At 40.5% G+C, this 127,970-nt stretch overlaps 1 protein-coding gene across 5 annotated transcripts; it reads right to left on the reverse strand.

Annotated features, from left to right (window-relative positions):
• Positions 1-35,008: 35,008 nt before the first annotated feature.
• On the reverse strand, positions 35,009-107,044 carry ENPP2 (ectonucleotide pyrophosphatase/phosphodiesterase 2). 5 transcript variants are annotated; one of them, XM_066335277.1, is made up of 27 exons: positions 91,641-91,736; positions 91,241-91,343; positions 85,338-85,493; positions 83,206-83,331; positions 81,106-81,166; positions 79,722-79,819; positions 78,633-78,712; positions 77,273-77,392; positions 68,705-68,760; positions 66,465-66,530; positions 65,625-65,697; positions 62,517-62,526; positions 60,578-60,735; positions 57,236-57,347; positions 55,769-55,894; positions 52,227-52,258; positions 51,297-51,424; positions 49,202-49,289; positions 48,973-49,060; positions 47,871-48,043; positions 47,541-47,592; positions 44,976-45,112; positions 44,354-44,489; positions 43,516-43,593; positions 40,949-41,081; positions 40,231-40,387; positions 35,009-35,624 (listed from the first exon to the last, which is right to left on the reverse strand). In XM_066335277.1, exons 1-27 carry the CDS (start codon positions 91,671-91,673, stop codon positions 35,454-35,456), a joined length of 2,751 nt encoding a protein of 916 aa, XP_066191374.1. In that variant the 5' UTR covers positions 91,674-91,736; the 3' UTR covers positions 35,009-35,453. The 5 variants fall into 5 exon arrangements, with proteins under 5 accessions (XP_066191374.1, XP_066191365.1, XP_066191356.1 ...); XM_066335268.1 differs by lacking the exons at positions 60,578-60,735; positions 62,517-62,526; positions 91,641-91,736 and adding an exon at positions 106,957-107,044; XM_066335259.1 differs by lacking the exons at positions 60,578-60,735; positions 62,517-62,526; positions 91,641-91,736 and adding an exon at positions 91,782-91,864.
• Positions 107,045-127,970: the final 20,926 nt, after the last annotated feature.

Consider the following 127,970-nt stretch of genomic DNA (forward strand, 5'->3'; position numbering starts at 1 on the left):
TCCTTGAAATTATGAAGCCCTGGTGCTGATTCAGTTAAAGTTTTCATACGTTCAGTAAGTAAATGTCATGGGCTCTTGCATGTGTTTCTCCCCTAACTGCACAAATGATGAATTTCTCTGTAGTCATTGCTATTGTTACCAACACATTCCTGCCTGCCTTATGCTTTTCTAACAACTGGAACAAGACTGTGTTTGTACATACGTGCAACACTCCCTGCCCTTGCACAGTTTAACTCCTAATCATAGAATTATGGAATAGTTTGGGTTGGAGGGGACTTATTAAGAGTCATCTGGTCCAATCCCTCTCAAAATGAGCAGGGACATCTTCCACTGCTCCAAGTTGCTCAGAGTCCTTTAATTGAATGTTTCCAGGGGTGGGGATCTACCACCTCCCTGGGCAACCCATTCCAGTGTCTCACTATTCTCATTAAACAAAATTCCTTATTTATATCTAGTCTGAATATATATTTTTTTTTTGCTTAAAACTCTTCTCTCCCAGCCTTTCCTCGGAGGAGAAGTACTCCATCCTTCTGACCAGTTTTGTGGCTCTCTTCTGGACCTGGTCCAAAAGGTCCCTATCTTCTAATGTAACACCTTCTATGCTAGGAAATGCCAGGACCTTGACGGGAAATGCCAGGACTCCTCAAAGCAGCTGAGAAGTGATTAAGGAGTAAATCAGAATCCAGCAGAGATGGAAAAAGGGTTTCTTCAAAACCACTTTCACCCCACATTTCCTCCTGCTTCCCTCCTCCACTTAAAAATCAGTCTGGTTTGTGCAATGCTTCTCTAATATAGTACAAGCTATCAAGTATTTCTCAGGGTCATCTTGCAAATTACAGGCACCTTGGTTTGCAAGAGATGAATCAACTGCTGAACAATGCAGCAACAATGTCTGGACAAATTTAAACAGTTTTTGGATTAATAAAACCCAGCTAGTCCTGAGCCAGATGTAATTAGAGAGGAATGCAGTCAACTACTGACTTCCTATGAAGTAAAATTGTTTACTCTATTTTGACAGTTCCTCTATTCCATCCACACCCAAAGTAATTTATACTTGTGCATCAGCTTGTCATTGCTGCACTGCTTCTCCTCTATCCTTCTGTTTTCTCTTAATGTTATCCAGATTTTTATGTCATTCCTTAAGTTTTACTTCTATTGGATCATACAAACAAAGCACGGGCACCAGGGAGAAGCAGTTCAATGAGTACCTTCCGCTTTGCAGGCAAGTTAAAAAGCTCATCTGGGATATGAACCCTTTGTACATTAAGGTCATCTGCTACTCTTAAGTTTGTGGGTTTTCTCCCTCTACAAAGCCAGGAGTGTTATTTATGATATTTTTGAAGAAAAATAAATGCAGCTTCCTGCTGGAATTCTTCTTGTGGATTGCCCATCAATTCCTTTGGAAAGTGGAATATGTGCACTATGGCATATGAGTTCAAGAGTAACTTGAGTAACTCCTTTTAGCTATACTGTTTTCCCAACACTTTAAACTACAGTCTGCACTTCAGTAAACCAGTGTCAAAATGCCTGCAATAACCTTTCTTAGTGCTACTGTACCCAATTTCTGTGGTTTTGACCCATTTTGTGAAAAGAAAATTGCATTGATATGAGCATTGCAACCTCCGCAAAAGAGCAGTGCTATGGTGTTCAAATCCCTGTTAGCCATCTTTATAGAACTACAGTGGTCTCAATGTCTTCTTGTGTTGCTGTAGCAGTTCAGCAGGAAAAAAATCTTTTGGTAGGAACCAAAAATGTTTCCTTTGGACAAAAGGAGACAAAGATCTGATCCAGTTTTACTGTCTTTTAGAGTACATACAAATACCAATTCAGTGGCTATTTCTACCTCAGCTCAATTGATGCAGGTTTTCATTTGCTCTGTTTGGTTATACACATTTATATTTGTTTTACATTAATATGGACAGTCACCACCTTAATCTGTGGGCTAACTTCAGCCTGTTCCTGAAAAAATTCTTTACACTGATTTAATTAAAACACAACAGTGGTGTGTCAAACCTGTGAAATTGATATAAGGGGACTCCAAGGACAAAATCCTGAATATTTCTGGTGTAGATCTGTGATTTTCCTAAAGCAGCAAAGTTAAATTACTCAGATTGAGAAAAATTAAAGTATTCGAACATCACCAGTTCATTTTCATATCTCCAAGGATTCATATCTGAGCATTTCAGGGAATATCACTCAATGTTCTAAGGATGGGTCCATACAGCAATGTATACTGAGTATGCATTGATGAAACAAGCACAAAATATGCTGGTTGACTTGTTCATCCCATGTTCTCTGGACAAATGTACCTTTCTTTTGCTACTACCAGTGAAGGACTGCCCCAAAAATAAGTCACTTAACAGTTTTTGATGTTAACAACTGGTAGGCTAGATACACCTTCAATAACAGATATTGATGATACTCAGTGTTACACCCCACAGCACATGTAGCCTGAGATGTTTATAGCCATTTCCAGGACTTTTTAATCTTTAAGACTTCATCAAAGCAGCATACTTCTTGCATTTAATCTGCTTTGAATTTCTCTAGGGCAGTAGTCAAAGACATTGAAAATATGTCTTTGTTTTTGCCTTCACTGACTGTGTAAGGAGACCAGCTGACAGCCTGCTCACTGATGCCTGACATTGGAGTGAAAACCTTAAAACTAGTAGAATTCTACAATTGATTTCACTAAGATCGTGGCCTCATCTTTTCTGGTATAACTCCTAGGATAGGATAATGTATAATAAAATATTCAGGAAAAATAGAATATTGCTATTTTTTTCTTTCTAGTTGAAGCTATACTTTTTCTTCTCTGTTTTCAGTAATTTCTCAGTGTATAGGAAGATGGATAGAAAAATATTTATTTACTGTTTCTAGTCCTAGTATTTACATATTATGACAAATGTGAACTTCATGGAATGATATTTTATTTCTTTCCTCTGACAACTACTACACTGGAATGTATTTTCCTTTTTTTTTTTTTTAGTAATAAAACAAGTCTTTTGTAACAAAGCTTTCTGTATTGACTTTTGTTTTAAAAAAATCATTCTAATTATGTCCATGATGCTAAATTTTGTAATATGACCTGTCTACTGAGGACACGAAATTTAGTGTGTATTGAGGGAAAATTGTGCTCTGATTTTCCCTTTATCAATCCCAGTTTGTGCATTAAACCTGTTCTATGAACAGAGATACTACGCTGATATCAGTCAAGAGACTTACCAAGCAATTGCAACAGGAAGAAAATTTAGTTGCAAATATCTAGTACATATTTTTAATATTAGTTTAAATCCCTGATGTTAAATTTTTTATTTCTGTAACTGTGTAAAGTTTGAGCTAAGTCTGTTTCTTTATCATTAAACACGTGTTTAAAATCTCATATTCTCCATGCACTGTAGAGAGAGCCCAGAAGATTGCCTGCCAGCAAGATTGCTGGAGAATATGAAATTAATCTCACACTAAGCCTCTCCACTCGGAGAAACAGTGCTGAGTAGCCATTGCTGGTCAATTGACTTAATCGAATGGTTTGTAGATCAACGATCAGGCAAAAAACCCTGCTTATTTATATCCCAATATGTAGATATAGCCTGCCTTGGACATGCAAATGGTCACACTAAAATAATGAAGAAAATTACCCCACTGACCTAAAACTCCTCAATGCTCATGGAATAGTTAATTTGGATGTTAATTTGGTTGTTGTTATTCTCAATGTCAGAATAAAGTGTTTCCCCCAAAGTACATTTCAATGCAGGGCCACCTGGTTCTCTGGTCCCTTGTCTCTCCTCTTCTGTAGCCTCTCATGCTATCACTATGTGCTGAGACTGTTTTCCACCCTCTTCCTTGTTTTTTCTATGCTTTCTTTTTCCTGCTCCTTATTATTCACTTCCACTGTGCCCTCAAGTGGTAAATTAAGCATGTACATGCATATCCCATTGCCAGAGGCCTTCCCTATGCACCCCATGCACCCATGCATCCTTCCTGCTCCCTTTCTCCATGAGACTTGCAGCCTTCAGAATACATGCTGTGTCCATTGCAGTCCATTTGCTTGGAGGTAATTAGAGACTCTTTTTAAGCATGTCAATTTTTTTTCCTGCTGGTAATAGATAAAGGATATTTAGAAGGATATAATAAATTGTTTTCTAGAGAAAATAAAGTGTGTTCTGAGGGAGATTTGCTCTGCTACGCCTCTGGCTCTGGCTCAATTAAGACGCAGGGTCAGAACTTCATGTTGCTTGATTCATAGAAATTCAGGAATAATCCATCCATTCGGCCAAACAGAGGCTTGAGGCTACACATACCCAGGACTGTGCTCTGATCATCAGGACAGAAGAATGTTAGACCCTGTGGGAGGATTGCTAGTTTGGGTTGTTTTGGCATCCCTCTCTGTTTTTAATTAAAGAATTGTGTTTTAATATAAAGTTGAGGGTTTGTGCAAAGAGGCAAAACCTAGAAATCCTTACATAGACTGAGGCAGAATTAAAGTCTTTGAACTGCTTTTGCATACAAGTATGGTCATTGAAATGCTTGAAAAGCTGGACCCTCACCACTTTGCAGAAAGTGTATTTTCAGACTGTTACATGTTAGACTGCCTATCTCAGAAATAAAATGCACCTCTTTCGGGAAGAGAATCCAAATTTTAATATAATGAAAGTATTCTGCAGCTTATGTTCTCACTCTGTGGACTGTGAGTCTGCAATTGTACATGAAACCCTGTCATTCTCATAACAGGACCATGCTAAGGGCTGCCTTTGCCACGGCTGCATTGCTTAGAGGGAAGATGGAAGAGCCCATCACTTGGGGCCAGCATTAAAAAGCAGTATTTCACTCGGAATTTTCAATGAAATATGTGTTTCAGCGGCCAGGCTCCGTTCTCCTGCAGACCATGGAGAAGGGGGACACCTGGTGGCTGCGCGTCCTCGGACCCGTCCAGTTCAACCTGCGGGGATGCATCCGGACAGGATGAGGCCAGCTGATGTTGCTATTGAAAACGGCCGCTGTTCAGGGAGTCAACAACAGCGAGAGAGGCCAGAAGCTCAAATTTTAAATGTATCTCGATTTTTATTAGCATTATGGCAGGGCCCAGCCTCCTCCAGGACTTTGTTTGCTTTGTGTAGATATACGATGCAGAAGAAAGTTTCTCACCCCGGGCTTTCCAGTTAAGTGGGAAAGACACAGAGGATGGAGGGGAGGCCTTTTTCTCTAGTCAGCACACAAGGCACTAAAAGCTCAGAATATATGAGCAGCTTTCCCCCACCACCACCACCACACACAATTTGTGGTAAACCCAGGAAATGAGCCATTTCTCTTAAGTCACCATCTACAATCCTAACCACAAAGGCTCTCCTCCTGCTCCTCCTCCTGCTCCTCTTAGCTTTACCCTTTCAAGTCCACTCTGCACTTCAGAGGATGGTGTTGCAGAGGAAATAAAGCAATTTGCTTTGTTTTCAGAGAACGGGAGGGATCTCAGGCTCCACAACAGAGAGGCCTTTAGAGAACAGAAGGACAATGAACCCAGGGAAAATGATGGTTGCAGGAATGGTGATTTTTTGCTCCACAGAGAAGTTGCTCTCTGTGTATGATGTAGATGTGCTTAGGACAGTCCTGCTTCATCTAATTACAACCTGCCTTGTTTTGGATTACAAGGGAATATGGCCTGGTGGAATATGGCTTTGCATCTCTTCCCTGGGATGCTTGTGAAGGAAATAGCCATCCCTGACCTGCACTAACCATTATTCAGTATGGCTGCCAAATCTTTCCTCTTCCAAGCTGTAGTGAACATTTTAGTTTCCATATCAGAGTGAAAAAATCCAGGAAGGGATCAGTATCTGCAGCCCATTTAAAGTGACAGAATTCCGACTTCATCAAGAAACAAGAAAGACCAGGAGCCCCAGGGCTTTGCAGTGAGGCCATACCCTGCCTCCCAGGCATTTGGCACACAAAAACAAAAACTAAACCAAACCAACCAACCAACAAACAAACAAAACAAAACACAAAACAAAACCAAAACCAACCAACCAACCAAACAAAACCAAAACACCCCCAAAACAACAAACAAACAAACAAAAACCCAAAAAATCCACCCCCAAGAAAGAGAAGTTTTTGGGGCAACCTTCAGGCCTGTCAGAAGTGGGAGGGGAGAGGGAAGGGCAAAGGAATTGTTTTGAAAAATAGGAAAAGCCTCAAGGCAGCTTCAGCCGTTATTGAAAGTTCTTTGAGGTTATCTGTGTTCCTCTATTTAAGCTTATTTGGGGTTTTGGTTCCTGGAAAGAACTGGTATGTTCTTGCTTTAATTTACATTTTTTCAGTATTTTAAACCCTCTCCTCAGCTAAAAAAGAAAAAAAACCTCTTGAAATGCAAGTGCTGAACTTTACCCAGCTTTTCACCTTTTCCATGAAAAGAGGTTTTCCAGATTTACCACGAGGGGGAGGCAGCTGAAAAATTATGAGACATCAGTTCTCAGAACTCATTTTTTTATAAAGAAACACTAGGACATCCACAAAAAGAGTGCAAGCAAATCTGTCTTCAGCCTTAAGGAAAATATTAATCTTTTAATGTCTATTATCAATTCATATACTTTCAAGTAAAGTTTTGGGGTTTTTTTTTAATCTTATTAACTGCAATTAGGATAAAATTAAACATTTCCCAGAGGAAGGAAATGTGCTAATGTAAATGATGCTTTTGCTTTTATATAAAAAATTAAATAATAGAAATTGCTTATCCAGAACTTAAATGAACCCACAAACACATGCTGCATGATTCATATGAAGTAGATTAAAAATCTTTCTAAATTTCACATCTTATACTTCACAGTGAATTACACAATTCATACTTGTGCTGAAAAAGCATCTGTTTTCTTTCTCTAATAGAATATTCTACACACTCCAAATCCTTTCCTCAAACTAATTAATTTTCTTTATGTCTTCAATGGGTTTTTTAAGGACATATGTGTCAAAACCTAAGAAGATGAAAAGTCTTATAGTGATAAGTAAGTTCATCAAAAGCCTTCCACTGTCCACAGCATGACCAGACAAGGCAGAGAAGAAAGTCAGATGAGGCAGAGAAAGGTCAGGTCTCCAGCAGATCAGTGGCACATCCAAAATACAAGGGACTAGTAATGTCTCTTGGATGACTTGTTGAAGTGATGAAAATAAAAGGAGGTTTCTCTCTCAGTTTCTCTGATGACTGTACTTCAACAGTTATGAAGTATTTGAAGTCCAAGGTCAATGTGAGTAAAGAGCTATGAAAAGCAGCTGGGGAACCCTTTGGGAACCCTAATTATACACCTATGAGAAATAAGTCTTTTCCCTTGTGTGAGACATGAATCTATCAAAGATTGGTATTCAATAGCAAGCCTTCAGAATAGGCCACCTTTGAAAGCTATAATGAATAACCTCGAAAGAAGCCCTCATAAAATCTTAAACATGCACAAGATACTAGCCAAGGGCTTAATAAAATACACAAGCCCCACATGCAAAAAAATAGGCAAAACAAACAGAAAGCTATGGCAACTCCAAACATAACAAGATGGACCTCATAAGGAGGAATTAACAGCAAATCTCTCAATAACTTGCCTTTTGTGGCCAGAGGTCTGCTATCTCCCCAGGGTACAGAGCACAGAGGATCCAAATTAAACTGTGGTTATCTGATGTCTCTAGTGAGATCCACTCCGTCGCACGTCAGAGCTCAGTGGGCAGCTGAAGTCCAGGACAGGGAGTCAGAAAGTCTGTGTTTGGTTCCCAGCTCTGCCACAGGCTTGCTGTGTAGCACTGCTCTACTTACTCAGCCTTTGTTTGCCTCAGTTTCCATGGCATAAAGAGCCAGGGATTGCAACAGTGCTGCTGCACAGGGCAATGCTGCAAAGCCCAGAGCAGGGCTGCTCGCATACCACCACAGCAAGGGGGGTAACCACTGTCAAAATGCTAGTTTCTAGATGTTCAGCATCACATATTTTTGAGTTGCTAGGATTCCTGGCAAGGAAGGATGGCTTTCGGACCAGCCTCACTCTATGGACAGTGGATTAAGTGGTTGCTGGAAGATATGGCATTTCTTAGTTGCAGTAGGTCAGTGTGCCCAGATGTTGAGCAGTGTGGTGAGGGGAGACCTCACAGCAGTACCATGTCCCAGGAGCCTGAGGCCACATCGCACAGCACAGCACAAACAAGGCTGGAGAGGGGCTGTGGTCCCTCAGAGCCCTGTTGAGCTGCTGGACTCTGTTTTTCCAGATACTAATGAGCATGAGTTGCTCAAGCTGTAGCTGTAGGAGCAGTCTGCTGAGCCACAGAGAACTGGGGCCATATCATATGGCAGTGAGGACAGGGAACAACTGTGCAACCTTTTGTAAGATGTCAGCACTGAAAAGGTGTTCTCATCCTTGGGGTTACATGACATCATCTGCAGCAGAGCTGACCCAACTCAATGCATATTTTTGACCTCCTGTGATCCCTGCAGTTTACAGATGGTGTCTCATGGCCTGGGGAAAACTCGGTTTCATAGAAAAGAAACCTTGGAAGAAATTCTGAGACCCTGGTGCAGATCTATAGTGCCATTTGGCAATGTCTCCTCATCCCATCATGCACAGTCATTTTCCATATTACCGTGAAATAAGAATCCTGCATCCACCCTGGTTTCTGATGGAGGTGTACCTAACCACAGAGAGAGGAATTTGTAGAAAGCCTGTGGGAAAAGAGGGTTGCAGCCAAAGGCAATGGGAATGCACTTGGCATGTGGGAACATGGGATAAAAGTGAGCTAGATCCTGGCACAACACTGGGATTTAGCCCCATGCATATTTGCTACACATGGAAAAAAGCCAACAGAGCTTCTCCAATGCCAGGAGATCAGGCAACCAGCCTGCAAAAATGGCTGCCACAAAAGGAAATATCTGAATTAAAATCCATTTAAAAGAGAATAATTAACATTATTGCAAGCCTAGAAATGTCACTAATAAAGATGCCTGTGTGAAGTGTGATTCAAAGAGGTTCCCTTAGCAGACTCAGTCTTTATCTGCTTTAAGAGTTGAATCATTATCATCACAAAAAGGTTTCTTTTAGAAGAGGCCTTGAAGATGATCTAGTTCCAACAACCTTCCATTAGAAGGTGTCTTGATGTCATGAATAATGAATTATATTATTAACCTTATTGTTACAATCCCCACAGAAGAAAGTAACCAGGACATCAGATCTTAACTGCGATCTGTGGTCAAAACAAAAACTGTGTAACCCAAGAGCCTATCTCTGAAGAGGCTGGGTGTACTGGTTATAGCAGCTGGAGGAGGCTCCATGATGGCAAACCAAAATGACAGGGGCCAAGGCTGTAGGAGCTGATTTCCCCTTGCAGACAGACAGGAAACTGAAATGTATGAGCCAACCAATCCATGCTTACTCTGAAATAAGATTAAATCAGTCCGGAAGGAGTGGAATGGCTGTAGTGGAGACGTGCTTCTTGACTTCAGACCAAATATGGAGAGGTCAGTGGATGCTACAGCCACCATGATGCTACAGTACCATCATAGGAACACCAACCCCTAGGCATTTCTCTCTGCCAGATCCATAGTTTGTTCCTCCAAGGTCTTGGCTTCCTACTAACCTATAGAGGAAGGGTTAAAGGAAGCCAGTGAGTAACTAGCTCATTTACAAGTTCTCTTCATCATCCTTAACAGAACATCCTTGTACACAAACCTTACCTGGTTCAAAGCATTTCTACAGCTCTTGTGGGACTATAAGGCTTGAATTTGTCCCTTTGGGAAAAAAAAAAAAAAAATGAGTGAAGTAACTTCAAGCAGTTTTCTTGCATTTAAATGGCCAAAATTACTTGTGATCATTAATCATTAAAATTGGCAGTAATTACAAGGACTGTAATCCACCAGCTTTTGTCACAAGAACTGCTTTCTTTTTACTTATAACATCAGCCACATCTTAGCTTCTGTGATTCCTCCGATCCTCTTTTTACCCTCTTGAATTTTCGACATGAGTTGTCATGGAAGCTACCTGGGGCCTTTGCTTCACAAAGTCATTTTAGCTGTTTCCATATTTCAGATGAAAATGTCATTTACATTTCACTTCTAGGAACACAACGAGTATCAGAGTACAATACTGACAATACAATAAGACGATAGGAGACTATTGTCAATACAATAATACAAGATTAGGAGACTGGGAAGCCAGAAGTGACAGAAATTTATTAACAAGTTATCTGGGTCATGAGCCAGCAGAAAAGATCCCAAAGACCACAAGAATCTTCATGAATTGTTCTGTATGCATAATGGAGCTCTGCAAAAGGGACAATTCTCATAAATTACTTTGGCAGCTGAGATACAGGCAGTGAGGGCCAGTCCTCCAGCCTCCAGGGCTTTCTCTGTTATGTGCCATTTGCAGGTTTCTTTTCCACTGTTTGATGTTTTTGAAGTTGTTTGAAATTTGCATCCAAAAAATCATTACAAGAGAATTGTATCAAGATGTCTTTTAATAGACTTTTTTTTTCCAGGCAGTCCTTCTATCCACCTCCCAAGTCTCAGAATTGTACTGAATACACAAATAAGGAACAGGGTTGTGAAATCACCTCCAGTGTGATGCAGCCTAGGCCAAGGCTCAAAAGACTGTGTTGTTCAGCCTGACCTACATCAGAAGGAAATGTAAAACCTGGTTCCTGATGCCCTCACTGTACTGTGGCAGTGAGCCAGTCTAAGCATCACCCTGTCACTGCACCTTACAATCTGCAGAGTGGTACTTCTTTTGATCTGCTTCCTGTAGGTCTTGAGAGCTCTGAATAAAAGCCAATTTTACCAAAATTAATATCTTTTTCATGTAAAAAGCTCAGTATTTTAATTGTAGTAAAGATAAAGACAACAGCATGAAAAAGAAAAATCCATGTTCTCTGAAATTATACCTGTAATACACAGCCAAAAATGTTCCACAGAATCTGACAGGCTGCAATGACATTGTCACCAGAAGAAAATTGCCCCTAAAATGACCATGTTGCAGATGCTTCTGAAGTTTGAACAATTTTGGCTCTGAGTTATTCTCTTTCAGTTCTGAATTTTACTGCTTCAGATAGAGAGTCAAGAAGTATCTGATGGCACAGACAAAGCAGGTGCTTACCTAAAACAGAAACTGTAAGACTTAGAGCAAATGATTTCTGACCAAGAGAAATGTTTAAATCTCAGCATAAACTTCCTCCAGGTGTTTATAAAATACTTACATGACCACTTGGAAAGGAATCTAATTACATGTGCCTAGCATGAAGCTGCTTGTACTTTTGATTCTGGTGCAATATAGATCAGGATGAAATATAATAATAATAATAGATCCAATGTGGAATTAGCCTCCAACAAACACCTAGCCCTCTTGTAACTGGGATAGCACTTACCAACAAATGGCAGCTGAGACCGTCCAGTGTCTGGAGTCTGAAAATTGCAAAGCCATTCAGATCCTGCAAGAAAACCACTGTGTTTGGGCCAACCAAAGAGCATTCTGTTTTTGGGACAAATTAAAGCAAGATATTGGTCTACCTGGGAATCCATACAAAGTTGGTTTTCATACAGCTTGCTTTACTCTCCCTAAATGCTAGGACATGCTACTGTTTTTCTTGCAGGAAGATGCAGATTCTCAGTGAGCTTGGCCCTGGTTTACACAGCACCTGAAGAGCCTCAGACATACCAGTCCTGATCAGCCTCCAGAGAGAGCAAAGCTGTACCAAGGGAGACTTGGATTGCCTGGGGACTGGAGGAGCAGAAACAGGTTGAAACTTTATGGTATATGATGCAAAGCAATACATCTTGGGGATTAAGAATATTTGACAGAAAGATGAAATTGTGATTTGAGAACAAAAGAAAAAGAGAATGACTAACGTGTTATAGCTACTATGGTGAGCCAGCCAGGCATACTTATGGCAAACAGAAGGATAAACATTTTGTGGGTAAAAAATAAAGCTGATATTCCAGGTTTTAATCAGTACGGGTAAAGGATTTTTGTTTGGAGGAACCGGATTTTATATGCATTTTTGCTTACATATCCATTTTCATTAAGGTTGATTTTACAGCTATAGGAGCTATGAAGGAAACAGGCAACAGGAATGCCTGCCTTACAAGACAATATTAGAAGCATCTGTCTTAGCCTGGAGCATACACTGATGGAGAAAAAAAAACTATGATTACTCTCTATAAACACAAAGAAGTAGAAAATCTCATTCAAGAGCACATGGGCAAAGGCTGGCAATGAAGTTTTAGGCTGGAAGTTTACAAAAGGGTTCCTAATGGAGAAAGCAGTATATTCCAGTAGAAAAGGGAAAAGCGCCAAACCAAACTGATTTCTAGGACAGTGCTTGTTAAAGACTCTGAACCTTCTGTTTTACTGCAGTGGCAAAGGACTTGAATTTAAAGCTGGGTTCCTTTACAGACCTAGGAATTGGAGAGTGCTGGCTGTGAACAGTCTTATCAAAGGAAGCAGATGGAGACTTCACTGACACCTAAAATTAACTGGGATGCCAAAACTGAGATTTGCACCTCTTAAACAATTTCAGAGGTGCCAATTTTGGTGTGGGACCACCAGACAGCAGCTTCTGGTGCCTCTGCACACATAATAACAATTCTGCTTACCTTCAGGGGACAAGGGCAGGGGTCCTGCTTTCTCATGTGTTTATCTTAGCAATGAAAACATTTATCTGGGGAGCACAATATCAGCACCTGCTGGGAACTCATCCTGGACCATGTTCAGTGGGGAATAAGTAAAGCAAGAGGAGGTCAGAAGTCTCTGGGCAGACTGAACTGTCCCTGCCTTTCCTTCTCTGATCCCTGCTCTGTAATGTTACCAGGCATTGGATACAATATAAGGACAGCTCTGGAGGTAAAGAGAGTACAGGCCATTTCCTTCCCAGCTAGATGCCCTCTGACCTGAACTAAAAGGTCATGTTTGTGTTCTTCCTCTCCTGCAAGGTATGCTGAATTTTTTCCTGCAGTTTTCCCAAGAACAATGCAGTTTGCACAGGCCAGAATAGTCTAGAGCTGGTCCCTAAAAAGGTGCTGTTTGAGGGGAGCCATGGTTTTGAATGACACATGCTGTTGTAAGCACCAAGGTATGGCAGGAGAACCAGCACTATACCCTGCATCTGTTCAACTCCCACTTAACTGAACAAAATGTGAAAAACATCACTCTTCTTTTCATCCCAAAATACGACAGGTTTTTGGACAAATACTTCTGATATGTAAATACAATAGCACATATGAAATTATGAGCTCAATAAATCATAAACTGGGAACACAAGACCACGAAGAAACATTTGTAATACTTCATAATACTCTTATTTTTAAAACTGACAAGCAGAGCAGGCAACACAGCTCCCAACACATGAAAGGAGAAGACATGCTGTAACATTTAACTTCAAACAACATAACACAAATAGACTGTTGATCTGCATAATTGTTTAAGCCAGTGTTTTCAAACATTTAGAGTAATGGGACCACCATTAATGCTAAGACCTTCTTGTGGACCACCATGTACCCTGTTGCCGTATCATGAAACTTTTAATTGAAAACACAACTGAAAGCTGTTCAGCTTGGTTCTGCAGCCCATCTGTGGACCACTTACCAGAAGATTGTGGACCACCAATGGTCTGCAAACCACAATTTTGTAATTATCAGTCCAACTCAAGACCAGACGTGTGCCAGAAAAAGCAATGGAGGGGCACTAATGTCATTACAAAGATATTATCCATAACTAACCATATGGATACAGAGCTCTTTATACCACCCGCAGCTTTCCATATGGGAACACTATTCCAGTTCCTGATTGTCTTCTTGCTAATGTCTCCCATACAGTGTATTTTTTGCAGCATATCCTGGGACTTGTTTATACGTATGAGCTTTGTGCCACAGCCGGTAGCTACAATTAAGGCAAAATTATAAGTGGTAGGGTAGGGAGGAGAACTTGGCTACCAGTAAATTTCACAATCAATGCTTTTCCTGCTACTCATAAAAAAGTTTAATTGCTCCCCTTCTTGTTTGCTTCATTGTTTAACTAGTTGTGGACCAGACTGGTTTTTTAAAGTCTCTGAGTCTTGTGAGTCTGTATTTACAGTCCTGGTTCTCCTCCTCACTTATAGAAGGTGGAGCAGTGCTAACCAGAGATCTTTAGCCACAAATGACTACTCCGAGTCTTGCCCAAATACAGTTTTCTTACATGTTTTGGGCATCCTTGAATTCTTGGTTTATGTTTTTAGGTTCATCCAAACTCTAATTACACACTGAATAGCAGATACTTGTTTAACCTGCTGTAATACATGTACATGCACGTACTCACATACACAGAGGGTTTATCTATGGGACACAATGAGGTGCTGTGCAGAAATGCTTTAACTATCTATAGATGACCTTGCTGAGGACTACACAGCACTGCACAAAGCCATGCTCAGAAGCCCAGTGCATCTTAAAAGGCAACATTTTCATTCAGGGTGTAGGTGGATACCACAAGGTAGAGAAGCCCAAGTCATCTCTGAACAAGTTTACTCAGTACAAATAGTGTAGCCATGACCCCATGAAGCAGTGTAGGCATATTGTAAGTTACATATTCTTTAATACTAACACGCTTGAGGCTTCCATGGTGCCTTTGCAAAGGAAAACTCTCATTCTGTCCTTACTCTCTTGCAGACAGGTAAAAAAATGCCAGGGAAATCCCCAAGGCAGCAACAGGCTTAGATCATGCAAAGACCAAAGAGGGAAGAAAGCAATATTCTAGCTGCCAGAAGGATTAAGTGGGCTTCTTTTGGGCTTCTTGACTATCCCTAAGGTGAACCCTTGAAAATGAATTTAAAAGCTCAGAAAAAATTGTATGTGAAACTCATCTTTGGCACTTTGCAGTTTGGACTAGGTAAGGCTCTTTGGACTGCATTTGTAGCTGCTTGGGAAGCAAAGAGCACGTTATCCTTTGGATACAGAAAGGTTGGGTCAGTTGCTCTAAATTGCACAGAAAATCAGTGGCAGGGCCAAAAACCGAGGCAAGGAATGATGATTACATGTTCTGTTCTGTGGACCCTATGCCTTCATCCTAGTACTGCAAAAGGCAGCTCAGTTAGGCAAATGCAGAGAAGGGGGGGGGGGGGCAAGGAAGAGTAAGATTAAAAACTCTGGAAAAGAGATTGCATAGAGGAAGATGTTGCATACCACCCCTAAAAACTGACAAATGGAAACAGCAGCAGTACTCCCAGGTCAAGCCTGTGGAGACAAATTTATCTCTTGTGCAACATTAGCGAAGGAAAAAGAGTAAGTTATTTCAAGAGTGGATTCAAGCCAATAAAGCAATGCAAATTTGCTGTGTTGTAGCAGAAAATTTTCTTATTCATATTTATCTTTGACCTTTTACTGGGAAAAAATAGAGCTGAGTGAAGCTGTATTCTGGTAAGAAAAATATAACAGTAGCACATGGCTTCATGAAATAGAAGAGCCATGAATGTGTTTTATTCAAGGAAATCATGTAGATATACTTGGTTTACACAAACACTAAGATGATGCTAATGCTTGCCCATGTCACTCCACACAATGTGCTGTTCAAACACTGCTCAGTTTCTGTGTCTGAGAAATGAGTGTGACATCTAATTAAACAATCCTAAGCCCCTCCAGAGGAAAAAAAAAATTCTTTTCTTTTGCTTCCAGTGGTTCAAAGTCTGTGTGAAGCCAGTGATGCTCAGAGGCATTCACAGCCTCGGGGCCAGCCTGCAGGAAGCTGCTGGTGCAGACACTGAGCTCCATTACACATGTGGCACAGCACAGGAGTGTGTTCCTCACCACACACCAGCTCCCACAGCTGGGCTGGCACATCTCCACTGGGGTGCTGAAGGCAAGGTAGCTCAGCTTCCAAGGAGGCAATGGCTCTGTCCTTCTGCAGCCTCTCCTCTGAGAGGAGAGAGCCAGCTCTTATGTTCTTGACAGGGTTCTGTGTGTGAACAAGCATTTCTACATTTTTTAAAAATCTTTTTCACAGATTGTTTTTGGAATCTGGGAGCTTATGGGTGTGAAATAACACAAAGTCTGATTGGAGGAAGTACAGAAAGAAAACCAGACCTAATCTCATTTTATTTCATCTTGGAAGCTCCTTGAGGAATTAGGAAGGCCCATGAAAACCCAAAAACACACAGAGAAAGCAAAGAGAAAAACCTGCAAACAAAGAAATCCAGCTTTATTTGTGTTCCCCTAAACACATTTGTCAACTGCACAGCACTGTTCTCTGATGGTATTTCCACAGGTATCTTAGGACTCACTGAGCTACATAAACTGTTTGCCAGTCTCTGGGACCCTTAGTGGCTCATATTTAGTTCACTTCTATCCCCTTGCATTCTTCTCCTTCTTTACTTTTCCCAACTTCCTTTCTTCTCTCACTATGTCCATTGTGACCCCTCAGATAAGCAGACTTACAAACTAGTCCTTGTGCTGTTTCAGGGCAGGCTTGGGGTGCATATTTCTTTCTTCCAACTTGTCCCAGCCCCAGGTTTGGTGTATGGTGGGATCTCCCCCACTATCTTCTCCACAGTTCCTCTGAGGTCTGCCACAAATTTTCACAACAGAAGCAGTGGAATGGACTCCCAAGCTCCATTTAGTTTTCATTCCACCAGAGACCTTAAAAGGAACTGTTATTTTAAAGTCCCTCTGTGGACTTAGTGTCCACATCAGTGTAGTCAGGATCTTCAGATATATCTCCTGTCCCTAACACTAGGAGGTTAAAACACTTTGCTGATGTATTGCCATGCTTACATCGAGCTCCTTCTGTGTCTTAAATTGCGCAAATATCCTTGAATGCGTGTGTTGAGGACATGCTGCAGCTGAAGGACCACCTCAGGGAGCCAACATCTCTTGGACTGAGCTCACCAAACAAAGCTGTGGGCAGCAGCCCCAGGGCACAGGACCCCAGGCTGCCCCCATCCCCTCGTGCTTGTCCTCACCTTGAGTCTGTGGCAGTCCAAGGCAGCAGGGAAGACCTTAACCCAGCACTTCATGTCTTTCCCAGAAATAGCAGTGGTGGCCTGGCAGAAAAGTTCAGCAGCCCCTGATACTGCCAAGGTGCCTTGGTCAGCAGTCAGGGGCTCAAGAGCCACAATTCAACCCTTGCAGCTGCTGTGGTTAAACCATCTTCTTAATTACACAAGAAAATGTGCTTGAAATCATGACTTTTATTGGTTCAGTTCACCCTGCCTGAAACCAGAGTAAACTAGGCACAATAAAATCATAGTTCAGAGACAATTTTGCCTATCTGCACCAGCCTTATCATGATATGGGGACATTTGGAGAGTGGGAACCAAAGGTTTTTCCTGAAACAGAGAGTCATAACCAAGGCATTTCTTAAACCACACAGATTTTTTATGCAGTTTGTTGTGGTTCATATTAGTTGCTGCTTTTTTATCCCACTCTATAGGAAGCTACTGCCACTGGTACCTGTGTTTAGCAAGCATTGATGGTTTCTCTATCATATGCACCGAGGATTTTTTAAAATTTGTCATACATAGCCATATCCATAAATTTAGAACCAAGAGCAAACTCCGAGACAGATCAACTTGCAACTATAACAACTTGTCCTTGCTGTGCAATGATGTTTAAACCATACAAAATAATGTAGGATATATTACTTCAGCAGCTGTGCTTTTGAAGATATTGTAGACTTCTTACTGCAAGAAGGCTGAAAGTTGCTTTCATCATAGGTTTGGAAAAAAATAAACAAACCTCAGGGATTACAAATTACATGTAAATAAACCAAAGTGAGCATTCTGGGGAAGGAGCAAACAGCAGCACTGCTTGAGATCTGACATGGTGACCCAGGTAACAATATTGATCAACGCCTTCCCAGGGGAGGAAAAATTAGAGACTGTAGAACTAGAGACACCATACTGTTTAAAATTAATAGAGCCTTAAGCTAGACAGAAGGAAACAATCTCATAATGTTGTAAGGGGGCTTTTTGCTCACCCTGTGCCATGCCTCCTTTCATTGTGCAAGGCTGTTATCAGCTCTCGTTAGTGATGCTTTTGGCATAAAATTTTTCTCCCATGAAACATGCAGATTTATATGGACAAAATTAAGATTATTAAATTAAAATCTTGGATGCTTGGCAATTAAATAGGGCTGAGGAAACAAGTCTAAAAGCAAACAAGAAACAATCAAGTCCCTTAAGAAAAAGAATAAGCAAATAAATACTTTGTAGCTGGATAAAAGTTATGTTGTGCTAGCTTTCAGGAACACCAGGGACGCAAACTCACAACAGACACAGGAGAGCAAATTATATTCTCTTCTAACTCAGAGGCAACCACATGAAGCTCTAGATTGGGCTCTCATTTTTTTCTTTAAAAACATTTATTTTACAGAATTTATTGTAGTGAAACATTCACTACATCTGGAACCCAAGACACGTAGCCACAACTACTAAGCTGTGGAATGTTTATTGCTTCCTCTCACTGCAGGAATCCTGTGGGATTACGGTAGAGGGCACCAGCATCATCAGGAGCACAGGAGACATCGCAGACTGGTCTGCCCATACACAAGAGCTGTTGTATGTGCCTGGAGAGAGGCACAGAGACGTAAAAGGCCTCCTCAAATGGAGGAGTGAACTGAATGTGGGTCTTGACATCTACAGTTGTGTCCACCCCCAATTCACAGGGACAGGCTCCCATACTGACCCCTTCCTGCCTCCTGTTGGGTCTGTCCTTCCAGACCACCCTTTCTGTGGTTCTTCTTTGTGATAGATGGTCAAAAGTGGGTAGGAAGAAGATCAAAATCAAACCAGATTAATACATTAAAGCATAATGATAATAATCACTTTGGTGAGTCTCATGGCAGGCCCCACTCTCCTGCACCAAAGGCTGTGTAAAGCTGGAGCTCTCTTACAGAACGCAACAAGTCACAGTTCAGTTTCACAATTTTTCTTCTACTTTGTCCACAATTAGGCAAGGAGAAACACTAACTTGGATTTTAACACAGATGTTCCACTCTTCTCTCGGTACTCCTGGAAAAAAGGCAGGCCACTAGGTTATGGTGGAGAGCATCAGGAAACACCTTCAGCTTGAGAAGCAAGAAAGGGAATAACCACAGACAAGAAGGAAAATACAGCATGGAGGACGAGAGAGCACACAGTTCTTACAGGAACAGACATGTAACAACACCTGCAGGAACTCTTACATGAGAAATACAGACACAACTGGAGGCAGTACCAGCACTGGGGTTGTCTTGACAGTTATAGAGGAAGGAATTGGAGAAGCTGAATTTAATTTAATTGCATGCAGACAGACTGAAATCCACACCAGCAATTCTATGTACTTAGTGCTTTCAAGAAGTCAAATTACACAAAGCTGAAAACAATTATGAGCCAAATTATTGCAGAGAAAGAATTTAAACAGAAAAAATGTGAGTGATAATTGGGAACTATTTAAACACAATTTACTAAGTGCCCCAAAAGGCACATTCTCACATTGCACAAAAGATGTCAAGTGGAGTTAAAAACAAAAGCAAAGCAAAACAAAACAAAAGCACAAGCTGGCTGAGAGAGGAAATTAAATCAGCTTTTGCAAAAAACTCCACAAACAATCCCCCTTCACAATTCACCCAGCAACAAAATATTAAACAAACAAACCCCACATATATCATCATTAATAAGGAAGGAACTGCTGATAACAACTGTGTATCAGATACCAGTAAGGGCAGATGAAAGGAAACAATGGAATACAAAAGAGGGGGGGTTGGCCATTGAAATGATAGCAGAGAGGATCTTTTTTTTTCTAAGCATATCAGAGGAAAAAGGGCTCCTGAGAGTTGTTGTTATTCACTGTTAGATGGTAAAAGGGGAAGAATCATAGAACGATAGTTCTAGGAATTTTTGGTTTTGATAAGGTCATAATATTTTCCCTGTGTTCTTAAATCTCTGTAAGATTTTGATTTAGAACTGAAGAATAGGGAAAAAGTAATGCAACAGAAGAAATTCAATTTGTTGCATGCTTAAAAATGCTGACCCAAAGGAACACTGCAGTGCCTCTGAGGTAGGCAGCAGGGTCCAGGGGACAATGCAGGTCAGGGAAACTGGACCTTTCCTGGCTGCATGCACAGCCCTGTCCAAACCACAGACCCCAACTCTGTGCTCCCAGGGTGCTCCCAGAGCCTCAGAGGATGCATGTGAGGAGGAAAAGGCCACTTTTAAGGAAAAGGCCTTGAACTGTCAGCTGTTCAAGGTGATGGAGATGCTCTGTAGGAGAACCCTCTTCCATGTCACAGATTTGCCAATCTGCGGACCATACTTTCACTCTATGCACCATACCCACAGCAGCACAGACTTTGTTACAAAGCACCTCTGGGCACCTCAGGAGCCCAAAAATCAACACAAGTATGACCTAACCAAGGCCATATGTGTTGAACACTGAACCCAGGCCTCTGGACTGCATGCCAGTGCCTGGGTAGCAGTGGATCAGGCAGAGAAGGACAGCATACATGGGGCCAGCACAAAGTGCCTTTCACCCTCCATGTCTCCCCAGCTTGGCAGGACATGAGACCTTACACAGACATCCTTGGGTTTTGTAAGTCTTCTTCCAGTTCATTGAGCCTCTAATGCAGCCTGACACTCCACCTTTGAAAGACTATTGCCATCAGTGCTGGTCCCCCACGAGAGGCATCTTTAAAGTGACTCTGAAGTCCAGACTCCTATGGTAACTTGATCCGTGGCATTTATGATGATTTCCAAGAAGTCAGGCCATGAGAACAGTGGTTTTCAATTGCTGTGACAGATGGTATGGACTTGGCCCACAGCTGGTTGAACATTGATATGTTACATCCTTTTGAAAGGGCTTGGCTGAACAACAGGGATAAATGCTACGAGTTTGCCTCATCCTGGCAAACATCCCTGCTGTGTTGTGGGTCAAGCAGAGTCATTTGTGGGGAAGGCAGATGGCAGGTGACATTTTCTCTGAAAATTCTGGGAAGGGGAGAAAACTGTAGGCAGGAGTGAGCAAAGGGAACATCCTCCTTTGGCAAAGCAGGAGCCCTTCAACACAGCAGAAGGTGGAACATGCAGCAAGATGCTTCTCCCAGATGCCAAGAGGGGACTGGCAAGGCTGGATGCACCTGAAGAAGCTGGTACAACATGGCAGGACTACGCCTAGGCTTGAAGGAAAGGACCTATCCATAAGGACACAATGAGTGGGAGTGACATTTGTTTACAGACGTTTTAAATTTAATCCCAAATTTCCTTGAAGGTTTCTTGTCATGATTTATCTTCCAGTAAAGCCTGGCCATGCAGTTCAGAAGCTCCTCTGGCATCTGGGTGCACTCATTTTCAGAAAAAAACCACAGATCTTCCAAAAGCACTGAATATAACCCACTCTTCTGACAGCCAACATCATCTCAAGACAAGGCTCAAAACCAGACCAAGGCCTTTTCACCCATTGCTGAAATTCCACCCTCTGCAGACAAGTTTTTTGCATTGAATATCTCTCATAGATAAAGAAAAAAGAAATTCCACCTATGAGAAGCCCTAAAATAAAATTTTCATGGCACATCCTCCTCAGGGTATATATATATATATATATATATAAAATTAACAACCAAAGGATATTAACATAGTTGCTGGCTAGAAAAGGAAGAAATGCAACCATAGAAGCATTTCTGCAAAACAGCATTTTGCTGCCTGTTTCTGCCATGCTTAAAGGACAGCCCAGAGGGGTAGTAACAGGAAATTGCCATTATGTTGGACACAATGATCTTAAAGGTCTTTTCCAACCTAAATAATTCTCTGATTGTATGAATGCAAAGCTGAGGCTGTGGTTGAGGCTGTATCTGGCTGAAGCCCTCGCCCTGGTTCTTCACTGCCCTCAGTCAATAGTGGCCTGGAACTGTGGATTTTACGCAGGCTGTTTGCAAAGTCCTTCTTTCCTTTTGTGTACAAGATGAGATTTCTAAATCTTGGTAAATAAACTTGTACCCCAAGCTTGGCTTGATCCAACTGGTCCCTGCCTTACTGCCCTGGGAGCCACTCCTGCTGCTGCCACCCCAGCTCCTCGGGGCACCCTTGGAAGGCAAACTACTGCAAGCCCTGCAAACAAGAGGATCTGGGTATACAGCCCTATCTTTATAAATTTCTACACAGAAATAGAGACTGGAGAACAAGCTCACCAATCTTTTATTTGCAGCCACTGTGTTGCTCAAGGAGTGATGCTGCTGATAGGGTCCTCAGCAGGGGCTTCCATGGCCTCTTGGGATTTTCTTCCCTCCTTTTGACTGGTCTCTTCTGTGAGCTCTCTCATCTCAGCCTTCTAGTCTGCCAAGGTGGCTGCAACAACATTTCCCAGAGAAAGACAAAGATGTGTGAGAGCAAAGTAGCTGGGCATCTCTTTGGAAACTGTTCCTTAAAACTGCTTTCAGGTTTAAGTTCTATCTAGGCATGCAGTTATTTCTTGCTCTAAGAATTATTTCAAGGAACATTACTAATGAAAATTTATTATTTTAAAATATACCTTGCATTGCTTAATAAATTTTTAACTGTGAGACTTTCTCTACTAAAAAGGACTTTAATGTCTTCAATTAATCTTTCAAGGTGAGAAAAAAAGAGAACTGATTTGAGTCTCTGCATTAAGAAAAAACCCCATGAGCTGCTGCCTGATTTTTCATATTCTGAGGTCATCTTGTTTTCCCAGCACATTGTGTTTACTGGTACATTTGAACACAACAGGTCAAAAATGGACTGAGCTGTAGATGTGAAACAGATTAACAAGTATATGAACAATGTCAGCTTAATAATTATATCTTCAGCTAGATGCTACTAAACATTTTACAAGTTTAATACCTTTTACACATATATTTTTTCTTTTACCTCATTGAAAAGAGAGATTTTAATTCAACATTTAAAGATTATTTAAGAACTGTTTTAAGTGTTAAGTGCTTAAAAATCTTCCAAGGTTCAAGATGTAAAGTTTCATTTATACTAGAACTCAGCTGAGATGAAGGTACCACTTAAAACACAGGGTAAAACCGTATTTTGTAAAGCAGTTGCCAGTTAAGTGTGTGGGTTTAGAACTGATAAAGAGGTTCTTTAACAGGCTTTGTAACTTGTGAATTAAACCAGCACCAGCAAAAACACTACAGGGCAGTCAATGGCCCATAAGAAGATAGGAATTAAAATGCAAAAATCTATTTTACCATTTTCTCCCCTCCCTCCTTACTTTGCAGAAACATTTTTCTCAACCTCTCGGACCTTAGACCAAGGCAATCTAACCAAAATAAAAGTCAATTTTTATATTGTTCGATAATTTGCAATACCAAACATCCCATCAAGAGACAAAGATTGCTTCCTTTGTTTCTTTCTTACTGAAAGCTCACTATCTGGTAGATCATGAACTACTAAGCTCACTGAACATTAATCACTGCTACTTTGCAGGCACTCTTACAGATCCATCTTTGTTTTCTCATTTCCTTGTATATGCTATCTTGGATAATCAATGAATATAAGAATTTATTGCAGGTGAGCATACTTAAACAACAAAACAAATAAACAAGAAACACCCTAAACTCATGCATTTTGAAATAAACTTAAGCTAATGGAGCAAAGAATTACTATTCCAGCAAGCATAAATTATACAGAAATGCAATGAGCAAGTACCTTTATACATCTAATCCATAGAGGACAGACATAATACTTACATACAAAGATCAAGGTTGTTTTCAGCTATACATTACCATTCCTGGAAAATCAATCTACATTGTTTTTAGCACAGCTTAGGAGCTGGAGTAATGATTAAGTGATTTGCCAAGGACATGGTTAGACAGACTTGGAAAATGGGAAACAGTGATTTCTTTCCAAAGGGAACACACAGTTTATAGTCACAGCTGGTATTGCTATGTTCAGTCTTGTAATCCATGGTGGTGTAAGAGATCAAACAGATTTTAATACAAAGCCTTCTATTACCAGAGTAACAGGAATTATCTTAGACTTCAGTCAGGTCTGAAACCTACTCTGAGGCTGCAGTAGGACATGGTAGGCAACCCAAAAGATATGAAAGTATTCACAGTTTGTAAATACTTTTTTCAACACCCCAATGTACTTCTCCCCCCAAAGGAAAACCCAATGTTGAAAAATAATTTGCAGCTTTAAACACATGATCAAGTGCCCTCAAAAGTCAAAGGGATTTAAGTATAGAGATGTCAGCTAAACACATATTTAAGTATCCTGTTGGATTACACACACACAAATACAAATTTGATATGACTGATTGAACCCACATTCCAGTTACTGGAATATGTTTAAAGCCAAGGCTGTTAGTACAACATATCTATTGTACAAACCCCAATATTTTGCCCAGGAGTAGTTCTGTGAAGGGTTATGTGTCTATAAAAATGATTTAGGAAAGAGTAGAGATGATGAGAAGGGTTTTCTTCTTTTCTAGCATCCAGCTTTACTAGAAAAACCCTTTTTATTTCGTTATAATTACAGCAACTTTAGATCATGTTTCCTCCTCTATTTTCAGCTGAGAAATTTGTCCAGGCAGCTTCCATACTACAGACTTGTTCCCTGCTGCCCCTCAGTTCTGGCTTTCAGAGGCTCTGGGCAGCTCAGGTCCCAGCAGATGGTAGCTGTGACCTGGGTTGTCCTGGGGTGCTGCACTGATGGCTTTGGCATGTTCAGAGCATCCAAGAGTCACTGGATGAGCCGCAGCCAGTCTGTCTCTCGCTGCACCCATCTTCTCAAATGCCAGGCTAATTCCAGGAGATTTCCCTGGAAATAAACACCATCAGATGAATAACATCACTGGTTCTTCCTCTTGATTCAACCAGCCTTCGAGACTCCAGAGTTTTGAATAACTGCTCAGGCCAGAAAGAACAAACGAATTTAATATTATTGAATCTGTTTTGCTGCCCAAGTCAGAGATTGCCTATCCTTGCAAAAAAATGATACTGTGTGACATTAAATACTCATCTTTCCTAGAAAGGTCTGGAGCACTGAAATTCCTTTTGGTTTGAAAGGAACTTCTTGGGACTGTTTTACACTTATAAATGTACTAATTTGTACAGCTTGGGTAATCAGGACAATGCCAAGTTTAAGCCACAAGCGGACCCAGTGCAAACTAATATTTTTCCCTCAATAAATTTATTCATAAATGGGTTGACAATGTTCCAACTAGATAGGAAGAACAAAAAATAATTCACAGTGGAAAGTCATGATCTAGAGATGATTCAGCATAAGACCAGATGAAAGGCAGGAAAAGATTAAGCACCTTTCAAAGGGAAATACTGCATTTTACATTGCAAATAGAGGGCATCAAAGAAAACATAGATGAATCAGATGATAGCAGGAGCTTTTTCATTCAAATGTTAAAAATGTTTTGAAGAAGAGATCCTGCATACACTGACACTTGCAGTGAAGTGCTGCAAAAATGGCTTCTTCTGTTCTTTCAGCCTTGAAAATATACCCATTAAAAAAGAAAAAAAAAAAGAAAAAAAAAGAAAAACAACAACAACAAAACCACCAGAAAAAATGGCATTTCCTAAAATGGGGCTTGTGAGGATTCAGGTGTGAAGCAGCAATGAAAATGTTTAATAAAGCAACAAAAGTTCCAAGAAGAGACCTTTAGGAAAAGGGAAGAAACTGCCAGTGAAGTGGTTCTCAGTGCCACTGAGAACAGGGGACATTTGCAAAGGCAAGAATAAGATCATCTAACAAGGATGTTGATTAATTTTCCATTTATAGTGTCAAGTGTGATGGAAGATGCAGAAACTGCATTTCTATCAGGCCCGTATTTCCTCAAGGCTGGTTGTTTCCTTTCACAAAAGTGGCATTTGGAGGACTTACAAAAGTGTATAGATGTCAAAATATACACCCATCATTTGTATCTCCTTTCTCCTGACTAGCAGGTCTGTTGATGCATCTGTGAAGGTTCCCTTCAAAGAGAACACTGGGCAGACCATCCCTTCTATTTATTGCACCTATTGGGCCGAGATTTTTACCCAATGATTATATAAGTTGAAATAAGTCCATGGAGACAAAGGTTGTTGAAGACAGGAAATCACACAAAGGACACAATCACACCATCGGGTCAGAAGTATGTGTCACTCCTGGGAAGAGTGTGTTTTTCACACACAGAGCAGTTGCATTAAACAAATACCTGGACTTAGGGAACTGCTGAAATGCTTGGGTGAATAGGGGCTGTGCAGTGTCAGGATGTTATTTTCAGGCCTTCGAGCACGTAAGGAATCTTATTGGAGTCCAGAGAAACAGTCAGCATCATTAAAAATCAAGTCATGGCTAATTGAGCAATTAGGTATTCAGGCCACTGCCTTGAAATGATTATTTCCACACATGCAAAGTCCTCATCCATTGGACTGAAGCTCCCTTAAGCAAGAGAGAGTCAGAAACATAGAATCATAGAATGGTTTGGGTTGGAAGGGAACTTTAGAGATCATCCCCCCGTACTGAGCAGGAATAGAGCTGCAGTGGTGCTGGCCCACTGCAACAGGTAACACATATCTGTAGAGAACCCCCCTACAGACACCCTCATTTCTAGTTTTTCTGAACACCAGTAGAGGGTCATTTAGTTCACACCTGACAACCCCTCAGCTGAGCCCCCAGTCACCGCTTTTGGGAGCAGCCCTGGGATGAAGTGCCAGGGATGGGATGAGCTGAGAAGACACACGTGCCTAAGTGGTAAAAATGTATTTTTGGGTGGCAATGAATTAACAGACTCAGTTGCCTCATAGCACAACAGGACAAGCCTCCACCAATATGAGTAACCAGATTAGTTTGAAGCATTAGTAAAGCTGATCTAAAACAATCAGGTTTCTTTGTGACTTAAGCAGATAAGGGCTGTGAAGGATTGTCTCACCTAATTCAACCTGTCTCAAATGAAAATATCTTTAGTCCCCACTAGATCATCTCAGTCACTCTATTACTAATTACCTTTTTTTTTTTTTTTTTTTTTTTAACTAGGCATATTCTGAATTGCTTCCTGACCCATTTCCAAGTAAAATGAGTCACATAAGTAGAACTCTAGATTTTAAACCCTTTAATGAAATAAACTGTTCCTTCTCTTCCTGGATCAGGTTAGAGGGAAGCAGGCCCTGAGGAAACAGTAACCCTTGCCAGGAGAGGAGACAATAACTTCTTCAGCCAGCTTAGTGCAGCTGAGAATCTGTGTCCAAAACCCAGGAATATCACATGATCTGCCTCTGCCATACCAAGAAATTTAACATTTGGATGGAGGTGGTGGCTTGTTAAACCACTCTAGGAAGTCCCACAAGACTATACCTTTAGGCAAAAACTAACACTAAATTATGTGGGGATGGACTGAGTGGCTGCTGAAGATTCATTATCTTTGTGCAAGCTTTATTTGCTACTCTACATTTAATTACGAGAGTAGAAAATACAGTTCTCTCTATGGCACCCATATTATGAAACTAGAATTAAGCAAGGGTACCAGGGCATAAATGTAGACATGTGCTCACATAAATCTAAACCTGTAAGATAAATACAGATATTAAGTAAGCCTCTTTTTCAGGAATTCATTGCAACAGCTTCTTTTCTTATTCAGAAGAGATGTGCTTGCAGATTAAACTAAAAAACCAAAACAACCTCAAAATATAAAAAACCCCAACCAACTAAAAAAATATTTTGGAAAGGAGTGGGTGGATTTTTTAAATACCAGTGAGGAAGGCAAGCTTGTTAGGATAAGAATGATGTTGACACAAAAGGGATAAGAAGGATAAGAAGATATAACCTGACCATGAACTTAAGACTTACCATTTTTTATCATTACAGTTCTGGATTTAGCTTTCTACTTCGAGCAGAGAGGCCAACAGCTAAACTCCAGCCTTGTTGCAGTTCTTACTAGAGGTTTTCTAGACCAGCTGCCTTCAGCATCCAGTTGGGATGCAGTGATCTCAAGAACTCACAACTCAAAGTATTTGTACGCTCTTTTGAGGGAAATTCGGAAATGAGACCTCTAAGACTGTGAAGTTTGGGATACGTCTTTTTCTGTCAGATAATGCTTATGATAAAAACAAAGTTCAAAAAGCCGCATTCTTTCTGAGAAATACACAGTGCATACTTGATGCTGAAATTTTGGGTGGCATTTTTCATGAACTTCTGAATCTTCAAATGTTGTAAGAGTAGAGCAGCCTAGAAACTTCAAATCCTTTTCAAGCCCTTGTGGTATGTGTTGCATTATCTTACAAATGACAAGCCTTGAGGTATTTACCCTCATGAATACCCAACTGCCTTTACAAATTCCAGGGCAGAGAGGGAAAAGCTGAGGCTCTCAGACCTTCTCTGCCAGTCACTCTGTGTAGCAAATCCAGCATCTCCAATGGACCATGCTGATACCTTCGATGCAGCCCACAAGCAGCCATGTGAGATTGCACAGCTGGAGGTTGCTCTCCCCTTTAGTTATACAGCAGGAAAGAAACATTCAGTGTTAGCCCCACAACAGCCAAAAGCAAAGGGGCTATTTCTCCTCTTGCCCTTCCTCACTTTTACCTCACCCTTTCCTACTCCCTCATAAACCTGCTCAAGATTGCTGACACTTTTACTTCTCATGCACAATGAAATGCTGTTGAAAAGAAAGCAATTGCCCATGTGGAAACAGAATTTTCCTGAGGGGTTCTACAAAGGCCACAAGAAGAAGAAAATGTAAAACGTTTTCTACAACTTCAGCACAACGATAAAAATGAGCACACCAAAGCCCTCAGAATCGCATACTTCTCCAGTGAGGAAGACAGTATACTTGGAATTTGTGTTGATGACATTATTTAATGCACGGCTGGAGGGTTCTGAGACAGACTGATGATGAGAGACCCTCACTAAGAGCAGAAAGAGAGAAGCCCACAAAGGACAGCAGACAGGGAGGAGGAGTATGGAGGGAAGAAAATGAAGTAATGGACAGATTGTCAGGCCATACCCCAACCTTGGAAAAAGATGTGGACAGCATCAGATAATGGCCAAGGTGAGTGAGATGTAATGAGATTGACTCATGCAAAAGCTCAGGAAACTGTCTAAACTTTTTTCATCCTTAACTGATTGAACTTTTCTCAATGAATACTTCAAGGATAAAGTTTAAAATGGAATTGTCTAAACCGGATTTCAGGTTACAACCGGAAGAACAGCTCATGATTTTGACCACAGGAGGGCTCCAAGGTTTCATGAATGCATATGGAAACGGTTCGAGAAAGGTTAGAAATAGATGATGCGGCACAGAAGGTGAAAGCCTTTTGAGGAAACATCCCAAACGTCCCAAAGCCAACTGGAAACATCCCAAAGCCAACTGGAAACATGGAAACAACTACAAGTACAAATAACAACATGCATTCAGCAGAGAGCTGGAGGAAACTACAGCCATCATCAATGTCCCAGAGATATTGTTAGGTGAAAATGGGCCAATGAGCAGAGGTGATCTGTCACAGTCAGTGCTGAGCAAGAACCTGAACTCTGGCTCATCTGGATTGGGTTGAACTTTGTAGTCTCAGAGAAGAAAATACTGACATTATGAATAGCTAATTTTCTCTGTTGTTAGTAATGGTCTGATTGGTCATGGCCTGTATGGAGAAGTTCTGGTTGATTCATCAGAGCTTTGGCATTCTACCCTCAGTGACATTAAATGCCTCCAGACAAAGAAAGTACCTGGGTAAAGGCCACCAGATTAAATACTCTGAACAGGGTTTTTATCTGCAAAACTGGCCCTGGGTTTTAACTGCACTGGAAAAGAAAAGGGGATATGTCAGGATCTTCCACATCCTCTTTTCTTCAGAAGAAGTATGTAAGACCTGACAGAGCTAAGAGCTGGTAGGCTAACACTGAAGCTATTTGCAGATGATTAACAGATCAAAGCTGAAATTAAACAGGGAGGTCAGCAGAAAAAAAATTGCTGTGCAAGGAGATAAGAGAAGTTTCCCACTTCAGGAGACAGAAGAGCTTGAACAGGTTGAAGGTCCAGGAGATGCTGCCAGAAGAGGACTGGGGCTAAAGATTTATTTGGTGGGTATACAAATTTCCTGCTCCCTCTTCATCCAGCCTCTTCTGATACATCACTCCACCACATAGAAAAGAATAAATAATTCCCCACTTGCCGCACATAGCCAGGAAAAAGAAAACTGAGGAAAATATCCCCTGAAAAGGATTTAATCCTTTTCTGTTGGCTGTTTATGATGTCAAATAATCCCACCTCTTTTCTAGTAAATTCCAGTTTTAGGGTCAATCAGTTACAGCTGTGCTAATCCACAGTTACTAACTTCTTTGCCTGCTGATATCTCCATGGTGAAATGCGCAGATGAAACCTGGGTGACCTCCATCTGCCTTTCCCTACCGTGTTCCAAAAACAGCAGATAAGGTAATGCAGGCTCCACAACTGTGCACATACCATGGATGCTGTAAGGGCAGGGATTTTCCTTCATGAGGGCAGGTCTGAGTAAGTTACATCCCAAACTTTTGACTTGTAGTGGGAAAGAAACCTGTGGGGTTTTTACCACAGCTGACTGCAGCAATGCTGCTTTTTATGTCAACATACATTTTAGTAAATGTTAGTTTGTACTCTGCGGTGACAGGCTGTTTGCAGTAACCTTGGGAATACTGCTCTTATCTTGTATTTGCACAACAAGTGCAAAGAAACGAGATTAGATATTTTTCCACAATGTTTAAAAAACCCTTTTTTCCTCCTCTCTTGAACAAGGGCTGAACTTTAAACATTTCAAACACATCTCCCTCATTTGGAAGACGTACAGTTAACGTGGTATTAATCATTTACTGGCAGGTCTATCCTGGTCAGGTTATACTTATATTTTCATGACTATACCATGTCTCTTAGGTCAAGTGCAACAGTGGTCTGAGAATGCAGTAAGAGAAATGGAAACTAGTCAAAACCCAACCTGGACTAGGACCACAGATAGGATGGACAGACGAGTACTGTGGCAGCCCTCTGGGATACAGAAGGACTCTGGTAGGGAACCAGGGCTACCAAAAGCGTTTTGATGCATGAGATTGATAGAAAACAAATTCAGCATTGTTTATTGCCCCCAAAAGAAGGGAGTTTTGCTTCTCTTACCCTGTATTCAAATTTTATTTCAGCCATGATTCTGAAGTTTTTGCTTTACAAAACTTACCTTGTGCTCCTCCATCAGTGATAGCACTACCAGAAATTATTTCAAAATGTCACATATTAAGCCCTGCACAGGAGCACTGTGACTAGCTTTACATGCCATACTATATGCATGCCCTTAAACAGACTATTCAACCTCTCCATGCCACAGTTTCATCCATGCCTGTGGTAACAGCAGCCTCCCAGATGTGTTGTGAAATTTCATTTGTCTCTCTGTGCCAAACCAGCAGAATAACCCCAACTGCTGCAAGTGCCAAATTCACTGGAAGAGCACTATACTGGAGCAGAGAGGAAGTGGCAGATCCGCAGCACTCACACCCTCCCCTGCTCTGGGAAAGCCCAGTTGTAAGGCAGAACAAGTGGATTTGCCCCTCTGTTGGTGGGGGCTTGCAGCTTTTTTTTAAAAAAGTTATAAAAGTGGAATTTTCTCAATTGTGCTGCAAGTGGTATTGCCTCTGGCTTCTGCAGAAAGGAGCTAAGGTAATCTGCATAGAAGTGTAATACAAATGTAAAGGGAATTAAAGATGTTTGATGTAGATGTGAGACTGAAGGGAAGCATTGCTGGAACATTCATTCCTGCTGCTACAATTTTTTCTTTCAGGTCAGGTCCTGCACTCTGTCCTCACTGTCCAAGTTCCTGTTCTCTCCTGCAACTAGCAACACTTTCAGAGGGAACCTCCTTCAGCTTTCCTGAAAAGGTTTTTGCTTCCTGGCTGTGTGCAGGAATTAGAGAGCTATGTCACCTGTTGTACCTGACAGACTGATGCCTAGGATGAAATCAAATGCAAGGGAAACAGGGACTTCATAAACCTGCCATGCATGTGTATTTTCATTTGTAAAGTCTTAATACATTCACACATTCAGCTGACTAACTGCTTGCATATAAAACACTGAGAAGCAAAGGATCATGGCAGGACTGCTATACAGCAGCCTCCAGGGACACTGCAAGATTGGCCTAATTACACATGGTTATTACTCACACTAAATCCCTGTGAACTCTGGAAAAACCTTCACAAGATGGCACAGACCTGACAATTAAATATTTTCATTTTCTTGTTCATCTGGAGATGAAATTGCTTCATAACAATGCAAACTGATCTGCTGTTATCAAAACAGAACCAATGTTCAAAAAAGTGCAGAAACTGTTGAGTATTGTACCTAACTCCAAAAAGAGGCTGAAGGTTGGACATGGAGAAGAAGGAAAAAGCAAGTGGAAAGTCTCTATCTAATCAAGCAGTTAGCTGACCAGGACAGAACATAATCAAAAGTAATTAGGTACTCTGGTGCTGTCAGAACAGGATGGGGACTTTTGCTATAATTTCACCATCAGGACCATTCTGTTGGTCAGGTTACTTGACCTGCTTTCAGTGCTTATCTATTAAGGATATGTGACTGTGAAAAGGGGTTTAAAAAAATAACAATTTCCTGTAGCAGGGTTATTCTAATTGCATAACTACATCTGAAGGATTTTTCCCAGAGCAAAAGGACTTTGCTAGGTGTGCAGGACACCACGGCTTTTGTTGTTGTGGCAGTTACTCAACTGAGACTGCCTGTAACTCAATGAACATGCCTCAAAGTTTGCAAACAGTAACTACCCAAATCCTCAAAAATAGTGTTTGTTCAACAGAGAAAAAATGCAGTGCTTGTTCGCCTCAATGGACCTCTTGCTGAAGCCAGAGAAAAATCAAGAAAAGGCAACATGTAACAGAAACAAGTGGTATTTCATCTTTTCAAAATGGTCTAACAGGATTGGAAGGCAGAATGGTTCCTTCCCTCTGCCCTAAGCTAACATTCACCTTGAAGACTACTGAAGGCAAATTACAAGTTTCCTCTAAAATACCTGTTGTTCCTGCAGAGCTCATGTTGCTCAGAGGGATTTACAAGCTTTGCATTAGAGCTTTTGTGTTGATAAGGCATCTTTCAATGGGAAAAGTACCCCATGCCACGTGCAGAAGTCACCACAAATATTTCTCACCACAGTTATTTCTGCTAATGCAGTAAAATAAAACAGCAATACCATGCAAGAGCATGGAACCAAAGGCTGAAGAGAAGTAGGTAGAACAGAATTAAATTACTAGTATTTACTGTCACATTAAGAAACTCAGTAAAAAAAAAAATGTTTCCCTACACATTATTCACTACTCTTTAGTGAAACCAAGAGCTAAACAGTCTCTCTCAACTATTTGCAATGACTAATTACATTTCAGAAGCAAACTTCTCTGAACACAAGATTGTTTTTCAGAGCTTAAATGTTCCTTTGGTATAAATTTCATGTTATTTTGGGAGAAAATAAAAGAATTACATAATTTGTTCAATTTGATTAAAAACCCAAACAAACAGAGTAACAGATTAATGTCAAAGCAAAACAGCAGTGGTGGTCTTCAGTTTAGTTTATGAACCACCACATTAAATCAACACTAAAGTTCACATTGAAGGAATTAGGTCTTAAGAGAAAGCTCTTTTAAATCCAAAGGAAATACCCTTTGTAGTACATGTAAGAGAACTATAAAGTTTATCATGGCAAGAAGACCTGCTGAAACCTTACAGGAAAATATTTCTGTGCTACCAGACAACCACAAGAGACAATTTTTAAGTTGCAAGAATAGGATGTTTCCCGTAGCTTTGTGCAGTTATTAGAATTTCCATCGTAACATTTTGGATGTATTATAAAGTATTCAAGTTTTCTGCTTTTCTAAATTAAACAGGATTTGGCACCAAGAATAATAAATTTTTGTCTGGTCACAAGAACTTTATTATTGATGCTAACATGATTAATTCCAGTTTACTACTTTCTCTTAGATGGATGCTACAGGCATGCAAGCTGCTGTTGTGCTGGATTAATTTTACTTAGGAGAACCTGCCTACTCATCTGTGTACTTGGCTAAGATGCTTTCCAGCCCCTCCTTCTTCCCTTCAGCAGTTGCAATCCTCAAGGAGAAAACAGACATAAAAAAAACTTTTGTAGAGAGAGAGAAATCTGTAAGCCCAAATGAAGGCTTCACAACAGTGTCGTTAGTAGGTTCAGCCTCAAAGGCATTCTAAACAATAATTTCTCTTTTACATCATCTAGGTACACTAACAAACACTAATGCTCCATAACACATGTCTTCTATAAAAACTGTCCAAGCCAAATCAGGCCATTATCCAGATACCAGCACACAACAGTATCTATTCCACTGTCTCAGGACTCTGCCCCCAGTGACACTTGTAGGGGCTTGCCAGGATTATGAGAGTGTCACTGTGGTGAAGTAGCAGAGACTTGACTCAGTTGACCAAGTAGGTGATGGCTCTAAACCACATGCACTGCCTAGACTTCACTGCACCACAAGTCATATGTGTGCAGTCAGACCTAGGGGTTTCCTTTGAGAAAGGTAAGCCTCAGACTAGGGGAACACATCTCAGGCTCTGTACATTAGAACAAGACAATAAAAATCAGATTTTTCTCCTCCCAGCTAAAAACCCACTGCTGCATGTTTAGCAGTGTCACCTCTTTCAACATCTGTCTTATTTCAATTTTCCCCAGAGTCAAAGAAAGGTACATGGAGCGGGTATTTCCAGGAACCTGTGGAGAAGGGATGTAACTCAGCACTACCAATGCTAACAGATGTCATCACCTTGAATCCTGTCTACAGTTCTGGAGCAGGGGCAAGTGGCCTCAGGCATGGGGTACCTCTGCTAGCTCATGACAGCAAGTATCCTCCTCTCCCAGCTCTCCTCCTATAGCAAAACCTAACCAGTAATGACTGCTGTGGGTGTCTGGTTTTTGGTCTCATTGCTGAGTACCAGGGCAGGACACCTGGGCCCCTGGCAGTCCTCTTACCAGCAAACCTAAGCTCCTGAGAAGGGGTCCACCCAGTAAGAGATCTGCCAGCACTCAACTGCCTGCAAGCCCCTCTGAACATCCCTATGAAAGGAAATCACAACACATTAAAAAAACTGAATGTGTGGTTTATTATATTTAAGATGCTATTTGTCTATAGTATTTAAATATGTCTGTCACACAGTTATCAGTAAATTAGTGTAATTTTACATGGTCAGTATTTTGATACACAGTACAGGACTACAAGTGTGGTAAAGGAGCGTGAGAAATTAGTATTTCCTTGATGTATGCATCAAACCTTGCAGCACCACTTAAAAGCTGAGAGTAAGGACTCAAAAGGCAGTATTACAAGCACTACTAAATCAACCAAAAACATACCTATATTAAACATTAGAGAAACAAAACAAATGACACAAAGGTTTAATGTTTAAGATTTCATACAGGATTAAAATACTAATATTTTTAATGTCCTGGCTTCAAATTAATAAATATAAAAACAATATAAAAATATACACCAGTTGATAAAAGGATGCACTGAGTAAGGTTAGAAAGCTAAATTTCACTTTCAAACGTATGCAGGTATGTCTTTAGGGAGAGGATTTCTGTGTAGCTGCGACTGGTCTTTCGGAAGAAGTCCAAGCTAGTGAGCTGTTCAATGTCACGGACACGCGCAGTGTGCATCTTAAGAAGATCTTCAACCCACTTTGATTCATCCTCTGAGCTCTGGGGAGGAAAAAAAAGAAAAAGCTTTATAACAAGTCTTGTTAAAATCATCTCCAAAAGCAAATGCAACTTGTCTACACATTTGTTGCAGATTCTTCAAAATATTTGTGCCTTATTCAAGAAAGAATAAAGTAAATTAATTCCAAGAAAATAATTTTGATATTTAACGTGTAAGATGAGTCCTATAGTTTTATTTCAGTATCCATTTTAGGATGAAGTTAACATGAAGAACATAATCATCCAGAAAAAGCTAGCCTCAAATTGCAGGTGTTTCAGAAGAACAGCCATAGGTTTTTGGAAGATCCACTGGTCATTCCATGTTTTTTTATCTCACAGAAAGAACTCCATATTAATTACTTTTGAATTACTAAAGCCCAAACTCTGTTTGGCTTTGAATTCTATGCCTACACATTATTCTCCATTCTCACATCATCTAACACAGTAATCTTTTAATCCTTCCGTTTTACTTTTAGGGGACCTTTACAATTCATTAGACAGTTGGGACAATGGTTTCTGTAGGTACCTAAAAACTCTTGTGATTGGAACATAGATGTTATCCACTGATAGAAAAAAGACTTTCACCAAGCATTTCCTGATACAAAGAAAAAAAATAATCAGGAAGGTTATGCTGCCAGAGAGATTGGGGTCAAGTTGTATTCTCTTAGGGGACAGCTGCTGCCTCATGCCTTGTGCCAGCATCATCACATGTTGGAGTCTTCCACAAACTAAGGTAACTTGCAAACACATCAGAAAATGAGCCCTGCAAAACATGGCAGTGACTGGCTGTTTGTGTGCCTTAACCAGCACAGCAACACGTGCCACGAGCATTGCACCCAGGCCTAGGGACAGCACAGTGGGGAGCAGACGTGGGAAAAAGGACAAAGCAAACAGGACTTTTCCCCCTTTGGCCCCTCTGGGCTGGTACCTCTGCTTCTAGGGAAGAAAGGAACAGTGGATTGTATCTCGGGTATTTAGACTTCATGTCTGTGACTTGGAAATTTTGCTGATAAAAATCTATTTCTAGGCTGATTCCTGGAACTGAACACTTTCTGACAGTCTCAGCAATGTCCTCCTACCAAATGATCCTCTTATGGATCAAGACTAAACTCCAGCAATGCCAGAACCTATCCAGTGAAGTAGCTGAGCCACAGAGCAGAAAGTGGGTCACCCAACAAAAGGCAGGAGGGTGATCGTTTGCACAGAGAGGATACAAAGTCCCAGACAGGTCACAGCTGGCTGCTCTGAAGCAAATGTCCATGACCCTGTCAGCACCTGTCTGGTTCTAAGTGCTCAGCCCCCAACCAGCTTTCCTGCCCATGTCACTAACAACCTGAGGGGAAAAACCAGGTCTGGAAGAAGAAAAGAAAGATGCAAATTAAGAGGGAAGAGTGTGTCCTGCTCACTCCCCTTTGCCTGCAGTGCCATACTCCAGGGATGCCACCTGGCAGCGTGAGGCCATGGGATGCCCCTGCTCAGCCTTCAGCCTGGCAATCAGGAGTCTGCAAACAGACTGCCTGTTAGTGCAAATGCAGCCACTGTGAGATTTTTGCCCACTTCAAGCCTTTCTTCTGAGCAGGAAATTGGCAGAGCCCAAAAGGAAGTTATGAGTGAGCTACAGAGTTAATTTTTTAATACAACGAGTTTGCAAAAATCTGCAGCATGAATAAATCACAGGATGGGGAGGCTTGTTTAACCTAGTCCAGCAAGACAGCATTTGTATGACTCCAGAAAAATCAATCAACCAATCTTCGTTTCATTTTTTCCAGTCCACAACCGGCACATGAAGCCTCAGGTCCAGCAGCAAGGATTTTAAATATAGTGATTAACTAACACAGTATTATATTACTATGTAACAAATGTATGAAGTGCGTACATTTAAAATTACAGTTTTCTCCAGCTTTGGTGCTTAGTCTCACTTCAAAAATAAGGAGAGTTTTAGAAGGAAAAAGTAACAATTGAAAATATGGAGATAAATAGGAAGAGATGATCAATTAGGAGGCTAAGCCAAAATCCAGTGGAAAAAATACCAGATATTCTGCACAAGAATCTCTCGGAATATCAATTGGAAAGCTGAACATGATGCATGTGGACAGGTGGGTGAAGTCACTTACGAAAAGAAATTTAAGTGTTTTGCTGAAAGAGAAAACAGTGGCCTGGAGGGATTTTCTAGTAGTTTCTAGGGTTCCTTCAACTTTGGTCTTGAAAGGATATTTTGTAATGTTTTCACACTTGCTTCTTGTGCCAAGGTCATTAGTCGCTAGCAAAAACCCCAACAGTTGGGAACTCTTGTCAGTGCAGAGGAAGACTGGAATAGCACAGTGGAGGATGCAGGAGCTCTCAGCATAGCACGAAATTGCGTTATCCAAATTGACAGACAGAAGAGAAGAACCTGAGTGTACCAGTTGTGCATGAATGTGAGCCATCATTATAATACAGCTATGGAAAAAGCAAATTACAGGTGCTATCAGAGGAGTTGTGTCCAGTGGAAAGAAAACCATTTTCATTTTGAGATCTAAGCTGCAGTACTTAATCTCATTCATGATTCAGGAGAAAAAAAAAAAAGAATCAACTGGATGAGATGCATAGGAAGTCTACCAACAGTCTCATCCTCTTACAAGAACAAAAAAAGAGAGAAGTTATTCGCCTTGAGAATCATCATAAATCATCTCTAGGGTAAATCCCAGAGAAGTGCTATTTAAGACACAGAAAAATGTTGACACAAGAATAAATCGGCATAACCTCACCATGAATAAACACAGTTTCGAAAAGGAACAAATTCAGATGAGAAGAGTAGTGGTGTTCTTCAACGACTGTGTGAAGAGAATGTGTGTACAGCTAGAGCAGAGCAGAGGGAAAGCTAATATTTCTTCAAATCTTAAAAGAAAACTGTGGAGAGGTTAAGGTAAAATTCCTACATTATCCCACGCATTTCATCCATGAAGTATGGTGAGGTTTTACACAATCACTTCTTTCAACAGATAAGATGGAACACCATGTGCAAAAGTAAGGCTGATGATGGATTTCAATGGCAAAAATTTGCCTGACTGTATTTTCATTCAAGAGCAACATTTAAATATTTTGGAGTGGTTCCTTGCTATATAAAAGGCGTGGATCAATATCTGCTAATGACCTTGCAGAAGCACTGAAGTTTCTCCCAAACTGTAAATACATACGCTGTAGGTTTTTAAAAGTAGAATGGCCTATAGAGAAAAGAAGCCTGGTTTGAAATGTAAAGAATCAAAGACTAAAAGAGACCATTATTGTAAAGAGCTCATAAAAAAGATTTCAGAAGTTTAAGAGAACTATGACGCACAATATAAGAAGGAAAAAATAAATTACTTTGTCATAAAATTACATATGGGCAGAGTTACAAGGGCAGAGACACTAATAACTGCCAAAATAGTAATTTCCAGATCACTAACTGGATCTTGATTCAGAGAAAAGTAGTCCAGGGAAAAGCCACAATGCAATATATGTAGGACTTTCTGAGTCCTCTGATGGAAGACATCTCTGCCCAAAACAGTTGAGATCCAAACAGGGGAGAGCCAGACCTGCTCAAGAGAGAGGAATGCTGCTCCAAAAGGATAAGTTTAAAAAGTGGGCCCTGAAAGCAAGCAAGCAAGTTTGATGAATGAAAAAGAAACAGTGTTCAAGGTCAGTTGTGCTCTGAGTTGGAATGACTATTTCTGCCTGTAGCTGGAATAGGACTCTTAACTTCTTTTGCCAATACAAAATTTATAACATTAATGTGTTCATTCAGGAAACAGCCTCCTGGCAGTCTATAGTGAAGTGTCTGTGTGCAGGAATCCACACAGCTGTGTAATGGGAGAACAAGTTCAGGCGGAAGGACAAGTCTAAATACAGCTGCCTAGGAGCTCTGCTGTCCTTGTGGAGTGCCAGAGCCCACGGGGGACCCAGCTCCCTCCTGCCACACATTCAACTGCCAAGTGTGCACTTTCTGCAGTGCTGACCAGACCAAAGCCTTCATCAAGATTCTTACAGTAGAGGATCTTGCATCCTAATGGAAGATAGGAAAGAAACCAGGAAGGTGTTTGGCCATCCCTGTAATAAGACGCTGAAGTTTTCCCTTGAATCAAGGTGTTCAGGAAACCAGTAAGAATTGGCATTCTACCCTTGGCAGGTTATAGCTTTTAATACTTTTAATACTGTGTGGGTTGGATGTAATCATGCTGACGGATGCACCCAGACTGCCATAGCAGACATTGTGTTGTACCTGCAAATGGAAACTGACCGCCATAAAGATATCAGGTTGGCTGCCAGCATAGTATGTTTATACATACAGCCTCTCCCCAGTCTGCTCTAAAGGTTACACTGACAAAATGCACAATTTTACAGGTAAAATATAAAACTGCCAACCTACCATATGTCTGTTCTTACAGACAATTTTAGGTGCAGTAATACTTCCATATTTTTGCTGCTATCATGGAATAGTGCTTTGACCAATGAGCTAATGACACTTAACAGAGGCACTACCCTGTGCTTCCCATTGAAGACATTAGTGAACTCTTGGCTCTAATAGTAATGGGTTTTCACATATCCCAGGGATATGTTTACCACAGGGCTGCAGTAGTGCAACCAAACTTACATTGCAGCTCTCATCATTGTCAGGCCGGTGGGGAAGGATGTAAGAGAGAACCGAGAGTGGTCCATCACACTTGTCGGCTGGCTGAGTGAAATCTAAGCAGCTGGTTATGATGGCATAGTAATGCGTTGGAACAGGGATTGCACTGCCTTCCACAAACCTGGGGGAATAAAGCAAATATTTATCCACAAAGGATGAACTTGTTTGTAAGAAGGTTGCACAAACAACATGGTCTTTCCTCTCCTACGTGTGAGGACACACATACATTGCGAGATGTGTTTGATTCCTGAACACTGTTGAAAGTGAGCATCCAATTAGCTCATACTGTGCTACAGAAATACCTCATGCAGTGCTGAATGGCTTCTTCAGTTCAGAGATATAGAGAGAATGCATTACAGAATTAATAAAAGACTTGAGCGTGTAACTCAATAGCACAGCTCTCAAGTTCTGGAGAATTTTAGAGACAAACTATGTGGAACCAAATTCAACTTTGTCTCGAGGATGAAAACAAATTCAAGGTGAACAGTTAACTGCTGAATTGTCATTTCCTTTTTTTACCACTGTATTACCTACATGGGCATTCAGTCCCATATAATTTTAGAAAGGGCTAGAAAATTATGTCTCCTCACAAAAATTAAATAATGTGCAGGTAATTAACTGTTTAAGATAAAGTCATCATTAAGAGAAGAAACAGCAAACCAATTTAAAGACAAACTCTTACTGCTTTATTTTGTCGGGTGTGTCATGTAAACCATCATAGTCATAGTCAAAGATTGGTCCACTTATAACATTGACTCCATTTCGTTCAGTGGCATATCTCTTCACCAAAACCCTTTGGAAATAGTTCCATACCTCTGTGGAGGAAAAAAGAAACCAAACCAACCAATCAACCAAAAGCAATAAATAAACCCTGAACCCAAAAGAAACAGAAAGAACCCAACTAAACAAAAATCCCACAACACTCCAACACTTTTGTCAATAAACCCTATTCAGACTTCTTTGTTCTCTGTTGATTTTCTATCCCAATCAGTGGTAAAGGAAATACCACTTATTAATAAATAAATTATATCACTCCCAAGCTGGCATTGCCACAGGCCTTGCACAGAAATCCTGCTGTTCCTTCATCAAGCTATAGAAAGAGCTATTCACAGATTTTTGATATCTCTTTAAACACTGTCTTTGTCTTTGTTATCTGCTTAAAGGGAACTTGCTGGGGTGATGTGTTTTGGGGTTTTTTATTAATCTTATAAAGGATACAGTACTGTAATTAAAAGATAAAACCAGACATTTTAGAAGAAAGAGAAATACAAAGGTTGTATTCATTCAGTTAAATTTTCCTTTGCTACAAAATGTTTAACTTTTAAACCAGGTGTCATCAAGGATGACCAAAATCCTGTCATTACAGCAACCTTTGGGAAGAGCATGATACACTTTCTCCCACTATGTTCTCCTCAACAAGTTAAGATTCTCCCAGAGATTGGAAACACACTGGAGCCTCCTTTGAAATAATTCTTTTAGTTCTTCTTTTCCATTTTATTTTAACTAACAGAAGTGTGGGTAAACAAAACTTCTCATACTTGTAAGAGTTTAACACTTGTCTTGCCAGCTCAGACCATTAAGTCCATGGCTCACAGGAGCTGGTGGCAACTACAGCCTTAGACAGCCCCCTGGTACACCTTGTTCTAAGACCGCTCAGTGCCACATGCAGTCCCAGCTGGGGCTGATGCCCAGGGCCCCACCAGCTGTGGTCTAACAAGAACCTCAGCCTAATCGCTTGGCAATATCACTTCTCCAGCTGCTCACTCCTCCAGTGCATATGCCTGAACAACAAAAACAATACAAAGAGAAAAGATTCCCTCCTGCCCCATTGCCTCAAGTTTTGTATCTAAATCAGATCCCAGCTGCACTTCCCACTGCAACCACATACAGAACAATGCCAGGGAATGAGGGGCCAGACCAGGGGTATAATTTTTGGAGCTCCAGCAAAGCAGGAGTTGCTTCAGCCAGTCTCACTATGGAAAACATGGACACAGAATTACTGCCAGTAGGGATGGGACAGTGAACATAAAGCAGAGGAGGGGGCCTCTGCAGCCAGCACTGCGACCAAAGCCAGCGCAGCATACCACTGCCACCTCCTATTTAACCTGTTATGGAAAAAGATCCATCTAATGAGCTCTCAGCACTGCAACTTGCACACATGGAGTGGTTTGTAATTCCCCAGGAATGACATTAGTACTAGAATTTTTTTTGTAAGGAACCCTTCATCCACATGTGATGAAGAAGGCCAGCAGAAAAACGAGCTGCTAGAGGTGGGTTGTTCTGCCGTGATTAGAATTTCAGCCAAATACTTAGATTAACATTAACATTAAGAACATTTTTATGAAGTGATTCAGGAGTGGGAAATCCCCAGTAATTTTTCACTCTTTAATCAGTCATGTGCTTTTGCTCAAATTTCCAGCAAACATAACACACAGAGGTTTTTCAGTTAAAAACACTGCTTTCTGGTTAAAAAGAAAAAGGCTTCCATAGACTTTGATGTTTATCCAAACCTCTCTGGCCTAAAATCTGAATTGAAAATCTCACAACAGGCTCTTGAGATTCTTCCAAGGCTTGTCAGTCCTTGCCAAGCCAAAAATGCCACGAGAAAAGCCTGATGGTTTTCCTACCTCTTGGCAAGACTAGAGAGAAAAGGGATGTGCAGACAAAAGAAATGTTAGTAATATAACCCTGCAGCACTGAAAGCTTCAGACAGGTTTAAATCATCCCTCATTTTCCACAAATTTGTTTTCTCTTCTTTTTTTCTTTATAGATAATAAATATGTTCAGTCTCCCTCTAAGGACATGGAGAGCAAAATAAAATATAATCACTTGTCCCTGAACTACAAAATACCAAGAGCACAGTCCCAGGCTTGTGCACACTCTCAGGCTCCAGTTGTTGCCTAAGTATGTTCTGCACTAGCTTGGGCTACAGACAAGAGAATCTGAATGGTCTTACAGAAAGTGAATTACTGTAGCATAAAGCACAACTGTGGATCTACAGCATGGCTGTAGGTCATCTTAGCCTAGCACCAAAGAAAGTAAACCTTTCTTAAAACTTAAGCCTTTTTTATGGTATTTTGCCTGCCCATACCTAGCACGATATAGGCACTCATAAGTATTAGCTGCTGGCTACAGGTAACTGAATTTTACATTCCAAACTCCTCCTATCAATTCATTCTACAATCCAACACAAAGTAAAATAGAAAGCTGGCTGGTAAAGAGAAGAATAGTCATGGAAAGAGCACTTACTTTTGAAGGCAGGATACATTGGAATGATATTTGTTATTAGAAAAGCATCATATTTTGCTTCTGCAGAGGAACTTAATTCTGAAAACAGGGAAACAGAAAAATATTAATAAGATAAGAATTTCAGAGAATATAAAAATGTTTTGAAATGGCTTCAGGGATTTACCAAAGTAAATACCGTGATTTAAATAGCAAACTGAATGCTGAAACATACACAACATACACAAAGTTTGTCTTTAATGTGACAGCTGAACATGGAAGGGAAAAATTTTATCTTTGCTTCAACTGTCAATCAATTCAAAACATTTTCATATACTTTACCTATTTTTGCTGTCTTAAAAAGCAGAGGTCTGCAGGTTTTTCTAAAAGACACTTACAATTTCTTGGGAAAGGAGTGTGGGATTATCTCCTAATTCTGTGCGAGCTTCTACACCAGTAATTCCATTTCAGAAATCTACCATAAAATATTTCAGCCACTGAGTGAGGAAGGCAGAGCAATGAAGTTCACAACTGTAAGACAGTTGTGCCTCTTCAACATTTACTAATCCCAGATCATTGATCCAGTACTGAAGGAAAGCCAGAGCATCAGGAGAATCAAGGATGCTTGTTTTCACAGGTTTTCCACTATCACTGTTTCTACAGGATGGCAGAAACTTTTACAGTATGCAAGAGTCTAATTTTGATTTAGAAATTAAAAAATATGTATACCTTACTGGTATTTGGAATAAAAATTAGTCTGTTTATACCTCATGGGGTTTGATTTTGTTCACACCAAAGGTTTTCCCCAACAAAAGAAGAAAATGACAAAACCCCTAGGCACTGAGAAGCTGTCTAAACTTACGAGGAGGGAAAAGGAATCCATAGGAGAGCTGCCTGTCGCCTCTGTAGGCGGCACAGCTCTGGCTGTTTCCTGGAGAGATGCGGAGGTCAGGCCTCACACAGCTGGCCAGGTGCTCCGGGACACCTGATACCTCTGCCTGCATTGGGGAACAGAGACAACAACAACAACAACAACAAAGTCATTTCAGCTTTTACAGATAAAAAGAAACTAGGTCAGTAAGTTGACAGAATATACAGCAGGCCTTGTGTGCAGTAAAATAAACCACTTGACTGTACAAGCAAATCCTGCTCCTACATTGCTGTACAGCCCCTTCTTCAGGGAGCAGAAATCCCCATGGGAGATAATTCAAACAAAGTCACTCATAATAAAATTAATCCCACTGAAAAAAAAATTAAAAATAAAATTAAAACAGAAGAAGAAATTTACAACCCTTCTGCCTTAAATTTCTTCTCTCATGAAGGAAATAAAAGAATTTGGGCATTGTTTACAATGATACTTGACTTAATTTCTGGTGGTAAAATCTCCCTGGGGAAAGGAAATTCTAGGACTTCAAGAACACAGATACCGAAGAAATTTCCCCAAGATTTTTTAAGCACATTTCAAGAGTAGAGCGAGCACTAACCTGTTTGGAAATAGTGTAGGATGTCCAGAGAGGCATCAGGAATGTTTCACTGTAGCCACTTTCGAAGTCATGGTGATGCAAGATGTTGTATTTTGTGCGGTACAGTACTGCAGGGCGTCCATATAAAAGATGCTTCTCTAAAGATCAAAAGAAATTGCATTTACATTTATTACTGAAAATCTTAAGGATGAAAAAAAACAAAACACGGGGGGTTGGCTTTCCATCAGATGTTTATTTTTCAGTGATCATTAATGGGACACTGGCCCCGAATAAATACTAAGGAAATCTTTTGACAGAGAGAGAAAAACATCTCTTCAACTGTTCTGGCTGCAATCCCTATTCCAGGCTCACAAACACCCTTTAGGATTAAAAATCCCTTCTACACTTGAAAGTTTATTTGTGTCACAGGGTGGAGAGAGGGTGCTTCTCCACAAACTAGAGACTCTTCAACAATCTTTGTGTCCACATCTCAGTCGCACAGAAGGCGGTAAGCACTTTCTTTTCATGGCTTTAAATCAGTCCCTAATCTATTAGTCCTGCCATTCTGCAGTGGACTTTCTCTCCTTCCTATGTTTTCTGTAAAGATTGTCTCAAAAGCAAGGCAAAAGTGCTCACTCACTCAAAGAGTAGTGTTTTCCCCCTTAGCTGATACAAATTTGTTCTGAAGACTGATGTGCTATTTTTTGTCAGTAATATCAAAGAAACAAACTAAGAAAAAAACCTTTTCCTAACTTTGGCTACAAAAAGATGCCTCCAGCTCTAGAAAAATAGCCCTTCTTTTGTCTTGGTGGTACGTTATGGTTAAATGTCCTTAGATAACTCTGACAAGCTTGCTTACAAAAAGACAAAAACACTGAAAGAGATAGAAGAAAAATAAATTTTCTGGAAAATCTTCCTTTGTCCTGTACAGTCCATTGAATTTGATAACCTTTTGGAAAACACACTTGGCTTGCTTTTGGAAATTAAAACACAGAAACAAGGAAAGTAGCCTAATACAGTTACCAGATAGGCATTTAACATGAGAGAAAAGGGCACGTTTTATTAGTGCTTGAGCACAGAAGATGTTTTTATAGGGCACGACGAAGAAAGTAGGAAAGGCCTAGTCTAAGGACAAAGATGATAAACTTGCTTTATTCAAAAGAAGCTGAAGTCACTTTTTCTTCTACCTGTGAATAACAATATGGTGCACCATGTTGTAAAGAGCACCATGATATAAAACAAAACTTGCATGAAGCAGAACTGCTTGTTTAAATAAGGACACATCATGCCATTTAACAGAGTATTGACAAATGTGCAAGTGCAATTGGTTTAAATGTTGCATATTAAAACACACTAAAAATAGTAAAAATACTATTTTTATATTACAACAGTGAAGAAGAATGAAAACTAGAAACCAAAATAAAGATGTTGAAATTTGAATGACAATAATGAGGATGTTTTTGCTGATACAATAAATTGCCACAGTGAGGAGTAGATCTTCAATAATTGGGAAATTAGTTGAACAAGATGAAAGCTTGCAGAAAGGCAATCTAACTCACAAAGAAGAGGAATAAGGTCACCCTTAGAAACTAGAAACTAAAGGATAGGCTGCATTGCCTGCTCCCAACAGAGAAACTGAAAATACAAGGGAATTAAAAGAAATCTCCTTAATCATCTGAACAATGCAATTTAAGGTACCTCAAAGATCCATGTCTAAACTGAAAGCTTTGGAATTTGCTAATTTGGACAATTGTTATGGTAAGGGAAATGCTGTGAATTGTTATGCTGAACTTCATCACCACTGTGAGAAGGAAAACTCTGCTTTGGTAAGCCTTTCACTCTGTAGTGCTGCTCAAAAAAGCAATTCCCATTCCCTCTCCTCTGCTCCCATTGCTCCACTTTAACCTGAGCCAAGGCCCAGACACAGCTGAGAGTGCAGCCACACAGAAATCAGTGCTGGCACACAGCAGGAACTTGTGTCCAGGAAAGCTGGGAACACTTTCTCCTGGGATTAACATTGACTTGAACACTGATGAGGAACAGAATTGCAGAGAGCAGCCTGAACTAGCAGAGCAGTTGTTCACTGTGTAACCTGCACCCTAAGAGCCAAGCATTAAGATTAAGTCAGGGATTGTCAAAGCAGCTCTAGCATCCTTTCTAGGTGAAACCTAAGCCTGGAGAACTATGGTAAAACCCAGCACGCAAATACAGTCTGTTTTCTTCCCCATTTACAGCCTGTAGCGGAACAGAGTACTGCCTTGTGCACCCTCTCCTTTCCTCTTGTCTCTGCCTTTCACATCTGAGCTTAAAACTTCTAGAGGTGATGGGTTGGAAGAGTTAAAACTCACATCATGTTCAATAATTCTTTAGTCTTGGTTCAGCAAAAGGTAGTGCTTACTTTCTCAAGTGAGCAGCACTTCAGCTTGCCCACAAGTTTCCTGTGTGTTACTTTGACAGTTACTCAAAAAGACAGTTTACTGCATGTTAACTAAACCACACCAGGAGCTGCTCTAGTATTAATGATGCAAAGTTATTTACAAAAGAAAATTAAATCAGCTGTCATTAACTGAGGTACCAGGCTCTTACCTTCTGTTCCCTTGACATGAAAGCGCTTGTTGAGTTCATCCAACTTGTTCTTCTCAAGAACAGAAAAAAAGGAATGAGATTTTTGGGAGCACTCTGACATCTCGTTTTACTAGTATCTAACAAAACAAAACTAATGCTGTAAGACAGTGAGGATTTTCTTGTCTCCTCTTTTACAAAAAACTGATTTTTTCAAGGGGGACACAAAAACTTCACAACAGGGACCTGGGGAATTCTTACAGATCAAACCCATCCAAAACTAATAAAATGGCTACAACTTTACCAAAACTACTGCTTTAATGGTGGAGGCTTCCAAAGATCCTAAACACCTACCTTATCATCACATGTACATCCGATATCAAAATCTGATGCAGTAGGTAGAGCTACAGGATACAGTGGTTTAGCAACTTCATCTGGCACAGTTGGTTTATAAACATTGGCTCTCAGCAGATGATTTAAACTTCCGTGGGTGCCATTATTGGGAGCAGGCTTTAATCCAAGCAGATCTATGAAATCACCAAGGAAAAATGAATGGTGCTTAAACTCCAAACATGTATTGAAGTAGCAACTCTATTGAAACAACACATTTACTTGCAATACTGTTTACATCCATACCCTGTTAGCAAAAGCTTTTAATATATTGAAAACTCTGATTTTTTTTCCAAATCATAAAATTGAAAATGCTGCATGAACAGTATCTTTGCCTTTTTGACAAAATGTTAATTGTAATTAATTGTCCAAAGACACTGGAAAAGTTTCAAACTGGAAAAAGTTTTATCATAACTACTCCTTCAGCTTCCAGTGCAAACCTACAGTCAATGTGCTGACCTCACAACAAACATCTGCAATACAGTGATTTCTAAAAAAGGGCTAACTACGCCTTAGGTAGTACATGTTTGGGGAAAAAAAAGTGAATTACCTCTTTGAAGTTTTATTGTGAATTACACCTTGAAAGCTTCATTGTTCTAGAAAATCAATACTAAAGAAAAGACCCTAATGAATACCTGTACACATCATCAGATTCTTCTTCATGGCTTCAGTTCAGATTCAGGAAACATAATCATACCAGGAAACACCATAGAAAACTAAGTGATCAACCAGAACTGCTGCATGAGACATGCAGATGCTGAAGCAGTCTCTGAATAGAAATCTCCTTTCTAGACAGCTGAGATGTGGACACCACACAATGTAGAGGTGTCCATTTCATCCATCTCTGTCAAGCTGCAAATATCAAAACTCTAGTAACTCCCTTTACTGGCCAGCAACAGAGCAAACTGAGACTCCGAGAAGTGCCTTCAGCCCTCTTGGCAAGTGCTTGGGAAAGGGGGACTAGGAAAAAAACAGTGAGGAAGTCAGGGCATAAGCTCATGGTACCTAAATGAAGCCCTGTTAAAATAAGTTGCTGCTTTTGCAATTTCTCAAGCAGGCAGCTTACCACACATGACGTTGTAAAGTTCAATGTTTTCAAAAGGAGGCACTTTGGTCTTGTACTTGAAGGTAGGGCCATAACCTATAAAGACAGTCTTTAAAAAAAGAAAAAAAAAAAAAAAAAAAAAAAAAAAAAAAAAAAAAAAAAAAAAAAAGAAAGATGAGCATTTAGGGGGTTTTCTCTGAATATTTATGTTTCAGAGACCTACTATGACCTTCCCAGACATTGCTCATACCTGCATGCTGTTTATCTTGTTGTCATAGCCATGGTCTCCATGAAAGAAACATTTTCCTGTTGGTTTCTTGTAAACGTCCATGGCTTTCCTAAATTGAAAAAAGTATTAGAAATTTTCCTCAAAGGTGGCTGATCTGGAATATCCTTCTGGGCAGGAAGGATAAGGTTACAGGGCAATGCATTGTTTATCTTTCATGAATAGCAGTAGTAGGGACTTGCAGGCTTATACAGCATCCCCAGGTTTTCTCCCTCTAATCCCACTCTAAGAAATAATTCTTATTATTGATAAAAATCTTAGTATCTATTATTTTCTCAGACCTTCTCACACCACATAATCTCCCACAGACTGGAGGTGTTGGACCATACTATTCCAATCCTCAAAAGGCCAACAGAAGGTGCACAGAAAGCATTTTTGTGATGTTACAGTGCTGCAAATGCCATATAATGCTATAAAGTTCTTTCACCTGTTTGCCTTCAGCCCAATAAACAAAAACAGGTAGCAGAAAAAAAAAAGGTGAAAAAAGAAAGATTTTCATGAAGACAAATAGCTGGGATAATAAGTGCTATACCATAGGAATGCTAATTATCAGCTTTTTATTGAGATTGGTTTTTTTACAAAATAAGTGGAAAAATAAGTATTGTGTCATAGGAATTATAATCATCAGCATATTTTAGAGTACTTCTATACAGTTTGATAGAGCCATGTGCAGGGAATACATGCAGAGGACCGCATTATCCTCAATAAAATAATGCTCAGTCAAAGTTTGATTTTGGCCTTATAAATTACTAGAGTTACAGCAATTAACTATATAAATACATATATAAATACATATAAATAATAACTATTAAATACAGCTGTAGCTACAATTCTTCTGTAACTACCAATTACAGTTACATTAATGAATGAATTGCTGGTGAATGAGATCTCTGAAAATTAATAAATAAGCCAAAGAAAGACTGATGTAATTCATAAGAAATTACTGAATGTAAATCAACCTGAGCAATCCCGTTCATTCCAGAAAAATTCTTAAAACTAAAGCTTTTTTAGACCTAAAATTCAGAGTGTGATTCTTTGAAATACACATAACCCCAGCCACGGGGCAGCCTGCCAGTAGCCAGTGGAGTTATGCAAGAAAGCAAATGAGGTTTCTCATTCACTGCTTCAGCAGAGTGATCCTTGCATAATTCATGGAAAGATAAGGACAGATGTCAAAAGGCACTTACAACACACTGTGTGTTTGCCTGGAAGCTATATGGGCAAAACTCCTACCATAATTTAAAGATCACAACAGTCCACCACGAGCCAAAAGCTGTATCATCTTCCAAGAAGCACTGAGTCAGATTCATGCAAAAAGACCCCAGTACTCTCATACTGCAATATGCAAAGTGTGCCAAAGTATATTCAAACAGAAAGCCATGCATGATCCATAAACAAAGGCTATTCCTCTCCTGTTCACTCTGTACATGTATATGCCAACTGTTTTTTCCTCATTCAATATTTAGCAAACTAATAAACACTGCCCCTATTCTATAACCAAAAATTCAGAGTCATATGGCTAAGACCAACTCAAATCAGAGTTTTTGCCTGAGCTAAAGCATCCTGGCTTTCTGTGGATTTGTTCTGAAACAATACACTGCCAGCACAGGACTTTGATGGCCACCCTGTCACATCCTTCCTTCCACATGTTCTCAGACATTCACCCGTTCTGCCAACATCTCATTTTCTTTCCATTCACCTATTGCATCCACTCAAACTCTTGTTCTTTAACATTTCCTCACCACATAAGCCTGCCCCTTCCTCTCATATTCCTTGTTCGGCTGTTGGACTAAGATTGCACCTCGTTAGAAAGATTTATCAGCTTCTACATTTGAGCTAATCAGTCAAAACCAGCAAACTGCTTGAGCAAATCAGTCTGGGTTTCTACCTTTTATCCAGCAACTGATTTCCCCACACTTTAAAATATTTCGTGTTCTCAAAACTCCTCTTGCTCACAGGGTATAGGAGCAGGATGCTAACAGACAGGGCAATTCTAAGTGTCCCATTTCCTCAGAAGAAAATACTGAAAATCAGGATGGAAGGAAAAGCAAGGGTTTACCTTGCCACGTGCCATTTGCGATCCACCAGTAAATGCACATCCTCAATTCTTCGGTTGTTAGCATAGTGCAAACGTTTAGGGAGGTGCTGTTTCAGGTAAGGCTTGAAGTGCTGGTCAGGCTTTCTACACTGGAAAATAAATGGTTACAAACAGCACACTGTCAGCTTAAGATGCACATAAAACCTCTGACTACAGAAATCAAGTTGCTAAGGTCATCACTGATGGTGTCGGAAAACAAAGTGTACATCTAGAGTATGCAGTCTAGTCATTTCTGTGCAGTATTTACAGGCAGCCAAGACCCAGGGAGCCATTCAAAGATAAATTTGGAAAGTTTCATTGACAGTCTTTATGAAACCATCAAACAAAATACAGATGAAGAATTTTATTCTAACTGAATGAAAGGTTAAGTTCCAGCAGAAACCTGAATGCTCAAAAATACTTCATCTGCAGATATATTTAAAGCCATCTAGTTACAGAACTTGGGTTTGGGGATTTTTTGTTTGCTTTGTTGGGTTTTTTTTAATTTTACGCACTTTTCTTCCATTAATGGCAAGGTTAGAGCTGAAGGCTATCAAATGGACTTTTTCAGTGTCTTCAAAGTGCTAGTAAAATGTTTACCCTAAATGATTACTTTCCAATTCTGAAGCAAAGAATAAATAGACTCAATTCAGGGAGCAAAGACCGTCCAGGAGATTTTGTCTCTGCACTGCCCAAAAAGGTTATAAAAGCTACTAGAGCAGCAAATAGTGGAAAACATGACAAACAATCCATGCTCATGAAGGGCACCATTTAACACTCTTTATTTATAATAATGGTTGGTTGATTTTCTTGTCTAAAGAGGGAGAAAAGAAAGCTGAATAATGCCACAAATAAAGAAGTGAACAATGAACTATACTTCCAGACAGATACCTCCCAGTCCTAAATACTTACTGTAAGGTTGGCAACAATCATTTTAGGGTCATCTATAAAGCAAAGGTAAAAGGAAAAATACAAAATATTAAAATTTTGCAAAAGAAAACACAAGGTTTACATAAGCATGCTCCCTAATACTTCCCTGCCCTTAACTAGAAGTGCTTTGTACGTATCAGAGTCACAGAATCATTTGGGTTGGAAAAGACCTTTAAGATCAAGTCCAAACATTAATCCAGCACTGCCAAGTCTATCACTAAACCATGTCCCTAAATGCCCCATCTTTTAAACACCTCCAGGGACGGTGACACCCCCACTTCCCTGGGTGGCCTGTTCCAGTGCTTGACCACCCTTCTCACAAAGAAATTTTTCCTAATATCCAATCTGAACCTCCCCTGGTGCAACTTAAGGACTCTTCCTCTTGTCCTGTTACCTGGGGGAAGAGACCAACCCCACCTGGCTACAGCCTCCTTTCGGATAGCTGTAGACAGTGATAACGTCTCCTGACCCTCCTTTTCTCCAGGCTGAACACGCCCAGCTCCCTCAGCTGCTCCTCATCTGACCTGTGCTCCAGGGGGACCCTCCACCAGCTCCACTGCCCTTCTCTGGACAAACCCCACCCCTCAATGTCCTATTTTGAGAGGGGCCTGAACACAAAACCAAGATCTGAGGTGCAGCCTCACTAGTGCCAAATACAGAGACACAATCCCTGCCCTGCTCCTGCTGGCCACACTGTTTCTGATCCAGGCCAGGATGCCATTGGCCTTCTTGGCCATTATGGGCACAAACTGTCTCAGTTCAGTCACTGTCAACCAGCACCCTTAATTCCTTTTCGAAGCGCAGCTTTCCAGCCACTCTTCCCCAGCCTGTAGTGCTGCAGGTGATTGTTGTGACCCAAGTGCAGGAGCTCAGCACTTGGCCTTGTTGAACCTCACACCACTGTCCTTGGGCCACTGATTCAGCCTGTCCAGATCCCTCTGCAGAGCTCTCCTACCCTCCAGCAGATCAACACTCATGCCCAGCTTCGTATTGTCTGCAAACAGACTCTGGGTGCCCTTGGGCCTCTTGTTCAGATCATCAATAAAAATATTAAACAGAAGTGGCCCTGGTACTGAGCCCTGGTGAACACTCTGGGCCCAACCATGAAGACAGTCTTTTACCCACTGAAGGGTGCTCCTGTCCAAGCCACAGACTTCTACATTCTCCAAGAGAATGATGTAGGCGACGATGCCAAAGACTTTACAAAAGTCCAGGTAAACACTGTCCACAGAAGCTTATCCACAGAAGCACGTCACTTTGTTATAGGAGATCATGTTGGCCAAGCAGGACCTGACCTTCCTAAACAAATGCTGGATGGGCCTGATCCCCTGGCTGTCCTGCATATGCTGTGTGATGGCTTGGTGACATGTAGTTGTTTAGGTACTGTTCTCACTGGTTTATGATCTGGGCCTTAGCTTAATACATATTTTGTTTTCTGCAAACACATACTTTCAAGGCTTTGGGCTGGTTTACTTTAAAATAAAAAAATATTCCCAAACACAATGAATTTCACTGAAAAATTTTGAAAGCACACTTGAATGCAAAAATGCACTCTGCCAAAGGAGCAAGATAAATACGTAGCATTTTTTGGTCACTTTTACTATTTGACCAATTTTATAGGCTACTGCTGAATAAGTGAAAAGCCACAGTAAAATATTCTGGATTTGTCTTTGAGCTATTAAAGGGATAGGCAAGATGCAGAAACCCCAAACCCAGTAAAGGTCCATCCTAACTATGTTCTTCATAGAACATGGAGGGGGGGTGGGGGCTGGGTTAACATTTTTCAGTCATGAGAGGAAAAATAGGCTAAAAGAATATTTTGGGAAGTGAAAAATCTCTTGTTCAAATACTATTGTTTTGGCTGCTTAAGGCATGATCTTGATGAGTTTGAAATGGGCTCTACTGCATGTCAAAACAAAAAGCTGCAGGCTTTTGCATTGCAAAGGTGTATTTGCAGTATGGAGACAGTATTATGGAACAATATAGAATAAGAAATTTGGTAATTTGCCATTTAAGGAGGTAAACTGCAGTTCTAAATGTAAGAAACATGCTTCTTTGTTCTACATTCAAACTGCTGCTTTATAAACAATTGCAAATATTCAAACTAGGAAGCTGCAGAGGCCAAAAGAGGTAAATATTATTGTGGGAAAACCAGTGGTATGACTCAGAGGTCAGACAGATAAGCTGATCTTCTTGAAACATACTGCCATTCATTCTCTAAGGAAAACTTAATTTTCTCAGCAATTTGGGAAGATCTTGATTGAAAGATCTTTAAAAAACCAAAAACTTCTCAGAACTGAAATTTGTTCTTAGTAGACCGTGGAGTGTAGGAATTCAGTCTCATGCTAGTCTACAAAATTTGAACATGTGCACTATTTTCAACAAATATTTACATATTCATCATATATTCCTCGAGCATAAATACCTAGGTAAAAAAAGTTTATAGCAAAATAAATGCATACATAAATCAGTATTAAGGATGTTTTACCACATTCTTATGATTTTTGCTATTATTCTGGAAGTATTTAATCTTCAAAGATGGAATCCTTCCATGAAACTTGTCCTTGCCCAGAGCGTATCTGAAGTATTGTGAGGAAACAGTTGGCTATCCCAGCTATCTGATCTTCCCCTCTTATCAAAAGTTGTCACTCTTGGAAGCATATGGTGCAATAAACACAGGTGCTTATGGTTTATTTATGAGTTACACAGCTTGCATGGTAGCTTAAACTGCTGGCAAAGCCATGTTTGCCCTTGCATGCTGTACTAGAGCAGTCAGCGTGCTGGCACAAGCCCTGTCCTGGTACTGCTGCTCTGGAGGCAAAAGGAGGGCAGCTGGTCTGTAATGCTTGAAACTGGAGAGTTAATTTCACCAGAGGACTCATTCCTGAGCCCTGAGAGCTATTGTCACATGATCAGTTAATCTCGAACACTGTCAGGGTAAACTTCTAAAAGCATAGTTCAAAATAGCAACAAGTTTTACTGACAACATTGGCCCTGAATGCACGCACTAATCTTCCTTGTATCCTTCAACATCTCTAATCTGTTGCTGTTTAGCAACCCACAGGACTTCTCATCTATGCCAAAAGTATGATAAAACTACTGAATTCAAAATTACCAAGTCACTTTTTTCCTACTAGCTCATAAAATGTACCAGATACTCTTTTTTTATATCCAAGCTGTGCAGTGCTGAGATCGTCCAAATACTTTTTGTTGACAGAGAAGAAAAGTGCATGAATAAACTGGCATGTGAACTGGCATGTGAAACTGGCTTGGAGTTCCCATTCCTCCTTGACATAAAAGAGTGGTGTTTAACCCAGAATATTTAAGCTCTCCCCCTGACAATTCTACCACTGTGGGGTCTGTGAAGTACAGACTGGAAAGAGAGTGAGCAGCTCTCCTCAGTGGGATTCCCTCTGAAATTCCTGCTAACACCCTGCAGATTTACACCCTTTGGACAGCATAACTTCAAGGAAGGAATACAGTCTAGTTCTCAGGATGTAAGAGGTACAATTAAATTAACTTACACTTTAGATTATTGCTAGACCTAGGGCGAATTCGCCCTAAAGATCCAGGCAGCAAAATTATATCATCCACATTAGTCAGATAGTTGCTTAAAAATTCAGTTCTTTCACAAGTTGTGTCTTCCATCCCTGTGGAAAGCAAATGCAAAATTAATTTATCCTGAAAATAAACATATTTTCCAGAAGAGCAAAAAAAGAGGAGACCCCAAACACCCTGTCTATTATTTCCTTTTGGATTACTAATCTTGCTATTTACAGACATCTGATTCCAACAAAATACACTGGTAGGACTCAAACTAGGAGTGCCTGTGTGAGAGAAATACCAGTCACAGCATTGTAGGAACAGTCATCACATACAACATGTGTGCACTGACTCATCTCCAAATTAAACTCATGGACAAATCAAAGTCTGTTTCTAGTTTAATGTACTACTTTGGGGATTATTTTTTTAAACAAACGATTTTAAGAGGAATAGCACACAAAAGGTATTGTCTGTTGGTGGTCTGTTCTAAGGCAGCCGCAGATAAACAATTTTCTCTTGCAGATACTTGTAGTGGGGAGGAATGTAATGTTGGCCACAGGAGTTACTCAGCAAAACTGCCACCCCTGGAAATCTTTCCTGACCCTTACCCTTCTTTACCCACTGCCAGAAAAGAGGCATATGCCATTTTATGGCTGACATAGCAGCTCATGTGAGACTGTCAGGAACAGAGATCTAAAAAGAAGAGGATCTTTGGTGGCATTGCTTAAAAAGTTATGCAAGCCCAGGTTTTCCTTTAATAAAATTTTTTGTTTTTATCTTTGCTAATATTTACTATTTCCTATATTGCAAAGTTTACTCTAATGTTTGAAGGAATAAGATCTACCAAATAATATCTGTGCTTTTAGGTGATTACGTCTGACCATGAAATATCTTTTTACCTCCTTTCTTTACCTCGTTACTTTGATGACTTTTCTATCTAAGCAGGGCACAGTATTATAGTCCATAGACATTAAAAAGATATTCCAGTCATTCCAGTCTTCTAATAGGATAACTTGACCTACTAGCTGCCATGGAAATGCCTCAATCTAAAGTCCTATTCTTCTCATGTGCATGAGAACAAGGCTATTAAATTTTTCATTCCATAAAAACTGACAAGAAGATTACTCTCAGCAAATTATAGCCCTCCAATACATGCAAGAAGAACTACATTTGGATGTGATATCAGAAACACCAAGGTTTGAAAAGCTCTGAGTAAAGAAGTAAATATCCAGATCCCTGTTAAAGAGAAGTGTCCCTCCATGACAATTAACAGGCGAGCTGAGTGGCCAGTCCACACCAACTGGCTTTTTTTGGGAGAGTTAAAAAACCAGAAAAAAGATCAACACAAAAAAATCTTAAATGGGATTTTGATTTAGGTTATCTATTATATTTACAGCTACATTGCTTAAGCATTTATCTTCTGATAAATATTATGGCTTAAAATTTACCATGATCGCCAACAAATATAACATTGACACATCGATGTAGTTTCAACTGTTTCAGTCCATCCATCAGTTGTCCTACTGTCTTGTCAATCTCTCTCAGGGGATTCACCATCATCTGTATAAATATTCAGAAAGAAAAAGTAGTTAATTCTGTCATTGCAATGTTCCTACTTCTACCAAATTGGGGTCCTTTGGCAAAATTCTGATGGGAAAATCATCCAGGTCAAGAGGCAAAGCCTTGGCTGAGCTGTTACTCCTACAGTTGTTGTACCATTTGCTTTTGTATATCTACACCATCATTTCATTGTGAGAAAGCCCTGCTGAGACACTGACACAAGACAGCAAAAGGTCTTTATGGCTGATCCTAGGCCATGAACATGTGTACAGTTGGTAAAACAATGTGTAGATAGTAGAAAAACGGATGCGATTTTGGGGTTCAGTTTGTTTCTTACAGATGGAAAGTAATGCTTTTAAAAGAAAACAGTATTTTATGTGAATGGTTTAGTCAAAAAATGAACATGAAATGAAGCTTTGGACTTGGGATTCACATGCCAAGTCACTTAATGAAATTCACTTCAAAAGACATCTGATTCCAGGATGACAGCATGCACGTCACTTGAGTAGCACATGGGGCTCAGAGAGAGCATTCTTCAGCTTCGATGCCAAGAGCTTCCAACAGCTCAAATGACAGTTCTGGCAAAATCGTCAGTAGGCCCCAGAGGGCACAGATACTGTACTGTGATTTCTTCATTTAATTTTCTTTTTCATTAAAAAACAAGACAACAAATGAAACAAAATGAAACAAAACAAAAAATACACACACAAGAAAATCCCAACCACAAGAAAAAATAAAAAAACCAATCCAAAACCCAAAAATAAAAAGCAAAACACAGGAATACGTTTTCAGCCTAAAGAAAATGAAACATTTTTTACCAGATGGCACAGAGACGGAAAAAGTAGGATTTTAGGCAGAGGGCTTATTTTGTTTTGATTTTGAGAAGCATTTGTTGTCACTAGATGGTAACTTCTTCCTCGCTTGTCTATTTGATTTGACTGGTTCAAGTACCCACAATAAAAAAATTCTCCCAATGACAAAGAGAAATGAAAACAGATTCTGAATGAGAAAAAACTAGATTTTGGCACAATTTTCAAAAATAAACACCATGTTAGTGTGACCCAGAAAGAGATGGTTCAGAAATTCTCTCTCTGCCTGAGTCATTAAGGGAGAAATGTTAAATGAGTCTGCTAGGTTACAAGAGAGGAAATGTCAACTCCCACGTGGCACTATAAATACACAGAGAAAGGACTTAGAGGAGAAGGAATCACGGTGGGGAACAGGAGGAACAATTTCTGCAACGTATGGAAGTGGTTCAGACAAAGGGTAAAATTTTGAAATCTTTTAATTCAGGAAATCCTAAGTAGTCATTCAAGTTAAAACTTTGCAACCTTCAAGTTCAGAAAAAAAAAGAAAATTGTCTGTTTCAGGATTCTTTCACTCTCCAATTCAAAAAGTTTCTTCTACAAATGGGAATTCCATTTTTACGAAATTCTATTTATATTGTGTCAATCATATAAGAAAACAAACTTTTATCCAAAGCATATTCAAGGAAGCTGGAAATCCAGACAGATTTCCCATAATGCTTACTTTTGTCAGCAAGCTTGAGTCTTCTTTTTAAAAATAATAACAATGATAAGAAGATAGAGCAACAACATGATTCAAGGATTTCAAGTGATAGCTCCGTTTAGCTATCCTCTCTTCAGCAATCTCACCTCCTCTTACAGCTCCACCCAGATGTAACTTTCAAAGATTTATTGGCAAACAAATTAAGCTGTTGCATAAACCTTCCTTCACCTAATATCAAACTTTGGAAGACTCTAGAGAATCATTTTATATTGGATATATAGAGAGATACATGAATCTCTAGGATGGTGCTACAATAAAGAGTTTTGTAGCATTGTGAAAGTGCTGGGTGTGCATTCTCACACATACAAAAAACAGCTGGATTCTCTCACAAGTTTTCTTGTAGAAGAAATCAGGTTGGAAGAAAGGAAGAAAGAATCTTACTTTTAATTTTTTTTTTTAATAATTGGTAGGATCCATCCTGTACTGCATTCCATTGCTGTCAAACAGCATCAAAAGATTACCCTGCAGATATGATGGCAACTATTACATGATAGCAGGGGGGGAGTTCTGAAATAATGATGTCAAATTTTCACAGTTGACTTATCAGAAAAAGTTATTTAGGGGTAAGTTTGGATGACCTTTTCATTCAGAGAAAGACAGGCAAAAGAAGAGCAACATATGTTCATGTCCCTAGGAATGTTAATTCTACTCTATTTCATGCCAGCTTGGAATGGCAAATCAGTGAGTAATAGCAGTATCATCCATAGTAGATATTAGTTCTCCTCTCAGGTAAATCTTAAAACATTAGAAGTTCCCTGGAAAATTCCTGGGATTCTATAAATGATTTTTTTTTTTTTTTTGCATGCCCCTGTCTGCCATGTTTTTACACTTAAATAATGTGTCTCAAAATAGCTCTTTAAAGTTGAATTGTGCAACAAGTCAAAAAACATCCCTACAAAATACCTCTTGAGAAGAATGTTTATAGCCTCTTGTACTGTGGAGTGTTAAAGGTTTTTTTTTCTAGCTTAAAACAGAAATACTTAAGCTTAAAGGAGATTGTTAGTGCCAGGTGGATAAAGACAGTACACTAAGGAACGCTCTTCATCCACTTGCATTTTTCCCTAATACAGCAATTTCTATTTGATCCTTTCCTTACACACCATCTCTTGTAAACACACCATTCAGAAATGCTGCAATAAAATTCCTTACCCTCTGAAGTCACAAAATTACTTTAAAAATGTGTATCTTTTAAACAAATGTTCTTTCCTTTTCAGATTTTATTACTCACATTTTCAGGACACTTCCACAACCATGATGACTAGACACAAACCCTCAAATAATCACCACTCTCCCGTGAGCTGGATGTTATGGGGACTACAACATATTGCAGAACTTGTAATAGTTCAGAAGTTTTAGCAGCAGTGGTAGGGTCTCCCCACGGATTTTTCTGACATTGCCTCCAGCTGATGGCTGGATTATAAAATATAAAGAGATTATAAAGATAACTTTCCCTAATGCAAACAGTCTGAAGCAAGAAAAACACAGCTCCCAGAAGGCTTGTTCTGGTTTAGCTGCCCTCCTTTAGGTCCTTCAGTACATTTGTAAAAGTTCTGGCTGCAAAATCCCAACCTGAAGCATGGAGTGAACTCCCAAGTCGATAAAAATAAAGACAGCGTAGTGCCTAAAAAGTGGCACTCGCATCATAAATTTTTGAAACTTACTTTCTTCCGACGAGTTTCCGTAGAATATTGATCCACTCTATGTACTTTTCTTCTTTTCTTTGGAGCTGCAACTGGTCTTTCCTGTCTCCTCTTAGGAGGAAGCTTTCTCTTAGGTCTCTTAGGCGGAGTAAGAGGGGAGCCATAACTACTCTCCTGTACTGGCAGGGAGAGATGTCTGGACTCAGAAAAAAAGCCTGTCTCAACTCACATCAGATAGTAAAGCTACGTGTGCCAGATAATCTTGAAGCATAAATGCTATGGTATTATCAAACATTTAGGCTTTTGGACAAATTTAGGATCTACCCCTTTTTAAGGAGGAATTCACCAAATTGTATTCAAAGCAGAACAGCAGTTACAAGAGCAGACAGCATAAAAGCAAATTAAACTGGTGTTTCAAAAGATAGGTGGGGCTTCTGTGTTTGAAAATACATAGTTATATAAGGGGGTATTAGTCATCAAATATTAATCTGTTATTGAGATTTAAGTTAATTTCAATTACAGCAAAATTCATTGCATACAAGTTAATGAGTGTCCAGGGTACTGGTGGTAATGCAACATTTCACTTGAATGACAGTTCAAGTATGAGCATTAGAAGCTGTCCAGTCTCAATGACTTCTTCAAGGTTTTCCACACCAATGTTTTGGCTTGAATTAGTGGCATCAAGTACCTGTGCTCATCCATAGCACTAGCAGGTACCACTATTGTGTGCCAGACCCTGCACCTCACTGAAATCACCAGAACTCCACTTGCCACTGTTTGGGGGTCTGCAGATCAGAGCTATACAGGTGAGACTCAGTTAACATGGAGCTCACATCCTTCAAATTAGCTGGGTGGGGCACATTTGTGGCAGTGCATGAGAAATTTGTGCTCCTACCTGCTTTATTATCAGCTTTATGGGCATTTTTAAAATTTAATTTCCTAGCACTTCCACTGTGGCATCTCACTGGGTAGTTATTGTTCTTAAATGCAAAATTACCTAAAATAGACTTATGGAAGGGAAAAAAAATACAAGGAAAAAAACCCCAAGATCTAGCTAGAATAAGCTACTATCCCATTAATCAACTTGCTCATAATTTTAAACTGTCCCACTCTGGCTGACTTTAACACAACTCGCAGGCTCTTGGCACTGCTCGAGATGGCATGAGAAGAGCTGACAGGTGACACCTACCAGGAGATAAACCACAGCCTGCAACGGAGCACGCTGAGCGGGCTGGGGGAGAGTTGGAGGGTTATGATGCTATTTAAGTTCTATGTACTTAGCTTCTCCCAGTTGTTGAGTTAAAGAGCTCCATAAACAGGGAAGGGGAAGAAGGGGATGTTACCATCTGCCATGCTGTTTCATTGCTTCCAACGCAAGCAGCTGGAAAGGAGATTCTAGTCCAGTCTCATTCGTCTTTCTCCAGAAAGGCATTTTAATAAAGCAGCACCAGAGTTTTCTGTTTTTAAAACGCTTCAAGCTTTGTGCAGTCCTGATGAGAGGAGCAGCAGGGAAAGGAAGGATTCTCATTTTACTGTCTGTGAATGGGCTCAGACAGAGCTCCACAATGCCAGAAACACGCAAGCACGGGAGACCCAGGTCTGAACACTGAAGTGACTGTCTCAAGACAGCATGTTAGAGGAGCAGCAGAAACGGCTTAGCACTGCCAGATTTCGATGTATTTTAGAGCTCTTATGGTAGTATATTTCTAGAATATTTTGTATTTAAAAAAAAAAAAAAGTTAGCTAGGGAAAAAAAAAAAAAAAAAAAAAAAAAAAAAAAAAAAAAAAAAAGCCAAGTTCTTATTAACCAGCCAATTCTTAGTCTTGCTTAAGAAGAGTCAGAACAGAGTTATGGAGGAGGGGAACCAAATCCCTCCCTGCTTACAGAAGGAAACTGTAACATCACAAGGGTAACTAGCCAGCCAAAGCTTTGCTTCTTGACCTGGATGGACCAACCTACCAGAGTTCAACTGCAGAAGCACAGAGGGAAAGAAAAAAAAAAAGGCAGAAGTAAATCAAAAGCAAGCATATATTTTATAACACCCATATCTGCTCCTGGAAACATAATACAATCCACTGAAATACCTCCTAAAATGTTTTGAAAGCAAAAAAAAACCCCAAAAAACAACCCCCTCCCGACAAAAATAAAAAAAACAAACCAACTAACCAAATGAAAAACACAACCAAAAAAACCCACAAAACACCACCACTCCCCCCACCTCCCAAAAAAAAAACCAAAAAGCACCAAAAAAACCCACCCCACAAACAAAAGAAAAATCCCCAAAACCAAGACAACCAACTCATTTACACTGAAATTCATGCTAGTGTATATGCAAAGTTACACTTGTGGAGACTAGCTATAATATCAATTCCATTTATATAAAAAACACTGGCAATTCACCAATAAATTTTAAGCGTATTTAAATGGCAATTCACCAATAAAAATCTAAGTGTATCCCTTTGCTTTTTGCTTAAAGACACACTGCACCTAGGCTTCTGTGCATGTCCTGGAAAGATCTAAGAGCCATCTGGATGCCATTAGACTTCTAAGATTATACATTTAAAATAAATGTAGAACATTATTTGGTACTATAATGTAAAAAAAAAAAAAAAAATCACTTTATCCCAATAAAGATTTGGAGGTTTTCAAGGTAAAAAACTATTCCTCAAACTACTAATTGCACTCAGAAAAATCAGCATGAAATATTCACTCTTCAAAAGAAGAAATAAGAAGCCCATTGTAAATATAACTCAGAGTTGTTACAAGTTTGTTTTCAAACTTTATTGTTTGGTTGATTTGCCTTTGCATGAGGAAAAATGGTCAGTAATACTCAAAATGTCTAACTGCTGCCAGCTGTATACAGGAAAAAAATATTTCACAGGGAAGTCATGCTCTTGGTATCAAGGAATTAGCTAAAAGGGATCCTTTTGAGGACTTTCTTCCAGATGATGTAAATTTCATAGCTCCTAAAAATTATACTAAAACCAGTGTCAAAAAAACCAATATAAAATACTTCCTTTTAGCTTTTCTCTCCCCAAACCAGGCCCCTAGCAAACCTCAGCATCTGTGTACTTACACAGCTGTATTCTATGTAAGTACAGCTAAGCTGTACTTAGCTTTCCATTCACAAAGTTTGGTCCACCGTTTGAACTGCAAACCCACACATGCTTGTCTGCTAGCTCATCTGTTCTCAATTTGCTAAAAATTGATTTCATGGTCTTCTTGTGTTTAATACAAATGGTATAAACATAAACTATCTATTTGCAAAACTCTCAAAAACTATTAATTCTCACTTATAAAGAGCCAAAGCTTTGCATTGCAATTAGAGATCATCCTTCAGATAACCATCCACAAGAACCTCCATACAGGAAGAGTCTTTGGGGGCTTTTTGCTTTTATAATGACTTCCTATTATGAACACTTTGCTACACTTCACTTTTTAGACTCTTATGATTAACCTGAAACTAGATTATCACATTAGATGCTAAGCAGATTTGTTAAACACCACAATTTAAAGAACATTTTCAATGTCATCATCTTATTATTCGCCTTTTAAATCCATGGAAAAAAGCTTCACAATTCTGTTCAGAAGGAAGTGGTTATATCCAGATAAATAAAATTAGAGTTTTCAATCATAAAGCACATATAGTAATTGTAACTTTTCACTATGAGGAACTATAAAGTATTATTAAGAAATACATCATTAAACCAGAGAGCTCTCATTACCAATACCTTGCCTGACTGAATCAGACACAACTCCTCTTCTGAGCCAAATGAAAACAAGGACACATATCCGTGTCAGTCAATTTAGCAAGTGTTGGCAGATCTCAACCCCTGCATATCCAGGAAAAGGGCTGCTTCTCTTCATCTAACATGGTGCTTCAGTGCTGACTTGGAATAATTCCTCACACCTACTGCTCTAGGATCATGGCTCAAACTGCTCCAAAAGGACTGCTACCCACAGCAACTTCTTAACTGCTGCAAACTGCTTAGAAACAGTCCAAATAACTCAACCATACTAAAAAATATTAATGCTGCTTCTCTTTGCTCTCTCCTCCCATCAAGAACAGCCACCAGATGTAAACCAAACAAATAAGAAACTACTGCTGGGTACCTGGCTGCTCAAGGAGATTGGCATTGCCTTCCTCACACTTTGAAGATTGCAAATATTTGCTTATCCATTAAAAATCTTACATAACCTGAAGTCTTGTGATGGGAATCTGCTGGTATACATTTGCACTGACACTAGGGGACCTTTGCATGATGTCAGACATCACTGGAAATGCCAGATCCCAGCCACTCAAAGCAGGATATTTTGGTACAGTATTTTCTTTCCCTCCCCACATGTCCCAGACAAGTGCATTAAGTTCTTGCCACATGGACAGTGTTATCTGGGGAAACAATACCCATCAGTCCCAGCCAGCTACACAAAGTCAAACAAGGGGTTAAAGTACTGCGGCATGTTGCATGTAATTTTTCATTAAAATGCCTTATGGTGCTTTAAAACTTTTTCCAAACTCAACAGTATGGTCCTGAGGGAACAGTATTGGAAAAGCTTTCTGAACCCCTGTAGGGCCTATATGAAACTGGAACTAGCAGCCTTTTACATTTCCTGGCAGACTGGAATTATTACTTTGGCTACTGCTGGCTGTCAGCTTTAAAGAAAGCTTTTTTCTTCTCTGCACTTTATCCCAATATTTTCTGTATTATATTTTAATTACCTTTCAGAAGGATAAACTGTTACAGGAAAGTTAAATTATGCTGTTGCACACAAATACACTCCTGTCTTTGCCAAATAAATCTTTCCATTTGCATTATTATATCACGCCGAGAAACAGCCTCCTAAAAGGCACAGGCAGTTTCTTCTCCCAGAAGTGAATTTTACATGACAAAATCCTATGGAAGATAACTTATTTTTTTCTGGCAGAGGGGAAGCATACTGAAGAAATAGGTGAAAACAAAGTTGCTAAAAATGTTACTCCTGAGGAGCATCACTATTTTGGGGGGAAAAACAGTATTAAGGGCTTTTAGTAGTTTTTTCTGTAGAAAAAAACAATTCTGTGCTAACCTCTGAGTTGAAAGGACCGTATCTGTGGCCAGCAGCATCTGGTTGCTCAGAGTAGAAGGCATAAACATAGGGCCTGAAAGACAGAAAAGTTAGCTTTCCTTTGACAACACCACAGAAACACAAACTGGCCAGGTCGAGTCAAATTAGTCAGCTTTCCAATGTGACTTAGCTCTGAGGAAAAAGAACTGTTTCTCAGTCACAGAATCCTGCAATTATTTAGCAGTTCTTTGTTTCCATGGTATGATTAGTTGTTTTGCAGTTTTATTAAACCCAAGAATTCACGCAAGGAGGCACATGGGGTGCCGTCTGAGGACACATGCTCATCCTAAACCTTGTAGTAAAAATCACAACAGCTAAGCCTTGCAGCAGCATGTAGGAACTTGTGTAGTTAAACCCACTTATAATTAAAATATTAACATTTTTAACATAATTAAATCTTAACATTTTCCTAGTGTTCAGTTCTACAACTGTCATTGCCTGTAAGGCAATGTTAAACCATGTTAGGCTCACTGGGATAAGAACAATCCAAGTTAATCTGTGTAACTACATGCTTTTTGGTAAGAAATAAACTCACACTATACATTTATTTGGAATAATCAACCTGCTGATGGTTAAGAGCTGGTATGAGAAAAAACCCAAGAAACCCAAACCAACCAAACAAAAAACCCCCAATCCCAAAGAACTCACACTAAACACAAAACTCAAGCAAATCCTTAAATCAGTGATGGCTTGTAACAGACAAAAACAAATTTCAGAATTAAATTTTTGCTCGCTCTTCCAGCTATTTATAAAGAGAAAACAAACTAGCAGTTATCCAACAGCAGATGACAAGTGAATTACCTTTCATTGTCTGGAAGGGTTAACCACTGAAGTATTGTTAAGATTCTTCGTTCATGAGGGATGACACTGGACCACAAAATACAAAGATATACCTTGTTATCACAGAATACCAAATGCATCAACAAAATGCTTGCTATGAACTGAATTCAATGTGAACATAATGCTATCATAATAGCATAATTTGCTTGTAGCATGCTGTATCATCTTTGTTGCTTAATACTGATTCTCAATTTGCAAATAGAATCACATCAGACCTCCTGAATGTCTACATACTCCAAAAGAAAGTTGATTAAAAGTTCGCAAATGTAGTCAGAACTCAAAGCAGTGAATCTACCTCTTCTAAGCAGGAGTAAATAAAATATCAATCCTGGTGGCTTTAACCCAGTTGAACCTTTTTATATGCTGTCCTTTTACCCATGCTGGCATGAGTAAAATCCACTATATTGCTCACATCAGTGCAAGTTTAAAAACCACTCTGTTCCAGTAGCATTCCTTTTTCCTGTTTCAAGACCCTGGAAAAATTTTCATTGCCTTAACATTAGCCACTGAGGGCTGGGCTGGTGTGACTCAGAACAGAGCCATCTGAAACACCAGGCCAGCAGCACAGGGACTTGAACTCTGACAGCTTCTCACTCTGCAGAACACACTCATCTCACTTTACTGTTTGTGCAGTGGTTGCCATTCTCACCTGGCTGCTGAGGCCAAGTTCATGCTATGAGAATGACTAACCTTAGAAACAGCTGTAAACTTCCAAATATCTCATCTTAGGAAAGCTCTGCAGACCAGTGACCACAAAGTCATTTTAATACAAGAGCACAGTCAGTCCAGAATCCATTAGATCAATAGCAGAATCCCAACATAGGAATCAAACACCACCATCAGTCACCACAACGAACTCAATTCAGCACTCTTTGGAAACCTCTGGCAGAGAAATAGAGATGGCAGCAGCCATTTGGAATAACTTAGTTTTTAATGCCTTGTAGATAAACAGTAGTCCTCAGTCTCCAACTACATAGAGAACTTAAACCATAAAAATGAGAATTTATACTAAAATTTGCAAATAAGGTAAAAATATAAACTGGATTAATAATTTGGGGAACTATCCAATTTTTGTATTTTTATTACTTGTTCAGTATGAAAAAACCTCTATTATTTCAATAACTCATTTCTGACAAAAATATTTTGAAAATTCTGTTTTCCCGAGTGTGCCTGAAAATTTTCCCAAAAATATTTTGTGTACTGAGTGAAATAAAGCAGTTTTAAGGCATATAGGCTTCAATCATACATAAATTTACTGCCTCACTCCCTTACTAGTGCCATTCATACAACCTGTCCTTGGCTACCTTTTTTGCATTCTATATCCCCAAGCATGCACTGGCCAGGATGTTTATGTAAACTGTGGAGCTATAGAGTGTAGGAATCACATTCATTTCTTTGCTTGGTAGAGCACCGGAGTGGAGTGCTGTCAGATTTCATCCTGCAAGCCTAAACCATCAGCTTGTGGTGTGCTTTATTATTCCCTCCACATGCTTTATGATATTTAGAGCTGTAAAAATTATTTCTAAAGGAATCACACACAAAAAAAAAGTCTAATCCCCTTATTACTTCAGTCTTGTAGCTTAAACGTTTTCTTTGCTCCCGCAATCCTGCCAGAAGCTGTAATAAAAAGCTGATCTATGTGAATTCCTCAAAAATTATCAAAATTCATTCATTTTTGGTTGTAAAGATACATTTCAGTGGGGACAAGGGTAAATAAGTTGGAATCTTTAAAAAGACAACAAACAGCAAAGATCTTCAAGACATCTTAGGAAAGGGAAATTGGATATCTTGCTCAGATGACAGACTATTGTAAAATGAGTGAATCAGACCTTTAAGTCAATTAGACTGGTGATGTCAATTAACATAAAAGCACAATAAGAGTCTTCCACACTCAGAGGACTAAGAAGCATTGCTAGCAATAGTAAGGAAGAAAAAACACACTTTGAAGTGAAAGCCATTTTTCACATAGTCACACATCTTTTCTTTAGATAACTGTTATAAGTCGGTGCATGAACCTAAAGCAGTAAACTGTAGCATCAGCTTCAGTTATCAGAAACATTGCACAAATGAAACAATAGAGGGTTACAGATAGTCTCCAACCTACCAAATGCTTAGAGAAAAGAAAACAACTTAATAAACACTTACATTGAATTAATTCTGAATTATTAGTTAAAAATCTCCAGAAAACAGAAGGTACTTACATAGACCAGAAGAACGTGCCAGCTTTCACCCCTTGCTTGGCTGCAGTAATCCAAATCTAATGAGGAAAATATAAGAGGATTAGAACACGTTCAGATCTCTAATGACTCCCTGAAATCAAAAGAAAATGTTTTCAAGACACATTCTTCTACTCTGAGCCTAGACGTGAAAACTGCAGGTTTCAGCCTCGGCCCTAATTTGAAAATGTGGAGTGACAAACCTATGCAAACTCCGTAGCAGTGGGTCAGCTCCTGGGTGGTAGACTTTCACCCTTAAATCTCTATATTGCTTTTAATTAAAAGCACCAAGTTTCACGGCCATTTAATTTAATTTTCAAAACCCAGCCACTACTCACCTGACCCTTTTAGCATTCAGGTTTCGGAGGATACTCAGAAAGGAACATACCTTAACACTAATCAGTGGCTACATAAACGTCCCTCTTCCAATTATCCTACAATCAGCAGCCATCAACAGAAAATGTGTTAGAAGAGATCACACAAAAGAGGCCACAAGAGAGTGATGAGGTGTTAAGACTGCAGGGAGGGACATCTTCCTACACAGATGTTTAAGAACTTCTTGGACTGACCAATGGGGTGATTGATGAAAATCATGGAAAAAATCTACATTTTCAAACCCTTTCTTCAATCCTTCAAGTCCCTTTTATTTTTCTAGCTATAAACCAGTTTGCAGCAGAAAGTTCTGCAACATAGTCACACACTCCACGAGTGTGTTTTTAATTTGGCTTGGTTTAAAACCTGGTGGTTTTCAGTGAGGTTAGGGCACCATTCTCATACTTCGAAAGACATCATTAATCCTTTCTCTTCCCACTTCTATACAACATTCATGATATTCCCCTCTATTCCTTTCCAAACATGGGTTGGTTTGATGTCTCTTTAATGAGAGCTATACCATACTCCTGGTTATCCTCATCACCCTCTTTCTCTTTTCTATCCTATGACTCTATACAAGGCAGGGGAATGAGAATGTTGGAACATCAGAAAGGTTCACAATCAAGGAAAGCAAACAACGAGTTTAGCTCGACAGAACTACATTTCTCTTGCAAGGAACTATCCAAAGTATCTCAAAACTCATTGCAAAAGTGACAATGGCTTAAAGGCAAGCACTGTGTATAGAGATAGGTTATTTCCTCCCATTATTTGTGCATACTGAAATATATACACTTCATAAGGAGTTAAGACAAAATGTAGCTGGCTTACATAATAATTGCAGGTTTTTGTTTACTTTTAATCAACTCTGAAAATACAATCAAAGTCCCTGTACTTTGCTCAAACAGACACTTATAAACTGTCATCTGGACACACATCATTAAATGTCCTGCCTGAATAATTCACACATCAGTCTTAATTGAGATTGATTTGGTATAGTAATGAAAGATCATTTGCACAACGAGGCTACAGTTAACAGCAATTACATTCGGATACTGTAATGTTATTTATGGAACAATTGGTCACATTTGTCCTTCCATTGCCCTGGACACAACCCTTACCTCTCCTATTCCACCAAATTTGACTGGACTCAGTCCAATTAATTTAAAATCACAGCTATAAAAGGTCATTTGTTTTCATTTTATTCTAACTTTTTGATAATGTATCCTCTTTTCCAGTGAAAACTACATCCAGAGTAACACCACAGAAATTATGTTTTCCTAAATACATGTGGCAAGTTCAGGAGCAGAATGGCCCTGGGTTTGGAGCCCACTCTGTGTTTTCAGATGCTTCTCCTCAAGAATCTGATTTCAGGCTTGGTTCATATTTACACATACATAAGCTGCTACCAAGCAGGGAGTCCCCCAAACATTGCCCCCAGCCTGTGCAGCCTCAGCCTTCCACCAGCAACTCAGTTTGCATGGTGACAATGACCACAAGATGATGTGGCTGCAACAATAACTGAAAAAAAAATTGCTTTGAATTTATATAGGAATTTGGGGGCTGTAGTTAAATAACAGCAATATTGCTTTCAGTATCTCAGGACATTGAAATTTGAATTTCACAGGATACTAACTCTGAAGGGATGGGACAGAAGGATGCATGTGAACAGGAAAGAAGAAGAAGTATGCCTACAACCCAGTGACCATATCACTGCAGTCAGAAGTATGGCTGCAACACAAGGGCACTTGTTTGTGCCACATAAGTCAGCACAGTCAGGGTATATAACCAGCCTAGATACTGTCTAATTAAGGCAGTTATTCATTACATATTCATTAGTGCATCATGGTATCCCCAGGTGAAAAAAGGGCCACACTTAAAGCAATTAAATTTTCCTTTGCATTGCAGATTTATTTGTAGAGAAAAACCCAGTCGTGGCAGAGGAAGGAGGTCAAAAACACATTCAACATGAAATGTGTGTCAGTTCCCACTGTTGTCATGCTCTGTCTTGCTCTACTTGGAAAGCCATTGTCCCCACAGCAGATTCATTTTTCTTTAAAAATGTTTGTGTTCCTGCATATTCTAAATAATTTTGCAGATATCTCTAGGAAAGTACCAATAAACTAAGTCCAGGGAATTCTGTGCTTGGATTTTACTATCTGCAAACTCTAGTGCTACCTAGTGCTTTGGACCCACATAGGCCCAAACTGTCCAGACTGCCTGGTTATCTAAATGAGACCAGCCACTTTCTATCCTCAGCAGCTGAAGATGTCCTGTGCTGCTCCTGTCTTAGCACAGCTGAATTCACCTCTGACCCTGTGTATTTTAGGCAATGATTTTTAAAAAGTGCCAAAAGACACTCTCCCTCCAGCAGGCAAGTAAAACACTTGTCATCCTGAGAGATGAATAACTGGCTCATTGGTACATTGCCAAGGCAGCCAGCACATCTGTGAGAAAGTGGTTGCTGTATTTTTTTCTCGTTGAGCATAGAGTGTGCTTCATGAAGGCTTCATGAACATCAAGTGAAAAGAGCATGCACACCTGTCTGTCTCTCCACAGAAGTGGAGATCACTCCCAGCTGTGCAGTCCTAAGGGCAGTAAGTGCAGCCTAAAGGCACCCAGACTTCAGAGAGGAAAAAGCTGCACCTGCCAGTATTTTGCCTCAGGAATGCAGGCATTTACATTGGCATTAGCTGTTGAGATGAGTACAGGTGTCTGCTGCACTTGAAATAAGATGAATAGCTAAGACAAGGATCTGTTGAAGCCAAAAATCAGCAAATCAAAAGGCCCCTATCTGTCTACAACATCTGGGTGAGTCTGAATGACTCCATCCTGACTTTGGCAAGCAGAGCCTGATTCAACTCAAGCTTACAACAAACCACTACTAGACCTCTGTTCTCCTTTGTTTTTAAAGAGAAAGGGAAAAAAAAAAGCCCAAACCAGCCACCCCTTTGATTTATTTAAACACAAACTAAGAAAATCCAACACTATCTACTATGATACCTAAAACTGCTACTCAACAATACATTTGTGGATGTCTTCAGCATGCAGAGAAGCAGCCATATTGAGGTGGAAGAATTTCTATTTGCATTGATCAAGCTCTAAATAAAATACTCAGCACCTTTTAGAGTTGACACAATGATGAGGAATCTAGCAATATCTGTTTCTACTAGAAATACTCTTTGTTACCCAGACTCCTTGGCAGATAGGCAAAATTATACAGCAGACTGGAGCAACTGATGCGAGCACACAAGTTTATTTACTACTTTGGCTATAGGATAATAACTCTGGTAGAAATGTTGGCAGCAAACTCTTCCTGCAGCCTTATCACCGGTGAACACCTCTCATTGTCATTAAGTTAAATTCATTGTCTTTCAAGGCAGACTACAAGCTGTGCAGGAGGGCAGGATAGAAAAAAGTTACCAGATGCCCTCTCAACCTTGTCCATTCAAACCAGTTGAAATTAAGAAGCAAATACGGGTTATTGTTCTGCAAGGCCAGTACCATTTGTAAGCTTATGGAATTTATGTGATACACAATTACATTGGGTTTAACTGTCAATATGTCAGAGTTTTATAGTCAGCTGTTTAACCATGTCAAATCACCACTCTTGGCTTGCATAGGGGAGAAGCCTAATTGTATTGCAAACTCCATAAAGTCCATGTTTCTGAACTAATTTGCTTAAGCAGAGAGAAGGGGAATAAATATTTGAAAAACAGTAAGAGACCAACCACTGTGTTTCAAGCTGTGCCACAGAATATCAACAATATTTAGCTTTTCCACTACAGAAAAACCTGTTAAATTATGCAATCACAGATTCAAACCTAGTACACTGGCATGTGTCCAAGAAACAGTATACATGCTTTCCTAGATATATATAAAACATATCCTGTAAGCTGAATTACTTTCATTTTTATAGCCTCTGTGTTGAATGACTACAATTCTCCTCCTTTATTTATGGAGGAAAGTAGACAAGGCCAAGCAATAGGTGAGTTAGGAATACCATATAGAACACAGAACTCCCAGGTTCATCCTTCTTTTTACTGCTAGACACACTTGCACACAGGTGTTCAAGTACTTAGTCCAGAGTTATTCAAGATAGCTGTGGAATTTTCTTTGAAAACCTGCACAGCAGGTCCTAAATCCAGGACACCTCCCCGGTTTTAATCTTCCATGAATAAACAACAACTTGACAAAGGCTGACATGACACGTATTTGATGTGTCAGGTGCATCAAAGGCTGATGAAGCAATGGGAAATTGCCTCCACATCCAGGCAAAGGTGGGAAAGAGGAAGTCACAGCGTTTCCTAGAAAAGACATGTGTAAAAGACTGGGGCAAGCATGCAGAATTAATACATCTGTATTAATGTACATCATTTGTAATTTGTTCTGCCAACAAGGTAAAATGCAGAGCGGCCCCTTCCACACTTCTTATGTGACACAAACATTCTCCCAGACTTGGCAAATAAGCATTGCCTTCTTGTCCAGACAAAAGATTTTTGGTACAAGAAGTTTATTAAATAAATAGATAGACTCAGAGTCCTGTTGCTTGTTCAAGGCTCAAGCTGGATAAAAAGAAATACTTATAAAACAGAATTACAGACATCTCTCCTTCTGCTTCCCCTACCCCTAATCAACAAAGTGACCGCAAGACCTGTTCAGGATGGAAAGACAGATGACAGCTTTCTGAAGCTTCTTCTGTCATTATTAGACAGACAAACATCAACAAAGTTCCAATAATGGTCTTATTCTAAATACTAATATGTAAATTTGGATGAATCAGGAATATTAAGTTAATATATAGGGTGTAGATAGCTGATGCGCACAGGCATACCTTGAAGACTACAAAGACAGCTTCCCATGCTGTCTGTTACCTAGGAATGTCATGACTATGTTTAAAGATTAACATCTCAAGATAGTCCTTTTTTGAAGGTTGTAGTCTTTAAAAGGTTGATAGCGGATTTAAAGCAACATACAAGGCACCCTAAACATCCATCAGTACTTTTATAATTATGATGTTTCTGAACTGTAGGACATGTTTTGAGCCCAAACTCAGATCCAAGCCGGGTTACCTTGTGAAGGAGCCTCTCTGTCCCCGTTAACCACCAACCAGCAGCTTTATACCTTACCTCTACTGACCTTAGAAAGGCCAATGGCTCATTTCTAAAGATCATGAAAGATCACTTTAAAAAAACGCCAGTGTATTGTCTGTAGCATAAGCTTAAACTCACTACATCAAGCCAAGACATGGAAAATTACTGCTCAACAGAAGCCGAAGACAGCTGGGGCCTAAATTTAGTGCCTAAAGTTACTTGGGATGAAAACAAGAATGTCAGTATCATGAAAAATGAGCAGTAAACTTGGTTTTCCCCACGGGCCCTGATGCTCACCACTTCTGTGAGATGCTGTTGCAGTGTAAGGAGTGGTTTTATGGCTGTTTCCTATGAAACGCTTTTGTTTTGAAAACAAGGTGGTTTTAAGTTATATAATAAATCAACATTGTATACTAAATCAGGAAGTCCCATAACAAGCTACAGCACCCTGAAACACTTCCAAGCTACTTCCTCCGCCCTTCTCTCCCTTTCCTAATGGTATTAATTTCTCATAATTCCTGGAGTGAAAACATTCATACACTCATCTGCCAAATCCCACTGATGTCCATGGTAATCTGGCAGTTTTCCAGCAAAAGGCTGAGTATCAGAACAACTAAAGACAGAATAAAAGGAAGACCACCAAACCCCCCCACATTTTCATAGAGACATATACAGTAGGCCAGTTTCCAGGAGCAAGAAAGTATGCCAAAGACTATCAATGTTAAACGACATTCTCTTCTAGGCAGTTTTAACTATAATACAAGGCTGGGAGTTTGAGACACTTTTTTCTGCATTCTTGCACAAAAAAATAGTAAATTCCAATCCTGTTCAAATCATATCTCACTCTGCAGGTTTTGAGTACATCAGTTTGATACCCAGGACCTAAAAAGAGACAGCTGAATATGTGATATGACAGACAGGATTCCTGTGATATGCAGACTAGGTATCCCTTCCTACCCCCTTAATTGTACTGTCTTATCTTTCAATAAGTTATTTTGGCAGTCTATGTCAATGTCATATTTAAAGTAAATTATAAAAAGGAGTGAGAAACTGACTGTGTCTAACCAATACATAGACAAAGATTACATCTTCTCTTATAAAAATCTACAGTTCTCTTATCAAATGTGCAATTCTTGCACATGCAGGGAGAGTATAATTTGTATTTCTGCAGGAGAACTATCACCTCCTTATCCAGCTATTGTTGCCACTCTATCAGGTTTGCCCAACTTACGGGTTTCCCTCATGTTACGTGTATGGGGATTGAATTACAGTCCTTCCTCTGTGCATTTGCTTCCAATTTTCCAAAGATAAGTCCAGTTCGTTACATGATTTGTGTGTTTCCTTTTTAACAATTCTTCAAAACAATTGGTTTATTTTATCATCCCTACTTGGATATGCAACACCCCCATGCACACACGCCCTATCCTCTGAAGATTTCATCCAGCATAAGGTCACCCACTGTTACGTAACTCTCTTGAACTCTTCACATATAACATTTTTCATCCAGTAAAATCTTTTATTCCCTGGAGTAGCATAGGTGTGGGAATTAACAGTGCTCCCCATACAACACAGCAGGTGATGAAGTATTCATAGACTTGTACCATACTTCTAAAATATCATAGTTTAAAAGTAGAGACATCTGTATAAGCCCCAACAATTAGATCTTCACTAACTCCTACCTAACCATAATTAAGGTAAGATGAAGAATCAAATTTGCAATGCATAATTAAATTCCAGCTGCTTAATGAGTTGTCCCACAGCAGTTGAGCCACAGGATTATCTATGAGCTCAACTCCAGACTGGAGCAGATTTTAACTGTGTGGCTCAAGCTGTAGCTGAGATAAAGATGCTACATACTGCTGCTCTTTCACTGCTCCTACTTTTGATCCTGATTTTTTTGCTTCCATCTGGAAAGATAATAGGTATGTTCCTCACCCTCTCTCCTCCTCACCACCCATGCCAAAAGGTAACCCATGTCATAACTAGCCAAGGGAGTGCCTACACTCACTGACAGATTTTACAACATACCTTATTCCAGCTCAGCTACAGCCAGACAATCTGCCTGTCACACATCTGCCTGCAGCTCTGAATTGCCTTTTCTCACATTTGTTGCAGGCTAAACCACATGCAGACAACACACACACTTGCTAAGCCTACAGCTGTCTGAGTAACTCTCTTTAGCCTGAAATGATGATATGGATCATTTCAGCAAACAGAAATGACAGATTGTGGTGTTCTCAAACCCTTTCCGATTTTCTCACCTCTATCATCTCACTCTTTTGTGAGGTTAAGTGATCACAGAGCATTTAAACCACAGTTCCCTAAGCAATCAGTGCAATGAAATGTGCATGCACCTTGGCTTCCTGCACTTTAAACGTACTAGTTTCACTTTTGTTGTGAAAGCAAGCCACCACAGCATGCACTAATAGGGGAAGTGCAGCAGAAGCAAGGAGACTGTCTTAGCTGTAGTAACACAAAATACTTGGAAGGACTCCATTTCCTTGCCCAGAATAAGGGTTCAGAGCTAGACAAACCAAGTCCAACACTAATCTAAGAGACTGGACATAGTTCAGCCTCTGCTGCTGTGCTCAAGGCAGAAATTAATTCTCAAGTTTCCATAGCCTCTGCAGTAAATCAGGTAACAGTGATTACTTGTGGACTTAACTAATAATTATGAAATTATGCCATGCTATGTTGACAAAATATTTATACTAAAACTGCTCAAGAACATTACTAGGACAAAAACCTGAGAAACCTGTAATGAAAAGGAAACATTAAGCCATAGTAACAAAATTACAGTGTTACACTGCTCCCTCAAGTGAGGGTTTTGTCCTAGCTGTGTCTAATTTATACTTATCAGTGCAAACACCTTTCCATAGTCAATGGATTTATTATTCTGAAAAGCAAAAGCCAACTCAAAACATTACATTAAACTGATAGACGGTGGGCCAGCCAGTGGGGAGGGGGTAGGGATTAGGTACAAATTGTTCACATATGGTTTTTTTAATTATTATTATTGGCCAGGTTCCACAGCACAGGGGGATGGGAGAAGAGGGAGGAAGAAAGAAGTAGGAGGGAATTTGAAACTTACTGGTTGACCTCCCCACCATCTGTGATTGAATTTCTCTCGCCCTCGAAGACTGAAGCTGGCATCAAACACTGGGTCATACATCGAATTGCCAACAATCCCATGTGATTCAGGATAGAGTCCCTTTGTGCAGAAGTAGATTAATTAGTAAAACCCTAAGGCACACAAATACAGTGCTTCATAGCTATCTGCAAATGCCACTAAATTATTTTAAAATAAGTATCTTTGAAGCTGCATACTAGAACAGATTTTTACTTTCAGATAAGCTCATTTCAGTCTGGCTGTAGTAATGAAAGCAGTAAGATGTGATTGAATTGTGCTAAAAAGAATAAAAACTCCTATTACTCAACACTTTCAAGTTTTTCACACTGCTTAAAACTTAGTTTGTGGTCATCACAGAAAAAGCACAAATGTATGAAAAGATTGTCAATTTGTACTTTCAGTTCCTCTTCATGAATGCCCTTTCTGAACACAGTAATTTATTCTCAGACTGCAAGACTAACACTTAGCATTTCGATTTTATCATATTTTATCTTCTGTTAGATAATTTATTTCCAAGAAAAAAAATTTATGCAGGTCACCCAAAGCCATGGCATTATGTCACAATTTGTCCTGCAGTAAAAACAATTCAGTGAGAAGAGCAGAAAATTCCTTTCTCTGGTCCTCTCCCCTCCCAACCAATTCTTTTTGTATATGCTCCTGCCTTATGCATTTAAACATTTGTGCAGTGGCTGAACAAAATAAAAAAAATTTAAAAAAAAAAAAAGGGGGGGAAAAAATTGCAGTTGCAGGAGGAGAGTCCCTTATGGCAGCTTTGGGAGCACTGTCAATGTCACTCAGGTGTGGGGACAGCCTGGCTGCCAGCCCTGCCACCTCAGCACCGTGATTGCCCCTCTCAGTGCAGGGCCAGCACTGTGTCCAGACACACTCAGCAGCTGCACACTGCCCCACTCATTTCAGCTGCTCCAGCAGGGAAACAACTGCTGGTTGTATTCAGGGCAGCATTTCAGGGGTGGGTTGTTTTTTTTTTTTCCCTAGGAAAACTTTGACCTGTAATTATGCAGCAGTACAAATAACTGCAAAAGCAGGCATAAGAAAGCATAGGAAAGCTGTAACAGTGTATAATGGTGGGATGCAATCCATTTCACAACTTCAAAATAAAACAGAATAGTTAAATACTTTTTCTTCAAAATGAAGAAAATGCTAAAGTAAACAAATACCAGAAAGGATGGGCAATGAAGTAGTTATATATATAACATATATGTATATTTATATATATAATTTCTAAAACCTTGCTTGCCACAACACACATTTCTACTGAGTGCAACTTTTTATCATGAAAAAAATCTTTCCCAGGACTTACAGTAGCAAGAGTGTACAAGTTGGGGAATGTTTTTGTAGGGTAAACAGGTCGCATGTAAGGAGAATGTGTTCCACAAGATCCTGAAAAATCAAATGCAAACATGAGGAAGCAAAGCTATTAAGACATGGAAAACAAAAACAGAGAAAGTTATTTCTGTGAATCAAAATGATGCAGAAACTAGTTAAATTTTAACTAATTTAAATGAACTTTCTGTTGCTTAAGAGCAGCCAGCAGTCAGCAGTAAGGGCAGTAGCAAATCTACTCATGTACACTTTGTAGCTCACAGCTAACAGCTGAAATAATGCATCCATATGACAACAGAACCAGCTATATTCCCATAGACTGATTTTTTTCCCTGAGCTAGTCTCCATCTTGTTAAGTGGAAACATTATGAGAAAACATAGGTTTATTTTAAGTCATAAATACACCAAAGCTGCAGTTTCACACTGGGCTTCGTGGCCTCAGTCCCCCCATCACAGAATCATTGAGGCTGGAAAAGACATTCAGGACCATTGAACCCAACCATAGTTGGCTACACAAATATGAGGGCCAGCACACACACAGGGGAAAAAACCCAACACATTTCAAGGGTATAGGCACACACAGACTACCATGCAATACAGAGAGGCTCAAATAGGCAGTGCACCTGGTCCTCCACAAACCCAATGGGATGCCCATTCCCAGGAAGGTGAGTCCAGGGCATGTTTTCAGCCAGTTACCAGACATCCAAGTACAGCTTCTGCAGCCACTTATCCGTACCTCTGACATTTCTGAATCAAGTGGAACATTTTGTGGGCACCTCTCAACTAGCCTGTAAGCAAGCATGATACTATGTATCATGTGCTAAAGATGAATTCCTTTGCTGACAAAACCACATGGTAGGTCACTGATTCTGAGCAGCATTTCCCACAGCAGCAGCTGTGTGCTGCATTATTCAGGGTGCTTTCAAGTCACTGGTTGATATCACCCAATTTAAAGGGGACTTCTGCCATTTCACCTCCATGCTGACCCTTCTGCTACTCAAGAAACAATGAAAGCAACTGGGCTGCAAGAGACTGTGTTTTATTTATAGAAAATAGATGTACTCACTCAGCTTTTCAATATTGGGCATGACCTTGTTCCCTTTCTTCATATATGATGCACGGAAACCATCAACAGAAAAGATGATCAAAGGAGGACGAACAAAGCTAAAGGCAAAAGCAGCAGGAATATAACGCATCATTTCAAAATTTTAGTTTTTATAATTTCCACTTGCTCACTGAGCCTCCAGGAAATCTATAAGTTCTGGAACTGCATAAACTATTTACATAGTTTCTAGTCTAGAAAGTATATATAGATTTTACATATTTAATCGTTTACATACTTAACAGACCAAGAGAAACTGATAACCCTCACACCCAGTAACACCCAGTGCTCACTCACAGTCAGTGAAAGGGCTGACATCCAACATAAAAGAGATCCTCCCTGAGCAGCTAAAAACATAACCTGTAAAGGCAAATGCTTAAAGAATATGTTGGAGGAGGCAATTTACCACGCACAAGTACCCAGCCCAGCACACAATCTCTAGTTAAAACCCCGTGTCTCATGACAGTTGGTCTTTCTCAAACATGGGGCATTTGGAGCACAGTCTGTGAGGCGCAGCTCATTCTAACATACTAAAGATGATGGCATTTCATGTTACTTTATTACTTTTTGAATTTACTGCTGCTACTGAAAGTCAATCCCAAGCAGGCAGATAATGAGCTATGAATGGGCACCTGGGCTTTTCACATCATCTGCTGCACAGGTTAGCAGAGATCGCTGTCACCAGGAGAAGCATCTCCAAACTATGCCCTTAAGAGCACAGGCTGAGCTGCAACCCAACACAGCACCTGAGCAGATGCTTACCTTTAGGGATAATAGTAAGGCAAATGGTTTCAAACGTTATTCACTTTCTCCATGTTACCCATGTGCTCAAATTCCTCACTAAGTCAAACCTTTACCCCATTGCAGCTTAGAAATCCTTTCATTTAAAACCATAATGCTAAAAGTACAAAACTCCATTTAAAAAGAAATGGCCTGACTTGTGTTCATGTATGGCTTAACCTGAATTTTACTGAAAGCAGAACAACCTAGGCCTTTCCACTGACTTTAGAGGAGTCTGGCTACCTTCCCTATGCATGTAAGTGAAGCAGGCAAACCCAGCAGCAGGTGATTAAAGACCAAGAGTTCAAACCCAAATATCCACCACTACTCATATACCAGCCCAAAGGCATATGCATGAAAATATTATGAGCCTAAATAAAAGCAAATTAATTACAGTATTATGAGCCTAACTGTATGCATGGTGAAGCCCAGGAAAGCATCCAACCCACAGTCATTCAGCCTGCATCACAGAGCCAGTGCAGAAATGTGGTGGGCAGAGGTCCAAGTCAGAGCTGCGGACCACTGGCTTTGCTGCATCTGCCTTTCTAGGTGCAAACAAAACACTTACCCTGCTGGACATTCAGGAGCCTTTATCTCTTCACAGTCATCATCCACCCAGTGGGTTTCTCCTATCAGAAAAGTCACATTGGAATTGAAAAAATAAAAAATACAAAATCTGTGGATACAGCTACAGGTTTTACAGAAAATATATTTTTAAAAAAGAGGGTCTAGCTCCAGTTAATGGACTGACTTGTCATACTTCCCATGAATAACGAGAATGTCTTTTCACAAAGCTGAACAAGTGATCTGGTTATATTCTATTCAACAAAAATATCCAAGCTAGCACTTCTACAAGCAGCTCTTAAAACTGGAGTTAAAAGTGTCCTTTCAACCACAGGAGACAGTGGTAATGCTTTAGACACAGCAGTCATTATTTTAATTTTTTTTATTTTCGATCTGTCAGAAACAGGTAGTGCTGCTTCTGGCTGTGAATTCCCACCCTCCTCCCATCAGTTCTGATGGCTCCATGAGCTGAATCATCTGGCTAAAGGCCTGAAACAAAATTCATTCTGGGGAAGAAAAACAACTCTAAATAGTTTCCAGCTGGTTTAGAGGGATGATCAGCTCATGGATCAGGTGAGACTCAAGCTAAAAAAAAATTAAATACTCTTTCAGACCTAGATTAGTTAAAACTACTTCGTGTAATCAACTATTTTCTTAAGGTTTTCACGGCTGAATGCTGTCTATAGAGTGGCTCATGACTTGCACTTTTACAGGTCAATTGAAAAAAAACCAAATTATTAACTAACAAGACTACTTCCTGAACCTGGCACTATTAAAAAACTGCAATTCAAATAACAAAACAAAACTAAAAACATCACTGAAAAGACCAGCAGGAAATGTGTGCTGCAGCAATTGCAACTGACCATGACAGGAGGTGGAGAGACAATTTCCAAGGTGAAAAAAAACCCCACACCAACACACTCTCCTTAGATAAGCAAAGGCATGAACAAAGAGGAAACACTGTTCTCACATAATTCGTAGTCCTGTCAGATTTCCAGAGTCGTTGAGATAGTTTGTTGTTCCCCAATTAAACAAAGATTATGTACATTAAAGCTGGAGACATACAAATTCCTCTGTCTTGACCCTTGTGAGAGAAGCTCACAAAAAAGGCAGAACTGGAAACTATACCAGTATTTAAGTGGTCTCAGCTTCTGGTTTCTCTGGGAAGGGGAAGGGCAATTTACAGGGATTTGTTGGAAAACACATATTTCACTTGGATTCCCAAAAGCAAAATCCAAGTAAAAAAAAAGGCTCATTTTCAGTGCATGTATGGATCTGGACTATTATAATTTTCTGAACGTATGCATTTGTCCAAAATGGTGAAACAATTTCAAACTGTAACCCTTGCCCAAGGAAAGTTAATGAAAAAAGTAAGAACTAGGTGAGTTACTAAAGCAAAAACCTGTAGACCTCATTACCCAGGATCAGAAGACCTGCTGTGAATGGCAGACACACTAGACAGGCAGGATACACTCTAAAAGAGCAGACAGTGGATGAAAATAAAGTCTTCAAAGCCTGTCCAGCCGCCAAGCATTGCAGGCTGCTCTGCAGCCACGGCATGTCACCGCCCTCTGAAGACCACGAAACACACCTGGAGTAACAGCCCTTGGATTCCTGCAGCTCCTCCTCCACAAGAAACAAAGCCTACAGATATTAGGCCAAGTAGTTTGAGCAGAAGCTTTTGTGGTGGGGGTGGAGAGAGGTCTTTAGGACAGAGATAACATATCTAGGAATGTTTTGTTCCTTCTGAGATCATTAGATATCCCTGCACTCCCTGTGAGGCAGACAAATGCATCTGAACACCTTAGAGCTTTGCTTTGAACTCTTCTTCACCCACCTCCACCTCTTCTCTTTCTACCATTATCTCTCCAGGCGAAGACAATGTCCTTCAACATACTATTTACCTCTGCTAGTGCCCAAAAAATTACAAATTACAGATTTGTAATTACAAAATTTTAAATGCAATTCCCCACTTCCCCCACCTTCTCAAAAAAAAAAAAAAATCAAAGCAAAACAAGGAGAGTTTCCTCTTTTGGATGAAAACTCTTTAATTTGCCTTCTATTTGGTTTGGAAAGAAAAGAGTTAGATATACCAAAGACGTACCTTTGCAAACGACTTGGTAATTAGTGCAACAATCTCCTCTACTTAAGCAGTCTTCAGAGCAGTGACAAGCATTGTCATCATTCCTGGTTTCTCCACAGCGGTCTTTGGTACACTCCCAGCCTCGAGCTGAAATATTCACGATGTAAGCAAGAATGAGAGATTGTAATCAAAACAAAAAGTATTCCTTCACGCTATAATGAAAACACTCTAGTCATTAAAATAGGTATGCCAATCAGAAACAAAAAGGACCCTTGTGACTTGCAAGTGCAGGAGGGCTCCTCCACCAACACGGGTGTGAGTATTTCTGCTACCCTCAGGTGTTGTATTCCAGGCTTTGTATAATCTGAATGCCAGAGAAAGTGTGGAGAGGAAAAGACAAAAATGGATCTTCACAGATAAATGGTGAACCTAAAGCACAAACTAAAAATTCCAGTGTTTCTTGGGTAATCTTTGCTTTTCCTTACAACTTCTACAGTTCCTCTGTTCAGTCCACAGAAAATAAGAAAGCCAGAAAAGATACTATGTCAATGCAAAGTGAAGCCTTATTCCCACCATCAGCTCCTCAGCCATACTGCAGATCCAGCAAGAACCTCAAAGATATGAAAACAAGAGTTGTTCTTCAAGGAAAAGCATGGTATAGCTGCTGTGAAAATCTTTTCTCATCTTGCTAATGAATTTAATATCTGACCTGTCTAAATTAGGTGCTCTCTTGAGGGTAGTACATTGCTTTGGAACCAGGGCCTGTGGTTTTAAACACATGTTTTCCACAATAAGGCCCACCCAGGAAACTATAAGAATCACTTTAGACAACATGAATCCAGTAAAAAACTCACATATCCTTTATCCTCTTTTCTGCTTCATTTGGGGCTATCTTCTGTAAGTGTGTAATATTTACAGATCATACACATGATAATTGCCTGAATCAATGCCTGTGGGAGTATATGACCATTAGCACAACAGCCTCAGGGGCTATACAGGTATCCATATGCATATGTGAACATACTGTGTCTGCTGGGGACAGGAGAGTGAGGAACTGAAATTCCGCCCTTTGGTAGCAGACATCTTGCTGGAAGTCTTCAAAAAGAGCCTCTCATTCTGCAGCCATTTACAGCAGGGGCGGAACAGCATCAGCCTAAAATTCAGAAATTTTTGGCCTGGAACCAAATTTGGTTTTCGTACTAGATTTGCTCACTTTTTTCATACCAGCCTATGAAAATTATATAATCACAAACAGAACTGAGGAATTCAGGACTTTCAAGCATGGCACATCCATGCTTGATATTTTAATTCACTGCACTTTTCTTCTGGCTGCTTAGTAAGTGTAATACTTCAATAAAGCAAGGAAAAGCTCAACAGCAAAAATAAAAGGCACCTGTGTCAACTCTGACCACTGTGCAAACAATGAAGGAGATGGGTACAACTAATAATTTAAATGCACTATGCTAAGAAGTAAAATATTACTCATGTCCCTCTTTGAAGTTTTCCTTGCCTATGACTCACAGAAAAAAAAAAAAAAAAAAGCCAAGAAAAGAAAGTGAGCCTATTGCTGTATTTCTGACCCCCAGGGTCCAAGGAGTTGAAGCCAAATGTTTCTACCACTGCAGTAATATGCATCCTGACACCTGGAAATCAGGGTCTAGGGCACAGGTAGTTAGCCCTGGCTACCCCCTGCTCAAAGAGGACTGGCACCTCCCTTCAATGATCCCAGCTTCCAAGGCACCCTCTCAAGTGAGCCTGAATTGCTCCAATATTAAGTTATAAAGTTAGGATGAAAAAGGATAGCTGACACAGAATGAACAATGTCCAGCTTCTACTACGGCTGAGTAGAGGTCAGACTGGAGCCCAAACACCGATTATTGCTTTTAATTTGGTGTCAGAAGATCTCCTTTTCTATGTGGTATAAAGAGTATCCTGCTTTTTCTGCCCCCACAGTAAGGAGACATAGGTGCACATTCCTACTGTTCCTTGCAAGGAAACACTGGCTGCCTTTTGGGGTGAGCTGACCTGCCTGGCCAAGGTGAGGAGGTGCAGGTTATGCCAAGGAGTGCTGGTTTATCAAGCAGGTCCTGACCACTGGCAGAAGCCGGGTGTCAGCAGCTCCTGGCAGTGCAGGACAGGAGACCCATCATTACCTGTCTTTAAGCACAGCTCGTCAAAGTCGAAGCAGCAGCTGTTGTAGCTCTTGCACAGGTTGTCACAGCGGCAGCCAGGAGGCTCTGCCTCTTGAAGTTCAAAGCATCTGTTTTTGCAGGAGCCAGAGGTATTGATCCAGGGGGAATCTGACAGGACTGTGTGGAACAAGAAACAGGGCAACATCTGTCAGGTTGGCAGCGATGGGACAGGCAGCTCAGCCCCGAGCCACTTGAATGAGCAAGACCTTGGATGCTTGCTCTGGGAAAGGAAAGGGAGCAAGGAGAGCAGAAGAATTGCTTGAAGAAACAAAACCAAAACAAGAACAAATTTTCAAAAGTTGTTCTTTTGGGGGAAAAAAAAAAAGTAAAAAGGAAGCAGCATGCTGTGATAAGATCCTGCAAAAGAACAGCCCTGGCTTTACCTCTGTAACAATCAAGAGATCATTAGCAGAAATGTATTGAAGTCTCCAAGGCCCCATTCCAGGAGCTGCAGCTATTCCACAGAAGCAGGTCTTTGTTTTCAGAAACCAAGTGACATTTTCATGGCTGGCTGGGCAGTTTACATAGGAAAGAACTCCAATTAATCTACATGCAGACAGCAGGACTTGGTTTGCTACACGGGAAGGTGTCAAATCGATGTGAAGTGTGAAAGAAAACTTTAAAATGCTCTATAAATTAAAGGAGAAATAAAGCAAGGCTTTTTTGATGGGCTTCTGCAGAGCACCAAATTATAAAAACTTAAAATATACAGAAGTATTTAAGAAATCAGTAATTATTATGTGTATAAGAAAATGGAGGACTGCCAGCCTGCAAGCCATGAATAATGCATTAGACTTCAATAATCTATTTATTAGTAAAGGTCTTTAATGTCAAAGCTGATATATGTCTGCTATTTTCTTAAAACTTACTGTTTTGTACACTGTATATATTTAAAAACTTTTTCTTGTAGGAGAATCCTACATAGCAGCTTATACGAAGCAGGAAAATTGTGTGCTGTTCTCTAGAGTTAATTGTATTTTATGAAATAAAGTAAGGAATGTATGCTATCCTTTAAGTATAGAGGTGTTCCAAGGAAAATTTCACAATGCCTTTTGCTCCTAGAGAGCCTATTAAAATTAAGTTTTTGAAATTGTCTTGTGTTTTGTTTTCTTGTAAGCCATGGTTTGGTTTTGGGTTTGGCAAACCTCTCCATGGTTAGCAGTATGACTTTCAGAGGACTGACGCAATGGCACTTTTGGGAAATAGCTGCTCTGATATTTTCTTATGCATTTTTCCCCCTACACTTCTACATAGCTGAGAGTTTAGTTTCCACATAAACCAAAGGGAAATCTCTTCCCAAATAAGATGGCATTAATTGAACACTGTGAAAATGGATGGAAAAGATGATGAAAGGGGAGTTTGGAAGTGACATTGTAGCAGCTGATGTCTCACCAGCTCTCATCCCAAGCACTACTGCTCCACCACTTCCCTGGGAGTGGCACTGACTGGACACCAGCGCAAACCACTTCAGGGAGCAAACCTGCCAGAAAATCAGTGCTACAGCAAGATCACAGGTGAGAAACCCAAATGTAGCGTGGTTGCAGTCATGGTTCATAGCAGTGTCAAGGTACACTCATATAACTGCTGGAAAAGGTAGGAGCAGACAAATCTTTCTGGTTTTGTGAGGTTTTATTTTAATCAGGTCAGCAGCACTCAGAGTGAGTAACATCATACACACAGTGAAGTTCACTCTGTAGGTATATACCCTGCAAGCATGCTCTTAGTGAGCCATTAGTATTCTGGCCATCTGAAATCTCAAGGAGATAAAGACTGTGCATCTGTGCTGGCAATACATAGATCAGTATTTTCTTTGCTTACATAAGTAGGTCACAAAGCTACACTAGAAATTAATCACATGAGAATAGTTTCAAATCATGCTAACATTCAAATTTTCAGAGTTATGAAGTTGTGGTCCTTATTTTTGGTGACAGCTGCATCCTATCAAATGCTTCTGAATATCTATTACCAAAACATATTTTCGTGTTATTTAACTTCTTCCACTAATTTCTCTTTTGGAAGCTAGGTAATATATAATCACAGATCCAGTAAGCTGCAAATCATAGGTATTAGAAACTTGAAAGTATTACATACCAGGATATAAACCTTACACTGGGCATTACCCTTTTCATTTCAAAGGGCTTAGAGGGAGATCTTTTCAGCAGGCCAGAATTCCCAAAACCAACACATCAACACGTGTTTAGGAAAGAGGTGTAAATCTGACTGCAGATTACCTGAGAGACAGCTAACTGCAGCTCAAGGAATGAGCTGTTGTAAAGAGCAGCTCATTTGTACCAGACAACTACCCGAATAAACTGCCCACAGAAGCTGTGCAATCTCAGAGCTTGAAGATTTTGCAGAAGGGCTAGGCTAAGATCAGTCAGAAGCACTTCTGTAACAACTGAGCAGGTCTTGAGATATGAAGGTCTACATGGCTGTTCAACCTCCCTTCTAGCTCCACCTTCTATAACTGCAAGTAAGGTTTCCATTTCAGGTAAGAAAGGTTTAGCTCACCTACCTTGTCTAATTTTTTCACATCTCTTGACAACCACCTCATTAGTGATGTAGTGAATTACCCCAAATCACTCAGCTAATTCAGGTGACACACCCTGAGTCAATGTAGGACATTTTCCATATCACAGCACAAAAGAGAACTTGCTGAATTTCTCCAAATACATTAAGATTGCTCCTTTGTTTCCCATACTTGACCTTGCCTTTGCAGCCAGACCATGATTTTCAGGTCGTGCACAATGCCATGGCACAGGTACTGGCGCATGCAAAAGTTTGAAAATATATCAACAGGAGCTTTCTCCCTGGTGAGCACTTTCAAATTAGCAGAAACAGAACAAACTCAAAACAGTTTAGAATCCTTTTCAAAATTCCACAGCTCCTGCAGTCAGATGATGCAGCAGGCACAGGGACCTCAGCCTGAAGATCCTTCCTTCCTTATTTCATACATAAAGATTTTCCCATTGTTTTCCATACATTCATTTTATTGCCACTCTATTCAAAACAGCCATCTAATCGCCTTCTAAGCCATGGGTTAGAGAGTGAAGCTAAACAGGGGAATAATGCCTTTGTGATTCAGTTCAAGGCAGTTGTTACATTTCTATTTTAAGGGTGTTATATTTATCTTAGAAAGTGCCATACCAAACTATTTCTTTTAATTTTGTCTGATTACAAGGTTTAAAAATAATAAAATCCATTTATTTGGAGTAGTGCTTAAAACAGAACAATACAATATAGACATGCTTACAGAGTCATTATAGGAAGGAGACTACCCAGTAAAAAATTGCCATTTTGGATCCCATATGGAACAACCAAATATTTAAAACATCTGAAGCTCTAGTTCTGCTAGATGATACTCCTATTATGAACTTGCTTTCCATTTTTGCAGTGAGTTAAATCCAAATGAAAAGTCAGATAAGGGAAAAAATACAAGTGTTCCAACAGAAGAAAAGTGTGACTCCATTTTTAATCGCATGCTTAAAACTACAGAGAGAAGAGATGGAAAAACTACAGTGTTTCTTCTTCCAAAGCATTAAGTTATCCTACTGCAATCAAGAACCATGCTTCAAGAGATTACTAAGGCCATCTTCCCTGAAAGTGCTTAAAAAGATGGCTAGGAAATTCATAAAGCAAGTGACTTACAAAGGCAAGGTTATGGAAAAATGTGAGCTTTGGTTCTCTACTGTCTCTTAAAGTATTGAGTAAAAAATTTATTTCAATTAAATAATATGGGTACAAATATTCACCATCTCAAGTGTATAAAGACATATATCTGTACACTGTAAAAAGAGAAAAAGAAGGGGTGTTTTAGCCACTGTGGTGGTACTTTGGCATGCATTTGCAAAGCACTAGGAAAAAAACACAATGTTTTTTGGCTCACAGCAGAGTTATATGGTAGATGAAAACAAAAATTTGTTTACCATCATGGCATACCTCTGGAGAAATAACAAATTGGTTTCTACAATAATGTTTGGTAAAGAGTGTTTTGTCAATATAAAACAATTAATTCTTAACATCAAGACACTTGGGAGCAAAAAAGCTCAACAAATACTGAAGTTGAAAAAGAATTTATACCAATCTTTTTTTTTTTCTTGGATCTTTTGTTGGACTGCTCTTCTAATGAAGTATAATTGGAACTCATGCAATTAAGGGTGACTAGGTAGGTTCTTTGATCACAGTGGTTTCAGTTTGCTAAAAAACCTGCACATCTCCAGTGCAGTCTATACTTTACTGTGACTATACTCCTTTATGCTTTGCTATCATATTTTTCTTCTCCTGCAATAGAAGTAACCAAGCTACATAAACACAGAATGGACAAAATCCTCCATTAATTTTGCCTCTCATTATCACACCCTTGACCAGACTGCTTCAATGCCAGATGCTGGGTCGATCCCACCTGTGAGCAAATTTTCAACAGATTTCCAAAAGTACCCCATCTCCTGCCCTTTTCAAGAGAGCCTCTGTTTCTTCCTACTTTTCTGGAATGCTGAGCTAATTCTCCTGCTACTGGAAGGAGCACACAGCTACTATTCCCAGCCCTGGAGATGTTGAACAGTGCTGGCTGGCTCAGCAGAGTTGGCACTGATCAGCTGCAATGGGACTCCAGTATCAGACCTCTGAGATTTCAGTAAAAACCGGCTGAGCCCTGCCCTAGACAGTCACCAGTGAAAGCAAAGCAACTGGCACTCAGGTGTTGAACACTTGAAATGCAAATCCTTCCCATCCCTGTTACACACATTACACATCTGTCCTACAGTTAACATCCTAGAAGATTTCTTAAAAATCATTCTTCAAGCATTATTTTACAGCTATAAAGATCAAAGGCAACACCACTATCTTCTTGATTACCTAAAATGCCTCTACTCAGTGACCAGCAGCCCTGATAGTGGCTGTAATTAGACAATTCTTCAAAGAGAGAGGGACAGGAGGACACAGATACACTACTAGAACACAACAAACTCTGGCCATGGCAAACAATTTTATAATTAAAATTCACAGGCTATCATTACAGACAGGCATTGCAAATGACACCCTTTCACTTCAGTTATGTTAACCATCTCTAAGTCAACGACCACAAGTTTTCTTTCTCCTGCCAAAGGAACAGAGACACAAGTCAAGCCTGCTTTTCCTTGAATAAAATAAGACTAGTTGTCCGGTTTATACATTTTTCCATTTGGACTTTGCTTGAGCTCACAGAACCCTATACTGCCCCACAACACAAATAACAGTTCATCCTGTGGCATGTTATTGCTGTCTTCCAAAGAAAAAACAGTAGAAGGTGCAAGAAAAGCAGAGGACTGGGTGACAGCACATCTGCACGAACACCTGCTCTCCTCTCCCAGCCCTCTCCACCGTCAGATGTCTGCCGTCTACTGTTCACAAACCAGCATGACCTCAGGAGCCGCAGAAATCCCAAAAGCTTTTATCACCAGTGCCTCTTGAAAGCATTAATCAAGTTTCTAGAAACCGCTTCAATAGCTACCAAAATAAACCCACCACCCTTAAAGCCATCAGGGAGTTTCTCTTAGCACTAGAAGGAAGCCATGCAGAGTACAAAACACTGAAAACACTTCAGGAGCTGATGAGACCAATCTCTGTGAGACTGACAGCGCTCAGTCCTAAAATAAGCTAAATTTTCCATAGTCACATGCACACAGAGCAAAAGTTTAAGTAAATAGGAGACCTATAGGTGAGTCCCAAAGGTCAACTTACTCGGGCTCAGTGAGTTATTTATTCTTCACTATATCCTAGAGGGAAAAGGAACAAGCAAACTACTGTTACAGAGTAGGAATGGTCTCTAACCACAGTCTATAACGTAAGGGTATATGGTGATGTACAATTTACGTCTGTTACTGTACCTGAGACTGGGCCCTCATCCCATTCTTCAGATCTCCTAAATCGATTTGCTGTAAATCCCATGCAGACATTTACTCCAAAGGCGAAAGCAAATAAGGATATAACCTGCAAAAGTAAAACAGCAAAGTTAGCAAACTGTGCAAGAAGCGGGACTTTTGCACTAAGAGCATTATGCATAAAGGGCAGAGATGGTCCTCAGTACATTGGAGCTCCCCAGCACTGCAGTTCCCATCACTGGAGCAGCAGCTGACAGCGTCACCGTTGGAGAGTAACACAAACCAGAAGGGGTTTATGAATAAAGCATCTCTTTCTGAAGCTAAAACGCTCCTTTTTGTAGGAACTTATTCAGGAGAGACGGGCTATTCCTCCTCTAAAAACAAACACGCTCCTCTCCTCCCCTACCTGGTGCGAGTGGACGCAGCCCTGCTTAGCCATACCAGGGAATTCTTGAAAAGCCTGCGCCCCACCGCCGCCTTTTTTTATAGTGAGCGCAGAGCTCTGTTTGCTCGGGGAGTTCAGGCTATTAGCTACGAGTAATCCCACCTGGTGAGGTTGACAGGCTCGTGTGATTTGTCCAGGAGGTGATTTCATCATGTTTCACTCACAAATCGCAGCTCCGAGTGCAAGAAGCTGCAGGCATCATCGCTCGCTGCGCCCTCCCCCCAAGCGCACACCCGCGCTCTTTTATGTGGTTTCCTTTGGCAGAGCGGGGCTCGCTTGTGCCGCCGCGGCCAAGAGCTGTTCCTGCTCGTTTTATTCTCCTCACAAAAGTAACATGCTTAAAAGAGAAACCACAATGCGTCTCCATCTGGCGCGGAGAAGGAGCGGGGGAAGCTGGCCGGGGGCGGCGAAATGCCGCTCTCCCGCAGCAGTGTCCCGCGGGTCTCAGGTGTGGCGGCGCGGGGGCTCGGCCCGCACGCCCTGGCCTTCGGGCTTCGGGAGAGCCCGGCTCCTTCCCCCGGGGCTCCCCACATCGCCGCTGGGCTGTGGGACAGGGGCCGCTCCAAACCGAGACACCTTCAGAGCGGGGCGGGGGGCATTTCTCAGCGGGGCTCTCCCGTGCCGCTGTGGCCGGGCAAGGCTCGTATCGGTGGGAACAGGCAGTTTCGTCCGAATAGCTGGAAGCCCCAGACCTCCAGAAGGGAAGGGAAGTGACACGTTCCCTCTGCCCCGCATTGCCCCATTTTCATCAACAACAGAAAGTTTGGCTGTTTGGATAAGCGCTTTTATTTACAAAGCAAATGATAATGCGGAACAGAATTACTGTTCAATTCAGTGGCCTAAATATTATTTGCCAAGGCAAGTTATTTACCAGTGTAGTTTGCCACTTCTTTTTTTTTTTTTTTTTTTTTTTCCTCTGATGAAAGCTTCTTTCATGAAAGTGTTTACTAACAATTACATTTAAAGGGACAGAGTCAAGGTTTGTAAGCCCTCGGATGGACTGAGCTTCCCTTGGGACCTGTCCCATATTCTATACTGGCATTGAAAGACACAGTACAGTTTTCTTTAAAATATTTTGCAGTATTAAACACATACAATTTTGAACTTTGTTTTGAGGTAACTTTTACCTGCTAAAATAACTCCCCCACCATGTAGCTTTACAGGACAGAGTCTAAAAACCCCTTCTCTTTGCTGCCCAAGTGTCAGCCTGCCAGCCTTTCCTAGGGCCTGGTCCTTTTTTATGCAGTTTCTTAACCGAAAGTAGCTCCATTGTGGAGCTGCAACTTTGCATTGCAAGGCTTAAGGCAATGTAATTAGCTTGAAAATTCCTGCACCAGGACATTGTGTTCCTTTTCCTTGCACAAACTGAGGTTGTGAATTCAAGACCCATCTTCTAGTGTTCACTTTATCACTGGCTGGGCTGAAAAAAAAAATAGGTTGCAATAGGCACTATTTCTCTAGCAAAAAGCTGTGCATAGAGGTCGGAAGAAAAGTAATCATCAAAGGTTTTACTAGCTGTTCCTGTAAAATTCTTCACCCTTCCCCTCTGGTATATCCTGTGGTTAAATAACTTCACCCCAAACATTAGGTGAGTACAGCAGTGTGTGACCGCAGCAGAAGGCAAACCTAAAGTGTCACAAATAAAATTGCTCAACCTTGTTACCTATGTATCTTAGCTAGTGAAGTTCATAATTTCAGAGGCAAAATATGGGAGTCAGCAGCCCCAAGCTCTCCTCCAGGCTAGGACCTTTGGATCACCAAGGCACTCAGGCAAAACACAACAGAATTTTCAAATCGGGTGGCCAGTTTTGTGTGCCCAAACCAATACCTGAGGTCTCTGGGATGATCTGAATTTCAGAGCCTTTGCTCTTCCTGCATATCTTCCTAAACACACAGGTCCTCAGGGTTTTTTTGAAAGAAACTTCCTACATAGGTTAAAATGGCCATTCAGAAAAAAAACCTCAACCAATAAACCCAAAAAATACAGTGTTATGAATGAATTCTACCCGTTTCAACATACATATTTCATTCTTCCATTCATGTAACATCTCTGGAGCTTGTAAACCTCACGATTTTACATAAATGGAAGAGCTTATTTTATGTTTCCTAGTCCATATAACAAGTGTATTAAATTAATTAACCTCTTTTGCAATGTTCTTTAGAACTACAGATGATGACTTTGAAACTGCTGATCTTTTTCATCTGTGTTATGTAAGACACGTTTTCCAGTAGCTCTGAATGAACAGTCAGATGCACAATGTTCTTTTTGTCACAAGGACTGTGCCTGAAGCTACCCCACAGATTCAAAAGGAGCTTATTAGCATAAATAAGGTCTAATGATTTTGTTCAGGAAAAATTTCACTGTTGGGATCAGTGGCAACTAATTTTTGCAGCATCTAATTGCCATTTTTACTAATCAGAAAAGAAAGGACTAAAGCTGAAATAATGTATTCCTGGCCTACGAATTCAGCAATTCACTGGAAGTTTTAAGGTTTAAATGAAACATATTAAAAAGGAATTTCAACAAAATCGTCAGAATATGAAATGTCTCTTTCTCAGTTTTTGTGCATAAAAATTGGCTTTTGGCTTTCCAGGCTTGTGTGATTATTTAACATGGGATGCAAAGCTTACAAGGAGGCACCAGATGGCGCCTCACTGGAGACGCTGGTGATGTATTTCTCGTTTTAAACATTCACAGAATCGTTTAGGTTGGAAAAATGCATTAAGATCACTGAGTCCAACCACTAAACCACGTCCCTAAGTCCCACACCTAAACGTCTTTTAAATACCTCCAGGGACGGTGACTCCACCAGATTCCCTGGGCAGTTTGACAACACTTCCTGTGAAGAAATTTTTCCTAATATCCAGTCTACACCTCCCAACCTGAGGCCATTGTGTCTCATCCTGTTATGCATTACTTGGAAGAAGAGAACAAACTCCACCTGACTACAGCCTCCTTTCATGCAATTGTAAAGAGGGAGGGGTAAGGTCTTCCCCGAGCCTCCTTTTCTCCAGGCTAAACACTCCCAGCTCTCTGTTTCTCCTCATCTGTGCTCCAGACCCTTCTCCAGCTCTGTTCCCCCCCTCTGGACACGCTCCAGCCCCTCAATGTCCTTTTTGAAGTGAGGGCCCCAAAGCTGAGCTCAGGATTGAAGGTGCATGGCAGTCAGCCCCATTGCCAGGTCACTGCCCTGCTGGCCACGCTGTTTCTGATCCAGGCCAGGATGCTACTGGCCACCTTGGCTACCTGGGCACACACTGGCTCACGTTTAGCCACTCTTGATCAGCGCTCCAGGTCCTTTTCTGCTGAGCAACAAACTGACTGAGGGTGCCCTCAATCCCGTTGTGCAGATCATCATTAAAGATATTGATGATGAACTGACCCCAGCACTGGGCCTTGGAGGCTGGACACCAACTGGATTTGACTCTCTCAGCACTCTCTGGGCCCAGCCATCCAGCCATTTTTTTAATCCAGTGGGCACCTATCCAGCTCATGAATAGCCACTTTGCCCAGAAGAGTGTTATGGGAAATGGTATCAAAGGCTCTTCCAGACAGTTAATATAAGTAAGGCAGTACTTACAGTCTTATATAAAACTCATTTTTCTTGAGCAGTTTTTCTAATGAGAAAAGGAATGCAGAGAATTCAAGTATACTGGCTGAGTCAGTGGATGGAGTGGACTCTAATAAAACAAGCCTTTTTAGCTACTCTTGTGAACTTTGCACTGAATGCTGGATGCATCAGGTGACTGGGGGACCAGGGTGAAAGCCTCCAGTAGGGTTGACAGCAACATGAAAGAGAGAAAGGTGAAGGACTTCTCTACAGTGTCTCAGAGCTCTCATCCTCCCAAAGGCCGCGTCCACATATACTTGTGGGCAAGAAAAAGAGTCAATTGAGTGCACAAAATAGGAATTTCAAGGAAAAAAACCCTTTTGACAAACTATAGAAATTCAAGTAGCATCCACATCAAGCGTACTCAGGTACAAGCACTGGGAAATCGAATGAACTTCCAGCAGCCAGAGTGAGCTTGGGAAGAGTTGAGTACCTTCCTGAAGACACCCTGAGTCTAAACAAAATGAAAGAGGCACAGCATATCAAGTGGAGCTGATTCCTGTGTATAAAGGACTTTAAACCACATTTTAATTACAGACTCAGAGAATGGTTAAAGTTGGAAGGAACCACTGGAGGTCATATAGTCCAATCTCCCTGATCAAACAGGATTCCCAAAAGCACATTTCTAAGGATGGTGAATATATCCAGAGGAGACTCCACAGCCTCTCTGAGCACCTTGTTCCAGTGCTCAGTCACTCTCACAGTAAATGAGTTCTTCCTCACATTCAGGTGGAACTTCAGAAGGCACAGGACTGATTGCTGAGGAGCTGCACCACTATGCCTGCTCTCTGCTACCCCAGGAGCCTGGGGAGACCCACAAAGCAGGCTGTGCTCACATGAAAGTACACCCTCCTCACCGCAGTTTCTCAAAACACCACCAGTCTTCAATTATCTGTCTGCTCATCACTGCCCCGAGGGGAATGGTATGCAAATCATAGTGCCTGGTGCCCTGGAGGGCTGTGCTGAGGATGACTTTCTTGGCCAGAAAGATCCATAAAGCAGTGCCAGACCCTCAGGGACAATCATGGACAAATTAAAGTCTTCAAAATTGCAGTTTGCTGCAGCCCAGCCCCTGAAGAACCAAGTGCCTCAGGCACATACAGGCCCATCAGCATTTCTGAGCATCCTATATAACGCCTGCAGGGTTCACAGGGCTGGGGGGAGAGCACCCAGATACAGCCCAACTCACCGAGTACCACCAGCAAAGCACGTCGAGCAGCAAAGCATGATGCTCCCCTCTCCTCCTCACCTCACCCTCACCCTCACGGACGTGTCCTGCTCAAAACACAGCGATAGTGGCCTCCTGCCTCTTGAAACTGAGTCCTGCTCCCCAGAGACAGAGGAGGAACCACCGGCCAGGGGAGGACCCGAGTCCTTGTCTCTGCTTCACTAATGTAAGACATTTGTATATTCACTGGGATAACGACTGAAATGCTGCTGAGCAGCCTGGTGAGAAAAAGGAGGGCATAATGCAGTAGAGAAATAGATTCTCTCACACCGCACGTCAGATACAACAACTGCAGTGGTTCGGTGAGGACTGTGGATTTGGTGAGAGCGCTGCAGCTCCAGAAGCTGCCTCTGATGCCTGTGGAGGGCTCTTAGCCCAAGTGCACCCTCCACACACAATCACCATTTGTGGTGGCATACAAGCAGAGCGAGGTTTATAACCAGGCTATGTCTTTTAGCAGGACAGCCAGGACAGGTGGAAAGAGGAGTTTTCAGTGACCTGGAGAAAGCTCCGGGTGCCTGAATGCTCGTCTCCCTCTCTCGCAGCAGTAGCACAGCGAATACACCAGCCCCTACAGCACAGGGTATTACAGCGCCCACTGCGACCCACACACAGCAGCGGGGTTAGCACCAGCCCCATATCTGTGCCTTCCTCATCTTCAAAGAAACTAACATACACCCAGTTCAGTTTCTGGACTACATTACTATTATGAAGTAGCCCGAGTACTTCACGAAAATGCACAGAGAATTATATTTCTTGAGATAGTCATATATAAAAATTCTAGCAACTGCAGAATAAAAACTGTTCTGTGGTGAAAAATCTTCAGGGAGCATATGAAGTAGTGAAACACGGAGCCACAGGGCCCATGTGTGTTTTTAGCACAGCCCATAAAAGGCTGTGTATTCAGGTCCTCACTCTTGTTTTCCACTGATTGATGTGGGCGTCGCAGGTGCCCATTTACAGCTTTACATCGGTCTTTTTCAAAGAGCTGTCGATTTCAGTGGTGTGAAATTCACCCACCTACCCCTCCAGACAGCAGTCTGGATGTTCCAAGGGCCTTGCATGGTATCTTGCATATGCCACACGCACTGTTAATTTATTTGAATTTTATAGGTGATACAACCAATTGCATCTGACAAAAACCATAGCCCCTTTAAAATAATGAATTAAAGCTAAATGAGAAAAGAATTCAACCAAAACAAAAACTAACAAACAAAACAGCAAAAAAAGGAAAAAAAAATTACCAACGCAAACCCCCCAACAACAACAAAACAAGGATGAGAAAGCTGCTTAAAGATGTAAAGAGCAGGTTTTCTAGTTTTCAAATCATATTTCTAGTTTCTTTTGGTAATTTCTGTGTACATCCTTTACCATGTTCAAACCTTTCTCAGTAGAATATCAGCTTTGAATCTCCTGGGTATATAAATCTTCTTGTGGGGACTTCTACAATAACCCTGTAAAATATCTCTCTGACTTGATTACATTTACCCTCAGCTCAAACTCTGTTTTGGCACATTTTCAAGGTCAAGGCTTGGATATGATTAAAAAATTTCCAAGTGCTAGTCTCCCCCCTACAAGTAAAATGTGGATATAATTAATACTGTTTACTTTGTTTTCTTTGCAAACAAGAGTTTCTGTTTGTTTGAAATACTTTTTTTGTGTGTTTTCAGCACTTGGATCAAAAAAGAAATATTTTAATTAATATCTTTCTCCTAGTTAATCTAAAAAACCCCTCACTGATATTTTCAAAACAGCAAAATCCTATTTGATTTCAGTTTAAAGAGATATGTCACTAGGAATATTGTTCTGAACTTAAGTGGGGTCAGGCTGGAAGCAAAGGATTCCCACACAAGTAGGGACATGGCTTCAGGTGGGCACATTTTCCTCCTTTTTCTCCATATAAGAGTCATCTAAGGCTGAAGAAATGTCTGCTGTTATAGTGTTTTCACCTATGAAACCTTTTTTTTTTTTTTTTTTTTTTTTTTTTCTTTTGCATGTTAAATAAATACATGAACATAGAACAGACCTTGGCAGTGTTGCAGTTAAGACAACAAAAACAAAACAAAACAAAACAAGATATCTGAGGGCCTTCTGGGGCTTGAACCTACTTCATATGACCAAGAGCCTGACTCAAGCAGATCTTTTTTATTTGCATAAGGACTGCAGGTCTACACCACGAAATGCAATGAGACCACCACAAAGAGAAGGAAATCCTGAAGAAATTAGGACAGCTGATAAAGATGTCCTCTTAAAGAGAAAAATAACCATTATTAAACTGTCTAAACTGCCTGATCTGATTCACGGCCACATGAACCTTTATGCGGCTGAGGATACAACAGGAACTGTCCAGGCTTTTGCTCATAGAAAAATGCACAAAATGGGGACACAGCTAACATGTTAACAAATTTAATCCCATCTGCGCCCCTTTTTTAGGTGCACTGATTTATCTCATAGAAAGACACATCTTTTTTAAACTATCCCTAGTTGAGAGAGGTGAGGCATTTCAATACCTTGGAAAAAACTGGCTTGTCTTCCCTTTTCCTTCAGAACAGAAATAAACCCAGCACGTAGAATCCAGACACCAAATGTCTACCAGTCCTGGCAGACTGGCAAGTCCTCGCTCTCTCTTCCATCCTCTCACCCCAACCATTCCTAGAGATACACTGCAAATCAAAGCAGGTTAAAAAGTTCCCTTCCTTTGACAAGTTTTACAGTTGGATGTGTTTCCTGCCCTGGTGCTCAGCGCTGGCAGCGGTGAGACCCAGCGAGCTGCAAACTGCTGCTGCCTCCGATCCCAGCGGGGCTCTGCCCCTGAGGAGCATCCGTGGGCAGGGACAAGCTCTGCTGTCCCCTGGCTCCCTCTGCTCCCCGGGGAGCGGTGTCACCGCAGCATTCACTAAACACCCTGCATTTCTTACCAGGCATCTGCTGCTGCCTGCTGTAATGGCAAAGCACAGAAGGGTAAAACAATCGCGTCTTGCTTTTTGGGTCATTTCGGACAGATGGGCCACTTTCCAAGCATCACAAATTTTCCTAAGTTGAAACATGTCACCACAAGTTCAGTTGAAGGTCACTTTTTTTTTTTTTCTTATTTCAGCTGAGTGCAAAGATAACAAATGTAAGTATAAAGGGAAAAACATCCTGTTGGAACAGTACTCCCTGTTTTCTACGGATGAGAAAAGTATAAGCAACATTTCAACAACAAAACAATGTGATCCGTTGCTGAATGGTTTCCTTTAAACCCATATCATAATGTGTAACTTAATAAATTTCAAAGTCTTTAGGAATGCAATATAAAAATAATGAAGAAAAATGCTAGTAATCAAAAATATGCAACTGCATGGGTTTGCACAAGGATTATCAGGGGGTTTTAGGCAAATACTATTTTACTTTCTCAGCATAAAACTTTGGAAAGTATTTTTTCTAATGGATTAAACAAGTAAACTGCAAGGAAACTCAGGTCACTTAAATATTAATAGGTTTCTTCATTATTTTAAAGCAAATAATCTAGCTGATTTAAGTTTTGTTTAACTCATGTTTTGTTTTTTTATTTAGCAAAACAAGACTTTCAGAAAGAAACAATTCATTGGTTTAGTGATTGCTGACTGCTGTAGACCAACAGCAGCTCTGTTTTGCTCAGCCTTCAGAGAAGGCTCCCCGCCCTAGTAAACCTCCTTTTCACAGCAGACAAGACTGAAACCAGCTTATAATTATACTTGTTGAAGATTCCCATGGCAGAGACAGATGTTCCTGGGCATCCACAGAGAGCCTGCAGAACTATTTCATTTATTATCTTTTCACTGTGCATGGCTACCCTTCTCCAAGACACTGAAATCAAACAACTTTGATGGCAACATCTGATCCAAACCATGTAAAAAAGACTTGAGTAAACTGTTGCTTTCATGAAGAAAGCAGGGACATGTCCTTTGCCAGCTGCAGGGAGGGCCTCCAGTGCCTGTGGTCCCAGCTCAACATTTCAGTCTTTTGGGAGAGGAGGAACACTGTGATTAAATCCTTTAAAACAAAAAACCCAACACACTTTGGGCAAAGAAGCCAGAATGGATGATGGAAAGAGGCAAGGAGCAGCAATATGTTCAGGTGACAGCTGTAGTCATCAGAGGAGGAACACCCTCAGCTCTGTGCTCCCTTGGCACCAAGTGAGAGCAGTAGCACAATCTTCCTCTGTGGTAGCCTAAGCCACGAAAGCTGGTTTGAAAGTGGGTGTGGGACTATAACCTTACCTTCATATCCCTGTTTGCTGGGAGTCTAAATCTGCTGAAGCATCTGCTTGATTCTGCAGATAATTAGATAATTCCAGCATGGTTTTGGAAGGTACTGAATTAAAAAAAAAAAAAAAAAAAAAAAAAAAAAAAAAAAAAAAAACACAAAAAAAAAACAAAAAACAAAAAAAAAAAAAAAAAAACTAGGAAAACTTGTTGCTTCCTACTCTGATGCATTATGAATAAAAGAAATAAGCCAAACTCCAAACTCTATTGCATAAGGGTAGGTGGGAGCACAGTCAGACTGCAGAACAGAAGGCACAAGGGAGAGACACAGGAAACTTTAGGAGAAGTGGCAGATTCAATTCACAAACCAGGCTCGATGGCAACAGCAACTGCCAGGACAGCACAGTAGATAAAGGGTACCCAATATCCCATGCCTGTCACAGCCATCTCCTGCCATCTGTGGGCAATGCTGGGCTGGCTTGGCAGAGCAATGGGAGGGCAGAAAAAAATATCTTAGTGTTGAGGGTTGAAAGAGACAAAATATATTAGAACAGAGCTTTGGAGACTCCAAAAGGGAATCTCCTTCTTGTTCCTGCTCTTGTGCGCTTTGGGAGGAGCAAAACATCCTTGTGATCTCTGCCCTATTGCTAATGCTCTTTCAGTAGTACTCCACTGCACAAGTTATATGTTAGGGAATGTCAAAAAATGTAGAGTCTTTAGGTGGACTAAATTTATGTAGTCGAGCACAAATGACCCGAGTCAGTGCTTTTGGACTTGGCAGCCAGCTGAAACTGGGACCCTTCAGGTTGTTTCCTGTAAGCAAGGACTTAGATTCTCTGGTACAATCATGTCATTTACAAGGAATATACAAAGAAATGTTGTTCCCCTGAGCAGGGAAAGGAATCCTTTTTTTCTGGATATCCAAAAGGCACTTAAGGGCTTCTTACATTCCTCCCGGATGAAGGTTCATCAGCTACCAAGGAAATTTCACCCCATCTTACAGCATTCCCTCCGTCCAAGCTGGAGGGGTGACCTTTTCTGGGATTTACCTATTGTCTTCACTGCCATTTCAGCTGCTCAACCTCAGCATGGAAAGAAATAAAAATAGGCATTTACAGGTGATGGCAACTTAATTATTTACCAAATATTGTTTCATCAGGATGAAACATTAGATTGCATTTCTCTTACCCTCCCAATGACCATATTTTCATCCACTGGATGTTTATGATTGTCCTAGCCAAAATTTATTTTGGGTGTGCAAAGAGCCTTTGAGGAATGTCTGAAATGACTGAGGAAACCGTACCTCTCTTCTAGTGTCACCTGGTGAAGGTACCAGATTGCAGCCACAAACTCATGCTCTTCTTTCTCCAAAGACAGCTGAACCAAGCCGTATTTTCTCTTTATACAGCCTGTGAAGTCTTTAAGTATTGCACTGACCATTCTTTGCTGGTCCTGATACAAATGAGTGCCAGTTCCCACCATGTCACTCACACCTGAGGCCAATGCTGGCACATCAAACCGTGGGCTGCTGCAGCTGGAGGGGCGCCGATTTGTTACAGTCCTTGCAGTTGCAATCAGAGTTTCCCTGTCCCCTTTAGTAGCTCCAGCAGTGAATTTGGTGCAGGGTTGGTCCCTCTTTGCTGCTGCCACAGCACAGGTTCCTCACCGCCAGCTTGTCCCAGCTGCCATAACTCTTGTCCCATTCCCCCATTCTCGTGTCACATTCTCCTGGCCAGAAAAGCTTTTCAAGCTGTCACATTCATCAGCAGCACCAGGGACATACAGCTAATACTACTTAAAATATTTTTCAGCAGGGCGAAATACACAGCAATAGGTTCAAATCCACAAATGTCCTATGGGTAGTAACTCCTATCTTGAAATTCACTTCAGTGTTTTTGCCCTTTTTACTGCTATTTGTCACGAGTGCTGGTGCATCTTGCAGCACCAAAATCTCCTGCCTCAAGGACTAGTACTTAAATTAGTCAGTCTGGGGCAACTCTGCAGAGCCCAGTTGCTGAAGTCAAGTAATTGAAAATTCACGGTGTGAGATGAGGTGTCCCTGAGCTGTATTCTTCCCCTCTGCTTTGTCAGCTGAGGGAAGTGTTTCAATCCTCTCCCAGGTTTGCACAAGGCTCCCTGCAAAACCTGGAGTGACTCCTTGGAGCCTGTTTCACAAGTCCTGCCTTTGCTGCCTCTGAGAGCTTTTGCTATTGCACAAACAGAACAGTACAATCATCCTTTCTTCAGGTTAACACATTTTCGCCTTACGAATTATCCACTTCTGGCAAAAGTATGACCTGGGGTGGTGGTTTGTGTGTAAACACAAGGGATGGATGTGTCTGGGAACTAGGGGGCTGGTGCTGGATGTGTAGCCTGGCAGCCTCAGCAGCTCATCCTGCCATGTCCCGGCAGTCACCTCCACTGCCACATGTGCCAATATAGAGACAGAAGCTTGAAATTTGGCATAGATCAAGAGGCCTGCATGAACAAAGCACTATTACCCAGGTCAGTCCATATATCCCAAGTTCTTTGAGCACCACAGGTATGAGGCAGGACCTCAGCTGAACATGCCATTAACAGCAAGCAGCAGGGAACAAAAGTCTGTGAAGAGAATAAAATGTGATCTTTCAGTGATAGGGACAGGAGGCAGGTGCTGCAGGAGAAGAATGGCAGCAACAACTCTGGCCGTGTGCCACCAGTGGTGTTTCTGCAGGTTTCTACATCAGATGTCATGGGAGGAAGAAGTTAGGTTATGGACAAGGATGGGTTTCCAAGAAATTCTTCAAAATAAAAAAGAAAGATAAAACTGGTGAAGAGCTAAGTGACAGCAAAGCCAGAAAGATCTTCAAAACTAGAAGGCTTTCAGGTCAAACTTTTTTCCTAGCCAAAAATATACATGGAAACAGAAGAAGAGAGGGTGAGAATCCAGAAACACGTGCAGTAGTGCATTATATGGAAAGGCCAGGACTGCTGTGGACCAGACACAGCTGAGGCCCTCACGAGCCCCTCATGAGGCCAAGATGGCAGTGCCTCAGAACAAAACAGAAAAGGGTAAAAAGTACTGTGCAGGTAGTGATGAGTGAGGGGGGAAGTAAGAGAAACAGACACCAAGGTCGCCAAGGAAGGAGGGGAGGAGGTGCTCCAGGCACCAGAGCAGAGGTTCCCCTGCAGCCCTCAGAAAAGACCTTAGGGAAGCAGGTGTGTCCTGAATGACCCTGGCCCATGGAAGGGCCCCACAGCAGGGCAGGGAGATGTGTGAGCAGGAGGGAGCAGGAGAGAGAGGCTCTTACGGACTGGCCATCCCCCCAGTGCTGCCTGGGATGGTGGGGAGAGGTGGAGGAACCAAGAGTGGAGAACTGGGAAAAAGGGAAAGAAAGGTGCTGATTTTTTAATTTACTTCCCACATCTAAATCTATTTTAAATGGCAACAAATTGAATTAGTTTTTACCAAGTTGAGTCTATTTTGCCATGACAATAACTGGGTAAGTGATCTCTCTATCTTTACCTCAATCCATGAGCTTTTCCATCTTATTTTCTCGCCCTGCCCTATTGAGGAGGGGGAATGAGGGAGTGGGCCTCTGGCAGCCAGACAAGGCCAGGCAAGGCCAACCCAACACAGCTTTTTGCTAAAAATCTCTACAAGAAACACTGAAGTCAGATCAATAAAGGAGAAAGCTTTTGGACAAGACTACTGAGTTACTTCACAAGAAAACCAGTACGGATGGAGGGCATGAAGCCCCACAAAGAAATTAAAATGTCTGGCTACGAACTGTACTAGAAGAGCAGGTGTCTGAGGACACAGTTTGCCAGCCATGGATGTAATCCATCTGCAATAGGAGAAAAGTTCTGTCCGGCTTAGGACAAGGGGACAGGAGCTGAGCATACCTGCTATTATCTTGTATTTTTAATCTTTTCACCCAATTTTTCACATACAGCACTATTAACTAGAACTTCTAAGCAATTTGTCTCTTCAGTGTTTTGAAGCATGAAGCCTTCTAGGACAAAAGACCATTTACCATGAATCTTTCTCATGGAATTTAACCAACTGTACACAATAGGAAAATAGTTCTTCAATAGTGATGGAGCCAATACATATTTATTTCTACATTTATGTCTCTTTTTGTGTACCAAAGTGACCCTGTTCTCTTCTATTCTAACTGTGTGGAGCACACACAGTTTCATGAGTTTTGAGACAAAGAAAGCCTGTGAGATCATTTGGTCTGGCTCCCTACAAACACAGTTGTCATCTCACCCAGTGATGAGCACAGGGGAGGGTGAATCCCAGCTGGGCTGGTGTGGGTGACATGGGGAGACCTGTGCTGGGAGGCTCAAAACCCCTCATCCAGCAAGGTCAAGGATACTGTCAGATTTGTAAGTACCTGAAAACAAATTTGTGTTACTGATGTGCCAGCAATATCAGGTTATGATGTGCTTCCATAAGTCGTCCATTAATCTGGGGAAGTGCCAGAAATGAGCACTTCCAATAGCACTCAGAAATTTGGGGATTCTGACAAGTTGGTGCTAGCCCCAGGGCTGCCAGGGGCTTCATTCATCTCTCACAAATATTCATTACCTCCACTTCAAGTTCAGCTAATGTCAAAGGATTCATTTGGCATCCTTTGGTAAAGGCAGCAGTGCAGGCACAGCTATGAACAGCTCCAGCTTTCAAGAATGATGCTAACATATCTTTAGCTCTCTGGCATTCAAACTCAGCTGGCATCCTTGATAAATAATTGGAAACTTTCTTGCTGCAGTGACATTAAACTCATAGTTTAACTTCATATTACAACCTCTGAAATAAGCTAATATTTTGCAGAATAAATATTACCACACAAATAGAGTACTATTTTGTTTTCTTAACATCTTATACAGGCCAGCCTTCTAGGAGGAAACATTTCTCCAGTCTTGCACTTCATGAGAACCTCTTAATCTGAAAATGTCTCTATCTGTCCCTGAACAAGTACAGAAGGTCTTCTGTGGACAACCAATCTTAGGGGCACAGCCACCTTTGCTTTCTTTCAGGTACAGGCAAACCCTCAGTGTCTCTCCCTATCCACCAGGCACAGCCACTGCTCTCTGCCAGCCCTCAGCCCACCTCCCCAACCCCAGCACACATCCAGTGGGGAGGGCTGGAGCACTCAAACTTTAGGCAGAACCTCGACACCCTTGAAATGCCCTATTTCCCTTTTTTGTTTTTCATCAGACAAGTCAGTGTCCCAATTCCACTTGCAGAGCTCAGAGTTTCCAACACAGACGTGGTGGCAATAAAGAACAGCGTGCACAAGCACTCACTGACATGCTGACAGGAAGCATGCATAGATCAGCAGAAATTAGAAGCAAATCACAGTCAAAATCTAAGCAAATTAGAAGCAAAAAGAAACTTGAAAAAAGGACCCAAAACTAATACTTCAAAATCAGAATAATCAAAATCATTATGAGTCCGTTATGAGTAAGGGAACTATGAGGCATGCAGTATTTTACTGCTCCTTATGAATTTGCCTCTCTAATCAGCACTTTACAGTTGTGGTATAGGGAGTTATGGAAAAAAAATATAGATACTCAAAGTATTACTACCCTGATTAAAGAAAACCATGTATTTCCCCTGAAGAAAAAGGCTTAGGGAGAGGTACCTGTAACAGGAACCTTATTGAGACAGATTGCCTTTAAGCCCAGGACTTTACCAGTGAAGCTCCAGACACTGGAAATTTTAATATAAATCAAAAGCCAAGTGATGTAGGAGTTCTAAACTCGTATTTATGTACTTGCATAATATTAATACTGTAGGAGGTAAATATAAACAAAAAACAAGACACTTTGCTCATGTCTGTGCTGGATGCCAATTTTGATATTGCCATAAGGTTAGAATATATATGAAAAGCAGTTTATATTAAAAAGGTTAAGAGAGTACATGTCTTCAGAAGGCAAAACAAGCTACACAAGAACTACTGCGGTTTCTAAAATGCATTTTCTTCTCTGTGCATTAAATAGTATTTCCTCATTTATTATGAATCAGGGGACTTTCAACATCACTCCTGAACGCAGTTTAGAAGGACTTTCTACTTCCAAATCCCAATCCGAGTTGCATTTTGCAAAACCACATTCATGCTACTTTCATTAGCTGACTTTGCTTGTAATGATATTTATTTAAGGCTGCTTCGGCAAGCCAGGAAAGCACGCGGGGCAGAAGGGGAGTGCAGATGCTCCTACCGTACCAGCGAGTCTTTTTTCTCCATGTCTGAAACTCGACGTGGGAGCTGCGCTCGGGGAACGTCCCGGGGAGATCGGGAATGTCCCGGGGAGATGGGGGCTGCCCGGCTGAAGTCAGGGTGCCAGCTGCCCCGGCAGGACAATGGCTCCATTGGGACAGAGCTGGGGGACAAAGGCGCTGCTTTCAGGAATGGCTTTATATGCATACATGTGACCTTTGCCTGAAATGGCTCTTTGGAAAGTGTCCCTATCCTGAAGCTCTGCTTTCAAATGCAGAACTCTTGGGCCTTGCTTAATCTGTCCTTTTATTTTTCCTTTTTTATTTTGTGCTGCGGATGCCTCAGGAGAGGTCATGTGCAGATAACAAGGTGGTGCTGAGCTTTTTCTCATCACTTGATAGAGCTATTCAGTAATGGATAGGATTATTTTCTTCACTTTTTGAAGTCCTTCACCAGGATCTGCTATCTGGAGTGTGTTTTCTGCTTTTAGGAATTTAACTACAAAACCAGAGTACCCCAGTTTCCAATCCCATGCCGCCTTGGGCCAGCCTCCACTGGCTGACACTTCCAGAGGCTTCTAAGCTCAGGCTACCTTTGCTGGAGTGAATGTAATTTTAAATTTATGCATCTAGATAACAAGAGCAGGGCCTTTGAGTTTTTAATGAATTGGAGTGACTTGTTTATTATAAATAAATTTATTATGAATTTATTTATTTTGACTGTGATTTTTAAGTATTTTGAAGGCTTCTTACTTGAATGGGTATAAATAGTGGCCTTCATTACACAGCATGCATGAAATCCACCTGCCATGCTAGCTGGGCTGGAGGTGGATGGGTGAAGACAGAATTTATCACCTTTACCTTGGGATATGGCAGTGAATGCTGCAGGTGATCTGATGGGCCCTCAGAGCGATTCTTTACTAAGTTACAGGGAAAGTAAACAGCATAGCCAAACATAGCCAAATATTCCTTTATATGACCTTGATTTTTGCTGTATATCTCTCTGACAAACTTATATTTGCACTGACGTTTTTGTGCTGAAAAGATTCGGGAGTTTTGAACCTATTTTTAGTTTATAGCAAAACACACCAAACATTTTTGAGATTAAAACAAAGAATGTGTTCTTTTCTATACAAATATTAACCACAATTATCTGTCCTTTCTATAAACAGATCTCAGGCTTACATAATGTGGAGCAACAGATGAGATTTTGGGGACCAGGGAAGAATGGCCTTTGTCAAATGAATACATTCATTCATTGCTACCAAATTCCATACAAATTCTGTAAAGTTATAAATCTTTAAGAGATCTTTGTGTATGCTGAGCTCTGTGTGCAACTTGCTCACACTTAATGGCTGAGCTCTCTGGGGATCTTCTCTGGATGTCTTTGAGGCCATGGATCACACTGCAGGTTTATTTCAAAGGAAATGAGCTTTAAAAGGTGCTCACACTCCCAGTCAGATCCAGGAGTGAGGTCATGGCTGTCTGTCATACACCACTCTCTCAGCACAGTTGCACACATAGCCTGCATCTCTCCCATAAAAAATGTGCTGTTGAGCATGCTGGGAAAGCAAATTTCTTGTGCTGAAATAAATCCCAGCCCACCCCCCAAAAAACCCCAAACCCCATTGTGAAATCTCCCCAACCATCCTCCCTATTCTCTACAGCTCCTTCCTTCTACATCAGTCTTTCAAGGGAGGAAACATTGAAAAGGAGGCTAAAATCAAAGCTTTGAGGAGCTATTGCATAGGTAGCAGGTCCTGTATCATAAATGAAACAGGGCTGCTGTTGGAAAGACAGCACAGAGCACTTGATAATGCATAGAGAACACAGAAGCAGACAGATTTCAAGAGTTTGAGGAATATTAAAATTTCAAAGAATTTTAGATACAAATTCAGTTAGAATACTACAAGTAATAAATGCAAGCAAATTAAAATATACATATCTTCTGCAATATCTAAATGCAAAATATTTGAGCAAAGGGAGTAAAAAAGTACCAGAGAAGGAGAAACAAACTAGCAAATGCACAGATCTCTACCTCATAGCAAGCTGTTCCAAACATTGTGCTCCCTAATACTTGTTTGAATTCAGTGTCAAAAAAGATGCATCTCACTTGCCTTAGAAGCTAATGTGCAGCCTGCCATGCCATTGACCTTTTAGCCTCATCTAACTTAAATATAATTTTCCTCTTTTTTCCTTTGATTTTAGCTTATCACTTTTAATTACTTGTTACACTGTGAAAAAGAATCTATACTCCAGCAGAGGGGTTTAAACTTACTGTTACAAGTGCTCTGCTGAATAAAGACATGACTACATTATAAACTAAATTATTTCTTCACATTTGCAGAGTTAATATATACCTCACTTGAGCATGATTTGCAGGAACTGGCAAGATTTAACATTTCCCAATATATTCATCGCACTCTAAAAATACTTTGGTCAATCTTTACATCAGTTTAACACCACAGCATTCTTGGTCATAAAGCTACTCACTTTGGAGTCATACTCAATTAAAATAAATCTTAGGCAACTCTCCCTCTGTATAAACACATTCGGGCTGTTTAGCAAAACAGATGCTGCTGTCCCTAGGTGTCATGAAGAGCAGTGGGTATTGCTTTAGGTGATGCTTCCTCAGAATTAACTACCACAGTTCAAGCAGGGGCAGTGATCTGGGGCAGAGGGGCACACAGTGATGGAAGTGGAAGCTAGTGCCTGTCCTGAAGGGCTTTGGGAATGGATTTCTACCCAAACCCATGTAATTTTTAAATGTATAAAAGAGTTATTTAAGATCCCTAAAAGATGATCTGTGCAGTGCCACCACCACTTTTTACAGGCTGTGGCCATCATTGCATTTTCACAGAATTGTGGAACAGTTTAGGTCAGAAGAGACTTTAAAACTTGTCCAGTGAGAAATTCCTTCCTCATACCCAATCTGCATTTGCCCTCTTTCAGTTTGAAGCCATTTCTCCTTGCCCTATCACTATATGCCTTGTGAAAATACCAAACAGCCTCTCCCTGCAGCATAGCCTCAGTGAGCTGTGATCAGAGACGCTGGATCTGCTTTCTGGACTTGGCTTTAGGCAGCAGCAAGGCACAAATTGATCTGATCAGGGCAGGGCTGCACTTGCACAGGTATAGCTGCCCATAAGAAATTTCAGACACCAAGGTCCTGTTTTGATCATTCAAAACATCCAAACTAATGAAAACAAAAGTGGTAGCTTTCCAGGTACATTGGGTTGGAAATTAGTATTCAGGAATTTGGTTTTACAACAAATGCTCTAAGGATAGTCCTCACTGTAAGGGGCATAGACTCATGCTTTCATGTGTAGCTCAGGTTAATGGAAATTATAAAAAACAATATTTTTTTCGATATTCAAAACACATAGGAGAAAATATTGTGGAAGGTCAGCTTTAAAGCAGCTGTTCTCCTCATCAGAATCAAAAATCTGAACATCTCTTGATCTCCTGCAATCAGAGGGGGTAGCTATATAATTAAATCAGGCCACACATTGAGCAACTGTATATGGATTTCTGGAGCTAACATTAAGATCCTATTTTTAAAAGCTGTGTTTACAGATATCCCAGGCTGCTAGAAATAAAGACCTTTTAAACATAACTCCTTTTAATCCCTGCACTTACTGCACTCACTTTAAACAGTATTGATGCAAATAAATTCATCAGAAAATTACACTGGCAGCTTGATATGCCATGGGTATTACAGCAGTAAAATCAATCATAAAAACCAGTGCTTAAAAAAATTTGCACTGCAGATAGTCATGAATAAAAGAAGACTGTGACTTACAAGAAATATACAACCCCTCCTCCTGTTAATCTGTTCCATATTCGATCACTGAGCTTGCATTGCAGTTGAAAAATATCCTGGGGGACTACTTAGTGTACTGCCTAATCCAGCCGTTCACCCCCTGCAAAGTACAACCTCATGTGGTTTTGTTTCATTAGGAGTTTCTCTGCAGCTCCAATGACCCGGCTCAGTTTCACCTCCAGCAAACAGGTCTGAGCATGAAGAAATGGCTTCTGCGGCCAGAACTGTGCAGAAATATGCAATTCTGTACCAGCATAATTGCACGAGCTGAGCTAATGGAAAAAACATATTTTGTCCAGTTACCTCTAGGCATGGCTGGAGTTACTCCATCTGCAATCTGAATGGATTATATGGTCTTGTATCTCCGACTTTGCCTTGGCATATTTTCTTGTTCTTAACCCTTCAGTGACAGTATTACAGCCACATAACAGCTTTGATCAAACTCCAAATGTTTACCACTTCTGTAAAACAATTATTTTCCTGACATTAAATGGTTTTTATATCTGCTAGACATTGCCCACCAGTGGGGATGTTACACTATCCTTTGTCCTCAGTTAAAGCAAAAACATTATCTTCCCTCTGAAAAGTCATCAGACTCAGAGCTTATAAAAATCATCAGTCAAAATATTAATCTTCTTTTCCTGGGCTCTGTTAACCACAGTATATCAGGCTACAAGTAGTTATAAAACGTCACAGCTTTACAAACCTGTACCAGCAGGATCCACTTCTGTGAGGGTGTCTGCCGTGGGGAGGTTGGGTTGGAAAAGAAGTTGCCATAAACTTTAGCCAGGGGTAAATGTGTGTGGGGAGATGAAGTTTGGATATGTGAAGAATCATAAAGATTGTAAAGTAAGGCTTAGTTCTCCCTGACCAACGTGAAAAGACTCTGCATGGGCTGCACTTTTCCTCTGACAGAGCTAGAACCAGCTGAGATAGCTCACAGCTTTATTGCTTTGGCCATCATGCAGGGGACTCCAAGCCCTGGATAAAGCCAACAAAGAGCCACAGGGAAGAACAGAGCATAGAGCCAGGATCCTGCTCCGTGCCTTGGGGGCTGACACCATGGTTCCTTATCTACCTGCCTTATCACTAAGACATTGCTCTCTACACCTTCAGTCCTCCTCTTCTGCTGGTTTTCTTGTTCCAAAGACAATCCCTTATGCTTTATCCCAAACAACATCTCTTTAACACAGTTACAGCTCCACCTAATTTTGAAGTTCCTAGTCTTGTACATTATGTACAAGGGAAGTCAAATTCTACCTCCTGGATGAGATGTACAAATTTCTTAAATTAAACAGTAACTCACAAATTAACAGTAACTAGGGACCAAGTTAATAAAGTCCCTAAAGAAGGGAACACAAATAAATTTCAAGGGTGCTCTTACCTGCTACAGAAAATCCAGTGTTGAAACCTGATTATAAAGGCCTGGCAAGAGATGCTGCACTAGGAATGAGGATTATGAAGGTTAAATAAAAAAATAATATGATGATTACACACTCCCAGATGCTAACACCAATCCATAGGTGACAGTAGCCAACATAGTCACAAATGCAGCCAACATACCCTAGAGAACAGAGAAGTAAAGAAACTCTAGACAAGGCTTACAGAGGAAGGGCTGATGACTTCCATATGTCCCACTACAGGGCAGGGGTTGAAAATACGTGTGGATTTGCAGGTGATACACCAAGATGAGCCTTTGGAACACAGTCAGGAATTTTCACCATCCACCATCTACTGTTCCAGCAAGAAGCTGTTGGCCCAAGCTGTGACATGACCTGGGTTGTTGATGCAGTGTTTGTAATTCAAGATCAGTGGGTTGGCTACCATTATTAGAGTGCTTGGATTTTCATCTTCCTGAAAATAAAGTTGAATTTCCAGAGAATATAAATATCTCAGTCTTTTTGGGGCAGGGGAAACTGGATAAATGTTTTAGAAGTAAAAAATATAATAATAAAATTCTCTTATTATCATCTCCAGTTGGGGTGTAAAAGCTATTATAAATTATTAACAGGCCTTGTTGTGTGAAAATCCATCGTGAGAGGAAGCTACAAACCCAACTGCAACATGGATTAGGGCCTTGCAAGTGCTAGATTGAGCAGGTATCAATCACAATGACTGCTGCTCCTGCACTGAAATGTACTTGATTGTGGGAAAAAATGCCCAAAGGGTGAACTGGCTTGTTTAGCTTTGGATGCTGCAGAGAGGAATGACTGTGCAGTGAAGGTTCTTGGGCTGCACAAATCAATTTTACATACAAGTACTTGAGAATTCTAAAAGGACTTGTTTGTTCACAAAGCTTAGTTTATATTTCTGGTTACAATTTATACTTCTGTTTTTGATTTCTCACTATGTTTGTGTCCTTTTTCCAGACCCCCCTGCAAGTCTTTATTCACTAAAGCTTTCGGAGTTTGTTGGGGTTTTTTTTGTTTTTGTTTTTGTTTTTGTTTTTTTTTCTAAGTTGTTTTTATGATGATGTACCACACTGAGTGCTATAACAGCCTGTGAGGGATAGTTTCTAAGAAGAATAAATTATGGGTATTAATACAAAGCACAGAGCTTTTGAACATTTGGTTTCAACGTGGAAAGAGTCTCTTTCATTTGAGAATCATGTTGAGAATTTATTTCTAGGGGACTTTTTTATGCTATTAAGATCTAATGAAGCAGTATTCTAACAAAGGGTTGTTTTTTCCTTGCACATTCAGTCATGATTATTGCAGAGCTCTTCTGCCGTTTCTCATTTCACTGCAAGGTACCTATGTGCATATGAAAGGTACACTGTGCAGGGTTTGCTTTCAAGTTTTCCTTTAAGTGGGGGGGAAGGAGGGTGTGGGGTTTTTGTTTGAGCTTCTTTTGTGGAGAGAGATTAATGGAAGGATACGGAAACCCGGGGCAAAGTAGTTCTTTAAATAAATCCAGATCTCCCCTCTGTAAACACATGCCAACCAAATATACAAATTACAGCAAATTGATTGTCTGTGTTCACAACTGGGCTCATGCACTAAAAACTAAGAACACTGTAAGCGTGAGTTAGAACATTTATTTGGACCTCCTTGAAAAGTCTTCCTTTCAGTAGGTTCAATCCTGCAACATAAGTAATTTAGCTCTCATGAGTAGTCCCATTGACTAAAAGCAGAGCCTGGATTTACAGGGTCACCTAAACCAACAGAGGAGTTTTGAATGCAACATTTTCCCATAAGTCACTTCCCATTATACACTTTTGCCACCTGGACTCCATCTCCTTAAATCTGCTTTATTGGTCCCATATGCCTTTATTCCATGAAGTGCTCGAGCTTTGATGGAATGGAAGGGACACAAGCAAGCACCAAGCAGCTTTCCTGCGCCTGTGCTGCAGCCGTGCTCCCAATTAATGCCTCCATTCATAGAGCTGTGTCCCCACACTGCACACAGGGAACAGCCTCCTACTTGTAGTGGCCAAACATGCTGGCTTCCTCCTCCAAATCTGCTCACAAAATCCACTGCACCATGGCTGCCTCCAGCCTGCAGCTCTGTGCCCGTGTCCTGTACACGCTGGAATTGCCTTTTGCTGAGTGCCACTGGGTGCTTCAACTCCCCTGGGGTTTGCTCCCTCCCAGTGCCCAAGAGCAGGAACTCACCTGGAGCCCTGCAGGTCCAGGAGCTGGCAGCCCTCAGCTGGCACCACTGCCTCCTTCTTGTACCATCTATGGCTCCCACTTGGTTCCCAGGGGATTTAATTTAGTTCTTCAAAAGGTACAAAATACGTCCCCCCCCTCCGCCCCGATTTTGGTTGGATCTGGTTTCTGTCGGTTTAGCAAACTGACTCACCAGATCCAGCTGAGCCTCTGGGCTGATTCTCAGGAATCCCCAGAAGTGCAGTGGGAGGAGGACAGGAGCACCACATTCAGAAATCCTGTATTAACTGATTGTAGTTGAATTAGGGAAGAGAAAGACACAGCTCCATCTATCCTTCTGGCTGCATATCTCCATAGACCTTCTCCTTTTTGTCTGCATTTTACAATACAAAAAATTTAAGAAAATTTTTAGTGCAGATTTCCTGAAAACAATGGCAGTTTTTGGACCTGGACAGATTTTTAGCAGTACCTAAACGTATTTAAAAGCTGAATTTAAAAGTATGTTAGCTATACACCTACTTTTAAGGTAAAGATGGAAACAGTTTGGTTATACCATACTCCAGGTCAAAAAGTGGACGGTGGGAACTGCAAACTTTGCAATGTTTGACTTGAACTCAAGTGAAAACATCTGAAGGCTTTTGTGGGTATTTGAACTTCTCAGTGACAGGAATCAAGGTAAAAGCAACTTGATTGTTTCTTTTTATCACTTTCCAGCCTTGGTACAAACCCAGGAATTTGTTAATTATTTCGGACACCAGTGGGGTTGCACTGGCAGCAGCAAGGAGCAGCTTGTTACTGCTGCGCTGAAAAACTCCCGTATGTTTCCTTCCTCACGACGTCTCACAGGGAGATTTATGGCTGTGTTTTAACCACGTGTCAGTGAGCCAATCCATCAAGAGTTACAGCAGAAAATTTGGAGGCTTATCTTCAGCTGAATTTTATCACCAATAGCTATTATAATTTATAAGCGTTTGCATATTGAATTAGCTGTATAATGAGATCAAATACTAGAGAAAAGTGGCCTAGATGAAGGAAGCAGGTCAATGGCACTGTGTCCCTTCCCATCCCTTCAAAGGGTAAACAGGACCTGAGTAATGAGATCAGATTTTTTAGCTGCACCATGCTGCTCACAAGCAGCAGCAAGTAAGTGTATAGGAATACCAAGAAATGGGTGTTTATTTGCATGTCCTGAGGTTTTGCTTTAGTTCTTGCAGGATCTCTTACCATCAATGCTACTTCTGTCAATTTGTTTTCAACCGGATTCCCAAACATCCCAGCAGAGACAAGGACCCATAGAGTAAATTTGAGGTGGTGATCACTTGCTTAGCCATCTTTCACTAAACAAAGAATTTAAAAGCCATTTCTCCAGGGTTGATTTGTTTTGTTTTGATTCTGGTTCCTTTCTTAATTTTGGCAGTTTACATGCACAGTGCAGGGGTCTGTGACTGGAACAGAGAGGCAATGCACTTGTGAGGGGATGCCAAGGAAGAGGCCTGGGGCAGGTGAGAGCTGAACACCTCTATTTTCTTTACATTTCCTAACACTGTATTTCTTGACAGCTCTCATGACATGGATGCCAAGAAATGAACAGCACAGCAAGGGGTCCCTGTAGGTGGCCTAAGCAACGCAATCTGCTGTTGGAGAGATGTGCTTTTTTCTCAGACCTTTCTTCAGCCAGCAAAAGCTCAAATCCAGCTAAGGTGATGTCTGCTCCTCCCTCTCATTTTCTAGCTCATGCCCAGAGCATAATCTTGCTCCATGTTTCAAATATGAAACCTTTCATTAGGGCTTTGAGCATTTCCAACTTAAGTTGTTGCAACCTCTTTCATGCAGCCAGAAGAGCATATAAAACTCAGACACTACAGCAACTTGCCAAGTTGTGTTCAGCTGAGTTTCTTGCCTCCATTTGGAGTTACCTACTACAGATCACAATATTGAAATAAACATATTTCAGACTGCATTAATGAAGAGCTATTGAGCTTAGAAAGCTCCAAAAAGCTCTTAATCACAGCCTAATTTCAGGTTTCAGATTTTTTTTTTGGTTCATCTCAAAGTTCCAGATCCATTATTCTCATTACCACTGCTGATTCTTATCACCACTTTTGGCTCAAAAGGTGAAAAGAGCCTGCTGTGCCTCTTGCCATCATTGCACCTCTAAATCCATTACCTCAGAGTAAAAACATTTAATAGAGCAAGCCTAGAGAAGACTGGCACAAATTAACAGCACCCGTCCTTCTTCCACTTTCTCTTCTTGCCTCACTAACAGTAATTTCCACATAAATTTTAGCATATAAATGACTTTCTGCAAAAACCACATCTTACCTTTTACAAGGTAGCACCTTCAGAAAAGACAAAAGTACTACTGAAGTAGAATTTTGCTGTTTGAACTGTCAGTCCTCACACATCTTCCAAGGGACCAATACAAATTTCAAAAGTAAAATGAAGCCCAAATATGCTTTAAGAGATGGCTTTTTAAAGTGTCTTCCTACATTTTAAAGGATTTGTAGAGCACAGTCCCATCTTGTTTCTTTCCCAAGTTACTTGCAAGATATTCGGGAATTCTTGATGTACAACAAAAAGCAAATTTAGGCATAAATGCAATAAATGCATAGTAGAAATAAAACAAGTAATCTTTTTTTAAAACTAATTATTAGAGTATGTACTCTCCAGCAGAGTTTCAGCCATCTATTAATTCAACTCATGTTTTACCAATAGGTAAAAGCAGCAGGATCAATGTGTAACTATGCAAATAAATAACAGCAATAATACAATATCAAGAGCATTCCAAGAGTGTTGCCTCTCTCTTGCAAAGCAACAGTCTACTCTCTCTGATCCCTTATGCTTTTGCCATTCATTTCAGGTCAGACTTAAGATGAAATTGTTAAATCAGAGGCTGGGGAGAATGCCAGACTTCCAAACCCAGGCTGTGAAAGGCCCCCTCTGTCCATTGCAGAGTTTCACATGGACTGCAGACAGCAGATCTGAGACAGCCTTTCAGGCCTGTCTTTATCAGTCAAATCTCCTCTTGTTCTCTGGAGGAACCCCTGGAGAGACTTCAGCCCCCCGGTTGTGCTGGCACCAGGGGGCTTGGCTGTGTGCACCCCCAGGCAGCCACACCCCAGGCTGCCAAACTTTCCCTTTACACAGCCCAGCTCTCAAGCACCACTAGCCTACTGCTGCTTACAGCACTTCTGATTCTTGAAAAAGCCTTGAGATACAGAAAAATAAGATACTTATCAAGAGGATAAATTAAGCCTCTTTCAGTTTTATTACATTCATTCTATTTTATAGGTAGGCTTTTTCTTTTTTGTTTGCTTTCCAAAAGACATTATATAATAAGCAACCACTGGAAGGAGTTTGCTTTTGATTGCTTTGGATGAACTGCCTTAGACAGACTGTGTCTGAAGTACAAAAGATTAGTCCTGTATTAACTAACATGCCACAGGCTCGGGGAAAAAAGGGGGAGTAATCCCTCAAAAAGAGCTGTTTGTAATAAAACCCACCACAAGTAATCAATATACCCCAAAAGAGCAAAGGCAGTGATGGAGCAAACCCTTAATGTGAACCAGACCGAGTAACACACAACAATCAGCCTGATGGGTGAAGTAGTGATTTGGCAAATGTTCTGACATTTCTTGCCATGGTTTTTCCGGACAGCCATGGTGAAAGTAAGTAAACATGCCTCATCAGAAATAACATTAGCAACAGGCCCAACAGTAACACACAGCTGGGCTGTTCACTCAGAGCAGGGATTCCTTCCTTTACCTGGTACTAAATCTTAACCCTCCATATGGGGCCACAAAGCAGCTTGGATATAAACTTTATATCAGAAATTCACTTCCACCAAAATACTTCTGAGCTGGAGGTGCAAAAACATGATTGCCAAGTTCTCCCTTCATGACAAAACCAAGAGAGTCCCTGAATTAATCCATATCCATTACAGATGTTTGAGGAAACAATCCAGCAGCTGGCACTTTCTGTCTCCCCAACTCATGGACTTTTCATTACACAAAGAAATTCTGTATTTCAGCAACAGGATTACCCAGGCCTTTCTGGGGAATTTTAAGCCAAAACAATTTCCTCACCTAGAAAATAGAACAAGAATAAGAATAAGAGGGTTAAACATATTAAAAGTTTAAAACATTGAAAATACTAATTGCTATTCCCATGTAGCAACTGAATCTTGACTTTTTTGTTTGTATTTCATTGAAGGAACTCCTCCCATCCCTGGGGAGCATGAACTGTGCAGAATGGAGAGAAGCAGGAAAGGGATATCTCATTTTGTCAAGAGACACATTCAGTCCCTCAAAAAGGAATATACTATAAAAAAATCACTTAATAAATCTTCAGCTCAAGAGCTACTAATCAAGGGTTCTTTCAGTGTCTACAAACTCAGATGATCTCCTAATGCTCAGCCCTTCTTTTTGATTAGCTGCAAAGAGATGTGAGGTTTTTGGGGACACCAAACTTGGGGGGAGAGAGGGGGGGCAGGGAATTTGAGACAATCCTCTAGACTGGAAATCAACAGCAGCAGTTGTATACAAAGGTTGGGACTCTTGGATAAAACATCAGGGCCCACAGGGAACATTCCTGCATTAAAATCAGTATTTGATTCCAAAATTTGATATCTCCAAGATGGTAAGAGGGATTTCAAGAAAACAAGACCATCACTCAAAGTGTGACAGAGGCTGTTACAACATCATCTCCAATAGGCATTAACACTGAGTTTTAAACACTGAGTGCTGGGGTTTGATTCAGCTCCAGGAAAGTGCTATGCTAAGCTTTGGAGAAGATGTGCTAAATTTGGAATGTTGTCCAAAGAGAAAACCAATTATATTCACCAGAAGTCCATCTAATATTTTACAGTGACCCTAAACTAGGCAGATTTAACAAGGGATGGCAAGTAGCCACTGACTTGACTGGAAGGTCACTTGTCAAATACAAACAGTGATCAAGTACTGAGAAGCCACATGGTGTTCAACAAGCAGCGCAAGGGTGAAGGGAACTTGAAGTATGGCTGAGGGACAACCTCCTGCCTAATGCAGGAGGAGCTCTCAGCTGCTTTTGTGCTTCTCCGCTACCAAGGACCTGCTCAAGATAACTACAAATTCTGTGTTGTAGAAGACATCCAATGTAGGCCAACAATTCTCTTGCACTTTTTGGTATATTCACACCTCTGCAACAACCAGCTTTAGCATGCTCTTATGGTATCAGCATTATCACCTAAATGCAAAGTACATCACCTAAAATGTACTCCAGGTCACTCAGACTAGGTTAGATTTCCACTGCCCCTCAGTCTGTCCTCTGGTCAGACACTGAATCATACTGTGGCTCATACACATCCTGTTCAGGTGCTTTCTGCACAGGTCTTGGTGCTGTAGACCCTTGTTTTAAATGACATTAACCACAGCAACAAATTGGTGTTCTTCCACCCTTGCTTCATCTTCCCACAGTAACACCACACAGCAAACGCAGGCAGAGAGCTGTTCCCGATCAGAAATGTCAGGCCAGCTTGCTTTCAGACACATCCATTTTGCAATGCTAAATGCTGCTGAGAAGAAAGGGTCATAGAACACACCCTTTTGCTGTTCAAATGCTGCAGAGCTGCACATCAGGGCTGCAGGACCAGCTGAATCTTCCAGGTGCTGCCAGTGATACTGACAGCAGCACAACGGCTCAGCACTGCATGCAAATTCCTGAGTTCTTTATAGTGGAGCACCATTCAAAGCTTCTCTGTGAACAAGATGATCAAGAAATGTCCTTCCAGTGGTGGCCAAGCAGCTTCCAAAATACCTTGACTGCACTGCTTTAAGATAAAGGCAGCACCACTTGCAGATGAGACACAGGAACATTAACAAACTATTTCTGCTATATTTAAGAGCTTATCTTAAGACTTTAAGAATGCCAGTTTCAAGAATGCACAGCATTATAAAGCACTACTACGACAGTCTGTAATAGGCACTACCAGAGACTGGCTGTACTGGATGTGTGCAGAACAGACCTATTGCCTTCAGATGAACCCATCAAGACTCAGCAGTTCTAATCAGAGCTGGGCATTTCAAGCTGAGTGCTGAACAGAGAAGCTAAAATGTGACCTTTTCTAAAAATCCTAGCTGAAAAGACCTGGCAGCATCTCATAATAATTCTGTCTATGGAGACACAGAAACAGGATCCAGCTCTCCAGAAAAAGACTGAGCTGATCTGAGCATGACCAGATTTCTCCTGCAGCCCCATTCCCCACACAAGACACTGTGTTGAGATTGTCTCATCATACCTGAATGCCAAGGTACTGTGCAAAATTGCCCAGATGGTCTTATGTCCATTCAAATGGACCTTACTCATGTTCTCCAGAGAGAGTGTTTTGTGGTTTGTTTTCTTCTAATTTATTTTAAAAGACTGAATTCAAAGAAGAGCAATTCTTAGTGTGCTGATGATGTGCCGCCTCCTTTATGGTTCAACAGCAATACTGGAACATGTTTGGCTCAGATGAGGTAAGAGATTGGCAACCACAGCTGTTTTAGGCTATCATGCCTTTGGTAACTCATACCTACAGAGGAATAAAACATACATGTTAAGCAAATGGATTTGAAACCTGTTGGCCAGGAGCAGTGAGACTCATGAACCTCTGGTTATAACCTAGTGGGTTGTGGCTCTAAATTATTCTATTCATCTTTGCCCATTGTTCCTTGATGCCCAGCTTTTCTTCCTATTTGCTATGGCCTCTCAGACCTTCCTTTGACTTTACGGCCTTTATAGACTTTATGGCTCCCTTTCACAGTTCTTGATCCATTTGCTTAGCTCCCTCACTCCCTGGGCTAACTTAGCTTTTTATTTCATGTTTGATTCACTTTCATCAGAGGTCTGTCCAAGCCAATGGACTTCACTCTGGAATGGCTGAGCCCAAAGTTCCTTTCTGCTGCCTCTGCCCTGGTGGCAGTGATAATATGACTGCTTCAGCCTTGCATCAAGGTGCTAACTCACCGAAATTCACAGGGCTTTGGTTTTACCGTGCTGGAGTCTCTTCTGGAAATCAGGCAAGGACTTCTAAATCACGTGAATGGTTTGGCCAGTTTTACCTCTCATGTCCACTGAAAAGTGTGAGTCTTTCAGTATTTCAGGCAGATGTTAGTGGATGATTCAGGGAGCAGATACACATGGTTGCCAGCCATTGAGTTGAAGAAGCCCCAGAGAGAATCCAAGAGATGATAAAGTAAGCAAAACTGAGAGTTAATCCAAAGCTTGTAACTTGCTCTCAGCTCCCCTGGGAACACACAACACACACTGAGCAACGGATTCCAAAATATTAAGAAATAAGCTAGCGTGTAAGAAAAATAAGGATCTCCTGTTGAATTAAGGAGTTAGGTCATTAATGCTTGTTCATATTACATTACTCACACTTGAGAGACAAATAACTATCTGTTGCCTCACTAACCCACATATTTATTTGAACAAATATTTCCCAAGAAGTAGGGAGAGAGAACCATTTCAACAGAAAAGTTCTATATTATGGTCTTATCATAACAAGCCACTTCACAGTACGCTGATGTGTATCATGTACAAGCATCCATTGTGAAAAGCTATTAAGTGTATCTCATTTTACAGTGCTGACATGTTGGTTCCTTCACAGAGGTCATTAGCTCACAACGGGGCCTCTCATTTCCCTATGCTTTTCTAAGGCTTTGCTGTATTTCAGAATCAAATCTTAGTATGAGCATTATTAACTCAGAGGAGCATGATCAGTGCTATATAAAGTCAATTTATATAGAAATCCTGTAATCATTTAGAACAAATGTTTTTTTTATATATATATATATATATATGTATATATAAGGAAATCTGCAGTCTCTGAATGGAAAGGACATAGTACATTATTAAGTCACTTTCAGATGCTTATGATGTTTAACAGAGCAGCCTTCCAAAAAGGAAAAAATACCCAATCCTAAACAAAACTACCTATTTTCCTCTAGGCTGAAAATGCTGTTCACCTGTTCCCAGGCCAGCCTGTAAACAGCCCTGAGCATGAGCAGTGTGTTGAGGTGAATTGCTGCCTATATTTGCTCAAACAGATCTCTGATTGCTGCTGGAGCACCAACATGACCCCCAGTCCAGAAAGCAGAGACTTGCCAGGCACTGGTGCTGCTCTCTGTCCCCAGTCACTCCAGCGCCCCAGAGCTGTGCCAAAGGCAGAACACTGCATCCATCCAGGCTGTAGAAAACACTAGAGACAGTAAAAACCTCTGAAAAAGCAAAACAACAAGGTTTGGGAGTAGATAGTGGCAAATGTCCAGATGCTCTCAACCTGCACACATGCATATGCAGTTTTTACCATCTCTGTAACTGTCTCAAGGCCACAAGAGACTATTTGGTGGCACGTACTGATGCCCTCTGCATAAATGTACGTCCATCTTCTGGTTCAGCTCTTCGTCTCAATGAGGTTTGAAATCATGTCTAAGCTGGGGAATTGTTAAATGACAGCAGAGGAAAAGAAAATGGAGAGAAGGGAGAGGGGAGACAGGAGAGCGGAGGGATGGTGCCAGGGACAAGAGAAGCTTGAGAGCTGACGGGGTGTGAGGTGGCCTTATCTGTGTGCAGTGTATTCAGCTCCTGAGAACTACACAGTGGTTAACCTTCCATCCATCCCCTCCTCTGCCTGGCAAGGTGCTGGTTCAGCACGTGCTGGCATATGAGATGTCCAAAACAGCTCATTTGTGTGGTTGATGAATATTCTCAGTCACAATGCAGAAGGTGGGCCAGGGAAAATGTCCTGGCAGTTATGACTGCAGTTGAGGGGCTTGCAAGTGCTTTTTTGTCCCCCTGACAGGGCAGAGAAGTGATTAGTATGTAGAGGACCTCAGCAGAAATTTGAAGGAAGACGGAGATGCTGCCTCCACAGAGATTAACTCAGCAGATACAAAAAGAAACTAAAAAGTTCTGAATTATACCAGGATCCAGAAAGCCGGGATAGTCATATCCCTCCAATGAATGTCAAAGGCCCAAGAATATTAAGTATTACACATGCAACAACTCATCACCTGGACCTTCTTTTCATGGTAATAGCATTGTGGATGCCTTATACTAATTCATCTTTATATTAAATATCAGTTACCAAAAACACTCGAGGATTTACAGCTTCCCTCTTTTCTGTAGCAGACAATAACTGCCAGGAGTTGCTTCAGGAGCCCAGCACACAGTGCAGAATCACCTCAGCCTGAAAATCTGCCCAGATTATTCAATCTCCCATCATCCTTGGGTGAAGGCTCCATCATATTTAAGTACAAGAAAGGTAGATGAATGAGAAAAACTGAAACTCAAGCTGAGGAAGCTGGAAGGGGCTTTCTTTCAATGGTGTTGTAATATCTGCTTCAAATGATGGCACAGATTACCCAAAATCATCTCAGACTCTAGTGAAAGGTCCAAGTCATTGCCTCAACTCACAGCCACAATCTGAAATACGTACTAATGAAAACACAGCTCAAAGGCTAATTCCCAACTGTGTTTCTGTGCAGCCCAAGAAACGTATACATTGCATACATTATTACAGAACAGGTAAATCAGGTTCAAAGAATATTTGATTTTTATAAAATAGCTGTAAATCATATATTTAGAAGCTTTCTCTATTCCTGATAGCACAAATCACTAAAGGAAAATGAAAAGTGACCACCAAGCTGTTAGTCTCTGTTGGATGACAGATATTCAGCCATGATATGCTGCTTGACACTGAAGAAAAAATGGGGCTCTTGACAGCACTAAGGACAATGGTCAAAAATTAAGCAGCTGTTGTATGTTATATACATTACCACTTTCTTGTTTTCATTTCACAAATGATTTTATCTCAAAGTACTTTTTAAAACTTCTTTTGCAAAAAGAGTACTGTTTTCAGTTGCCCTCTCCACACTCTTTTATTCTGAGGTCTTCAAATCTTTTCATCATAGAAGTAGTCAACAACCAATTCCGTGAAGTCCTACAGTGTAACTGCATTTCTCTTCCATGAAGAGATGTACAAAAAGCTTTTGTTCTCTCTCCTCCTTTATGTCTTATCCTACTTATTGAGTACTGAGTGTTTCATAGAGCACCTGGAAGATTTTCAGTGTTTTAAAAACAAATGTCTCCGTAAAAATCTGACTCTCAAAAACAACAGAAAGTGTTCAGTATTTTGAAATCAGTCAACTACTCAATAACATAAGAATTACAACATTATAAAATGACATTTGATATGGAGAAACATTTTTATATATATTGCTCCAAACACAAGAAAGATGCTTGCATAGACTCTGGAACTTTAAAAGATTCACAAGGGACAAGGAATGTCTATGTTTGATTCTCAGAGAGGAGAAATAAGCTGTAGCAACCTGCTGGCCACAGAGCTGGGAACAGACCATGAAAAACCTTACAAGACTCAAATCTCCAGGGGTAAGATATCAACCTGCTCCTAAGCAGCTTAAACCCTCTGCTTTGGTGGATTTCTTTGAGTGATTTGTCTTTCTTGAAGCTTGGACTCCCTCCAACATCTATTACATCTATAAACTGCAGGAAGACTTGAAGGCAAAGAAATAGTAGAGGAAAACAAGTGATGACAGCAGCAGCTCTGTAATACATAAAGGCAGCAGAAGCTGACTTAGGAGAGTGACAGAGCTGATGGGAGACCTTTAATCTCTCCAAGTCTCTCTTCCCTGAGCTAACTGACCATCCCAGCCCCCTCTGTTCCTCCCCATCTCAAGTTTTCACTAGGAACACAGAAAAACTAGGAGTTTACTGAAATCACAACACAATAATGCATTGTCAAAAACTTCCATGACCACTTTATCAACTTGAAATTTGTAATCAAATAGTTTCAAAACTTCGAAGTCAAATAGTTTCTAAGAAACCTTCTTCCCCTACATGCTTTGATTCAGCTCCTGGGCAGGAAATGAGCTACAAACCAGGTAAGTTTCAAAAGAGACTTTTTTCTCCCAGAAATATGGTTTTGAAAAGGGAAAGAATCAATCAGGTCTTGCAATATGCTCTCATTTGCTATCTGCTTTCAAACTATGCCTTTTTTTAGGGAATATTTTAATTTTGAAGTTTAACTGGTTACTTACACTTCACAGAGTGCTTTATTTACAAAATATAGGAATATTTAGAAAATGAAAAGTGCATTTTCAGAATTAATTGCTTCAGAGTAAGTCTTCTGAAATTCTGTTCTGTGGATAAAAGAATGATACAATATAACAAATTAATAATAACATAATAGTAATAATAATAATAGAAAGCATAAAACTAATTAATAAATTACTTTTGGAGTAATTTTTTAAGCTTCTTTTTCACTCTATCATTGAGACCAGTTCTTTTTGACACAGCAAAAAAAAAAAAAAAAAAAGCTCATCTCACTGCAACCTTCCAGAATGTCCAAAATGAATCTGATTCAAAACAATCACTCAACCAATTCACAACAAAATTAAGACTCCCAAAGAGACGCAGATGTGAAAACTTGAATTCTCCCTATTGTATGATTTTCTCGGAGCAAAGTCACAAGAAGCAGTGGAGCCAAATGAACTGGCTGCTGCTGCCAAAGAGGAGTTTGTTCCTGCTCACGCCTCCCTCCCTCTCCGCCCTTGACTCCAGAAGCCAGGCATGAGCCTTGCTGCCTACTCAGCCTCTGCCCAAAAGTTTCAGCTCACTAACAGTGCAAGAATAACCCCAATTTTATTCACAGTTGAGAGAGTTGTATCAGGCCACAGAGGAGCCCAGTTAACAAAAAATCCTGCATGTGACAGTGGGGTGAGGAGCTGTGGTGGAAAAAGAGCTTCTTGCTGCAGGAGTGACAAGCTTTTAAACCAGCCCAAAGAATACCCATGAAGATTCACTTTCATTCAGAAATTAAACAAATCCAGCTAAACATGCTTTCATTTGTTCTGTCACTTTATAGTGATCGCCACAACCTAAGCACCATACTAATGGAAAGTTTTTTCAATAAAATGCGAAGTCTTTCAAATGAAATCCTGACTCTTCTACATCAACAAAGACTGCTAACATTGTAGATTTATCAGGACAAAAATGATAGTAAAAAAACCTCTTAGAAACATGTTTAGATTACCTATATTTATGGTAACAGATGACAGTGGAATAATGCAGACTTTAAATATCAGGTGCTGTGATTTAATTAATATGTACTCATACATTATTGTAATTTAAAATTATAAAACCAGAAAGTAAATATTTTTAAGAATATATATTTTAATAAATATATAAAAATTGAAACATACAAAAGTAATTAAATCTCATCTAAAACATTTTTACTTACCTTGTGTATTTTAAGGGCTGCTGTTTAATACCAATGCTCCATTAAAAACTGGGTTCTTAAGTTCTGAGAATAAACTACCACAAAGAACTGAAAATAATGGCATGACTCAAAATTTCTAGTAGATTTTTAAAAAAATCTACTTCTATGAATACGAAATCAACTACAACTAAGAAGCTCTTATATTCCCAAAAACTAAACACTGTAAGACACTAATTTTCATTGGTAGGAGCTCTCATGTCAGCTTGAGTGCTTTATGGACAACAAAACTTACAGATACAAAGATATGAGCTCACCCAAGGACTTCATGAAGATTCATCCTGCTGTCCCTCCCTCCACAGCACTGGGACATTCTTACAGGGACTGGCAGTGACTGAACAAAGCTGAAAGTCCTGCTTACTTGGACACCTTAAGGAGAGGAGCTATGTCCTCATTAGATGCTTCAGCACGCGTACAAATTTAAGAGACGCAGTACTTACTTTGTGGACACTTTATTCTATAATTATACTGAGAAATAAAGAAAAAAACCAATGGAAAGTCTGCATTTGAAACACATACAGATATTTTAACATTACATATTTGCCCTACACTATGTGTGTTCTAAGTTTATATTAAACAAAATAAAGGAATTCATGTTAAAAGCTGATATATCAAAATAAATTCTCCAGACTTTGACTGCTTTGCATATTTTCAACAACACATTAAAGATCTACTTATATGTGTAATGTGCAATTCTTGCAGTATTTGGACAATCCCTACCCCACAAATAAAATATTTTTCCTTTTAAGAAGGGTGCACTATATAGCAGGAGTTTTAACCCAAAATCAGAATCCAGATCAAAAGCAACTGCATAGGTTACAGGCAACCTATGAGGTTTGAAGGTGGAGAGAACAAAGAGATTAATCCACCATCCGAATGTCAAATTTTAACTTGAATCAATGTCATGGTGTAACTTTGAAATAATCATCAGTTTTTCAGCAGAATTAAAACTCAAGCTAAACCACCATCAGTGAGATCTTTGGCAGGCAAAGACCCCAGTTTCCTAAACCTTCTGCAAGTGCTGGTCACATTCAGGGAGGCACCATGAGAACTCCACTGACAGAAAAGGAAGATTAAAGAAACCACGAAAACAACCATAGCAGTGAGGTCCCTGTACTGTGGTGGGGTGAAGCATCCCATAAACATCCCCTCCAGACATTTGCCAATCTGCTGCTTAAAAGTCTACAAGAAATGAGTTTTCACATCATCATTAGATGCCTGTTATAATGCTCTTCATCTTAATATTCAACGAAAATATTTTTTCTTGTGAA

The sequence above is a fragment of the Sylvia atricapilla genome, chromosome 1 (genome assembly GCF_009819655.1).
Source record: "Sylvia atricapilla isolate bSylAtr1 chromosome 1, bSylAtr1.pri, whole genome shotgun sequence".
In the NCBI taxonomy this organism is placed as follows: Eukaryota; Metazoa; Chordata; class Aves; order Passeriformes; family Sylviidae; genus Sylvia; species Sylvia atricapilla.

What these genes read in the sequence shown, in the direction of transcription:
- ENPP2 (XM_066335277.1), bottom strand. Translation starts at nt 91,673, where the DNA reads ATGGCTAAGCAGGGCTGCGTCCACTCGCACCAG. An exon ending in ACTTGTACACTCTTGCTACT is followed by an intron (nt 77,393 to 78,632) that starts GTAAGTCCTGGG and finishes TTCTGCACAAAG; the next exon opens with GGACTCTATCCTGAATCACA. An exon ending in TGATTGTTGCCAACCTTACA is followed by an intron (nt 51,425 to 52,226) that starts GTAAGTATTTAG and finishes TTTATTTTCCAG; the next exon opens with TGTAGAAAGCCTGACCAGCA.